The sequence below is a fragment of the Notolabrus celidotus genome, chromosome 4 (assembly GCF_009762535.1).
Source record: "Notolabrus celidotus isolate fNotCel1 chromosome 4, fNotCel1.pri, whole genome shotgun sequence".
NCBI classification, from domain to species: domain Eukaryota; kingdom Metazoa; phylum Chordata; class Actinopteri; order Labriformes; family Labridae; genus Notolabrus; species Notolabrus celidotus.
The window spans coordinates 11,431,609-11,575,787 of NC_048275.1; the positions used below are offsets into that span (position 1 = coordinate 11,431,609).

Here is a 144,179-nt window from a genome sequence, read left to right on the forward strand (position 1 = left end):
AAGATGTTACAGTGGTAAAGGGCAGACTAATAGATTATTGTCAGCCGTCTCTTTTGATGAAATCTTCAACCACTGTAGGATTAATTTAAGGTACATGAGGACCTTCTGGACTCAATGTGATCAAAACCCAGCAAACCATTTCTGCAGCTGGGGAAATCTTGGACAATTCATTTATGAAAATCAATTATTAACAAGCAGCTTGATAAGTGACTAAAATGCCCAAAGAGAATTACATATCACTGCAGACTTTCATGCATCAATTGTCGTCCATGAAGAGCCTCCATCATATCACTGTCCGAGAGTTCAATACCAGCTTATATCAGCTCACGCAACACATCTGTCACTGTCAGATCTCAGGTTCAACATCACATAGGATTATTTTCTCTTTCTGTCAGCCTGTCCCTCTTTCTGTCTCAGAGAGATGAACAGTTTCAAGACCTGACAACATCCCACAGCTGATCAATGCCTTGCAGAGAGGCTGTCCTCACACAACAGAGTGCTGAGAGATGTTCAGAAAGAGTATTGGACACATTTCGGTGCTGTTCTTTTGTCTTCTGAACAAAACCCTGCTCTGCTCCTTCTCTGCAGCTCTGCCATGCAGCTCTCTAATGGTGGATTAGCCGGGGCTTGTAAATGCTGTTAAGAGCTGAGAATGAACATCGATCCAGCAGTTTAATGAGAAATAACATGGGACAGACCATGGACACTATCTCCCCTCACTCTATTTTGCTCCAAATCTCTTTCTAACAAACTAACAGGCTCTCTCCTTTACACCAAAGCACCTGATAATCACAGGAACCATTAATTCTCCTGTTGAGCAGCCACATGAGCTGTTATCAGCCTTAAAGGTGACACAGCTTACTAGAGAAATTTTACCAAAGGGAGAAGTGCGTGTTATGTTAAGAGGAACGACTTTACTGTCAAGGCAAAAAAAAAAAGGGGGAAAGTCACACAAAGTTAAACACACACACACACACTCACAGGCACATCCTGCCCTCTTTCTCCAGACCAGTGCTGGCACTATACGTCCTCAGGCCTGCCTTGGCTGGTGGTTTGATAAATTGGCCCTTTCATCTCGTCGATGTGCATTGTGTCAGTGAGTTCGTGTGTATTTGAATCTGGGAGTGCATGCTTGTGTGTGTATGTGCGTCTGCCCGGGTACATTGTCTGAGCTGTGAAGTGTTTGGCTTCCTCACTGAAGGCTGCTGTCACAGCCTCTGAAAGCGTGTAATGGGCGCCCATTCTGCCGGAATGAATACACATCCATACGCTAGCGAGAAAATGTGGCATTTCAAAAAGACTCGGGATAATCGAACAGAAAAATTATATAAAAAAAGGGCAGAGCAATGTCATTCTTTTCAACTAAGCTCTAAATTTGGTGCATATGATTGCTTAGGGGAAGTGTTTGCAGTCTAAAGTAAATTAATGCCACTTTTGATGGATCAAGGGTGGGTATTGTTGGCTGCGCAAAGCTTACTGGCACCAAACATGGGGTTTCTATGATTTGGACGATGATTCATAGCTGTGTAATGTTGTTGTGGCTTGATAAGGATTCAAAAGCAACTGTTTGTTTATTCAAATTCCTTAGAATACTTCCTCCTGAAATGTTGGTTCATTTGCTACAGTTTGTGTTTGCAGAGATGATGATTTGTAGAATCCCCCAGTGTACACACGACTGCGCTCTGTTCCGGGGATTTGTAATTAGACCAACAGCGATACACCGGAAATCATCATACTGTAGCTCGTCCATTCACAAGTCAGCATCTTGCTTTCTAGTCCTTAGTGTGACATCAACACGTCTGCAGAAAAAACGCAGTATGAAGAAGAGAAATTTTAGCCCGGGAGAAGTGAGCAGCAGTATGAATATTAATGCAGCCTTGGTTGGATGCAAGTAAGTACGGCTGCAATTCATGGTTACTTCTGTTATTCATACATCTTTTTAAAACTGGGAGAGAAATCTTCACCAAAGTTCACAGAGGCAAATGGTCCCCTTTAAATTGCTGTTTTGGTCTGACTAATAGTCCAGAGACCAAAGGCGTCCAATGTGCAGTGACATGAAACGATGAAAAGCCACCAGTTCTCATGTTTGACAATATGAGACCAGCAAATGCATGACATTTCTGCTTGATAGAAGTCGTAAATGTTTAATCGATTACGAAAACGGCTGACAAATTCTTGGCCCAATTGACAGCACCCCGTAAACGACAAATGCACTTAAAGAACACTTTACAAAAGGCACTATACAATTTGTAGCTCAGTCACACACCAAACAAACCATCAGTCTGAGCCACAGCTGCCCTGTTATCACTCTTGGATTACACATTAATTGCAGTGTTGATCCTTCTCAAATGAAATACCACATCTGCACTCAAGAAGTTCATAAACTTTCACCACCCTGCCCACAAGACAGAACTGATTTGACTTTAAAGCCTCTATTTTTTCTGGAGCCAGAGGTGACCATGTTTGAATTACAGAGTTGTTTTTCATAGTTTAACCTTTGTTTATGCATCTGTGTTGACTCTGAGCCAGTGGCCTACAATCACTATACTTGTATGTTGGAGTGTTACCATTGCTCTGCAGTACTCAGTCTAAACACTAGTTGGCAGTGCGATTTCTATGGTAGTGCTATCAACAGCTTCTGGCTTGTTTGTGCACATGAAACAAAGGCAACTCAATCCAATCATACAATGTTGGAGATGAAGCTGATAAATACTGAGCAGCAGCCGTTCTTACTGCAATTAATGCAAAGAGAAAAAGAGAAGAGACGGCGGAGGAGATAGAATGTGTGGTTGCAGAGTCAGTGTAGGTGGGGGGCGATGGTGGCCATAGAGGAAATATTGTTAATGCAGAACATGATGCTACCCAGTGGACCAACCACAGGACTTGAAGCCAGCGTGGTTTCACAGCCTAGATATAATTTTTAGGTGGTGCACATCAATATGCGTACGTAGCCTCCTGCATAAGTACAGGGCTATGTGAGTACGTATGCTACGGCATGGAATCAACACAGAGGTACAAATTAGGCTTAAGTCTTCATTCTTGTTCAACCACTTGTGAATTGAAACTACCCACAAACCTTGCTTCAGTCATAATTAAATAAATCACGCCATCTTATAGAAGACATGGAACTAATGATTGAGACTATAAACTCATAAAAATGCCAACAAGGGTAAAAGAAACAAAGAAATTGGTTCATAATCTTAACTGCTTTGATACAAACAGACTTCTCTCAGCAACCAGAGGAGTCGCCTCCATAGACTGAAAAAAAATGGACGTCATCTTGCTCGGCTCGAAGTGAGGCCGCCGCAAAGAGCTGCTCCTCCTGGTGGCTGGCTGCAGTTTGGTCAAAAACTCTGTCTCCCCCATTCATTCGAATGGGGCTGCAGTCAAACTTTAAAAAATAAATACACGTCGTATGAATGTTTCTCACATCCGTATGCTGTGGTGATATGTAGTTATTATTTGACTGTTTTGTGTTCAAGGCCTCTTTTTTTCTGAAAGGTTTCTTTATCGTTAGTCATTAGAGGTTAAAAAATGGGGTTTTACATCCGGGTTTACTTTGATTGACAGCTGCTGTAGAGAGAAACTCCATGACCTTGTGACGGTACGCCGTAGGGTGGAGCTTGTTGCAGTGGAAACACAAATTTCCTACCGCGCCGACTCTGGCTGCAGAAAATGTACAAGATGTCTGCGTTCTGGAATGGGATATTTTGGCTTCAAACCATTTAATGGGAAAAGGCGGGGCAACGCTGTCCATTATACATTGGTCTCCCCCTGCTGGCCGTTTAAAGAACAAGTGTTCAGGTCTTTTGAAAGCTGTATGGAATGTCTAAGTCCATGGCTAAAGAGTGAATCTATTTACAGAGGATATAGGCAATCACAGTGGTCCTTTCCCCTGGTATTGCAAGTTTGCAACTTTAACAGCATAACTAGCTAGCCTTCATAACAGGTTGCATTGCAGCATGTCTGAAGTGTAAGCAATGTGAAAAACCCTGACTCCCTTTCCTGCTGTAAGTAACCAAATGTTAGGAGTTTGAATAAGGTCAGACTTTTCGGTGTATTAGGAGGAAAAAAAAGCATGAGTGAAGAAAAGCGGCTTGAAAAAGTTGTCAAAGACTAAATTTTATTTTCCCATTTTAATCCTGGCTCCACCAATCAGATTTCACCTCATGATGGGGAACCATAACACTAATGTTGCACAGTAATATTGCTGAGTTCATTAGAAAATTGTAGAACATCAGATATCTGTTAATGTCAGTGGTGATTGGCGCCCACCTGGGCCACATAAACACTTAATTAGGATACAGTAGCTGCTATGGAAACACAACATCAACAGTATAACACTTCTGTGCAGGGGAATTCGCGCGCTCTTTCTGTCTCTGTTCATTTTTATGTAAGACGATATTCATGTGGGTGCACCATGCGGAAACCTACTCACTCGACCAGAGCTCCCACTCACTCACTCACTAAGCAGACCTCGCGTTCACTCACACACACGTTGGTGAGCCGGGAGCGCTTTCTGTCTTTCATTCATCCCGGTGAAGGCTGCTCGCACTTTCTTCCTCTCCTTCATCTCTCCCCCCCGCCCCTCCTCTTCCTCGCTCGCGCTGGGATAGCTCACTTTGTTTTTGTGCCTTTTGGTCGGAGTAGTAGTGGATGATATCAACAGAGGAGCGTTCCTTCATCCCTGCGCGCGGTACTACGGGCTACAGAGGAGTCGCTAGAGGACACGAGCATCACGACAGAGAGCAGCGCGAGAGAGTTCTGTTTTTATTCTTTATTTATTTATTTCCTGTGGAGAGGACGGCGTGATTTCCAGCAAGAAACACACTGAATATCTTTATTCAACTGCAGCGTTGCAACGGAAGCGCCACCTGCCAAGACTGTTGTTCCATTTGTGGGATTTTAAAGGACGCTGAAGGATTACAGGCGGTCGGCGGATGGTTGACGGTCTCGTGAAGAGGAGTCACTGCCTCTGCGCAAGGTGAGTGATGGACTGGGAAACACTGACCGGGCACTTCGTTCAACAGATGAATTATCGACCGTCACCGACCTCGTTATTTGACGCCCTGGACGCTGTATTTCAGACGAAATACAGAAAGTTTGGCACCTTTATAGCACTCAATATTTCTAGGGAGATCCTGCTGGGATAGTGAGTGTCCGTGGAGTTTGAGGCATCATCTGCAAACTTTGTGATATATTTTTTAATCTGGACATGCAATATGCCCTAATCTACAGCATTTGAAACTGCATCATAATACAGTTTTCCTTAAACGCTCTTCTCCTGAGTTATCTTTCAGTTTGTTAACCCTGTTTGTTCATTGTCTCAGGGGGGTCACCACGAGGTTCTCGACTAATGAGGGGATGCAATTAACTCCCAATATGATTATTTTTCTAATTAATCAATAACTTTATTTTGGTTTTACTAAATGAAGTGTTGGATAATAGTGGAGATGTATCCCTGAGTGTAAGTTTAGGTCATTACATTTCTGGTCTTGTCAACAAAGTGCAAAACGCAAAGATACAGTTCACACTGACACAAGGATGAAGAAGATAAGCTCATCTTCACACTGGAAAATATGACGCCACATGATGGCTGGGCTTTCTGCTTAATAAGTTACCTAAATGATTAATCAATTATCAAAATAGCAGCACATTAGTTCTCAGGCAATCAGTTCGTCTCTGGTCTCCTCAGCTGTAGAGCACTTTGAATGGATTTAGAAAAACCTGGCAACCCGCTGAAGCTGGTATTAGACGCAGGGATTTTCCCCATGATTTAGAAACTTTTCACACCATAGCACACCCTGAGCCCAGTGCCATCCTCTGTAATGACTCTCAGTGAAATGTGAAAATGAGACACATGTCAGATATAATATGGATTAGTGCTGATACTTGCTGCATCTAGTTTCACTGGCTGCTATCCATCTCATTGAGAGCCCTCTCATTGCAAATATTTGTCACTCTGGGATGAATGTCCAGTCAGACTTATATGGGGCGTTGGAGGCAGGATGATACCAGCTTATGGCCTTTACACAGCGCCCGCCTGCCTGTCACCAAGGCTGACACACACATGAAGAGAGCAGGCTTTCCCTAAATATCACATATCACTCACTCAGACACATTGTAATGAGGTGTCATAAAGTAAAACAATTCCAAGTTATTTATGTCATCACAAGCAGCCACCATCAGTCCTCTGAAAAGGGCATTTTACCCCAGGCAGCACAGTCTGCGGTTTATACTGTGCCTGTAAGTCACACCAGGTCTATTTTCTTCATGTGGCCTGTCCAACCTGAGCCGAGCTGAGGCTTCATGCTCTGTTTACGTACAGGTATTGATTAGCAGGCGCTGACTTCTACTGTACTTCAGGTCACTGCAGCAGGCAGGGCAGCAGGGTGTCACTTACAGTAGCTACAACAGAATATATACCTTATATGCTGTAATAGAGGTGCACCTAACAATTGTTATTATTAAATGGCAGAAATTAGAGTAAAATTGCCTTTAATGGTTGCCTGAAAATTAGCTGACTTCCTCAAAGATGCTTTCTCTGTCCGGAAACTCTTAAAAAAAAAGAGCTGGAATGATCAGACGGTAAATTAATTGATCCAAAAACAGGGAATGAATCATCTACTTCTGATATTTCTTTCATTTCTTCATGTTGTTGGACTATAAACTGAATTTAATTGGGTTTTGGGTTGCAGTTGCACAAAATAAAACACGAAGAGGCAGTTTTTATGACATTGTGTAAACCAAACAATCAATTCAACAAGAAAATAATGAGCTCAGGTATCAACAGCAAAGGTTACCGTTGATTGTAGCTGTTTTTCTCTTCATAAATTGTTCAGTTTAGTATCGCTCTAGGTGATGAGAACTGGAAATCATATTAGGATGGCTGAAATGTGCAAACTTGCAGCATTTGAACTTGAAAAAAAAAGACTTTACTTATGCAGTTATCAAATAATTACTAAGATATCTAATTGTTTGACTTCTATCTTAGTTACTGAAGATAATCTTATCGTATGTTGTTGTATCCTCTCTAAAAATCTGAGGGGAACACGGTGAGAGATAAAGACAAGCCTAACAGCGTATATCTATGCCAACACATTGCATTTTACTTCTTAATGTTACTCCAGGTGATGATACTAAGAGGAGTTAAAAATGTAAAATAAAAAAAATAAATTAAGCAAGTTAATTAGCATGTTCATAATGTGGAACATATGCAGCGAGGCTCTGAGCCATTTAAACGTACAGGAGCCGTTTTTACTCTCCCCCTCTCTGTCTGTACGTCTCTCATGAGGTGCTGAGCTGCATCAGGGGGAGAATCTGATTAACCGACTGGCATAATTTACACAGTCCTGGAGGAATAAACAGAGAGGGGATGTAGTTCTTGAAAAGTGCCTGCATTCCCTCCATACATACAAATAAAGCACATGCACTTTCACTCACACACTGTAAGACACAAACACTGACACACACACAAACACAGTCCGAGGGCAATAATTGAGGCACTGCTGCTTTTTAAAGTGGCTGCAGCTTCTGCTCTTTTTTTAATAGGACAAGGATTGATTGAGGGAGTGCGTGTGTGTGTGAGTGCATGTTTGTGGTCACGAGCGAATGACTGCTCTACTTTCTTTAAGATTGATAGTGCATCATGTGTAGGTGTGCGACTGTATGTGTGTGTGTCTGTATGTGTGTGTATGTTTCCCTCCAGAAGTGCTCCATAGCAACAGGCAGCATATCCTCTTCGAATATCTTTTTCTCACACAACGTATGCTGTGACCTTTTTCTGCAGACTGTGTGCATGCGAGTTTTGCACGAGTGCATCATGTGTGTTTATGTGTGTGTTCATGTGTATCAGTGTGTGGGCCATCTGACCTTTCTAAGTGTACACTCATTAATAGCTGGAAAACAACTATTACCAAACGGCCCGCTGTGCCCGTCCTCATGATCAAGATATTGAATCTGTCCGTCTCACAGCATCATCATCATCATCGGCTTGCTAACCGAGCTGTTGATGCCTCTTTTGCACAAACAAAGCAGATATCAGCACGACTGTGACGTATTGATAATGATCTTTGCAGGCTTTGAACAAGTGGCATTATCATTTTTACAGTGTTTCATGTCCCTCTTTCACGAGAACAAGAGAGACATCTTTAATATATATCTTGACATGGTTGTCGTGTTATGTTAATATCAGTGTTCGACTAATAACTGGTTGCATATTTCATATCCGGGAATAGCAGACAGAGCTCTTTAGAAATCAATTTTCTTTTGCTCCATCACCGCGTTCGGAAACTGGCCCGCTGCCAGATAGGGAGGAACTAGAGAGGAAGGAGAGAGGGGGTATTGTGGGTGCATCAGTGAGCGAGGGAGGAAAAAAATAGGCTTATCAGATGCTGAATATATTCTTTTCCGTCTTTGAATTTGTCTAAATAAGTTATATGCTTTTCCCAAAACTTCATAAACATTCCCACAAAGCGCACTCACACTGAGCGATGGATGCAAGTCGAGGAAGCTGAGGCCCTTGGTCACAGCTTAGAGCTCTCTTTTATACAGGCTAGGTGCTGCAAGGTCATGCATGCTTGTGTGTATGACTCTGTGATGCACAATCACAGCATGGACCTTAAATATCCATAGCATATTCCTTTGTGTGCATGTTTGTTTGGTCATGATTTACACAGCACAGTATGAGCTCTGTGTGCTTGCATGCTATCTTTATAGATGGGGGTAGTGTTTGCATGTCAAGACTCTCTATAATGAATAACTTACAGCTCATAGTAGGGTCTGTGCTGCATGTGTTAAGGGTTATTGGCCTTGCTCACTTGCTCTTCTTTGACATATTTCTGGGAAAGCAAATAAACAAAGGCTGCCTTCTCATTTCCAATTCCCTTATCAAACTCAAACCCATATTTAGAAAACATATTATACTCTGCGACTCAAATGGCAAAGGAGGCAGGGTTCATGTGACTGAAACAGGCAGTAATTTGTAGGGTGGTGTGAGGATGAATACTATCATTTGCAACCGACTCCTCTTTGATTCTGTGGGTTTTGCTGCAAGACATTTCTTTTTTTTCCCCCGCTCTCTCCTTTTGATCTCGCCAGATTTACCTCACGCTTAATCCAAAATAGTTCAAAGACTTAGTGGCTTCTCTTTTTGGATTATTTTCAACACCGACTTTATTTGTCTTTGCTTGATCATTTGACTGTTGATTGCCTTGATCGATGTCATTGATCGCGTCTCTGTTCTTGTGGCTTCGGCTTGCCAGAAGCGCTGTTCTCTAATACACACTTAAGAGGTCGAACAAGCTGTAGTAGTTGCACCCAAAAGCTACAATCAATATTTACAATGTCAAAACACTAAAAAAGCAGTTAGTCCCAAAACAAAATGTCTCCTGTGTGAATAATAAGAACAAAAGTAATTTAAATGACACTTTCTCTGTATTCCCGTTGTCTCTGTTACCCCTAACCTTGATCTTTGTAATTACTCCATCACAGTTACGCAGCAGGATATGTTGCTGACCATGCATACAGCACGAATCAAGGGAGTGTTTTAAAGCGCTCAAAGAAACACCTTCAAAAGAAAATGTGTGCTCATACACCTGCAGAGACACACACACACAGCACGCATGGTGCATTAATAAGCTGGGATTTTTTACCTCTGGCTTACTGTGTGGATCCCTGTAGGCATGACAACCTTCATTTACTCCAGCAAACATACACACACACCGACAGCGAGTTAAACACAGGCACACATATAAAACAGCCCTGTGATTGACAGTTGATCCTACAAGGGTATTTGTGTTCACGTCCCCTAAGGACCAAAATACATCATGAGAGCTCAGCTGTATTGTAGTGAAACTATAATTACTCCTGCTTAATAGTCAAACAAAAGACTCATTGTGACATTTACAGTGGTCTAGCCTGTTGTGCCATGAAATGGGGAGCTTATTTGACTAACTTTTCAGATAGAGACTGTCATAGTGCTGGTTAGCTGTTTGCAGTCATATCACCTTCATGATGGGAACACAGAGAGCGAGAGGTTGAGAGATAACACCAGGGAAGTCATCACAAATTGTTTTTTGGCGGTTTCACCTCACTTGTTTGACTCATTGCAATTTTATGCCTGATTTCTTTTACAGTTTTTAGTTTTCTCACAAATATCTTTTCAATGCGTTCTTTTTTTTTAATGTCTCACTCCAGCCCAGTCTCTGGGGTGATGTATGTCTTTTGTGTTACGGTGCACATTGCCTCATGGGAAATTTGTTTGCTTCCTTCTTATTCGCTCTAATCTGCACGCTGCCATTACACAAGCTGTTCTTTGAAATGTAGTATTTGCAATGTGTGAGATTTTGTTTGGGTTTGGGGAAATGATATGGATGAAAACACCAATTATTATAGTATCCTTTCTCTTTTTCATCCTCGTTTCACTCACTGACTATATCAAAGGGAGTCCATGTGTTTGTGGCTCTGTGTTTATCACAATGAGGCAAGTTCCCAAACCACAAAATAATTCAAGCGTGTGCATTCATGCTTTGTGCATTGCCCTGTATAAAAAGACCATATTCATTAATGGCATGCGTTAGTTGGATCCTGAAACCAAGCTTTGCATCACTGCGGTCTCAGGTCGGAGACGAGTGTTCGTTTCACTAGAAAATCAGGGAGATTAAAACTTTGTACAAATGTTCTTGTCCTGTTAAGAAAAACTTTCCTTGCTCAATGTGCCAAAGTATAAAAACAGAGCAATTAGTCGCTAATGGAAGAGATAGACCCCAACAGCTTTGTTGCTATCCAGCCTGGCATCCCCCATATGTTACTGTAATATAACAACCGCTCAAACTTCAGGCAGCCTTTTGTCTCCCCCCATTAACTCAGTTTGCCTAAGAGTCTTACTGAACACGCACACACACACACACACACACACACACACACACACACACACACACACACACACACACACACACACACACACACACACACACACACTCACAGATTGACACAAGGAGGCGGAGATGTGCTCGGTTAAACTGAGAAAACCTAACTTTGCCCGAGATAATGGTCTTCATTCACCGTCGAATGAATCCATATTGTGACCTAAAGCGCTAGATCTGCTATTAACACCATTAACAAGTAATGGTCCAGGAAGAGAGATTTTCAGAGATAAAAGTAGCAGAGTACCCTCATGAATAAAAGGGTCTAATAGAAGAAGAGAGGTTATAAAATCTAAAGGGAGAAGTACGAGGGGCTGGCCTTTTCAGTGTCATTATTCCCTGGAATGAAAATATTCATTTGAACTTTAGAACCTCAACCAAGGACCGGGGAGGAGTGAGTCTTAATCTTAATCGAACATATTTGATTGAAAAAAGGTTTAAAATGTGTGTATCTCTATAGTATCTGCTGTAAATATGACCGAGATGGGTTAAAAGAAGAGATAAAAAAAGACATTACACTCAACATCTGTTAGGTTGAGGTTATAAGCTCCACAGATACTAATGTATCTCATGTCAATCAATAAAACACTCATCTTATTCGTCCCTGAGGCCGTTCGGTTGGGCAGCAGCAGGAAAGGCTGTATCCATGTTAACAACACTGTAAGGCTGAGGCAGTGTGCTGCTTTGAAACAGATGCTAACATCTGCATGCTAAAATGCCCACTGTAACAGTTTTAACATGATAATATTTAGCAGGTGCAGTGTTTATCATGGTCATCTTATGTGAGGTTGTTATGAACAGAGAGTTTTATCAACTCTTAGATTTCTTTTGCTTGTGTCAGGACTTTACAGATGCTTTAATTTCAATGTGGGCTTCTTTTTACAAACCTTAAAGAGTTTCTTTTGTAGACGTCTGTTCCTGTCTTATTTTAATATTGTTTTTTGCACAAATGAACAAAGAACATAAAAAAAATTGCAGCAGAAACTTCAGCTAGGGGCAGTAGTGGACAAAGTACACAACTTCATAACTTGAGTCAAAGTATAGATACTCGTAGTCATCGATTACTCCAATACAAGTGGAAGTTGCTCAGTCAAATTATTCCCTGAGTTAATATACTGGATGACATGCAAGAAAACATTGGAGTACATTCTGCTACGTTGTGTCTATTTAGCAAACATTACTTATATCTTTTAAACATATGCAACAGACTTCACAGATTTTCAGCTCCAGAATAAGAGGAACAAGAGTCCTACATGAATCCACACCGAGAGAAAACATGGAAAAAACAAACAGATAGTTAATTCAATCACTCGGTTGTGGGGCAAAAAAAAAAAAAAAGGCAAGAATGGTCATCTTTGTCTGCCATGAAATAACCATCTCTAGATGAACCGCCTGATTCGAGGGATGATTGCTCTGAGTTTGCTCTACATTCAACCACTGAGACACATGGCCTACACATACGGCAACACCACATAGACAAAAAAATTCACCCACTGAGTTTGAGAACTCAACAGAAATTTAGTGGAGTCAAAATTACGATATTTGTCTTTCAAATGTAGAGGATTAAAAGAAACAAGTTCCTCTGAATGAAAAAAATTATGAAGTTAAGTACAAATACTCAAAAAATGTACCTAAGAACAGTACTAAGGTAAATTAAGTCAAATATGAATGTTGTCCCTTGATACAGCAGATAGATTGTTGCACAAATCCATGGCATGGGATATACTTCCCAACTTCCAATAAAAACCTTAAAAAAGCCTTGGAGGGTGATTGGACGAATTATGTCTGCCACATTCATATCGAGCCAATCAGAGCACCGAAACCGTATGACCTGAGCCTGACAGGCTGCGTTGTCATGTCTATGCACTATTCTCTGCCGTTTTTGGAAAGAAAAAATGTGCATTAAAGACCTTTGCTCTTCTTTGTGTAGAGAAATGTTGTCAGGTTCTTTTAAAGCTGCTGACATAGCTGCATCCATGCTAATCTTTTAACGGGCCGCCATTATTTACAGCTGCTTCTTGCCTACGCCAGAACTAAACTGCCCCTGTAGTTGCGGCCTCTTTCTCCTAAAATGATGCTGATTGGTCAGGTCATTCTCTGACCGGGAACAAGTGTATCTGCGTGATGCTTTGGAAAAGATTGATTTGCCTGATGACAGACAGAGAATGTGGCTAATCCATCAGCTTTGCACAGTTATGTATATTGTTGACCATGCTTACAAGTTAACGATAGAATAGTTAACATAAAACATTTTAGGGCACCACCAGTGAGGACAGTTCTCTGTGAGGGGGGAAATGCATGCCTGAACATAATATTATGGTAATCCGACCTGTAGTTGTAGAGCTGCTTCAGTCTTGGCCAAAGTAATGGGCAAGCTGACATTGCAAACAAAGGAGGCATGCAGCTATTAGGATTCATAAGGACTGATAATTGGCTCTAAATAGGTTCTGATGTTCATGCTACACTAGTCTGGTCCTATTATAAAAAGAGCCTACAAGGCCTTTTCTTTTTTTAGCTTATCTTTATTTATTCAGCGAGTTTCATTAAGATCTGAATCATTTTTTGCAAGGTAAAGTCAAGAATGAACACACACACACCTATCTCAAATATTAGATTAAAAAAATATCTGCAAGGATCCCCAAGAGGAATGAGTGTCTCCAACTTCAAGTTGCATTGCAATTTATTCCAGAAGTGAGGTGAATAATACAGCAGCTTATCTGCTCTTCTTTTGCAAGAGTAGATAAGTCTAGCCTACACCATCCTTCATGAGTAATCCCTGCCCTCGAGGCCGTATTTCCACCACTGGGAGAGAAAAGGAGGGAGGAGAGATTGGGGAAAGAGAGGCAAAGAGAAAGGAAAGCACAGTGTGAATATTTAAAACTGAATATGTAGAACTGTCAGCATCAAGAGGACGCGCACATTACTCAGAGAGGTGAATTATGTCCAAAATAGGATTTGGGGCGGAACAAGCGGGGAGTTAAGAAGGAGAAAGTCATAAAAACAAAGACATTCACACACTTAGACGAAGGAAGCTGTGAACTGACCTTGGCATGTGTTTTTCTGTTCCTTCACTCCACACTGTTGTCAGAGGAATTTGACCTGAAATGATAAACGTGGAAACAGTCAGGAGCCCTAATTACATATTTGCATTACTCATTTATGATCAGTAGCTCTCAGTTTTATATTCAACAGCCAGACTTCTTTCTCTGTAGCCCGGCTGTGTTTGAGTGTGTGTGTATGTTTGCATTTTGCAGCATTGAGCTAGAAAAGTACAAAGCAAGCCCCTGCAGTGAAAACGGTATGAATGTGAATTTGGATTCAGACTGGGGCTCCAGCTGCTTTAAAAGACTTGACTCCCTCAGTCTAGTACCTTTGATTGCTAATGTACAAAGGGTTGTTAATCTTGGAGCAAGAGTGGGAATGCAAAAGGAAGACATTGTCAGAAAGATAACATTACCAAGAGGAGGAGAAAAAAACCTAATGTGAAACATCAAAGTGACATGGGTGAGTGCCTTTTCGATATAGGGTTCCATATTATTACCCCCGCAACCTTTCCTCTTGTTATTCCCACTCGGGACTCATTAGACAGGTCATTGGCTCACAGGCTGATGTCAATATTTCATCATCTGAATGCATAATTTGACAGCTAAATCAGGGCAGCTATTTATTCCAAATGAGATGGGAAGTATAGAATATGTGAGTGCAGAGAAAGAGAACAGATAGTCCAGTTCACAGCGGTTAACATCCTCATGAAGGAGAAAAATGGGAAGATTGAGGATGGGGAGAACTCTTAAAAAAGATCTGCTCCCTGAACCACCTGCTGTTCTGTCTTCCCATCCCTCGGTCTCTCTGCTTCCGTCTCCTCCTGTGCTGAGTTTGATAGTCTTCACTACTTCATTGGAAGTCCATATTTCATCCATTTAGGTGTGTTTTCAGACCACAAGAGATCTGATGTATTTTTAATAAGAGTAGTGTCTCTTAAGCTCCCCATTAGGCTGAAACATTACACTATATCTCTGTCAGTACAATAGGGCTCTCACTTAGCACAGTGCTATTTGGTTGCGAGTAATATTACAAACTAATTAATATTCTAAGCCCTGGTGACAGAAAACAGTCTAAGTGGTCGCACTTATTACAAAAGAACAAAAAGCCACGTCCAATTCGATGCCGGCTTTTAAATGAACGGTGGGCCAGAGGCTGAGATTTGAGGGAGGGCTTAGAGTTCGCTTCCATGTTAAATACTTGATGTGGTCTTAAAAGGAAATCCCCTCAAGGTTCATTCTGTCTTCAAGTGCCCCAGGCTTTCACTGAGACTCATCTAGCTTTAGCGATTCTGTTTCTAATTGAGGTTAGAGATTTTCCTCATTATTATTTAGAGCTCCTGTTTGTGATATCCATCTGTGACCTCACTCTACCTCTTAAAACTTGTGTTGTGTATTTTTATCTTTTTTAATTTTCACGTCACAAACACTGTACTCCATAAAGAGAGTGTTTGGTTTTGTTGAAGAGGGGTTGTATGAGGTACTTGTCAACAGTGAGTGTATTACCTACAGGGGATCAGCTGACCAGCGCACTGCTGGCTGTAGAACACAGGGATGTTGCATCCATTAATGATGCTCTTTGCCGTCTCTCTGACGGCAAAGAGCTTAAAAATGTCGAAACAAAGCGTACACCAACTCCATCCTTAAGCTAGAATTGGAGTTTCTTAAAATTGGCTAAATAACATGGTGGAGTTGACCCCATCTGCAGCGGCTGAAAGCTTAGCTTCTGTGCTGGTTCTTCGATCGGTTTCTCAACAAAGGGGCCAACCAACATCCCCTGTGGGTAATACACTTAATATTGACATGTACCTCATACAACCCCACTTAAAAACAAAAACAAACCAACCCTTTAATCTCCCCAAAGCTCACTAGAATCTTAAAAATTACACACCAACAAGTATCTCATCAATAATCAAAGTTGAGGTTCAGAAACAAACCTCATCTATTACTTATTAAGCTATTCAAACTGTACTAGTCTGCTTCAGTAGGACTGTGTGGGTGTAGTTTAATTTGACTGACAGCAGCTTGGCCACATAGGCAGACAACCCACCAACTGTCATCAGATTATGAGTCAATTATTGCAAAATCCTGAATGATGCATGAAAGAAAGTTAAATTACCATATTCCAACTGAACCTCCACATCAAACCCGCGAGGGAAGTGCGGATGTAACAGTAAAGACAAAAGTCTGTCTTTAGAAATAAATGAAAGTAAACGGTAGCATTAGTTCAGGGAGAGCTCTGAGGTTGCACTTATATTCTCATGCCTGCTTCATAATTGGCTCATTTACGTCTAGTTGGCTGGTGATCATCATAAATCTTACAGTGTGAAACATAGACTTTATTTCCTGCCACACCAACACTGACTGCCACCATAGCTTCCTCAACCAACCCCGACAGTCTCTGCATGTGCTTTATTTTCATATTGTGGACTTGCTCACAGCTGATAATCATGAATGTGTATGAGGAAGCTGAGCTCCCTCCATAGATCCCTCGTTGCCACTCAGATTTCTTTTTAACTCTGAGCAAAATGTTTTGCATTTTTGGCATTTTGATTTTGATTTGATACAATCTTCAGCCTCAAACAACCCAGCTGACTCTTTACTTGATTTGATAAGGACAGGCAGTTACTTTTTAAGGTTTATTTCTGGGGCTTTTATGCCTTAATTGAGAGAATAGGTCAGTGGGTAGAGTGGGACACTAGGAAGAGAGAATGTGGAGTGGCATGCAGTATAAGGCTGCTGGTTTGGCTGCCTGCTTCAAGGGCTCTAGCCTCTGTCCATGGGGTGCGTGATTTAACTGCCAAGCCAAACTGGCGCCCAAGGACAGACAGCTACTGTGACCAAAACTCAAAACTCTGCTGAAGTGGATTAGTATCTATGATATTGGTTCAACAGTCACATATGTCACATATTTAATGACGTTTTCAGGGAATGAGTTTTAACAAAAAAAAGAAACGGAACATTGCACGGCATGAAAATGTATTAAACCTTATGCTGTTGAAAAAAAGATGCTTTGTTTGAAAGATAAATCAAAACATTGTTTAGAGTGCATCATTCAGTTGAACTTAATGGCCCTGTTACAAAGCAGGGCGAGACGAATCCAGCATTTATCCATGGTCTGATGGTCACAAAGAGGTGCTCATTATGCCCATTACTCTTTGTGGAAATTAATGTTCTAGTATCCATATAAGAAAATATTACGTTTTGCGCAGTGTTGTTGCATCAACTTAAATATTACATGTAAAAACAAAGACTACACATGAATTGAATCCAAACACAAAATGCTAATAATCTAAAGGTGCTTGTACACCTGGATCGTTTGAAGTAATTGTTCTGAAACAGAGGTCCTTTTCCTCCTTGGCCTGGTTATTTGGACATAAGTGAACACAGCAATCGCACCCTGATGCTAACAGAACAAATGAATCGAGATCGCCTGGAAGAGGTGATTTGGACTCGCTTCCAATCTAACCTCTGAGTTGTTCGTTTGCAGTAAGAACACAATCCACTTAGCAGCTGGAAGGAATAACTGCTTGACTCATCACATTGGTGAAAAAAATCAGTAGTAGGTGAGGTACTGAGCATTACAGGAGTCTAACGTTACTCAACATTTCCCTACAATTCAGCATCAGTTTGTGTTGACTTTGGCGCCCCCTGTGTACTAAACTGGTATTTGCTTTTTTTCCACTGTTCAAGTTGAACTAGTGTTTCCAACAAAATCTCATCTTGCCCTCTTTTATATGGAACACTATACACTTTATACTTCTGCGTATCCCCTACGCAGCAGGGGCTGACGCGGACATAAGCATTACATACTTCTGCGTCAATGTGTCCGTGTTGTGCAGCAAATCTCCGCCGAAACACTTGAGGGCAGAGTGGTATGTCTGATAGCCGGTCGCTTCCGACCCTGCTACGATCTCGGTTTACTGTTAATCTACAGCTGATACATGTTGATGTTTATCATACAGACATACAGGGAAGAATAGAGAGGAGGAGATGAAATACACAGCCAATGAGTGGGGATCCCAGAAGTGCTGTAAATGAGGGAAATACAAGGCGCAGAGCAGACCAATCACAGGGTTTGTGGTCTGCGTCGATTCTACACGTAGATACATTTTAGAGGAGGTGCAAGTCAGAGTCAGCGGAACCCCCGGCGAAGGCTACATCGATTCTACGCAGAAGTATAAATCAGCCTTTAGTCTGAAGCCTACCCTGCACCAGTGGTTTCAGAAATTAAAAATATCCATATAAAAACATTCACTGTTGTTGTTGATGGTCTTGTTTGCTTTATTAGGTCATAAAGAGGCATCACTAATGATTTCAGTCTGTTAAATGGCCAGCTAAAAACTCCTCACTGGAGCTTTAACTCTAATCAACAGTCCACTCTGATTGAACTGTTCCAACAGGCAGGCTCCATCACTAAAAGCTGATGATGAAATAGATTTAGAAATATTTTAACTGCATGCTGACCTGCTGACACGCATCTATATATAAACTCTCTTTGCTTATAAGACACCTCCATCATCAAAGATTACACAGTTTCATACAGTGAACTCTTCGTGCAACCGAGTGAAAAATAAGATGCAAATTATACTGTAACTCTAGAAAGCTAAACTGTAATGAAGCAATGGAAAGATGCCTGCTGATACTAAATATAACTTGTGCCTGTGTGTGGTTCATGCTGCTGTGTAAATTGATGCTAATGTTGACATTTATTTGATTCTCTAAAAAGATATTTTACAGTAAGAGTCCATTTCATAAGATGGAAATGAAACCTCTCTCACATGAAGACCCGTTAAACCACGGAACATGAAGATATCTCACTCAGTGCTCCAATTATAACCCTACCTTCAATGCCCTTTTTTTTCCTCTCTCCTTCCTCCTTTCATTATTTCCCCCCATTATCAGTCTATCCATCTTTTCGCTTCATTGGGCCTGCCATTCCATTAATCTCACCAACAGATTGCCTCCATTAATTAGTCTTCTTCCTCCATCTTTGCATGTAATAATCAGAGGTAATATAGATATTAGGACGATAAGGATATTTCCTGCAGTCACTATCACTTTTAATTAGGCAAAAGATTAAAAGATAGTCTCCTTTCTGCCTGGCTGACGTTCAGAAGACAGCAAAGGTCTTTTTTTTTCTTTTAGGGCCACAAAACACTGGAAGACACAAATACTGCGGAAAAATAAAATGTGTCAGTCTGCCAAATATCTCTGTCTCATGATGTCTCAGAGGACACCTCACATCGTGGAGGTAATAATGTGTCCCTGCCTCTAGACAAAACAGGTACCTGCTTGTCATCTGTGACATTTCAGAAAGAATATTACACCTCACAGACACGTAGAACTTGTAAGGTAATGCGTTTATAGTGAAACACATCTGGACTGTCATTTAATTTTAATGGAAGGGTTTCATTTTGTAAATTGAATTAGATAATGGGAGAAGTGTCTGTGCAGCACGTCTGCGGTTAATTGGAGGGTCCAGGGTGCACTAAACAGACAAGGAAAACAGACAGGGGTAATTACCAGTTGCGTGTGTGCATTTGCATGTGTGTGAATGTGTGCATGGGAGTGTTGAGCAAATGTATCGGCTAAAGGTAATTACACTACACCAGACTTGAAATAAAGACCATCAATTCCTGTCACTTCTCCTCTCTGCTGACACATGCAGAACATTGGGTCTGATCTCATCACTAATGTTGCGAATCCCGGGACAGCCATGCAGGACAAAAGGTCAGAGTCTTTCGAACTAACCAGAGCTGACCTCTGCAGCATCCATGGATCCTGCACTGTGAAGCACTTTGCCCCTTTAAGCACTCTGTTCTGTCGCTTCCTTTGGGAAAGAAGCTCATCCAGTTTAATGGTTGATGTTCCTGGACGCTTCCCTACAGACCCCTTACTCACCCAAACCCTGTCAGAGCAGTGCCTACAGCACACACGTAATGAAGAGAATAGAAAATTTAGCACAAGACCACAGGGCTCATCATTAAACCATTTCTATTATCAGTACAGCAGTGAAAGAAAACACTGCTGCCTGGTTGTTAGGAACCCACGGCCGCTGCTCTCAGTGGGATGCTTGGGTCTCCATGGTTTTACTGGTTAGGCAGTCCATGCAAAGAGAAGGTTTACAGACACTGTCTCTCACCAGGGATTCTTTCTTGAGACCTTTTAAAAGATTATATCAGAGACTATAATCCTAACAAAGTTTCTCTTGGCTTTACTGGTCACTTTAAAGCCTTGCTTTTTTTTTTGCCAGAGTTCAGGAAGTTTATGTAAAGAGTGATATTTTTCTTCACATAACTGAATCTAAAAATCTAGAGCAGGGCTATAGATTCCATCTCAACAGCAGACTGTATTCAGAGTCTGAGAGGAGAGAAGAGGAGATGAAAGTTCTTCTTTAATGCTGGGTAGATCAACTCGGAGATCCCAATGCCCTGCTGAAGAGTGTCGGAGAAAACATGATTGGGAGAGAAACCTTTGTTCTTTTTTTTCCTGGTGTAAAACACTGAGACCGTTTGTTCTTGAGGTGAGGAGAATTCAAAAGATTAGGTGTAAGTTGTACAAACATCCTGAATAGACAACCTAAGGAATACTTAAAACAAGCAGCGCTCCTCAGACTGATGAGTACAGTCAATGACTTTTATGATTTTACCTGACCAAGTGGCATCCTCCATTGTTGAGAAATGAAGTCAATGCAGAAGTGAAACAAACTGCAGTTCCATGAGTGTCCACATTGAAGCTGGCTCCAAAAGCTAAGACAGCCCCTTTAACGCCCATGTTAAAATGCCCACTATTACAGCTACATTCAGTATGTTTACAGCCGGGTACAGAAATTGATTCAGTCGGAATAGCACATGGATGTGTTCATATCAAGCGGCAACCTCCGGCCACGTGAATTGAAGCCCATAAGGAAGTATTATAAACTGCAGTTCCTTGAGTGTCAACATTGAAGCTGGTTACAAAAGCTAAGACAGCCCCTTTAACACCCATATTAAAATATCCACTATTCTGCTACATTCTGAATGTTTAAGACAAGATAGGATAAGATACTCCTTTATTCATCCCACAACGCTGAAATTTATGGAGTTACAGCAGCAAACAAGAAGGTGTTACAGTACAAGAATATATATAGAAAAAGAAATGTCCATCAGAGATGACAGTTTGGCCATAATTCTCCTGTCAGCCACCACCTCCACAGAGTCCAGGACTGAGCTGGCCTTCTTCACCAGTTAGTTCAGTCCCGCTCTCCTGTATCCTGTCCGCCCACAGCAGGTGAAATCCTACCAATGTGGCGTTCGTGTCCGGTGTTAGCTCTGTTAGCATGATGCTACTCTGCCAATATTCCCTCTGGTGCTGGGTTAGCTCGTCCACCTTATCGTAGATAGATCTTACAGTCCCCAGCAGTGCTTTAGCTTGCACCTCAATACCAGCACGTCGTCCTTGCCTCCTTCAGCTCGCAGGGAACATCGGGCCTAGCATCGTTTAGCATCAACATGCTACGGCTGCTGACAGCTGATCTTGCATGTAAATAATGTTACCATGGAAACACGCAGGATCTCCGGACACACATGGGAACAAAAATAGCAAAAAAAAAAAACTGCAAAGTGGCCAGTTTGGTGTCCATGGTCAACAAATGAGTCATTAAAAGTCATGACAGGCTCCAAATACAAAGATAACTAATCAGACATGAAAAAATTGTCAAAAAAAGGGAACAACGAAGAGAGAGCTGCTGCAACAAGCAGCCACTCGAGCGGCGCTAAGCAACAGAAAAAGCTGGGTACAGAAATGGATTCAGTCGGAATAGCCCATGGGTGTGTTCATATCAATTTGAAGCCCATGAGGAAGTATTACAAACTGCAGTTCATCGAGTGTCCAATTGAGGCTGGCTCTTGAAGTACCAGAAACCACATACACACATATTCTAAAAAGCCAATCTTTACAGCAGAAATAAACATGTTTACAGCCTGGTACAAAACATGAGTGTAGTTTGGATAGCTCATTTCTCAATCAGCACACACTGTACGAGGGGTGAATTTTTCATAACCAGTTTCATAACGTGGCAATTTTGAAGATATTAAGATTATGAGTTTTCCATTACGAGAGGCTACATGATGTCATGGATACTACGTCCATAATTTATGCAGTCTATGGTTCATATACACTAAGTGAGGTGACAATATTATTGTGAACCGTAGATACATTTGCGAAAGATAAGGCCGCCTCAGCTCCCCCTCTTCACCAATTTCTAGATTGACCAAAGGTTAGGTTGAGTCAGCCTTTCCAAAATGGCAGCCTCCATTGTTGGACTTCAACACATCACTTCAGTTCCTGACAGCTCTGAGACTGCTTCCTTGTTATATACATGACAGGTGTGATGTCATCAGAAGGAGGAGTGGGAGCCAACCTCCAGAAACAAGATCGTAAATAAACAGAAGTAGTCCCTCAAGGAAACATGAACAAGATTTGTTTCCGAGCTCAAAGAACCTTTACTCTCTCTCACAGTTCCACCTAGCTGCATCTCTTCTCTTTCGATACACCATGTTTACAGTTGTGCTCTGCAGATTGCTTTGTGTTGAAACTCACAGGCATGAAGAAACATTCAACTGAAGGCTAAAAGAATCTAACATGCTCATCTTTTTGTTGTGACATGAAATGTCCCGGATGTGGCAACGCTTGTTGTCCATGCCCCGTGTCTGCTGGATCGTGCTGTAATCAGGATGGTATTGTGTAATCTGACTTTGGCATAATGTAATCATATCAAAATCACACTGATTTCTGAGTCCTGTACAGTTGAGATCATATATTAGGTGTGATTACAGAGACGAAGGAAACCTGAAATCCTCCAACTGCTACTCCACATTATCAACAGAGACCAAAGAAACCTCTGATAAACCTGACTTCTAAAAAGACACCAGAAGAAAAGAAATGAAACTTTAATTCTTCTGAAACAACACTACTGCACTTTGTGGGATCTATATTACAAAACAGTGTCGGAACTGTTCTTACTTCACTCCCCTTATGTTTAATTCAAAGCCCAGTATTGTATTTCTTTCTCTTTCTTGTGACCAGTGTTTATGCTTGTTGGAGTTATTTATTTTACTGCAGATCACTAAGGATACATGATGCATTAATTTTATGATGAAACTCCCAATATTTGCACAACAGGTTGATTTGACGAAGCGGGATCCTGAGGTGTTGAAAATGTAGTCAATGCAAAGTAAAATACAACGGCAGTTCCGCATGTGTCCACTTGAGGCTGGCCCTAAAAGCCCCCAAAGGCCCATTAACACAATTATTGATTTTTAAATGATTTTCTGTTTTCCACTAAAACACAGTCTGTTATATTGTTGTGGTTTAATGTGTCCATAGAAACAATAAACTCAGTCTAGTCTAATCAACAGCCAACTTTTGTCTCCTTACGTGACTCGCTGTAGCACCAAATGAAGGTTTATACATGCTAACTGTCTTCAGCTTTCCTGTTTCTCTGTTCTCCCGTTTGTTGACTTTTAACCTCTATTTTGCTTTCTCTACATTTTTACTTATTTCTTTTAAATTATTTTTTTTAAATGTGTAATTGGTGCACATCTAAATATTTATTAAAGAAGTTTTCTGTTCATAGCATTGTACTGGATGCTTTTAACACATGTATGAATCAATATCATACCTTGACCCTGTGTAACACTTTGAATATAGCTCATTCTTTACTGTAGGGAGATGTTCTTGGATCATAAAATATCACTCCCTCATTGGGTGTATTTGAGCTTTTATTTTGAAACATTTCAGGTCTTAGTTAATAACACCATTACTAAAGCATTTTTTTTGTTTTTGAATGTTCACTTGTTCAGTATGAAAATGATTCCAAAAGCAAAAAGATACATATACATAGATTTAACAACTGACTGTTAAGTAAAATGCAGAAAGTCGAGCCAGAGCCTCAGGCCATGTTTCCAAGACTGCAGCCAAAATCATCCATGAGAGAATATTCTGACAGAGAGGATCAACATATTTTGGGCTGAACTGTCACTGTGAATCTGTCATTCTGAATGAAACTATTTCTATACTGAGATCAGATCCATGCATGATCGTGCACCTCTAACACACAGTGTATGGTTCACTGACATTTTATTCAGTCCTGCATTCTAATCATATTCTTATGTGTGTGTGTTTGTGTGTTTGTGTAGTCTCAGATGAAGATGAAGTCTGCGGGCGTCGTGGATGGAGGCTTGTTCACAGAGAGCTATTGTAACATCTGCAATGCCCAGCTCATCTCCGAGTCCCAGCGCACCGCTCACTATGAGGTGAGTTCGTCTCTGCTCGAACAGGATGCTCGCTCAAAACAACAACAACAAAAAATGCGATACTGCAGCCACTGCTTGAGCAGGCAGTTCCCAGCACTGTGCACTTTGCATCAGCCTTATTTGTACCAATTTGTGCTTGTGCCGTTCAAAACAGTGCTCATCCATTATACATAGACTTAATGCAGTATGGTAATGCCAGCCACTTGCACACAAACAAACACACACACTCACTTTATTTTAATGTTGTCTACCTCTCAGCAGACTCACTCAGAGTAATTTAATGAATAGCCATTAAATAATCAGCTCTGTTCGCTCTTTAAATAGAATCTATCTGTGCGTGTGTGTGTGTACTTGTGTGCGTGTGCATGGGCACATATGCATGCCTGCTCCTGTGCCTGTGTTGCATTGAGGTCGTCCTTGATTACAAGACACAATTGGGATTAACAAGCAGACTAATGAGGACAAGGTTCTTATCTGGAGAGAATTAACTCAGAACCAGAACACTGTGTATGTGCCTGTGTACCAACCAAATTCACATGAAAGAGATCTATTTGTGTCTGTCAACCTCACTCTGACAAAAGAACCCACAGCCTTGAGTTGTGCCGAAAAACGAGTGGGCTGAGTCAGAGTGGGTCTTCTGTGTCAGCCTTCACAAACAGTATCAGCAGGGGTCAGAAGATCAAGGAGACACATCAGAGAGGAACATTAAGAGAAGGACTTTTAGTGGGTTAGATTTGATGAGTACAGAAGGTAAGATATATTAAGAAGAGCAGAAGGTAGCTTCACTAATACCAGGCAGGGCTTGGTTTTGTCAGGAACTTCACAAATCATTTTGATTTGGATTCATTGGTCCATGATTTGATCCGATATAGATCGATATGCCTAAGTATTGATTCAATAAACTGCACAGACGAAATACTCAGATCATTCATCAGATCAGATTCATTACAGCACCTTCTAACAGTTGTGAAACTAAAAAATGTAGGCATTATTTTTGATTGGTTTATGGTGAAATTCCCCAAGATCTGTGTGCAGTCCGTCTCCGATCTATCACGGCACCAGATCTGATTTTTCTATTCTGGTCAATGTGTTAACTCCCACTGAATCTGCTCCGTTGCATTCCGGTTGCATCTCTGATCCAGCACGCCAGAACGCAACGGATCAGATATGGAAGACTTCTATTTTTGCAAGATGCTGGAGCAGGACGCATCAATCTTCACAGAGCATATCGACTGCATCGGGAAGTCGGGCACCATAACAAAATTAAAGCATCGGGTTAATTTTCAGAATAAAACACTGTGATCACTAGATCATTTTTTCACTTAACTACAACAACAAACTGTCATGATGAGCGGAGTCAGGCCTGGAGTCAACATGACTCCAGCTGTCCGGCGGTCCTGCTCTGTGCTACGTTCTGAAAACACAACTGGTGGGTGTTGACGGCAAGAGAGCACAGAGCTGTACCGCAGCAGATTGGAGACGCACCAGACATGGATCTGGTGGCAGTCCTGTGTCAGACTGTTTTGAATGAATTCTACCTTTGAATCATTTTTTTACAAAATTGAATAAAACAGCAGTACACCTTAAAGTGCACACCTTGGCATGAGCTAAATTTGTAGCACCAAGTGTTAAAAATAACTGTGCTACAATAGCAACTATGCCATTAATTCCATGATGGGATGACGTAGCCTGGTTCCAGTGTGTACCATCTTCTTAAAGCCCTCGTTCTCTATTATACATTTCAATGCATTGATGACTCAACGGCTGATACTACAGCTGCCACGGATCCCAAAACTCAGGGTACAGGATCATGGCTTTAATGAAGGATCCAATTATTTCAATGACTGTCCACAAAAAGGAAGAAAAAAAAAAAGCATGAGTAGACACAGATATTTTTTCATGTAGCACAATGCCTACACACCATAACAGCTTTGTCCACCACCACTCTTTAACAGGAAGCCTGTTAGTAAACACACCATTCAGACTTGGCCTCTCCTTAACTCCACAACACACAAGTGAGTGTGAGTATGAGTAGCCTGGCCCAGTCCCTAAATCAAACACACAGATCAGAAGATCAGAGGAGAGGGCCTGTAGCTTTTCTACATTAGTTTCCTCTGCAACATCAAAACCAAGCTCTGCTGTAACTCTGCCTTTTAGTTCCGCACTGAACCCCATAACAGGGCGATATGGGGGTCAGTGTGTGCGGTTTTTCATAACATGACAGTGTTGCAGACGCATAAAAGGCATGATGTGCAAACAACCTTCACAGACAAACACAGCGCTGTTAAGTTTACATTGATGCCATTTATTTGTGTCTCTACCTCCGCCACTGTCTCAGCAGCAGAAGGAAAACTTAGAAGACGTCTGTTGCCACTGTTTAAAGTTTGTTTCACCGACTATTTGTAGATGTTGATCAATCATCTTTGTTTAGAACATTTTTCACCGTTTAAGGTGTTACTGTTGCTAAATTCTTCACACTTTCACAGTGATTTGTTGTCACATGTTATGTTGGGTCTTAAATGATAGTTTTACAGTACACTTTAGTCTCAGATACAAGACTGAAACTGGATTTGAGCCAATGACCTTGGATATGCAGGCTGCTCACCACTGTCAGCCACTGAGGTCTTACAAAACAACAGTCCTGTCAGGTATCAATCAACTCTGTCAGCATCCAGGGGTCTGTCTGCCTTCCTAGTCAGAGCTTTGCAGCATAAGTGCCTGTGCATGCAGTCTTCCTTTTTCTTCTTCTGTGGTATATGTTTATAACTGCTGTCAGTATGACATCTCTGAGTCTTCTTGTTTAGCCCATAATGTGTCGTATTTATGATTAATATAACAAAAATAAAACAACCTCCAATTGTATCTATGCATAAATAAGATTTCGACTAATAGCAGAAAACACCATCCCATTGATTCTGTCCGTTCTCTGTCCTCCTAAAATAAACATTTGAACCAAACTATGAAACAAAAATGTGTTTTCATACAGGTGCAGCTCTTTAGTGTATTTCATCATGCATCACATGGCTTGAATACAGTGCAACCTGAAAATTGGTGGACATCCATCTACTTTATAGATTAACTACATGATGTTACACTTGTGCTTCATATGTAGTTTAAATAAAAAATATCTAGAATTAAATACCAAACAACAACACTAATGAGGCTAAAAAACAAGTATTAAAGTGAGGGATGGATTTGTAGTCTCTTTCTTTCTTAGCCTTAGCCCCAGATGCCATCTAAAGCACTTTCCAATTGACTCACACACCATCCAAAGTTACCACTTTGATCTTTTCTTTGAGCCAAATTCAGTATAATTCAGACCGCAAATGCACTATCGATATTTGAAATAGGTTTGGCACCAAAAAAGAAAAGAACCAATGATCCAAACTTCCACTTTGTCGATTGACACTGAATGGAAAGTTCATATCTTAACCCACTATATTGAATTTGTTTTCCAGTCCAGGATGGCAGAAGAGACCGGAGAGCATTACTGAAACACTGCAGTGCTCTCAGTGGCTCTGAATCTTTGTGGGACCTGTTTCACTTTAGGCCCCCTGCAGTCTTCTGAATGACATACAGAGAAGCTCAAAGCTGTCAGTCTATTGTGCATCAGCATCAGCAGATGTTTCATGAACCAACACAAACACTGCTGACCTTGAACTCACCTCTGGTTTTTAATTTTGAAGAAGCAGGAACAGCTTTGTTGACTGTTACTTACACCTTTCTGCAGGTATTAATGTTCACTCAACACTGAATTATTAACTGTTCCTTTTAAAATCTGCACTGTATTTTGATGCTGTGATTACAACTCTTTATTTACAATGACTGTGAATGTCTTATCTGTTGCTTCGAGGTCGATGTGTCTCTTCGCCTTTTGTGAGAAAAGCTTTTGTGAGGTGTTCACAAACTTTGGTCTATACAGGAGTTTTGAAAGTGCCTTTATCTGTCTGTGACAACATCCAAATGCTAACAAATAAACAGCCATGACTCATGCAGTTGGAATACAAACAAACCAGAGAGTCTGAGTGACTTTAAAGTCCAGTTCCTGCTGCACAGATTAAGCAATGATCAAACTGTTCAGGGATCGGTGAAACACCACATTTCCCTTGCATTCATGTCCCATAGAGAGCTGAGGCACATGATTCTTTCACACCACTGTCTGATTTGACACTCAGAGAGAAGAAACTCAGAGACATGCATAGTCCATTAGAGCGGGGTGAGCTCTAAGGGACAGCGCAAGGTAACCATGGTGACACCAGGCCCCCCTTTTAGAGCATATCCCAAAGCCATCAGCTGCACGGACGTTTATACACCGATAAACACAACACAAACACACAAACACACAAGCACTGACAAAAAGCGTTAAAGTAGAGGACAAGTGAGGAGGCATGTGAGGTGGGGGGTGTGTTGTTCTTGTCCCAGGGGGGCAGAGGATCCAATCTAAGCTCTGGAGCAGCAGGTACAGAGCCCTGTCAGAGTCTTTCTTTGTGAACTGATATACAGTCATGGCCAAAAGTTTTGAGAATGACACAAATATTACATTTTCACAAAGTCTGCTGCTTCAGGGTTTTTAGGTGTTTTTGTCAGATGTTTCTATGGTATAATGAAATACAATTAGAAGCATTTCATAAGTATCAAAAGCTTTTATTGAGAATTACACAGAATTCATGCAATAAGTCAACATTTGCAGTGTTGACCCTTCTTTTTCAAGACCTCTGCAATTCTCCCTGGCATGCTGTCAATCAACTTCTGGACCAAATCCTGACTGATGGCAGTCCATTCTTGCATAATCAATGCTTGGAGTTTGTCAGAATTTGAGGGTTTTTGATTGTCCACCCGCCTCTTGAGGATTGACCACAAGTTCTCAATGGGATTAAGATCTGGGGAGTTTCCTGGCCAAGGGCCCAAAATCTTAATGTTTTGTTCCCCGAGCCATTTTGTTATGACTTTTGCTTTATGGCAAGGTGCTCCATCATGCTGGAAAAGGCATTCTTCATCACCAAACTGCCCTTGGATGGTTGGGAGAAGTTGCTCTCGGAGGACGTTCTGGTACCATTCTTTATTCATGGCTGTGTTTTTAGGCAAGATTGTGAGAGAGCCCACTCCCTTGACCGAAAAGCAACCCCACACATGAATGGTCTCAGGATGCTTCACTGTTTGCAAGAGACAGGACTGATGGTAGCACTCACCTCGTCTTCTCCGAACAAGCCTTCCTCCAGATGCCCCAAACAATCGGAAAGGGGATTCATCAGAGAAAATGACTTTACCCCAGTCCTCAGCAGTCCAGTCCCTGTACCTTCTGCAGAATATCAGTCTGTCCCTGATGTTTTTACTGGAGAGAAGTGGCTTCTTTGCTGCCTTCCTTGACACCAGGCCTTCCTCCAAAAGTCTTCGCCTCACTGTGCGTGCAGATGCACTCACACCTGCCTGCTGCCATTCCTGAGCAAGCTCTGCACTGGTGGTGGCCCGATCCCGCAGCTGTAACACCTTCAGGAGACGGTCCTGGCGCTTGCTGGACTTTCTTGGGTGCCCTGGAGCCTGTTTGGCAACAATTGAACCTCTCTCCTTGAAGTTCTTGATAATTGGATAGACGGTTGACTGAGGTGCAATCTTACTCGCTGCTATAAACTTCCCTGTTAGGCCCTTTTTGTGCAATGCAATGATGGCTGCACATGTTTCCTTGCAGGTAACCATGGCTAACAGATGAGGAACAATGGTGTCATGCACCATCTTCCTTTTAAAGTGTCCAGTCACTCAATCATGACAGATTGATCGCTAGCCTTGTCCTCATCAACACCCACACCTGTGTTAATGTGTGTGACACCTGTGTGTCATTGAAATTATGTTAGCTGGTCCTTTTGTGGCAGGGCTGAAATGCAGTGGAAATGTGTTTTTGGTGATGAAGTTCATTTTCAAGGCAAAGAGGGACTTTGCAATTAATTGCAGTTGAGCTGATCACTCCTCAACATTCTGGAGTATATGCAAATTGCCATTATAAAAACTGAAACAGCAGACTTTGTGAAAATTAATAGTTTATAGTCATTCTCAAAACTTTTGGCCATGACTGTAGACTTCAACCTATACGCACATTGTTACTTACAAATCAGCACTCCACAAGTTTTATGGATTAAGTGGTAAAGTGACTCCCACACGGGGAAAAGCTGTTCATGATAAATCAATCTCTGCAGATAATCTCAATCTCATTCTTGCGAGTGCACAAAGTGAATATAAAGTTATTCTAGTAATGTAATTCAAAACTACACATTTACTGTGCATACGTATACATAACTGTATACAGAGACAACACAGTGCTGAAATCCTGCTGGAACAGCCAACAGCTCATAAAGTCAAACTGTTTGTTTGCATCAAAACTAATTAACTTCTCATAGATTTGATGGCACTGAAGGAAATGTTACTCCTTCAAAGAAGATTCAATAAAGACAGGGGAGTGGATTTTTATCAAAGAATGATGCAGAAACGGCCCAAAATGATGTGTAACAGTTCATCATAATGCAGGAAATAGAGTGTTTAATGCTTACATTATGAGGGGCAGGACTACTGTATGTATGAGCCCACTGTTGGCAGTAATGCATAATACCTGATAATCAAAAGATCCGTAAGGCAACTGGACTGGTAGAAATTCTTGAAGACGTTTCACCTCTCCTCCGAACCTCCTTGAACCTCCATAAGACTAACGACCCCACTTAGGACCCTTAGTGACTCCTAGACACACCCACGACTGTTAGTGGCTTATATCTTCGAGCTCTTGCCCAGTCTGGTCTGAAATGAAGAAGCCTTTTCGGAGGAGAGGGGAAACGTCTTCAAGAATTTCTACCAGTCCAGTTGCCTTACGGATCAAGCTTTGGATTACCATGACCTGGATGACTGAGAACCTTCACAGACATCATACCTGATAATGTGTGGACTTGAGTTTACCAACAGGTTGTTGCTGCAGATAAAAAACCCTACCTCAGCACATAGGCTGATCTTGTGGGCCACCAATCCCTTGGTGCTCTGTCCTTCACCTGAGTAAGATCAGCCTCATCTGTCATTCATCCAAAAGAGGACATTTAACCCCTTCTGACTGCAGACCCGTGTCCCTGCAGTCAGACATACAGTACTGAAATTAACTGTACATGTGGCAGTAAAGATACACATCCAGCGTTGACACTTGCTTCTTGGAAGTTGCAGCCACTGTGGCATTTTGCAGATAATAATAGAATTTATATTGTAGGAGGGAGTGAAGGTCAGAGCATGCCAATAAAAGAGTATGTATATGGAGCAAGATAGCTGTGTCAACAAACACACAGAGCTGTCCAAACACGCACACACACTAATCTTTACCCCGCAGTATGCCCAGTGATTTTCATTGTTCTGCATTAAAGTGACAGTTAGCAGCTTAAGAAGGACAACTCAATGTCCTTTCATAAAACACTATTGGTTTTATTATAGCTTATGGTCTTTATCGTGCGAAGCCCTGTGACAGCCACAGATTACAACTCTGTTAGCGGCACAAAAATCCATTAACATAACAGCTCTGTATTGAACCATCTTTAACAAAAGGCTTTTAATGTTACACAGGCGTTTTTTAATCCATTAGCTCAGTTTTTTTGTGCCTCTGATATTGTGTAAAAAAATCTATTGTACAAGCATATAGATTAATCTTTGATCCCACCATATGCTTATGCGCTTTTTATTTCTTTGTAAGCAGGATATCATTGTGTCAAATCAATCACAATTTGAACCTTAAAAATGATTCACTCACTTCTTTCAGCAGATGAAGTAAAGATCCTTTATCCCTGCATGACCTCCCACACCACATGTTACTCAGGGCTCTTGGAAAGCGCAGATCGGCCCAGGCCATTAGTCACCCAGCCGGGGGCAAAATGTCTGCTAGCATCATCAGCTGAAACAAAGATAAAAGCTGGGAGTGAGTTGTCGATCTGACAGGTGACAGTCTGTGGTGGACTTTTGGCTCACATGATAAAATGAAACCCAGTTCTGATGCTCTAACACTCTGACTCTCTTCATATGTCTGTCTGTTTGTCTCTCTCTTTCTCAGAGTAAGAAACATGCCAACAAGGTACGTCTGTTCTACATGCTCCACCCAGAAGATGGAGGACCTCCTTCCAAGAGACTGAGGCCAGATAATCCAGTATGCTCACTGAATGTGTGTTCACCTGTCTGTGCTACATTTCAAACACTGTTTTTATGAGCTCCTCACAACTCAAACAGTTTGATCCCACATTTTAAGGATTCAGAATATGGATTATTTTGCTCTGAAACTGATAACCAATAATAACCCATATATCAGTATATGATGGCTAACATCAACATCAATATTCTTTCCTTGCACCAAAACAAAGAACAGTTCAAACTCTTCAGCTGTCATTTATATTCTTACTGAGAGCTCTCTGTGCATGCAACACTGTCTTTTCAAGTTTACATCTTCATCCAACCACTGGGACGTCAAACTAAGCTTACTCATTGAGCTAACATCACAATTTCATATGTTCATGGTGAAACTGACATTGTTGTTGTTGTTGTTGATCAGACTTTGATACGTGTGTAGAGATCACATGGTACAGGGCAGGTAGGGATGCAGTATGTATGCAAGTAGTGGAAACTCAGGATACAGTTCCAAATATGCTATATAGGTGGCATAATCCTTGGTCTTACCTTGGAAAAAGTTGTGTTTTAAAGTGTTTTGAATGCAGTGATTGTGTATTTAATTGCTTTAGTGTTTTTTTAAGTTATATTTTTGGCCTTTTTGCCTTTATTCGATAGGACAGCTGAAGAGAGACGGGAAAGGTGGGAGCGGGGGAGGACATGCAGGAGATGGTCGACCGGCCGGGAATCGAACCGGCTACCCTTGCGATGTGGACTGTAGCCTCTGTATATGGGGCGCTTAGACTGCAAGGCAACCAGCGCCCCGTTTGTTTAGTTTTAGATTTGACTCGTAAACGTTCTGCTCTTCTCAAATCAGCGCTACGGCACTCACCGGGTTAATGATAGCTGTAGCTACTGCTGCTTTGTGTTTCTTCGATACATCATTGAAATGATGACTTTTCAGGGGAATCAAAAGATTTGTTGTGTTAGCTTGAGGACTTTTTTCCTCCTCTTGGATTATGGCAGCACATTTTCTGCAAGTTGCAATTCCCGTGTTATCCTGCCCTGGAACAGTGAAAAACATCCACACCGATGACGCCATTTTTACTCCTTGATCAGCTTGTTGCAGCTGTGCTTGTTCTTCTTCTCGTATGTCATAGCCGACTGTATACCACCACCTACTGTGTTGGAATGTGTAGGCCTGTTTATTAGTAAATATAAGCATCTTTTATTGGTTGTTGTTACTGGATATAATTGTATTCTCTCATTAATGAATAATATTCCCATATCAGCCAATAAATGACTGGACTAGCATATTGTGCATTCCTACTATGTTTTCAAGCCTTTAAAATAAATCAAGGTCTAATAAGCTCAGAGATTTACCTGTTTTGCAGAGTGATCACGAACTGAAGTAGCTGTAGGGAATGTCCATGGAAGGACACTAATTTGCATGCTATATGTGTGAATTTGCAGCACAAAAACCTCAGTCTAATCCTTCATGCTTGTCCACTCTGAGGCTGGCCACTGCAGCCAGGTGCTCTTGGGAATATTTGTTTGATGTGGTGTGTGCAGTTGTTGTGCTATAAATCTCTCCAGAGAGGTCATGCCTTAGCTGTGGTGTTTCTGGTGAGATTTAGTACAGGCAGAAAGCACCAAGCTGCTCTATATCTGTCTGTTGCAGGACATGGCTGGGGAGGTCAGTGCTTTACGGATGTTTGTGTGTCTGAGTGAGTGTGCGTGCTGAAGGTGAGGTGGGCCATTGTGTCTGTAGATTTCTAGGATCCTGTTCTGCAATTGTAGCAAATGCTGAGGCTGCGTTTGCATTCACAGTGAATTGTTGGGTTTGGAATATGAAGCACCACTGCTTTCTGCAGCTGATTACATTCTGACTTAGTGTTTGTTTGCCTTCTTTTGCCTCTGTTTGCATGTGTGATAGTGTGTGTGTGTGTCCATGAAAATAATGTGAATGTAATAGACTATTGTAAAGAGGGAGCTTTATCATTGAACACTGTTTGGCCCATTTCTCTGTAAAGTCTATAAGTCCCACGTGGCACAGTACAAATAGACACACTAAATTCATACAGGACACACAGGTGGAGAAAAAAGTTTATCAAACGAACTGATAAATCTATCCCTGCCAGAGAGAGGAAGGGAGAGAGAGAGAAGAGAGAGGAGGACAGGAGATGAATTGTCTCCAAAAACAGTGCAGTGCCAAAGCAGAAACCCCAGGCTGTAGTGCAGGGCCATTAAGCTTAGTACAGCACTGACCCTCTGTCCTACACTGACAAGAAATGTATTGGAATTAAAACTAAGCAGCTGTAATGTTTGCCAGAATCCCCAGTGTAAGTAAAGTCAGGTTGTTCTTCACGAATAAGCAATGCAGAGTTCAAACCCCTGTCAAATAATGTTTGTCCACAGGCGAGCATCTTCAAAGGAAGCAGATTAAAATTATTTCACTTTCAATCAAACACACAAAAATCCGGCGCGGCTAAAGCTTTAAGACATAGCCGGATTAACTGCTGAAATTTGAGGACAACCACGTGAGGTACTTCATCTCTTTCAGTCATTTATTTTCAGACCTTAACAAGCACGCAGCAGAGCAGCGTTACAGCCACATGTGATGAAAGATTGATGCCCTTTGTTGGTTTGTGATACCTGCTGTTGGTCCTTTCTTTGTTTCACAAAGCAGAAAGTCCTTGAGTCAGTTGATGTGTTCGTCCCCTCACAGTTCACAGTCACATGTTGTGTGCCTCAAGGCTCCGTCCTCACATTTTCTTTTTCAAAGTGTATCCAAAGTCTCTCTGCATGACTTTTTCATGAGCCTTAACTTTGAAAACTTTTCCAGAAGATCACGTCACTCCCATTTTTAACCACAGCCAAAACGAGATAATGTGAGACAACCGGGGCCAGGTGACTCTGGAAGTGATCCAGTTTAAAGTCAGGATGACATGCGATAGTAATATTAATATAAAGATTATGTAGCACGTTCTAGAGTATCTCATGGAGATAGAATTTCAAATACTGCCACCTTTATCTTTTCAGCAAACCTGATGAAGCACTGAATAATAGTTTGGATGTAAGATTGTAAGTGTGTTAAAGCTCCTGTGAGAAATGTTATGAAACAGTCTGACTGTAATATTGATACCTCTGACCTACAAAAACAAACAAGACCATCAGTGAAAAGATAAACAAGCTCTACATCATCATTTTGAATGCCTGTAGTTACCGCTGCAGAGTAGGAGTCAGATGAGGTGAGTTACAGCGTGCAGTTGTTCACATTTTCTAAAGCAAAGATCCACAGTGAGTGAGGCTGTTAAAAGAAAGAATAACACTACCTGCACATGTACAGGACAAAATCAGCAGAGAGGTTCAATGTAAAGCTTTATCCACGGGTCACCAAAATCAACAAGACCTAAAGTTCCTCACAGGAGCTTTACAGAAAAGAAATTGGTATTGTTGAACACATTCCTCCCATCCTTCAGTTAAAACATTATTAAAGAAGGCTTTTTAAAGCTGTTCTCCTGACTAACCAGTAGATTGAATGAAGTAAATTTGCTTTTGTTCATTCTATAAGTAAATATGTATGAAAGTCACTGTGAGGAACTTTCATGTTGTGTTGTTTGTGGTGACCCCTTTGGATGATATCGGTGGTGTCTCTTATAGACTGCATTTCCCATGAGCACCATCACCCACTGTTGCAAAGATGTGGCTCTTGACAAAGTGTGTGTTGTGGGAGCAAATGAATGGAAGCAGATCTTCTTAATATACATTTTGCAGGAAGCAGAGTGATAAGGTAATGTTTTGATTTGTAGTTGTATGAAATTATAAACTTTAACGTAACAAGGATAAAACTGATTTGTTACCATAAGTTAGCTGACAGAATGTGACCAGATCAAGCGGCAACCTCCAGTCTAAAAACATGAGTCCAATGTGGAAGTGCAAAAACTGCAGTGCATTGAGGATCCGCTTGAGGCTGGCTCTGGAAGCACCGGAAACCACATACACACCAATTAAAAAAAGCCGATCTTTACAGCAGAAATGAACATGTTTACATCCTGGTACAAAAGATGAGTGTAGTCTAAACAGCTCATTATTCGATCATTGCACACTGTACGGGGGGAGAATTTTTCATGATGAGGTCATTTCAAAGATATTTAGATTACAAGTTTTTCCAATGAGAGGCACAGCTGACTTGATTGACAGGCGGGAACACTGTAGCTGTTGGCTAGGTGGCTCAAAGCCCGCCTCTTTACGTCACAATCGCTCGACAGCAGCAATATGGCTCCCACCGACGATTGGCCTCAAAACAGAGCTTCAGAAACAGATGAGTGATGTCAAGGATACTACGTCTATTATTTATACAGTCTATGGACCAGATGTACCAATTTAACATTGTCACAACGTGTGCTCCAGTGTTCCATTAAATGTCGGAATAATGTGCAGTGAGGCATTCCCCAGCTTACATAAACATTAAATGCTGTTCACAGCCATTTTTGCTCTTTCACCAAACAAAGCCCTGGTTGCAGAGTTTCTGGAACAAAATGCTGAAATGATACTTTAGCAAAAAAAAAATATATTTTTGTTTATCCTGCTCCACAATCAGCCATCACAAAAGAGTACACTTAAAGAAGATTCTAGAAAAAAACGAAAACCCCTCCTGCTCGCGAACTTACTGCCAAATGCACCGTCAGAGTTCTAAACGCCCTCCAAGGCGAATGTTGCAAATAGATTTGGGTGTTTCTGTGAAAAATCCACCCTCAACACAGCTGCTAATTTAGGGGAAATAAATAACCAACTTGCTGATAACCTCAGTGACATTGTTTCAAAATTAGTTAAAACTCCTCACTGTGCCTTTAAGTATGTGCGGTACATTTTAAGCATCAATTCTAACTAATTTAATCACTGCCACCACAAAGCTATTCCAAATTGAAATGTCAAATAACACAGACGTTGTTTCATGTCTTACTGTAAGATGACTTCCTAACACAAGCCATACAGTAAGTCATGAAGAAGGTGATCCACACACACCACAGTGCATCAGATACTGTAGGCTTTTGAAGGCCATGTGGGTTTACTGACACTCACACATATTGTAGAAAAATACACACCTGCGTCTCCATCTGTCTCCCTAAGTGAATAAGACATGACTCAGCCCCTTCTGGCTTTCACCTCATATGGGACACTGAATACACACTAAAACGGCCATGTGCTCTTACACACTCACACACTGGCTTCATCTGCTGCTCTGTATCGTACTGTGAGCACCCCAGCTAGCACTTTGTTCATAACCTTTCACACAGAGATGTGACATTGATTATCTGACAATGCTGGAAAACTGATGTGAGATGAAGCCTTCTCCAGAGACCAAAATCTCGACATTCAATTTCGGATAAACTTTTCTTCTTCCATATCTTTCATCTCTTTTTTTTTTTTTTCGCAGGGGACGTTTTGCGCATTTTTATCTACATTTCATCTGGCTGTTTTTTCCCCTCTGTTCCTGCTCTGATTGACATGGTGCAGTCCAGCGGGAACAGCAGAAACCAATTGCAATGCCGTGATGTGTGCGTTTGTGTGGAAGTGTTTGTTACAGAGCAAACAGAGAGAAAGTAGGTCGTAAAGGTGCTCCCAGATGAAAGGGGAGGGGACTTCATCCATTTCTCTCCCCGTTCTCCATCTTGCTCTCGCTCTCTCTCCGTCTGAGCGGTTTCCTTCTTGCGAAAAGGGCAAGAGATAACAAAGTGCTATTTTTCCTTGCCTTTTGTTCTCCTCTAATGCTATATTTGCATCGTCGCTCCTTTCAATTTACACTTTCAGCGCTTCTTCAAACTCCAAATGAGAGCGTCTGTTTCCCTGTGCTGTTCCATGTGTATATTTAGCAATGTTTCCCACAGCGCCTCGACACCAAGCAGGAGGGAGAAGAAAGGAGGAGCAGAGAGAAAGCAAAACAGAAGGAGAGGGAGATTAACACAGCTAATTAGGAGTCTATTGTTAGGTGCATGAGCAGGATGAAGCCACCCAAACACAAAATATTTTTGCGATACAGACGTCACTGTCAGGCGATGGATAAACAGGCAAACATGCGCGCACACAAACGGAGACATTCTCTGCAATTAGGTCGCATGCAAATCCTTCTCAACAGATGTGTGAGGTGCGACAGGTAGAGACAAAACACAGAGAGAATATTGAAATGAGCGATGTTAGAAGTGTGTGGAATCAAAAATGAAGAAACAGAAAGGTTGATGACTTTCAGCGGAGATAGACGCCGGAGGAAAACAGTGAGTCAGAGATGCTGTTTATTGTTTAAAGTGGTTCAGCAGAGTGGCAGCTGTAATGAGGTGACAATTATTCATGTGTCAGTCACCCACACACACTTGTGATTGTTTAAAACTTTCCCCGCACTGTCACTAAATCCCTGGAGTAACATCAGTCACTTAGGGACATGATATGCAATGCCTTGTCTTTGTGTTTCAGCCCCATCTTCGTCTCTCTGCTTCTTCTACCTCTCAGTTGTGTTTTGACGGGTGAGGCCACTGCAGGCTGCGACAGAGAATCATCCCTGTCTCTTTGCACTATGTCAAAAACCACACAGTTTAGGGACACTGGCTCACTGCTGCTGGTATTCCTCGTCCTGGTAGAACAAGATTTGAGCAGAACAGGATCTCAGCGTGCGCCAAAGGGAGGAAAAGGAGACAAAAGTAAAGGGAGGGGGTAAAGAACAATTAGATGAATAGTGAGGGAGGAGAAGAACAGAAAGTACACATCAGGGAGGAGTTGGAATAGAACATGGAGAGTTGCTAATGAGGGAGCAGGGAGAGGTAAGAGAAGAAGTGATACTAGTTCTCGTGGGCACAGCATCTCCCACGACGCGATCGTTAACAAACTATCAAGAAACATGGTATGACAAGATGCTGTCACTGTACGGGTAACACCATAGACATATAAAGAGTAGACGCCGCATTGACTGCTGGGGCGCAAGATATACGGCAGCCATCTTGGTACAGTCATCCTACCTATGATCCTACCTGTAAATGTAAACTGAAGCAGCAGAGACTTCAAGATGCCAGAGCACTGTGCGGCAAAATACCTATCATACATCTCACATATCACAATATTCAATTACTGTTAAGCCAACTATGAATTTTAAAATACGCCAAACCATGTGTCCTGTATCGTACCTGAATGTATGACGTTTGCAGAAAAAAAAACCAGCATGAAAATCAGTTTAGTATTCAGCGAGTTATGATTGATTAAATGCACTGTCACTGAATTGCGCCTGCCAAACAGATTACACTAAGTGGAGTGGGTGATCGGACCAAGATGGCGACCCCACGGCTTGTCAGCGCCAATAGGTAGTAGCGATCGATGCAGCATCTACTCTTTATATGTCTATGGGTAACACATCCACACCTACATATATACAGCCATTTTTTTCTCTTCTTATGGCAACATGAGATAATTAGAGCTGTTGAGATACCTACAAAGGTTAGGAAATGGCTTTGGTACCTACTTAAATGCAGAACAAGGTATCACCTCTTGATTCCACTGCATGAGTGTTCGCCCAGTTCCCCCTGACATTAATGATGACAGGCGTCTTACCCCACTGGAAGTGTTTCTGCAGCATAACACAGCATGACGCTGCTGGATCCAGGAGAACTACAAGATCACATGGGCATTGCAAGATGATACAATTACAAACAGAACCACATGTTAATATCAGGTTACTTTGCCCACACAAAGGTTGATGTTTGACTCATTTAGACATTATTCTGTGACTTACCCGTGACTGAGAACACAATTACATTAAATATGTTTTCCCCCCAGGTATTTGTAATTGTGTCCTACTTTGCTGTGCTGTAATTTTCAGACGAAGATAATAGTTAAACGTCCTGTTGTGAACAACATGGATCATAGATTCGTGGCTGTTTTGTAGTTGTGAGAGATTAATCATTGAGGGTTTTTTCTGTACAATCTGACATTCTGTTGGGATTGTGTACATGGCGTTTTATTTAGAAATTGGCCAGAAGCTCTATACTGTTCCTGTGTCTGAATTCCTGTCCATCTGCTCTGTTCACATTCAAACATGCTTGACTTAGCCTCTACTTAGCTGGTATCTGTTGGCAGAGCAGAGATGTTTCTGGGATGTGTTTGAGAAATGCTGCAGGGCTTCCAGTTGACACAAGAGCCTTGACCGGAGTGGGCGTGGTCAGCTCCCGAAGGTGTGGCGAACCTGTGACCGAACATGGTGCACACACATGTTGTGGGATTAAGGCCTCAGTGTGTCCACCAATCTGTGCACCAATGTGATACTGAAATATTTTAGCCCTAATTAAAATCCACACATTCCAATGGAAATGAGTTCTTTGCTGTACTGCCTCTGAAGGTTTGATGGCAACCACAGGTAACTACTGTTTTGAAGCTAAGAAGAGGAAAAACCCTCTTTTCCCTGGAAATGAATCCTCTTAACTCAAAGGGTTGGTTTTTTGCAGAATAATCACTTCTTTTAAAGCTCCTGGGAAGAACTATTATGGCCCTTTTCCACTATACAGTTCCAGCCCTACTCGACTCGGCTCTACTCGGTTTTGGCACCTTTTCCTCCAGTCCGAGTACCGTCTCACAGCTGCGTGAAACTGCGTTCACGTCATTTTGAACACAACACAAACACAACAATCACAAACAATGGAGGACATGGAGGCAATGGTGTACTTGCTGCTCAGTCTGTGGCTTTTTTGTCGCAGGCTGAGAGAGAGAGGAAAGCAAAGAAGAGCCAAAGAGCACTGATGCCTTTTTAAAAAAATGGCGTGGTTGATTCCTGTGTTGGGCGTCGCGCTCATGACTCTTCTTTGACGACATTCTCTGACCAATCAATGGCCGACAGTCCGTCAACGTCACCTTTTAGTATCGGCTCAGCTCGCTTTGAACCAGAGCAGAGCAGGTACGAAAAACTGGTATCTGACACGAGGTACAAACCGAGTAGAGTTGAGTCATGTCAAGTAGAGTAGGGCTAAGACGGGCTGATGGAAAAGGGCCATTAGTTTGTGTCGATTTTGGCGCCCCCTGTGGACAAAGCAGCACCATTTATCTCTGTACATGTGAAAGCAATAATTGTAAAAATAGAATATGCTTCCTTCTAGCAGTCAAATGCATCGCTCATGGAAAAGCTTTGCTGAGAGAAAAAGGCTTTTTCAGCAGTGTGCTGTAGCTCCAATCATCCGACACCTTCCTGGCAGCGGTGGTTTCAGGCATTAATAATAACAATATAGAAATAATTCATCTCGGAGCTGCTGGTCTTGTGTGTTTCTGTAGGTCATATAGAGACATCAGAAACAACTTCAGTATGTTTCATAAAACAGAAAAAAACTCTTCACAAGAGTTTGAGAGAATACATCTGTACCGCAAAGTAATTCTTCTTAGCTGCCCCAAAACATCGCCCGTGCACGATGAACTTTACAACCTCTGTCGATGTGATATGTGTTATCTAAGAGCAGCAGTTTAAAGGAGCTTTGGTCACCTTGTTTGTAAGTGTTCTGCTCGTTTCTCATTCTCATCTGTTGTTCTTAAGGTTTGTCTTTGACCAATGAAGCTGTGAGATCTCATTGTATTCAAAAGAAACTGTCCTGGTAATTAAAGAACTATATAATTCAGCTGCACGGAAAAATCAGCGCTTCTCTACTCTTCTTAAGTAAGACTGTCTTGAGGGGAACTTTGTATTCCTCGATTTATTTCAGTTCTTTACTTTTTGACCATCAAACCTACGGACGAAAACAAAAAATTATCTCTCATAAATTCTGCTGCACTTTTAGAAATAGTGGCAATAACATCACATCCATACAGGGACGCTATCAGATCTGTAATAGCAATCGGCTGATTTTCAAATTAAGGTGTCCGTTTCAGAAAGAGAAAAAAAGCAGTATAAGAACATCCCCTGAGAAATGATTCATGTCATACTGAAGCCAAGAAAAATGATTTCATACCAGAAGAGGAGGAGAAGGAAACTGAGTTACTGGTGGAGATAGAGAGGGGACTATGGGACAGTTCAGAGAAATCCTTTAACATGATCACAGCGGGGACAGACACAGGGGAGGAGAGGAGGCGAGGCGGTGAGGGAGGAAGGAGGTGAGGGGGTGGCGAGGGCCTGCCAATACAGATAAATATTTCATCCCACTACACACAGAGTCACTGAGACTGATGCCCGGAGGGGGAGGGAAGACGCGAGGAGGGAGAAGGAGAGAGAGGGGAAAAGGGTTGGGAGTGAAGGCAAAAGGACGAAAAAACAAGAGAAGACGAGAGTGTGTGAAAGAGAAAGGAGAGGGGAAGATAAAGGGAGAGAGAGATAGAGCAGCTGAGAGACAAAGCTAAGCCTGGAAGGTAAAGGTGTCCTTAACTCTCACATCCACTGTCCGTGATGCTAACCAGGGCTGACACGAGACACACACATTCACACACATGCACCCATGGAGCACAACCCCACACGCACAGGCACAGGCACAGGCACACGCACAGGCGCACACACACACACACACACACACACACACACACACACACACACACACACACACACACACACACACACACACACACACACACACACACACACACACACACACACACTCTGTTGTAGTTGCTAATACAGGATCACACACATAGAATCTAGGTATCACTCCTTCTTTTCTATTTGTACCGCTCTGTTTTGGTCCATCAGCACAGAAAAACAAATTAAAATAAAGTGCTAGGCTGCAGGAAGATTACAGTTTTTAGATATGATCTGAAATTTCCAGTAATGATTGGTTGAACTGCTGTAGTTACCGTCATACCTCACCCTCAACAGGCCCTGAAGAGTTTTTAAGCTGCAAAAACCTGAGAAATAATCTCATACAGACTTTCCATGAGACAAAAATGTGCTCAACTGTACAGAAGGGGATACAAGAGGACAAAGATCTACAAACATAAAAAGACACTGTAAGTATAGTTCTTACATATTGGCCTCTTTGGGGCATTTTTCATTATACGGGCTATTGACTATGAACAGTGTGCCCTTCATCTCCTCCCATTGTGAGAAGTGAAGCCAAAATACTGCCTTGATAGGAACTAACCATTGACTGGACGTAGCCATGGGTTTCTGAAGAGGAGTTTTGAAAACCATGGAGAGCGGACACCATGTTGGAATACTGACTCAACCATCATTTGGTTGACCCAGCATGAGGTTGTTTTTGCTGTAAAGATCAGCTTTTATGAATGGGTGTGTACATGGCTTCCGTGCTTTTGGATCCAGCCTCAAGCAACCACTTAAGGACCTACAGCTTTTAGGGGCGGCTGTGGCTCAGTGGGTAGAGTCGGTCGTCAATCAATTGGAAGGTTGGCGGTTCAATCCCAGCTCCGGTAGTGACATGCTGAAGTGTCCTTGAGCAAGACACTGAACCCCGAATTGCTCCCTCTGTTGTTCAGAGGTGTGTGAATGTGAACGAATGAGATTAGCTAACACTGATGGTCTCTCACTGTAGCAGCCTCTACCATCAGTGAGTGAATAGGTATGAATGGGTGAATGTGATGAGTAGTGTAAAAGCGATATGAGTGGTCAGAAAGATTAGAAAAGCGCTATATAAGTACAAGTCCATCTACCATTTACCAGAACTTCAGCATCGGCTTCATTCATTTATCAAGATCTGAGGTTGCCGCTTGCTGCTGACAATTTGCGCTGGTGGAGCCAAGGCAACAGAAGCGACCTGATTGCTGGATTGATGTCATGCACTCTCCGCTAACCAAGACACACTTCCCAATAAAACATCAAAGAGTCCTCAGGTCCATCAGTTCACAGCAGAACAGATTCTTGTGTTTCAAGTGGATACTAATGGGCATGCAAAGTTCAATGACTCAGTCAATCATCTCTTTGACATCAAACAACTCATTAAAAACAAACTTCTCTGGTAAATGATTTACACTTGGGCATAATTAAGCATGGAAAGAACTAACTTCTATTAGCATAAAGCATAACTGAGATAAATATATTTGATCTTTATTCTAACTTTCTAGTTTGACTCATGTTCCATCTGTTATAATGAAGGAGGCGGGCTTAATGACCTGTACTGCAGCCAGTCACCAGAGGGAGCTATAAAAGTTTTGGCTTCACTTGAGGTAGCTGTTGTTCTGTCCAAGATTTTTACAGTCTATGTTCTGTGTGAAACTAATGCTTTCTCATCCCAGGTTGCCAAATTCTGAGTCTGTGCATTGGAAATACACGACAAGCTGTGAGAGACAAAGTGTGCCTCTTTTCTTCTTCTGTGGTAGATATAAAAGCTGCATTATTAGGGTAATGAAAAAACATCACAGGATTTATTGAGACTGAGGAATCCCTCTCTCCTGGGTGTAGGCTCTGTTTTGTTCTCACTCATCGACTTTCTCTTTGTTGCTGTGCCTCAGTTTTTCTGTAAGTGTCTCACATTGCTGCAGATGGATTAGCATTACGCTCAAGGTTACCTTTTGTGGCTGTATAGCACCTTTCAACACACAAACTGCACTTCTGGAAATGTACTGACATCGTACATGTGTGAACTCAAATATCTGAATCTGTTCACCCTGACTTTGAGCAGAAGTTTCTTGTACACTCTCCTCAGAGGAAGTCAGAGTGAAGTTTGAGTGAGCTGATGTGTGAATGCAGCAGGTACTAGTCAGGAACCATTACTGTGAGAGTGTAGGTAGAGTTTTGAAGACCTTCACAATGAAAGGAGTTTCTTTGTTTCATACTCTTGACTGCTCACCCAAGTGGCCATGCAGTAATAGCTTTCCTACTGTTGTTTGTCTCCTGGAAACCTCCTTACACATGTTGTACTGATGTTATCACAGGTACAGTCAATATCACAAGACTGCAAGACTCCTCCTTCTGCATGTACCAAGCACCCCTCTTCACTTAAACCAAAGTTTTGCACAGAGTTGTGAGAGCGTGTTCGACAGGTAATGTCCCGCTGAGAGCTGCATACATAAAGGCAGGTTCCTGAAAGTATCAGGGCCTGAATGATCTGAGATTAACTTGAATGTTAGAAGCTCAAAGAGCTTATGAGCTGCAGCATCAGCATTTGGCATTTTCAATGCTATGCACGGCAAAATACAAAGACTAGACCACATCACATCAAACACATCAAATGTAGGAGGTATTAGGACAGAAACCGAGCGAGGTCTTTCACCCAAACATAAAACCCTGACCTCTCTTCTTTTCCTGTGGCTGGGAGGGAGGATATCAGGGGTTGTTATAGCAGCATATGAACAGTTATGGACTGATTTTTTTCTGCAAACAGACACATTTGGGTCTGCCCATATAGTGACTGCCCACATACTTAAATATATCAATAAAGACGTGGACGGTCTAAAACAAACTCAAGTGTCTTCTAAGCGTAGCGATATTTCACATTTTCAGTGCAACCTTGTGAATTTTACACGTCTCCTGCTATTTCCCTCGCTTTTCGTATCTTCTCCCCACTCACATATTGAACCTCCACCTGTTCATCCGGCCTTTTTTCCTCTACATGTCTGAGCTCTGCTTCTATTTGCTGCACACCGCTCCTCCCTCCTCCTGTCTCTCTTCTTTCTTGCGTTTTGTCCCTCTTTTCACACCAGCACCATCTCTAGTCCAGGTGTCAAGTCGTGTTGGAGGAGCAAAACCTCAGTCTGGGCGAGAGAGGGGGAAATAATAGAAAAAACTGTCTGCGACACATATCTGTGTGTGTGTGTGTGTGTGTGTGTGTGTGTGTGTGTGTGTGTGTGTGTGTGTGTGTGTGTGTGTGTGTGTGTGTGTGTGTGTGTGTGTGTTTGTATATTCGTGTACATCAAGCGGTTGGTGTTCTGTGTTTCTGTTCCCTCTCCACCCCTCATCATTAGTAATGAACCAGCAGTGGTGAAAGGGCCAAGCCACAGCCTTAGCCCAGAGAGACAGATGAATATTTGATCAGCCCTCTCTTTGCTTTCTTGTGTGAGTGTGAGAGAGAAGGAGAGAAAGAGACAAAGCTCAGGGGTCAGTGCAAAGTGTACATCTTTCTATATTTCATCCCACTCTGCCTTTTTTCTCCTTTTCTCACCTCTGCCTCTCCCCATCTCTCTTTTCACACCATTCCCTTCTTCACCTCCACTAATCTCTTCTCCTTTCTCACCTCCCTTACCCTCTCCCCCTCTCTGATCCACTTTCCTCTCATTATACTCATCATCTGTCCATCCACCATCCTCTATTCTAACTCATCTCTCCTCTCCCTCCTCTCCTCTTGTAGGATTGTGCAGAGACAGAGGTGGACAGGAACAAGTGCTGTACCTTGTGTAACATGTTCTTCACCTCGGCCATCGTGGCCCAGTCACACTACCAGGGCAAAACCCACGCCAAGAGAGTCCGCCTGGTGCTCGGGGAGCCGCCTACCATACCCTCAGCCATGACCAGCCCTGCCAATACAGGTACATCTCAAACCTTCAGACTTTTTTGCTGAGTGCGCTTGATTGTAGCAGCAACATCAAAGACATGCTGCTGGAGCCAAGGAGAAGGAGAAAATGTACTGTGAGAGGGTTGTTGAAGCAGAAAAGAAACATTTGCAGGGTGATGCAGGACCCTGACATGTAGCAGAGGGTCCCTTCCTGCAGGAGAACAGGACCACATGAGTCACACGGTGGCACCAGAACAGGGGTTTAAAAGTCACAACATTTCTTTTCTATTCTCTCCAGTCTTTAAATATTGCAACAGCCTCTCTTGTCAGAATCACGTACAAACTGAGCTGTGCAATATTTGATAAACTTGAGTACTAACATGTTGATCAATCTAGTGTTTGTCATACTATTTTGATTGTGAAAACACTATTATTTGTAAATGAGCATCTTACATGCACAGATGTTTTGTTCTGATTGCACAAAAAGTGTTCCAATGAAAGGTAACCAAGAAGGGTGGTCTATTGTCAGTATGTCAAGAAATACTTAATCTTAACCATAACAACGTTGAGGTTTCCAGAATAGACTCATACATTTACAAGATTAAAATCATACATTTTGAATATTATACAAATAAAGTTGTTACATATTAGACAGCAGTTGTAATTACAGGCTATGTTAATGGTTATATGTAGGCTATAACACTACAGGAGGTATCAGAAGGGCGGCCAGCTGCCTGAACTCAAATGAGGATCATGGATCATCTTGTGAAGTTAAACTCAACAGCAAGAGACTAACAGCCAGTGGTTGCAGAAGCATGCCCAGGCTGCCTATTAGCCTTCTTCAGAACAGACTCAGAGTCTTGTACAGTGGATTCAACACACTGTAGTGCTAATGTTCTTTAGGATCGAGTATTCAGTTATTTATGAAACTTATACGAAAGAATAAATTCACAAGATGCTCTAAGTTTCTCATTTTAGTTCAGATGAGGAGCTGCTCTTCTGATCTCCCCCTTCAAAATAAAATATTAGTTAACATAGATGAAAATTATGACTTTTTTTCATGAACTTAAAACTTGATTCTTCGTCAATTATGACTTATTTACAACTTATTTTCATAAATAAGTGTGTCAGCCTTGATTTAAATACAGGAGGCATGTACAAGCCAACGTCTACCTCTCCTCCTTTCTAATCATCTGCAGAGCATGTGTCAGACTCTACTCACAACATGCACGAACACTAGGGGTAGAGGTTGAGGAGCGATTGTCCACCAGTTTATCTCTGATAAATGAATGATGAATGGAATTCTTATATTGATAATAATGTATTTACCCCAGGTGTAGTCTACATATATGTGGGAGACAATGGGTGATCTTTAGCCTGTCTGCAGTGCTTCCTCATCCAAAACAGCTTTAAAGCATTTTTCTGTAGAGAGGAAAGGGAGGAACCTCTTCACAACACAAAATCAATGCAGAGTGATGAATGATATCCTCCTCTTTTTGGGGTACGACTTAGTTTATCCTGTCTTTATGGCAATACTCTTTAAGGTATCCCCAGATTCTTGCCTTTACACAGCTCTACCACGTCTTAAAACACATGACCTGCAATATCTTCACAAGAATCCCAGCGCATGAGAGTGCAAGTTGGATTTTGGAAACAAAGAGAATAGTGTATTAAACAGATTCTCTGAGCAGGTTGCTTTTTGTACATCTGTCTGTCTGCCTGCGGGTCAGTCTTGAAAGTGAAAGCTTGACGCAACCCATCCATCAACGTTCAGATAATAAACCGGCATTAGTGCGGGAAGCAGGGGGCTGCAGCTCTCCCCTGGTGGTGGCTGGAGCCCTGTTTGAATCATGCAGCTGTAAAGGCTGGAAAATAGATCGTCATCAACGCTGCAAACGAGTGGAAAACGTGATCTTTAAATTGAAAGATTGTGGCAGTTGTTGAAAAAGGCTACTTGATAAGGTCACAACGCTAAAGGAATTGATGCTCAGTTTGAGTGCTGGTGTTAAAGTGGCTATAAGATGTTGTGGTAGGAGCGGCAGTAGATGTTGTACATTTAAAAAATAATGTTGACCTCTGCTCTGAAACAGACATCATTATCAATCATCATCATTATTATTATTATTGTTGTTATACTTTTTGACTTTTAATTGAAATGACAGAGGGAGAGCATGTTCAGCACCAAGGACAGTGCCAAAGCTATTTTGAATTAACAGAGCTTCAGATGAAGTGAGTTTGTTTGTGTAAAACAATAATAAAAGGTTTTGTATTCAGTGTTTTATGCTCTGTGTGCTCATCACGGCCAGCCTTGTGGTCAGCTTTTACAACTATGCTGCTGACTGATATTTATTTTGAGCCCATATGCTACAGTACTGTAAGGTCATTTCTAAGTGTGTTTCAAAGTTGAATACAGTATATCATATATACACTATACAATAATGACTAACGTGTAACTCTTAGTCTACTATAATGTTGGCTATATTTTAATCTAAAACATGTATTCATACATTTTTTAAGGACCGTCAGACCTCCTCATTGGTTCTAGTGATAATTAAATAATGTATTACATAACATGCATCAGTGGGTGTTTCTAGGCGAACACGTTAATCCCCCCCACCTAAAATATGTTCCCATATAAACCAGTACTCCGGGAGTCGACTCTCTTAGTCCTTTCAGATCAATACCTCTATTGGATTCCAATCATGATGTTTGCACACACAGCCTTTACTCAATGACGACGGAGGTAATTAACATGGTTGTGTGAAACTCAGTTTCACCTCTGCTCACATACATCCGAGTGATCCAGACGTTCCCTTTATGCCACATGTATCTCTGAACTGAGCATATTTTTAGTTCAAAGCACATATTCTATCTGGAGTGGATTTGGGAAGCTTTAGTCATGCTTCAGTCAAAATGTCTAGCCTGGATATCAGAGGGAGGGAAAAAAAAAAGTCTGGAAATGCTTACACACCAGAGGCTGCAGAAGTAAAACTTTGAAGGTGTAGGGAACAGACAGTCTTTAATTTATGAAGGTTTTTTGATTAATAAAAATCTTCTTAACAAATCAAGACATCCGCAGAAAGATTTGACTTTTATGCTCATGATTAGCATTTTTTTTTTCTGTCAACGCTGGTGAGTGGACCCGAGGGGAGCTTTCCATAATGTGATTCAAATTGGATTCAAAGAGCTATAAACACGCTATCACGACAAAATGGGAGTGTTATAATCAAGCCCTTGAGTGACTTTTGCTCAACTTTGGCCTACTTTTTAAAAAAAGTGTCACTTCTAAACAGCGCTTGCCATGTAGTTTGGGCGGTTTTGTGACAGTGGGACCTGAAGGAATAGAAATGAGGATAAGAGCAAGAAGAGAGGAAGAGTGACCTGGGAGAGAAAAAAAAAAGATTTCAGGAGCGATTAAAGTCAAAAGTAGCCTTCATGATCACTCGAAGATGAGAGCTCCATGGAAGATGCACAGCAAATCTGACAGGCTTGTGTGCACGTGGGCACAGAAACACACAAAAGCAGCATGACTGATGCCTGCACGTTTGCACACTTACATCTAAGGACACATGGACACGAGCACAGACACAGATAAACACGCGCACCCATAACATAAAGTGAGGAGACAGAAAGCAAAGGCCATGTGTGTTGGTGAAAGCCCCTGAGAGGCAGAGAGCAGAGAATGTACCTGTGTTGCTTCCTTCTCCTGCACACACACTCACACAAACATGCACTCATGCCCGCTGTGCCCCGCTCCGTGAAAATCACTTACTTCTGCTCCACTGTGCAGAGATCACAGTTATGGGAAAAGAAAGGGTGGGAAAACAAGGGATGGAGGAGGAAGAATACATCAGAGGATCTCTCCCTGTTGCTGCTTGGCACGTGCTGCTCCACCGAGCTGTCAGAGTGCAGGAGCTTCACTCAAGTGAGGGCACAAACACACACATACACACGAATGTAATGAACAACCAGAGATTTTGGCACAACCTTGTCTTTGAGATTAAAAGCAGAGAGATGAAATGACATTTGAGGAGTCACAGGGCTGCGTTTTGTAAGTGAGATGATAGTGTTGTGGAGACAAACACCAGTAAAGGGGAATGTGAGTGGGTGTGGTTGGTGAGATGAGCACAGACACAGCCATAGATACAGTAACTATGTGAACAGAGCCCAAAGACATATCAAGGTAGGAGCAACCAATCAGATTGCACGGCTGGAAGTCAACACAGGCACACAAAATCACACCATAAATTAACACACTTCACACTCAGCGGTCAGTGGTCAACATGGTACGCATGCTCTCCATTTGTTCTCAGGGAGCTGATGGTTGTTGTGAAATAAGTAATTCATTTTGGCTAAAAAACATGTGAGTGGGTTTTCACTGGTGATATAAAATGTTTCAACCATAGACTCTATAAAGAGGTTGATGACAAGAAAGCTTGCCAAAAGTGAAGCCAAAACATTCAGAGTTCTCTCTACTGACTGGCCGCAGCATAGATCTCAAAGCCCACCTCCTCCATGTTAACTGATGGGACATGATTCAAAGTATAAAAATCAAAATGCACAAGTCAAGTTTTCTCCGACACGCTTTCTGTCGTAGTTTTAGTTCTTGTCGTGCTGATTAATGCTCAAGGGTGAGCTATCTCTAAGAAGCTTAGTTAGAAATCAGTTATTTGATGCTAAGATTAGGGTTTTTACGCCAGGAGTGACAGCTCTGTTGACAAATGCGGCTCCTGTGGTGCTGTGTGCACCAGATAAGAGGGAGGATGGTAAGAGAAAATGTAACCGACACTCACAAGATTAATTTAAACTTTATTTAATCGTGTCTGCTTCAAAGGGACTCAAGAATCTGTTAAACACTGGACTGAGGGACCAACCTGAGGGATCTTTGCTGTTTTCTTTGCTAGTTTAAAGAGGTGGTGTTATGTTTTTTTTATATATATTTTTTTAAAAACAAACTTAAATTAATATGTTGGATGTCAATACTAAATGTAAGCAAAGTTTCAAAAACTAAGTTGGGGTAATCCCTGTGTAAGACTGCAGGCTGTGCAGAACAGCTTATTCAAAAATGTACATGAGGGGCGCTGGTGGCCTAGCGGTCTAAGCACCCCACATACAGAGGCTACAGTCTTCGTCGCAGGGGTCGCCGGTTCTAATCCTGACCATTTCCTGCATGTCTCCCCCTGCTCTCTACTCCCCATATTTCCTGTCTCTCTTCAGCTGTCCTATGGAATAAAGGCAAAAAGCCCCAAAAATATAACTTAAAAAAAGAAATGTACATGAGATTTCAGCAAGATCAACATGAGATTTGCTCAAACTGTGACATCACCAGTTGATGAATCCACTTAAATGACCAGTTCTCTAATTTGAAGTGAGAAACACAACTGTGTTACATGGTAACAGTAACGGAGGCTTCCAAAATGATGGGTTCTGGAGTGCAGCGTGTTGGACAGAGACTGAAATTAGGTTTTTAAATTCACCAGCCTGAGATAAGTCAAGAAGTTTTTGAGCCGCAAAAAGAGGGACAACAGAACGCCTGAAAATGAGCATGATACCTCCTCTTTAAATTGTCTTGGTGTGGCTGCGGCTCAGTGGTAGAGTCACTAGTCTCTCAATCGGTAGGTCGAGGGTTAGATCCCAGCTCCTGCAGTCACATACCAAAGTGTCCTTGGACAAGACACTGAACCCCAAATTGCTCCCACTGTTGGTCAGCTGTAGGTGTGTGAATGCATATGAATGAGATTAGCTAATCCCTTACTATAGCAGCCTCTGCCATCAGTGTGTGAATGTGGTGTGAATGGGTTAATGTGACCAGCAGTGTAGACAAGAAAAGAACCATATAAGTACAAGTCCATTTTATATTTACGACTTGTTGTGGTTTGTGGACGGGTTGAGATACAGTATCAGTGCAGCAGAGTTTGATAAGACTCAAAAAAATCATCCATCAAAAGGATTCAGCTTCACTTTTGTTCAACAGGAGCAAAAACAGACGTGTTGTTCATCTTTACAGTAAATGGTTGAAACATGCATTTTCGTGGCAGTGCAGTCACGGTCGATAGAACTTGCGAGTCTTTGACACATGTAGATAGAGGATCGGCACATTTGGTCATGCCATCTGGCATTAGAAGCCTTCTCACACAGTTTGGCTGTGGACCTAACACCCCTCCCTGTGTTCAAGCACACAGTTTGAGCAGAGATGCTTTCCTTGGTACACATACTGTATCTCACACACGTACAAAGAGCCCATTCTGGAGATTCATTCATGCACACACACGGAAGCCTTGACACATTTTCTAAAGTGTAGAGTATGCCTTCAATCCACCACCCAAACACACGCACACGCACACGCACACGCACACACACACACACACACACACACACACACACACACACACACACACAGACATGCATATTAACAGTCTGCCCTGCGTGAGCCACAACCGCGTCCTGTGGACATGTCAGGGCCTGTTGGCTATAAATGGGCAATCACCATGGTAACCAGTGTCAAGTCACGAGTAGCAGGTCACCTGGAAGTCTGCCATTTCTTTTTGTTTTTTTTTAATTCCCATGGAGGGAAGAAGAGAGGAGATAAGGGAGGTAGGGTGGAGAAAAGAGGGGGAGAAAAGATGAGAGGGGAGGATGTAAGAAAAGAAGCAGGAAGAAGTCTGATTGCCCTTTGCTCTCAGTCTCAGATGGTTCAATCTAAACCTGGAGCTTTTCAATCTTGGTGTGTTTGTGCATGTGCGTCTGCGCGTGTGTGTGTGTGCGTGTGCGTGCAGGAATGTATTTGGGATTTCATGTGGGTCTTTGAGAGAGAGTGAGGGTTTGTGCATCTAAATACAAATGATTATATTTTTATGTTAATGTAATTTCCTGAAAATATTTTTAATTTCATTTAATTTCTCAACCTTAAAACCTTCATTTGCATTTGAATTCATGTTAATATGCTCCCTCTCTCCTGTCAATCCCACAATCCTCCTCGTGCAATTCCTCACCCCTCACCCCTTGTCTCTACCTTTCATCTATTTCCTTTTTTTCCCCCTAGATTCCTCTCCTTCCACCCCGGTGCCCACAGACCCCGCTGCATGCCCCCCTCCTCCCCCCGCCCTGCCCTGGCCCATGGGGGTTGTCGGAGGAAACGGCGGCAGAGAAGCTGGGAAGTACTGCTGCCTGTGTGGAGCCTGGTTCAACAATCCGCTGATGGCCCAGCAACACTACGAGGGCAAGAAGCACCGCAGGAACGCGGCCAGAGCACGCCTCCTGGAGCAGCTAGCGGGCAGCCTGGATGCCACGGAGAGCACAGGTCAGCCTCTTGGCCATAAACCTGACACAAGCCAAGCGACAAGTGATGGGCAGGGAGGGTGTTAGGACTTTGTTCAAGGAAAGGCGATAAGGGGGAGATCAGATTCAAGATCAGTGGCGGTTAGGGATGTCCAAAATGTTCATATGCTTTTTAAAGTGGTGTACATTTCAAAGATATGACACTGACGTAAAGCACACCAGTCATTCACAGATCAAAATAGCACCATTGGCTACCTTAAAGAAGCGTATTATACGTCATGACAAAAAAAGGGTTGTAAATAACTGAGTCGTCCTTGAACCAGGTTTCTCCACCACCAGAGTTTCTCCTTAGATCGACCCCTTTTTACTGTCCCTCTGCTAATATATGCAATAAACAAAGAATGTCCAACAGATGGTGAGATTACCTTATGATGATTACAGTAAGATGCAGAATTATTAAACTTTATAGCTCAGCTGTTGAGTCATCATAATATAAAACCTTCTTGGATTAAAGAGGCACTCAAATATTTTTAGAAGTAAAAATTTGTCTATGATGTCATTAAAGATTATCCAGACAACTGGGCTCCGAGGCCGCAGGTTTTTATTAGAAAGACAGAGTTAAAATCAGGTCATGTGGGTCAGATAAAGAGATGCTACTACGTTGCAGGAGACAGGGTTTTTGGATCTTGACCCACACTGGAGACTTTTAGTCTGGATGTCACGATGTGTCGATTGGCGGCTGATGCAGTGAATGTACACCATCTAGTTATATCTGCCAGTAACGATCCATACAGTCATGTGTGTCAAATTCAATAACAACAGTGAGAAAAACAAAATGAAAACATGAACCTGCAAATGTGCAGTCCTCCTACTTTAGACTAACGACCCTACTTATGACCCTTTTGTGACTACCTGGACACACCCACAACTGTTAGAGTTATATATTTTCTAGCTCTTCCACTGTCTGGTCAGAACTGAAGAAGCCTTTTAGAGGAGAGGTGAAATGTCTTCAAGAATTTCTACCCGTCCAGTTGCCTTAGGGATCAAGCTTTGAGTCCTCCTATCCTCCCTTCCCCATGGGTCTTTATCTGAAGTATACAGAACAAGCAAGTCATTTACAGTATAGGTCAGGAAAATTAATAGGTAGCTTAACACACAAACAGATTAAACACACCTTGATACAATCATTTGTTAGAATAAAGGAAACTACAACGCAGATCTGGCAGTGTTCAGTCAATCTGTTTTCAACCATGACAGGGCCTGCCTGATTCATCCGAGGAACAGAGAGCTCTATTGTTTAAATCTCCATCAACAAGTTGATCCACTGATGTATAGAAAGATTATGCAAATGTTTGTGCCATCTGCTTTTGTTAGATTTGACAGTTAAAGAGAGGCAGAAGCTGTATTGAGTAGAGAGTGGGGGGGAAACATGCAGTGAGTGCAACATGGACTACAGCCTTTGAACATGAGGATCCGGATTTAACAACTGCGCCAAACTGGCCCCCTCATAGTGTACATTATTGAGCTGGGTGAAAATACACTTCTTTTTAAATAAGCATCTGTTTTGCAGTGATGGATCTTTGCAAAGCTGCTTAGAAACTTCACAAATTCAACATGTTCTAGTGCGCACCATAGTTTGCGAAGCTGTGATACTCCGCTTCATGTACTGCAGACAGTGCTGAGAGTATTTTAAAACATAGCATTAGAGCACTCTCTGTGTGTAAAAACTGTGTGATGACAACATTTCTAAAATGTCCACATTGCAGGTTTAATATGTGTGCATAGTAGAATATCTGTTATTGGAGGCTAGTATATTTGTGACAGGCCCAGAACAGCCAATCCATATGTCGTCCAGGCTCTGATCTCTCTCTGTCTTCCATCCAAGACTTTACAGAAATGTAATACAGACACCAGAGTTGTAAACTGGGTAACTGATCTTAGGGGGGTGCATCCCAGGCCAATGAAATCAAGCCACGAGCTAATCCACCATCAAAAAACAAATGTTCCTTCCACCTCTGTATCCAACACCAAGTTAAATTTGGACACGTTATTTATCTTTAGCCTGACACAGTTGAAGTTTTTCTGGGGTCACAGTCCCCTCGTGTTACAGCACAGATTTCACACTTGTTAGCGAGCGCTGTAATGTGTTAAACTGTAAGAAAAAAGGAAAAAGCTACGGCACCTGCTTATAGAATATTTAGCTGAACATACACATTAAAATTCCTCCCTGCGGTCCAAACATGGGTCCCACACAGAATGACACTGTGGGAGTCAATAAAGTGTTTAAGTAAACAATTATGCTGATGTTGTTTCTTACTCGAGCTAATTAATCTGAAAAACAGAGATCACATTTCAGTTTCCATCATGAATCCTGGGTTTTAATTACTATTTTTATGTCTCCCTCTACCCCTGTTATTCCTCCTCTCTCCCACACAAACACATTCACACACAGACTTAGCAGTAAGAGGACACTGATTCACACACATACACACATTTCCGCCAGAAGGGTATTTAAATGAAATTATTAATAGTATTTGGAACAGGAATTGCCTTTCCTTTTCTGGTTCCCACGAGTGATATCTTCCAACATCCTCTTAATGCAGCGCACGGCTCAACACGTACAAACACAGCGTCACACGACACCTCTCTCTGCTGCACACAAGTTTGACGCATTCGTACCTCACACAGCAGCGCAAACACCGCCGAAATAACACACATGCAAATCCTTTGTGAGCCGGCGCTATGCTGTTCGCTTTATGCTCCAGGTGCAATGACATAAACCATCATCTCAAGAAGCCAATCATATTAAAAGCATGAGTCATATTGCCGCCTACACTGGCTGAGAGGCTTTAAGAGGTGTCATGTTGGATATCGTCCTTCGTGCACACACTGTGACCCAGATCCCACAAACTCAGCTGTTTTGGGGAGATTTTGAGCATTTAACAACAACAACACGTTCTGAATTCTTGGTGTACGATAGAAATATACAAAAGTCGGATCTTCCTTCTGCAGAATCTCTTATCTATGTTCATTTCAAGGGCAGCTCTCTGGTTTAAGATTTCTGCGAGTGCCTGCAGCTGACGTGGTCCATTACATGTGCCATCAATCATGTGTTTGTTCCGGTGTCTTTAGTGGGAAGCTCTTTGCTCCTCAGAGTACATTTCCATTGTCAGCACTTGTTTGTTCTTCATTTTTCCATTGGCGCAAGATTCTCACTTCTGATTGGCTTTTATCACCACTTCAGGTGTGAAGTCACAGGTGTGCTGGGTGTTATCTCAGAGGGAGAGTCGAGGGCAGGGCTGCAGCTGAGCTCAGAGAGGGAGGAAGAGGGACAGATTCATCTCCCTCCTTTTGTCCTCCGTTCCCCTTTGTTGGACTGTTCTCTCTATACGTTCTGTATCCTCCCCACCCCGTCCTACTGCTGTACTTTATCTTGCATCCCTATTTTGTTGTTGTGTGTGTAAATGTGTGTGTGTGCAGACCACTTGGGGCTCCACTCTCTCGTCATGTCTCATCTGTCATCCTCATTAGCTCCCCACGAGGCACAGGTGAATTATTTACACACCAATATTCCCTGTGTCCCCAAACTGAGGCTCCACAGTCGTATTGTCTGCATGTGTCCCATTGATGATACTGACCTTTAGTTGCACTTTTATATTCTGTCTCCCCCTATCTCCTGCCCCCACATTCACACACTCACGACCGAAACACATCACAAAATCCCCATGACATTTATATCGACACCATTTCTTCCTCTGGAATTTTTCTGGTATAATTGTGCAGACAGGGCACGGGGGAAAATGACGTTATTTTAGGCAGTTAGGTGCCAGACAAAATCCTGGGAGATGGATTACAGAGGTGGGCGACCGACTTCTGGTGGGGGTGGTTACTAAGAAGGGATGGAGCCCGCCTGACTCAGCTGTGTCTTTACATAAATCACGACAGGGGTAGAAACCCCTCAAGACAAAGCCGGCGCGCTGTCTCTTCTCTCCGGAGGCTCAGCAGAGAATTAGAGGCAGTGAGATAAGTGTCTGGAACTTGAGTGTGTGTGTGTGTCTGTGTGTGTCTGTGTATGTATATGTGTGTGTGAGGACCCAGGAGAGGGTGAAGTACCAAAGCAGAGAAAATTGTGTGTAATTGATGACTCTGCCCGAGTTTGACGACAGTGCTGACCTCGCCTCTCATGAGACAGCAGACGCTGTGACACAACCGCACAAGCAGGCTTACATACATGCACACATTAACAAGACTTACTGCAGAACCAACACCTAAAACAGGTCAGGGGAGTGGAACTTCATGCTTAGAAAAATAATAATAATAGTTATAGGCGCCAAACTGTAGCTTTAAATTATTTACCTTATTATTCAAGTTTACTTCTTTTTGTTCAAACATTCTTTGATACAAGTCAAAAAATGTTTCATCAGCAGACTCTTCTCTTTCTTAAAGCTGGGCTGATCAATAGCTTCATGTGAACTAGGGATGTACATTTTAATTATTTTCCGTGATAGATTTTTGGAATTGTTAACGATCAATTATCCATTAACCAATAAAAAAAACATTATTCTTATATGAAAAACAAGGCCAAATAAGTTTTTCCCCTAAATTATATTTTCTACAGCAACAAAATGCATAGAACTGACGGTATTGAATACGGGTACATGTTTAACACTGATTATCAACGATCAGGCTCATAAAAATATTCTCCGCAGACATAGTCTGATAAAGTGAAGGCTCATAATACTAACAGAAAAGAACTTCAGACTCACTGAGTCCAGTTTTCTGTCAACTCGTTCTTATTGAGAAAAATAAACATGTGTATTCGGTCAGGTGTCAGCTGGGAGCGCAACCGGGTCATAATCAGTCAAACTGCAGAAAAGCTCAAACAGCTCTGATGTTGCTGGTCTGCAAACATAGTGTACTAGCAATTCCCACCACTCAGTTGGCTTTGTATCTTAAGGTGGGGAAATGTCCTGTTTAAAGTCGTCAACCTTCGTGTCATTGTTGGCAGCAGTTGCGTATTGATCCTCTTTTAAAAAGCGAACGTGGAGACCTGTCACTCAGCCGCAGCCGCCAGCTGAGTGTCTCCGCTGTGTGCAACACCTTTAACCAGCTGATTCACATCCAAACATGCTTTAAAATTAAAACACCTCCCTGAAAGCTGAGTGTAATATGAGACCACATGATGTTTGTTCCACGTGACAGAAAATTGAAACAAAAATGCATGTATCGAGTAATGTCTTAACAATTTATTGATAATTGATGAATTGTGTACAATGCCTCAACAATGACTGTGTAATGTGAAAACAGAACCTTGTAGTAAAGGACACAGCTACTTAACCTCCTTTCTGTATTTTCTAATGTTAGCATTTTTAGCTCATTGTTTTGGTTAAATTACTTCTAACTTAAGTGTTGAGTTTCTGTGTCACCACTTTAATCCCTGTTGTTTTCAGCAACAGCAGTCTGCTATTTTAAGCAAAAACTGCTCTGTTTTGTTCTTTGGAAAGTACCTGCTCATCAGCGAATAAAAGACAGACACAGACAAAGATGAAGACTTAAAAAGGAAGCCAAAAAGAAGGGCTGTTATTTGCCACTTATTGCCAAGCTTTCTAACAATGTGTAACAGCATGTGGGTGCAGATATCACATCACATCACATTACATTACATCCAATGACAGCGCACGCTCACTGTCCACAGTGAATCAGTCAAATAAAAACTTCAGTCACATCATATAAAAACAACCACCTTTCTATTTGCTCACAGGAGACCAGAGGCCTGTGCTACGAAGCAGGTTCAACCTACCCGGGGTATCTTTTGGCGATCAGGCCTCATTGACCCTGACAGATGAGATCACGCTATGTGGTCACTAGAAGCTGGCTATTAACATGATACATCAAATGTGAGTTACTGTGAGTGCTTTCACATGACTGGGGCAGAGTTGTGCGATCAATTGCAAATATGAAAGAGTGTACCGGCAACAAATCGTCACATTTAACAAACTCAGCGCAAACTATGATTTTAGAAAAATATGGAGAAGTTAAAGATATAATCCAGATTCCAATTGACACAGCTGTGTCTACACAATGAATGGAAAATTGTCAGATACAGAAAAAACCTAGAGAGTGAATACGCAGAGAAGGTTTATAATCTTTTGTTTCCATCCTTAGCCCAGATTAGATCTGACTGATAATTCCTGTTAATTTTTTTGAACTTATTTGTTGAATCTTTCTTGTGGTGACAGTTTTGGACGTAATATTTCAGCTACAGCACTAAAAGTATCAAACTCAGAAGAATTAAGATAATAATGATGAATATAAAAGCATGATTCAAAGCGATAAGCACACATTAATTTACATCTAATAAAGACTCCTCCAAGCCTATCAATGTTAACCCATGTTAGCCTCCATTGAAGGATATCAGCTCGGTGTCGGGTTCCTGCTCACAATGTCAGGATTCTAATTTGCACCTGTTCACTATACATCAGGGCGTAAAATTAACTTTTTACCCCATCTGCCATTGGCTAGTGACCTCCAAAAATTTACCAGCCAAAAATATTTTTCACCAGCCAAATAAAAAAAATCATGCCTCATTTGATTTAAAATAATAACCTTACGTTTTTGTTATGAAAATCCAACTTAAGCATCACTAAGTCAGCCAGGACTGAGGTTGGCCAGCCTCGTCAATTTTCCAGTTTTCTTTGAAATGTCGTATAGACATGACATCACTCCGTTTAGCCGTCTGTTCCTCTTCTTGATCGTCTCCTGCCTCTTCGTTTATCCTTTTTGTTTGTGGTGGCTTCACGCCGGGAATGTGTCGCCACGTCTTCCTCGAAACGCTCTTCCCGCCGTCCCCAAGAAAAGGGAATGAATAGAACTCCAGTAGCTGACGTCACAGCGTTACCACTGTACCAAATCACAACACAAGTACAGTGCGCCGCAAGGGTCCAAATAGCCTGACAGTTGACGGAAATGGGCGAAAGTACGAAAACAAAACCTCACATGCTATACAAAATTTTCCATCGGCCACTGGCGGATGTGTTTTGTTTTACACGCCAAACAAATTTTTTACCCGCCATTGGCGCTCGGCGGGAGTTAATTTTACACCCTGCTATAAATCATCCCTTACTTATAGGTCAGTCCATATGAATGCTGATGTTATATTGCTACATTTCTAAGTGAGCAGCTTTCGATCAACATGTTAGGGGTGTAAACTAGAGATAGACTGATATGTTTTTTTCAGGGCTGATACCGATTATTAGAAGTAAAGGAGGCCGATAACCGATATTTGGAGCAGATATTCATTTGCAGTAAAAGGGAAAATATTGGCGTCAAATTTTTTTTCAAAACTTTGTTTAAATGCCTTTAAGCATATGTTTATTACACAGCTTTTCAGAGTTGCAACATGTGAAAGGGTTTTTTTTATCTTAGACAATAGACATCTTTGTTTTAAAATTCTAACAAAAAGTGCAGGGAGCTCCGCGGCTCAGCAGCATGTCTTATAAAGTTAAATGAAAACTTAAATAAATACATTTTTAAAAAAAGTTTTCTACAGTAAATACAGTTTTCCAAAATGTCAATATAACTGAAATGTTAATCTTTCATTTATATTTGTTGGATGGGGATATAAGTGGTGTTTTGAATCACTAGTAATTGTAGGGGCCACAAAGGACGTTGCTCAGCTCGTCCCCTGTAATGAGAAACTGCAGGGAGAAATGGAAGGCAAACTAGGCTGCAGTTTCTGCAGACGGGGTAATTTCTTCCACGTGATTTAGAGACTTTTGAGCTAAAATAACCCAGTTTTAAATTGATCTCTTATCGGCTGTCGGATTTTTAAAAAAGGCCGATGCTGATATGCGGCCTATCCCTAGTGTAAACTGTTCATGTCTGTTTTAGGTGCCCAAGTGGCCAAATAATGTTATTACTGCTTGAACAATGATGACTCAAGCAGCTTTCATATTAAACTAAATGAACAGAGTTAATTAGGTTTAAATTTTCAAACTAAGGTAATATTAAGTATTATGAAAGGTTTTGCATGAACTGCTCAACCTTAAGTATAATCTCCACCCTGATATCAAACATTATCTGCTCATGTTATTCAACAGCAACAGCTCTTTCTGTATATCCTTTAGTCTAAATCAGATGATGCACACTTTGTCCTCTGTGTCATAGTTGCTGCAAAACTAATTAGTCTCCATAGAAGTATTAGACTTGGTAAACTCCACCAGGATTCATCTGTCTTTCACCCAAAGCACAGCCCCTCTCTGTTTTAGTATTTGTGATATATCCCAGTGAGACTCACTGTCAGGTCTTTGCTGCAGACTGTTGGTTTTGATGGCATCTCAATGGGCTCTTTTTGGATCAGGCTCCTTTTTAATCTTGGTAAACCTACAGTGTAGCACATCACAAAGGCTTTGGGGTAGCGAGGGCTCTGTAAACTGTTATCCAGCCACTACAGTGAATTAAATTACCCATGAATACCTTGCAGTGAGGTTCTGAGAAGCAGTGGTCCCAAAGGAGAGGGATGGAAAACAGGAAACACTGAAATGAGAAATGTAACTGGATGTTCAGTGGTTGTACAGTGTGCTTGAGCCTCATTTCTTCCCTTTCTTCTTAAACCATCCCACTATTTAACCAGCTATGTTCATATGATATTACATTTCACAGAGCTCAGTGCTGACCACTACCTGAAGCCCTCCAGGGACTCACAAATAAAAGATGCTGCAGTTAGAGCTTGGCAGGCAGTCGTAATGGAACGAGCCACGAGCATCACGCTCCAAATGGGTCGTAAATGTTTTCTGAGCTCAGACTAACCGGAAATATATCATGCTGAATTTCTCTACAACAAGGCTCTCAAAGAGAACATGCACAGAATGCAGCTCATTACTTTTTTTGACAAGCATTTAGGCGTCTCCTCCGGGGGGCCTGAAATGCCAGGAGACTCTTAAAGGACAGCCACAAACAGCTCCACACCCACCGCCTCAGCTCATCTCACCCCCTCTTTTCTCTCTCCCTGGCATATCTCGGTGTGTAATTAACAAGGCTTAGAACACCCTCACAAATACACGCTGCATGCTGTCACTCGCATAGCACACACACTTCCCCTGCATGTAATTACCATGGATTAGGGCACAATGATGTCTTACGCCAGAACTGCTCTACCAACCAAAAAACTGTGTCAGTGCATTCGGCCTTGCGTTTGTATGTTTCTAAGTGTGTTTTCTAGAAACTGGCGTGCACGCACATTTTCTGGCACGGCCACAAACTGCAGCATATTGTGCGTCAGGGCTGCTCGTCCAGGCGGCGAGGAGGTGGCATCAATCAGGCTAAAAGCAAGGAGGCTGCCTTTGTGTGTGTGTGTGTGTGTGTGTGTGTGCGCAGACACACATGCACATAAACCTCACTTAATCGTGTATACAAGAAAGGACCTCTTTGTGTAATCCTTGCAGCAGTGTAGAATTACAGGAGGTAGAAGAATGAGAGACTTATCATTCCTTTCTTTTCCAAATTATCTCTTCTTCAATTAATGGCCTTTTCATTTAGAGGAGGACAGAAGTAATGACATTTTTGTAGACTGAATGTATTATCTCTCTCTGTCCCCTCTCTCTTTTCCACACACACAGCTCCTAATGGATACAAAATATAAACATTTACGCCAAAACAGTGCTTACTCCAGGCGACTAATTCAGTCGAGGCTTCTTTTTGTAAAATGACTGCTTGTCCTTAATCACCCCTGAAACCGGCACAGACAACAGGGAGTCGATCTGCCACATTATGCAGCTCTAGCTCGGTATAAATGACCTCCCACCACTTCTTCTAACTGTATTACAACTTCATCTCCCAACACACTTCTCCAATTACCGCCACAGAAGGTCAAAAGGTGATGAAATACAGAGGTAACTCATAAATCTCAAGGACAGTAATGACAGGCGGGAAAAGGGCACCCACACACAAATACACCTGAGATCAGGTACCACACCCAGAATTCATCACTTAAAAGAATAAAAATGATAAAAAGCTTAGAGTGGAGGAGGCTGCGTGGACAGTCGTTTGTTTTTTTGTGTGACTGTCTTGTCACACAACCCTGAATCGTCAAGGTTCTTTATCTCTGATCGGAAAGTTCTGCAAAGACGGCTCTGCAGTGTGCAAAACGGGAGAAAACAAAAATAGCCCTCCATTGCATCTCTGATGGAGAATACACAGCCAATCATGTCATGCTGCTGATTGCCCCGTCCTCATCGACACAGAGTGTTTCCTCCGCTTCCTCTGCCCTCCTGAAAGAAAGAGGATTTTAAAATCAGTGCCGCTGTAGTGCAGTGGTTACCACACGGGTAAAAACGATGCCCGTGTCATGTTTTCTCCCATGGCGATTAAACCCCAGCATGTATTTCACATCACTTGCGCTGCACGACGACTCACTATCATTGCCCATGTCTCCAACTCCTCTGCTTCATCTTTTAATACACATCCTTTTTTTTCTCCAGAAATTTAACTTGTTCCGTCTCTCCGCTCTCTCTCCACTATTATCAACGCATCTCTAGCCTCATCCATCTATTTTTGGGTGTTCATCTCGACCACCTGCAAACCCTCTAATTAGTTCACATCTGTGTCTGAGGCACGCTATTTCAAGCACACATTCACCAATACACTACAAATGTGCATGCCGTGCAGAGTATCACACATGCACTCAACCTTGTTTCCGTTTCTTCCTCTGCACTTTCCTAATACTTCTCACCCTGCTAAGTTCAAGTTTCAAAAGGAAGAAAGAAGGAGGCAGTGATCTAAGGATCTAAAAATGCAACTGGCTTTCTGCTAATGATCAGTATAATCAAATCTTTTCCAGATGCACTCTAATTAGGAAAAATTACCCAGCACTGCAGAGTGTAAAAATAAGACAGTTACTTGGTGTGGGCTTAGGTCTCTATTGTTGCTCACTCTGGATTCAGTGCTGCTGCTGCTGCTGCATATGATTCAGATGAGGATGATGATATTTGCTTTTTAAGAACTGTTCCAACCTGTACTTAACCGCTGAACTTGTGTGGTTGGGGGTTTGTTTCCCTGCAGGTTTGCGCAGTAGTTACTCATGCAGTGTCTGCAGTGTGGTCCTCAACTCCATCGAGCAGTACCATGCACACCTCCAGGGCTCCAAGCACCAGAACAAGTGAGTACAGCATCTTCCCGTTTGTTAACCCAGTCTCAGACAAAAGAGAAATACACTGATGATCCCACATGTACGCCAACTTCTTGCTACAATTTGCCAGCTGTTTGGAGGTTTGAGAGCAAAGTTTCAAGGTCTCCTCCATTATTTGTCTACTAACTACTAGAGGAACTTTTCAACCTTACAAGTGAGGACAGAACTATGAATCCACGAAGAGAAACTGGGCATTCTTATCCCATTTTATACAAACTCTGCTCGGAGATTTAAGACACAAACAAAGACTCAAGTGAAGAGATAAGAATGTCAGGGGGCTTTGTGGCTGTTTGTGTGACTATTTGAATAAGCAAATACTTCCAATCTAAATCCTTCTCCTCCCTTGGCCATAGAGGTGATGCACGTGATGTGAATCTGTTCAGAAATTGTCACTGTCTGTCTTTTTCTGCCAGTGTGCATTCATAGAGGAGATAACATCACAATGGTAGAAATCTGTCCTGCAATCAACTGACAAAACAAGCTGAGTAAGAATCTGTATGTGCCCAATCCTAAACTCCACACTCAGACTTTAAGGCATGTTCCCAGATAGTGTGTGAGAGTTGAGGGTCCCACTGTCACATTACCAAGTCTATGAGCTCTCTAATGCACACTTTGCAAATCCAAGTCACGCACTTTCTGCATTCCTGCAGACTCAGCTGTTAGACTTTCACGGAATTCATTGTGAACTTGGTGACGTGAAGATGTAGGAGCTCTCTGTGAACAAATCTGTGTTTACTGGAGCAGTATTCAATAAAATGAGAATAAATAAATAGACCAGGGTCGTCGGCACATTAATCACGATGCAATTAGGACTGAAATTAGCATGTTCTTATAATCGCACACCATAGTTAAGCCACAGCTGTGTCTCCTCGATCCTGCTGCCGCTGCAATGGAAAGTAACGACACCACATTGAACGGCACATTCCACTTTAAAAAAAACCACTCCCAGACAGTTGACAAGTCAAAAGTATGAACTTTTTACCAAAGTACTTCAAGTTTGAGCCACCACTACCAAGCTAAGCATACAGGTGCAGCTGATCAGACTGGTGTCAATGTGCAACAGGATCACAAAAGCCAGCTGTGCACTTTATTGGAGTGGGCGAATCACCACAGACCTGAGGATGAAATCATTGGGCCATGGTCTGACACCACGATTATCCAGATGGACCCAAAGACTACACCACTTTTTTCATTTTAGACAAGGAGATCCTCAGCCTTTGTGCTGCTTTTTCTGACAGAAGCTGACACAGTAAAAAAAAAAATCAAGACATTAAATTTGTTCTTTGTATTCCTGCTCGTTCGATGTGCTGAGGTTGTACATTTTAAATATCTGATGATAGCGACAGAATGGCATACTTTCACTGGATGGACGTCCTTTCAATTGCTTGTGGAAGCCATTTAGAGAGACGTGGAGCAGAATGTGGAAGTACAATAGAAAGGAGGTGATTTCATTATAAAGACTTCCTTCACACAATGAGGTGGTCATTTTATTCAGAAAAAAGTAATCCCAGCCGGTGTGAGGGAAATTACTCCCACCAGCAGGACAGGAAGAGAGCGTGCTATGGACCAGTTACATTTCATGCATTTAACATGAGATAGCCGCAAGCATGGCCATAGGCTATGTTTGGTGCATGTGTGCATGTATGAGTCTCTCTCTATTTGAAGCATCACGATGAAAATGAGGTGCTTTATAAATGAATGCATTTGTCAGATAAAAGGCCTCTCAAGGATAAAATTTTGTTATTGCGGATGCCGCTTCTTTCCTATTCATATTTTTAAAGAGGCTAGGCCCTTCAGCTGAAGAGTCTGTATTTACTCACCCTAGGGCATAACTTGTCTGGACTGCACACACCCAACTTCAACAAAGAAGTTAACTCTTGGACTGAGGGTGGTGGGTGTAGTGAGAAAAACAACAGCAGTAACAAGGCTGAGAGAGGCATGGAGGGAAGGAGGTGAGACAAAGAAACAAAACAAATTCTCCAAGGTTAAAAGAAGATTTATGTTTGCGTGTGTGGTGTGTTAGCCAGTTAATACATTATACAATGTGTGCTATATACTGTATCCACACTAACCGGGATCATCAGATGTTTCACCTGTCTCCTGGGACTGTTGAGGCAAAAACTGAATCATAACAAGACACCCAGCCTTACAGCTCATGAAAAAAGAATTAAATTCAGCCAAATGGGTGATGGACTGACCTGTACTGACTTCAAACTTTACGAATTTGGGGTCAGTGTCCTGAAATGACGCAGATTACTGTACAAACATGAAGAAAAGAGAAGCCTTTATTGAAATACAGTGAATTTGTTGGCTTCTCACCCCTAGTTGATTGATTTTCATCTGGTTTTAAGAGCTGTTGTTGAGGGTTTTATTATATGAAAAGCTTGAGGAAGCTTTTTGATAGAAGACCTAACACTCGAGGCGCCGGTGGCCTAGCAGTCTAAGCATGCCCCATATACAGAGGCTCTGGTCCTCGTTGCAGAGGTCGCTTGTTCGACCCCCGGCCTCAACCATTTGCTGCTTGACCCACTCTCTCCTCCCCACATTTCCTGTCTCTCTTCAGCAGTCATATCAATAAAGAAAAAAATACCGCAAAAATATTACTTTAAAAAAAAAAGATGCGGTAACACCAAAGATAGAGGTGAGAATCAAAGGGTAACTCAATACAATAATAAGATACACTATACATTCCCCACAATGAGGATAATATACAGGGACACTGAAACGTGACGTGGGGTGGTGTGGCTAGGGGGAACATGTCGTACAGAACTAATGTCCTGATGTCTAAATTCTTTTCAAGGCAGAACAATAAACAAACCTTGCATTTGCACTAACAATGGTGTTCATTCAAACAAAGAGTAGACAGAATGGAGAGATATCTGACAGGGATAAAAACAAACAGCTGAAGCCTCTGAGACAAACAAGACAAGTGACAGTCATCAACTGAAAACCAAGTCCAGCAAATATGACAGAGCCTCTCCTGCTTTTGGGTGCTCAGTGAATGCGCTGGGAGATGAGACCCGTGAGTGTTTTATGTCTGAAAACTTTGACAGCTGACGGTACCAGACTCAAAAAAATTAACATGACATTTAAAAGCATTACACCAGTCACATCAATAAACCCCTCAAGTTTTAACCACAGAAAATTTGATGAGGACCAGCTGCAGGTGCATTGTTTTGTGAAGGCTGCTTCAGAGAACAAAGCTCTCACTGCTTCATAGGAAGTAGCTTACAAAGCTATACCCGGTGCAAGAAACCACACAAGAGCAGAGGAGCTCATCCTCCCTGCAGCATAGGATATGGTGTTAGCTATGCTGGATGAGAGGAGTGCTTCAAAAGTGAAGGCTGTCCCTCTTTCCTGTAGCACAGTTGTAAGACTTATTTGGGACATTCAAAATGATCTAGAAGAACAACTCATCAAAAGACCGAAAGAAAAACGATACTAACAGCCTTACTGAAAAAGCACACGGTGTTATGTATCAATGTAGTGTCACAAAAAGGTTGTTTGACAGATGGAGATGAGGAGAAAGATCTGTGTCTTATTGGCACAACTGAAGCGACTGAAAGAGAGGTTAATAGATGTTCATGACTGTGATGGTATTCTAGTATAGTTGAACTAGGCCCTTGTTGTCACCACAGTTGAACACCATATTTATTTTTAATGAAGATATTGATATTCAGTGCCAGTGATGCAATAACTGTATTGCATGAGTCAGGATGATGATGTATTGCTGTATTGATAGTTTGTACCACGCCTCACCTTTGACTGTATTCAGAATGGAAAATGTCACTTCATTTCCACCCATTGTGAGCTTTAAAGCCAAAAGATCCCCTCAAGGGCCACTGAAATAGTGCAGCCAAGGCATTCACAGTGGCCCTGCAGCACTGCTAAATGCTAATATTTTTATAATAATTACTATTTTATATACTCTTGTTTACTCAGTACTGTTTTGCACTGTCTTCCGGTGCTGTAACCCTCTAAATTTCCCTGTTGTGGCCATAATGATCCCTCAGGTGGGTAGAGTCCACAGCAGAACAGATTCTTGTGTTGATTTGAAGCGGATACTTATTGCTAATGAAAGTTCAACGAGTCATATGTTAGTGTTGGTAATGTTTTCTCTTGCCGTCCTTTCTCTTCTCTGCTAATCAGGTACAGAACGCTGCATGAGCCAGCATTTGTATAGAGCTTTCAATCATGATGTCACTTTCACTGTTTTTACAATCGAATAACCAAGTAAAACTAAACTTCTCAGAAAAATGAACTTGGACATAAATCAGCATAATGAGAACTAACTATGTATTTGACATTTATCTAATTTTTATTGTTAGAAAAATATAGAAAGCCGCTCTTCCATCTGTCAACATCAAGGAGGCGCAGTCTGTGACCTTTACTGCAGCCAGTCAGCAGAGGGAGCTTTAAATCTTTTGGCATCACGGTCAGTGAACACTTATGAGTCCTTTTTAATTAACAGTCTGTGTGTCTAACCAATGAACTGAGGAAGTCAAAGATAATAACTCTAGAACTGTTGAGGTACAGAAGGGGAAACAGTATGTGGGCAGAAACTGGATTAGCTTAAGATTTTAAAGGCAAAATTTGACTCACAGCCAATAGTCAAATCCTTCTTCCTCCTACAGAGGCTGATAAATGTCCATTAAGAGAGCTACAGTGGGATGTGCTGAAGCAGACAGACTGCAGACAAACTAGCATTTAGCTTGTTAAAGTTAAGGCACTAGTTGAAGCATCCAATAGAGTTAAATTGAAAATGTAATTGATCTACCACCATGTCACATTAGACATTTGCAAGTGTAGTCTGGTAATGTTCGAGAATGACCATATTGTTGTAAAAAATGTTCAGCCGGAGAGAGAAAATGTGTCATTGTGTTTTGGGGGAGACTTAAAGTCTATGTCTAGTTCTAAAGGTTAATGTCTGCAGAAGGCATCGTCCATTACTTATACCAGCCACTAAGCGAGATACTGAATGCCTAATACAGCTTTTTGGCCACTAAGCCTGCCTGGTTGAAAACGTCAGCTAAACTTCTAAAACGTGTGATTGTAGAGATGTATATCTGTGCACACAAGCTTTAAATTGTCGAGCAAATGGTGGCCCATAATTCTCCTTTTGTCAGTTTTACTGTCGTAAAGCGGAAAAGAGGGCAGACACACTGAAAGAGTCATGTTTATGAGGGAGAGAAAAGAAGAGTAGGCAAGACTGATAGACGCTGGAGAGACAGTTATGCACCACAAACACAGAGAGACAGATGGGGAGAGAGATGCAGAGAGACAGAAAGACACATCATGTTGGAGGCGGATGGAAAAGAAATTTCAAAAAAGGGCAGAGAGATGGCAAGAGACTGGGACAGAATTGATAAGAGCAGACGGGTGGACATGGAGAAAAGTAATAATACAGACAGAAACAGGATGTACTGGAGTCAGAGAGGTGAAGGTGGAACCAAATTTCTGCAAAAATCTCTTTAAATTAAAGTGAACGGTGGAGTCAGAGAGATAAGGAGCAGCTATAGAAAGGACATTGACAGCTGCAGGGCATTACTACTTCCTAGATGGAGAGGATAGATTGACAGGACATCAACGTAAAGAGGGCAGTGAGACACAGACGAGAGGCTGCAGGGAGAATTACACGAGATGGACTGATTACTGGATGTTGGATAGAAGGAAACAAAGTAAGTCATTTACCTAAACGGAAAGGATTACAGGAAGTGGTGAGGGTTATGTGCTGTGCTTCAGTCCTATTTCAAAGCAAAGGAACAAACTCTTGGTTTTTCAAATAAATGTGGAGGCTATTATCAACACTTTGATACTTTCAGTCAGTTTTGTATTTGACATTTCTAAGAATTATAGCTTTGTTAAAAAAATCTACAATTAAATTTCAACCCTCAATCAAAAAACATTGACTTGCTTTATTCTCTTACTGTTTCACTGGGATTATAGTTTTAGGAGCAAACAAACCTGCAATCACCTCCTCTCAGCCCTCCCTCCAGGAAGGTGCTGGATTTTGTTTGTATGCAGCCAGAGCTTGCTGTGTGGCTCTGCTCTAGTCTGCTCTCTGTCACACTTGCAGCACTTATACAGCCTGAACACAGCAGGCTGGTCTCATTCCTCACAGACACACAGTATACCCCCATAGTGTTTGTTGCAGACAGAGAGACAGAGAGAGAGAGAGACAGAGACAGAGACGGAGAGAGAGAGAGAGAGAGAGAGAGAGAGAGAGAGAGAGAGAGAGAGAGAGAGAGAGAGAGAGAGAGAGAGAGAGAGCAATGTCACCTGTTAGCTGCATTTTCTATAAGTCTGTTGGACTGTGGACTGTTTGCTGTAAGCTCAACACGACTGCCCAATAATAAACCCACAGGGAAATCCCAAACACAGCAAAGTAAGAACTTTTAAAAGTTCAAACAGAGGTCTGATTCCCTGCATTTACAAACACCACCACCAAGGTGATCAAAACTTTAGAGACTTTGAAGTTGTATCGTTTTTAAGTATGTGATTTTGAAAAGTATCATATATTACATTCAATATCATCAAAAAATGCCAAAGCTTATAAAAACAGATCTTCATTCTGAGTCAAATATGACTGTAGAACTAGTGAGCAAAAAATAGAGGAGAAAGCAGTGATGGTGGACAGATGTAGAGATTAAATTCTGGTATCTTGACAACCCTGATAGCAAGCACGTTATCAGCAATAGTTCTTTCTGAAGAAGACCTACTATGTATGCACATATGGCCCAATGAAAAGACACCACACTAGGCCCCACTTCACTATCAGTCATGGATGTAGAATCATGCTACATTTTCCCCTCACATTGAAGTACATTAAAAGCCTCACTTGTCAGCATAAGACTCACTAGCTGGTTAAACAAATCATTAATATCTTTATCATTGTAGACCCAAAATGATGGTCATATTTCTAAGCTGTAGTGCAGTCATCTACCACTAGCAGAGGCTGTACAGTAGCTCTGTTTAGTGGCTACTGTCATAATGCCATAATGCTCTACTACCCTGATGTAAACCAGCACAGCTGACAGATGGCATCTTGCAGCGAGGCACAGTTTGAGAGTACTTTGATCTAAACAATGGAGATACATTTTAATGTAGGCTGTCTGGTTAAACTGGCATATAACCACTCAACAGGAGAAATGTGTAATCAACACAGGCATGTGAGAGCTAACCTGCACGGAGGACTGTAGCCTGGTGGTACTAGCTCTGCTAATGTTAGCCACACTTGATAAACCTAGCGTTTTCCAAATATATTCAAAAAAGTGTGCTTTTGACTGTTCTTATTTCCTTTAGACGAGTTGGTTAGTTCGAATTTCAATTTCTTCTTAAACCATAAGGAAATAAGTCGCTCCAGAACATCCCTATTCAGGCTAGTAATACATAGAAGATAACCCTCTTTTGTGTGCCAAGGACTCAGTTCTGACAGTGTATTGAAAAGGGTGTCATGTTCTTTCTTGTTGTTAATTCAAAGTAGAAGGTTCTAGTATTATGATAACCCCAAAGGGGTGTCTGTGAAAGGAGAGAATACAATACATCTGTTTTATTCAGTATTTTTCACAAAAAAGGGTGATGGAGGGCTTTTTTGAAACACTTCAGTGAAGGACCTAGTGATGCATCTGTCAATAAAATGATAATTAAATTTCCAATCTTTGTTTAATTCTGAAGAAATGATAAATGCCCTGAGTGTGGTAGTAATGAATATCTGCCCCTTTGATGAGAAGTACAGCACTTGACATTAAAGACTTCAACATGTCCTTGTCTTATGGTTACAGACACTTTTAACATGTAGAGGAAGGTACTCACTGTTTGACTAAAGTATAGCTAGAAATGTCCCTTTTCTATTTCCTCAGCCTCAGCGCTATGGATTGTGTATAATTCCCTTCAGCAGCATTCGCTGGATTGCAGGCAGTGTGCATAAAGTGTGAAAAAGTCCATGAGAGAGCCCTCAAAGCACGAGCGATTTCACAGTGCGACAGCCCTGAGCCCTCGCAGACTTACTGCAGGCACGCGTGCTGAATTCTTTTAAGTCCGTGAGACTGAACACTGGTACTGGAAATGAGTCTTGCCAGCTCTGTTGCACCGCTGTACCACTGTATCGATCCTCTGGGAAACATAGAACATGGCCGAAGGTTCCACCTCATCGACCTCACTTCCCCTGCCTTCACCCAGTCACTCAGGTGAAACACAATACGAGTATGGTAAAGTGTGTTAGAGACCGCTTTAGGCCAAATCTCTCTCACTAACTTACACACAGACAACCCGTCCCTGCATCAGTGTGTGTTACATTTTAGCCTTGAAATCAGAGTAGCAGGGGTATGATATGATAGCAAATAATGCAGCTGTCACACTTTATTGTGCAGCAAAGTGTGTAAAGTGTCACTTTTCTGCTGACATACACACGCACACCAAGGCTACAGCACAAATATGAGCCCAGACAGCCTCTCAGGCAGAGCAAGTTTAGAAATAAGAGGACATAAGGACCCATGAATGAGGGCTGTGCATGTCAGTGTGGCTTATTCTGCAGCACATGGCATAAGAACGAGCACATTTTTTTATGTCTTCTCCCTTAAAGAACAAGCTGTCTGATTATGGAGTGTTCAGCTGCACAGATGTGTTTTTATATATTGGTGCGTGTAGAAACGTAGGAACGTGTCGGAGTACTTATGGGAACAGGCTATTGAGATTGTTCCCTTCATATCTGTGGGCTGTTCACAGGGCGGACAAGGCTTTGCGTAAGTGATGTGAGATCTTCAACTCTAACTTGGAGCGAGAGTGTGTGTGTTCATTTATGTGTATGTATTTCTGTGGGTTGTGTGTGTCTTCTTTCACACTCAGGATGAGCTTTGGCTTGTGTAAGGAGCTTTTTGGAGGAGACGAAGGCACAGCTGACAGCGGCAGGGGATTAGCTCTCACCGCAGAAACATCCATGGAGTGTGTATCTGCGTCCATTTGTGTGCATTTGTGTATGTGTGTGTGCGTGATGTTTGGCATCAGGAATGTGTCATCAGAAAAAAACATGACAGATTTCTCCATTCTTTAAACAGTTGGATGTACCCCTCTGCCAGCTCTCCCTATCTACAGCATGCATCTGCTCCATGCACGGTCAGCTGCAGGTCATTTGAAACGCTGCAGACTCCACACAGACGCTCTAGTCTGGCTGCTGTAATTGGACCTGTACAGGATGATAACAGCAGAGATACAACCACAGAAACAGAGCAGAACAGTTTTAGTTTGCACTGTGTGATAACTACAGCCAACTTCGCTGGCTAGCAGACAGGGACACAAGTGGGCAGCAAAAAATACTGAGCTAGATGGAGAAACTTTAAATCCCCATGTTGGATCCTGACTGAAGTACTCTTAGTACTTTAAAAATAATGGCTGGTTTGTAAAAAAAAAAAAAGGAAAAATTAAAAATGAACATAAGGCCGTCAGCACAGCTGAATTGGTTATTCTAACCCTACAGCTGTAAAATCTGGCAGGCATTCTGTTGAAGGCAGGCTGTTCCCAGCGGTGACTGTATGCCTGCCTTCATACAGTGGTTTTTAATCAACTTCTAAGAGTTATATATATATTTCTGGTACCCTAGAAGGCCATCCCTATGTAATAGTTAGAGTCAGGAGTTGTCAAACTTGTAATATCTCTTCTGGGAAGGTAAATGCAGCAGTGTGGGCAGAAACTAATGAATGTTTCCTCATCTTTTTACATTTCTGTTACCTTGTAGGGGATTTTCTCATGTTGTTGTTTCCATGGAAGCCAGCTACAGTACAAAACACCAACAATTTAAAGTGTAATGTGGTGACATAGCTATCAGTGTAAAGGATTATAGTTTATCTGTGATCTGTATGGATTAGCGCCTGCAGGTCGTCATGCATGTTAACAGAGGAAATATGCAAAATATATCATCACAGTGTGAAATAGAGTTCAGATTGCTGCTAAATGTTGATGCAGAGTTGCAATGAAAACAACAACAGGAGTGATGTTATTTAGGTCCATTGATAAGAGGAATGGTGTAGGATTCAGGTCGATTAAGGCGTCAGTAACCCTGCATTAGTGGCCCTGACAGATCCTAATCTGGGCTTTCTGGACCATTTGTTTTGTTTATGCACAGAGGAGGGCTACAGCTGAGTGCTAGGACCACTTTATAGAAGAAACAATGAGAAATTCCAATATGTAATCATACAGTTACAAAATATAGTTGTAAATTAACATGAATGAAGTCTTAAATTCATGCAAAGAAGTCATAATTTTAGTCTACAGTTTGCCTTAATGCTATTTTAGAGGTGAAGATCAGAAGAGCAGCTGCACTAATATGAGGGATGTAGAGCATCTTGTGAAGTTATACTTCAGTATAGGTTTCATAAATAACTGAATACCCAATCTTTACGGACATGAGCCCCTCATTATCATATTTATAAGGATTCTGAATCGATTATGCAAGACTCTGAGTCTGTTATGTAGAAGGGCAGGCTAATAGGCAGCCTGAGCACACTTCTGCAACTGCCGCTTGTCCTCAGCTGTTCAGTATAACTTCACAAGATGATCCATGTTCCTCATTTTGCTCCCGGGGGCTGGCTGCCCTTCTGATCCCTTATATTATCTTACATAGAGATTGATAACAGTCCATAATTAGGACTTGGGTTAGCTTTGGGATCATTTAGTGCAAAAGGACATGTCATACTGTAGCAGGGTGTAGACTGAACTACTTCTGATGGGGCTAAAAACAAGCATGACACTGAGATGATATACTGTATTACATTCCAGCTGTGGTGTTACTGTTTTGTTCCACTTTCTGTTTGGTTCTTCAGTTGTTGAGCTACAACCTGCACAATCTGCTGATCTGTTTTTGCATTGAGATCTATACTCGTTATGAAATCAAGATGCATCAATGATTCAATGCTGTGATTCATTTCAAACCTTGGGTGTTACTCAGTGAGATCCTATTTTACTGCATTTATACAGCTTTATACGGTTCCCACTTATTTAATTCAGCTTATTTCTCATGCAACTAGTTACCAAAAAAAAGAAAGGGAACCTAAAAATGTGATTATAAAAGTTTGTGATGAGGATGTGTGAGGGATTCAACTAAATCTTTAAGAACAATCAACAGCAGACACTATAGATGATTAAAAAAAAGTCTCATTGGGTCTGTTAACCAATTATGTACTGCTGCTGTATATTTGTCAACATTAATGCCAATAGGATCAGCTGAACAGCATGCTGATTCATCTGTCAGGCTCTATTATGTAGATGCTTCTCTTTTTGGTTAAACAGTGTTCCTATTAGAGACAGCCAGCAGTCTGAACCATTAAAAAGTGCTGTTATAGAGCTCATAGTCACATTAGAAAATGTCCTCCAGGCTCTGGTGGCTTTTATGCAGCCTGAAAAGTTTTAGTCCGAGTATACACACATTAAAATACAATAAGAATAAAACAGACACAGGCTCTAATTAGCCCCTCTGAGTCCTCGAGAGAGAGGAAACAAAGCCACCAGTAAAGCACAGCTCTCTTGATGGGAACTGTCAGCGGGGTTGTAGTCCGAACCAATGGGGCTGCATGGCTGTAACTACCCGTATAATATTATCATGTTCACATCGCTCACTACGTTTGCACAGCCTTTGCTTTCTGGGTGGTTTTTTTTTAGTTACACAATGCTGACCTCTGCCCTGCTTCTACGTGCGTTTGTGTGCATAGCGTGTGCGAGAGTGTGTGAGATGTTGATGCTGATTTTTACGCAAGCCCCAAGGGTATGGTGGCGAGGTTGGGGACAATCCATTTAGCCTACTCACCCTGGTAATTATTCAGCATCAGTATCACAGAGGACACATACACACAAACTGGCGAGCAAACTAATGCACATTTAAAAGGCAGAGGCACAGAGAGCGAGGAGGCCGGCGACCAGTGTGAGAGATTACGGTGCTTAGTGTAAAGTAACTCTGAATGCAAATGGTTGAGCCATCGACCTGCTAATAGGGCAGGCATATATGTGTGTGTGCATTGTGCGTGTGTGTGGTGTGTGTGGTGTGGTGTGGATCTTAGTATGTGTGCCTGCATCTTCTCCCTGCTTGAGGCAAGGTGAAAGGTTAATTCAGGACTGTCGCTGCTGAGCTCTCCTCTCGCGTGCCTCCTCTGCCACACTGCGCACACACACACACAATCACACACACATGCAAGCTGAGGCCTAAGGCTCTCCTCAACTCCCCCAAAGGCACACTTCTTCGTCCTGCTCTCACACCTTCAGCCCCAAACTCACACAAACAGATTTTGTGTTTACACATACACACACATTCTGCCCTGAGCATCGCTGTCTGTGTTGTTAATAAGGTCAGGGCAGCGGGAGGGGGGGAGGGAGGGTCATGCCTGAATCATGACTCACAGCTCCCTTAGCAACCGCCACAGACTGCGTTTACCTGGTGCACACACAAACACACACATGCCAACAGGGTGCCAAGGTGACCTTAGCATCCTCACAAACACTACCCTCAGACAGAGAGGCAAATAAAAGTCTCTATATCCTCTCCTGCACACTCTCGTCCTCGTGTTTCCAGCATCCCTCATGTGTGACCCTGGGAAGGATTATTGGATTACTCCATTAACAGGGCCCTTCACTCACACACCATGACCTGTTTTTGTAACACATCCCTGCCTCACCTTGTGCTGTACTGCATCACACTTTCCTTCATACAGAACCTCACCTCATAGCTCCTTTATCAGACACGTACACCCACAGTTAGAAGTACTGGAAATGAATTGGATTGATAAAAACATGCACTCTGTGAAAGCGGTGGAAAATGTGTGTATGTAGCCTGACCTAAACACACGATGAAATCTGATACCATATTACTCGATAGTCGTTCATGTGGAGTTCAAATGATGCTGTTGGCTAGTCCTTGATCACGGGAGGGGGGGGGCTTTGGCTCAGTGAGTCGCCCCTCGTATCTAAATCAAAAGGTTCATGGTTTGATCCCAGTTCCAGCACTCCACATGTCAAAGTGTCCTTGGAACCCCAAATAGATTCTGTGTGGCTTAGCCAGCAGTGTATGAATGTGTGTGAATGGAAGCAGTTAACACAGATACACACTTCACATAGCATCCTCTGCTATCACTGTGTGAATTGGTGAATGTGACATGTAATGTAGAAGCACTTTGAGTGGTCAGAAGAAAAGCGTTATGTAAGTACTGTCCATATACCATTCAAATTACGTAATGCCAAATGTGTGTGCACTGTGACAAGCCATGTGATTTAAAGGAGACCTATTATACTCATTTTCAACTTTCATTATGTCAGTCTGAGACACATATAGAGTAGCTTTAACTCCTTATTAATCTAAAACTGGCGTCCATGAAAACTGTCATTTCAGCAGTATTCAGCCTCTGCCTGAAACACTTTGTTCCAGGCCTTTTCCAGTGATTTCAAGTCAGACAAAACTAGTGTGTCACTTTTCACACAGCTCTGTAATCATGAAACAATAAGAAAGTTCTGCCTTTACTAAGAATGTCTGAGTCGTTAGCGGCCATGCACGCTCCCCACGTTAGCTGATGTTCACGAAACCTACATGTTATGTTACCTACAGCTTGTAGTTCCGATCCCCCGTGGAAGGTCCCTACGGATGGAGCAGCCGCAGGTTTAAGTAACAGCTGAGATGCAAATCCAGCTTGCAACGGAGTCATTGGTGAAGTGGCGAGTAGAAACAGCTTTGTTGTGGCTGCTGTAATCCAAAAAAACGTAAAATCTCCCCTCTGCTTTCTTGTGCCTTCATCTGCGGGAGGAGAAAATAGCTGTGATTTTCCTTCACATCCAAAAGAACACTTACAAGAAACTTTCTGGGGAAAAGAGCATTCAATTTTGTTGCTCCTCTCTACATGGAATACAATCCAGGATGATTTGTACTCACTTCACCTCGCTGGTGTTTTTCAATTTCTGAACTAGTTTGCACATTTAATTTATTTTTGTGTTATGCCTTACTGTCTGTAATCTGCCTCTTGATCATATCATATGATATTTAGTATGAAGTGTACTGCTGACCTCTTGGCCAGGTCACCCTTGTGAAAGAGATCTGGATCTCAGTGGGATATTCTCTGGTTAAATAAAAGGTTAAATAAACACACTGGATAGACAAAGTGCAGTGCAGAAGAAAAGCCAAGCGGTGAAATGGACTTTCTAGGCGTGGGAAAATTTGACAGAGCTGCTTGGAGGGCATGTCCTACAATACTGACCTGAGGGGGCAGCAGAGCCTGACATCAGGTTCAGGCCAAGTCTTGCTAAGATCTAGAGTTCTCAGAGAACCTGAAAAGCACATCCGTGGATTATGCCAACATCTGTGCATTTCAAAACTTTGCTGAGACTTTTAAATCCAACATCATAACATTATAATTATGTTCTATTAAAATATGGATCCACATAATAAGTCTGCTTTAAATGTTGGAACTAACAACCTATCCTTGTAATCCACTGCTCTGTCACTCTGGTTAGTTGTGGACTACAGAATCAGCAGTTTGACCTTCATCCAGTGCTAACGCCACTTTAGAATTCAACATGAGCTGAGAAGTTCAATACTCGTTACATTTATGTATATGCCGGAAGATGTAGGACTCTCCAGCACTCAGTAAAATAGAAACTGTCCTTTGATTCTTTCCACAATGGACGATGGCAGAGCCGAATCATTTACAAAACGATACAATGAGTGAGTGGCAGCTGGAAGCTTCGTGTCTGATCAATTTGTGATAAATGTTTGGAGCTATATCTTAAGGCAACAGATTTAGACTTGAGGCATTGGAAAAGTTACACACCCAGCTGCAACGAAGTTTGGAAGTAATTACATTTATTGATCAGTTGACAGACAGAAGATCTATCGTTCATATAATTGGTCTACTTTTGAGCTTCTACTGGGTGTTTGTCAAGCACCAAAGCCTTAAAATATGATGGTTTAAGCTTGTTAAAATGTGAAGACTTGCAGTTAAATCATTGTAACATTACAAAAAAGAAGCATTTTGAAGACATCATCTTTGGTTTAAAAGAGATTGTATTTGGAATTTCTCTTATTTTTTTAACAATTTTCAGTCAGTAATTGAGAAAATGTCAATCTTCCTCTGGTTGCAGCCTCTAAAATTCAATTTAAAAAATGTGCTCACAGTTTTACTAAAAAGGAAGATGATCCAGTTGTAGACAAAAAATTATAGGAAAAACTTCCTTTCAGAGTCCAAACAAAAGAGACAATCCAATGAAAAAATACAAAGTCCAAGTGAGAGAAGGACATAAAAATCCCTGGCAAGGCCCACACAAGAAACATGAGTGATCACAGGAGGACACAGGACAGACTAAAGTGACACTGAGGGGAGAAAACAGTGACTAATTACACTCAGGATAACGACCAACAGGTGTGGACACAAGACACAGGTGAAATTAATCAGGGTAATCAAAGTGGAGGGAAACACACCAGGGAAGGAAGTTAACCAACACACAAGGTGTAAGAGCTACAAAATAAAACAGGAAGCAGTATAAACTCATGAGCATGACCCTGGGAAAAGACTGTAAACCAGGAACACAAAGACTCAACGTAGATGAACATGAGAATGGAAATACACACAGGGAGAACGGGAACACAAGGATAACACAAGAGAAATAAGTAGAGGAAAAACATGAACTGTAGGACAAATGTATTACTTTCTCCCAATCATGTCTTTGTACGCTGGTTATCAGTGGGTTTACAGCTGTTGTTTAGAAAAGCAGTGAGGAGGCATCATGAACAGGTCTACAGGGGTTCCCATACCAGAGACACTAGTGGGGGTCTGAGATGTATTCCAGAATTTTCTATAAAGAGTATTTCTAAGTAATCTAAATTGGCATATTTTACCAGTTATTGTAAAAATATCAACAAAAATAGTAGTTATATTTTAAATGAAGCCTCGCAAATACAATTTTTTTCACCAGTTTTCTGCCTTTCTTTGTTGCCAGATGACTACTAAGGTTAGGTTCAGAGTTAGGCTCAGTAACAGTTAATTTACAAAAGCCTCCATAGCAGCAGGTTAATTCTCAGCAGCACAGGAAACACAGCAATATGTGCATTTTGGAAGGCTGATGTTCTACAGACCAGCTAAAGGAAGTATAATGCAATATGTAATCACTGTGAGGGACAGTGGGGGTCATGAGTCTTTGGCACCTCTATTTTGGAGTCAGGGGGTGAAAGTTTGTGAACCCCTGGTCTAGAACATAAAACTGTTTCTTGTGATTTTACAGAACAAACATCGGTAGCAAAATATGATTTCTTTAATATATTTTTGGGGCTTTTTTTGCCTTCATTTGATTGGAAAGCTGTACAGCGACAGGAAATGAGGGGAGTGGGGATGACATGCATCAGATCAGGACATCAGGACCTGTGAGGATTGCAGCCTCTACATGGGGCACATGCTTTACCATCTGAGCTGAACCAGTGCCTCATAGTGAAAAAAAATGCTGGCCGCTTTATAAATAAAATTATGAATTATATTAGCTTTTCTTCTATATGTTGTCAGTTTGCTTGAGGCACACAGAATAATATAGTGCCCCACTAATTTGAACATTTTATAGCTACATGGAGTGAACTAATAATTTGGATAAATCTTCCTGAAGGGCCTCTTTCTATCTCTCTTTTACCCCCTGACCAGACTTGCTCTCCCTCTCTGACCCCTCTTTCTAGCCCACTCTAACTTTGCACTGCCTCTCTCTTCTTGTTACCCTCCCCCTCCCTTTTCACTGCTACCTGTCCCCTCCCAGAGAAGACTACAGGCAACCAGAGCCTCGTCCTTCCTTTCTTCAGAGACTCCAAAGTGCCTGATGAGTCCTGACAGAGCAGACAGGGTGTAGAGGCCACTGCTTTAACAGCCATTACCGGGATAGGTGCTGACAGCTATGGTGCCTGTTCCTCCCTCTTTCCCTCTCTCTCTCGCTCTCTCTCCAGTTCAGTGTGTATGCCAGGCAATGCTCCTATTAGGGAACTCTGGAGGAGCATTTTAACCAGGACTGTGATGAAAATGGTTGAATTTGTTGTGCTGTTTTGGGGACGACTTTTGTTTCAGGCTCAGACCGTTGGCCACAAACAGAGACAAACATCTTATTCTGTCTTTATGATTGTCAGATTTGGTTTGTCTCCCCGAACAAAAGGTAAAAGCAGACAAGATAAGGTCACACTGAGGCAAAAAGCGTTTCAAAGCTGTATCACGAAACAAAGTTAAGCTGACAAGAGGAACAATTACACAAAAAGCTACGAGGATGAAAGACGTATTGAATTACTTGTGCATTATTGTTGGGATTTCTGTTGTGACATTCAGGCAATTGAATTACTGAGACCAACCCTGAATGCTAATGTGGTTTTGTCATTTCAGTCATTCATTGCAAAGATCAGAGGCAGTATCACTGAACACTTCCTTTTGCCTTTAAATCCTGAATATAATTCTCTCAATGCTCACTCACTTAGGTGGGTGTTGCTTTGCATGAGCCTCAGACCAACTTATCTCTTTGTTTTAATTAAATGTGGCACTTTTGCCTCTGGAGTTGCTTTGTTTCATGGTGATAAAGCCGCAGAATGCAGCCGCAGCGCCTGTCATCTTGAAAAACAATCAGTGGCTCCAGATAAAGACCAAATCCACAGTAATTATTGCACCTTAACCATGAGGGTGTATGCTCCTATTTTTCTCCTTTGTTTTAATTTGGGGAACAGCCAGATAGCAGGCGTAATAGACGACTGTAATTATAAGAAGATGGTGGAACGGGATTATTGCTTAATGCTTCATGTACAGTGGAGCTGTCATTGCCTCTAAAAGGAAATTCTTTATAATGCAGCAGCGGGATAAAAGCATTGCAGGGTTACTGTGTTACATCTCTTTCACATTTGTCTCGATACATTACCAATGAGGTCTTTGTTTATTTTGCCATCTACGCCGTATTAAGACTGGCATGCGACATAGAGTTACAGGTAAATGAGATTACCTCCCAGGGACAGAGAATGGCAGAAACAGAATATCTTTCCCCCTGTGGGCTCGTTGTTCCCTGTGGTTAAAGAGCGCTGTCTTGTCAGATCTGTCTGTGTCAGTGAAAAAAAACACGACTAACAAATTCCTTCCTGTGTTTTGTTTTCAGCCTGAAGCAACACCAGCAGTAAGCCACAGAGACAGGCCGCTCTGGAAAGAAAAAGAAGAAGAAGAAAAGAAGAAGAAGACAGAGATTATTGGAATAAACAATTTCAGAAAAAGAGGACTCGTGTCACAGACTGAAGCTTGTGAGAAAGTCGTGCAATGAAATTTCAGCGTGCGCAAGTCAAAATGTGTCAAAGTGTGCATGCGTGTGTGTACGGGTGTCGTGGGCATCCGTGCATGCATCTGCAGTATGCATGTGAGGGTCATATTGAGTGTGTTTACTGCTATCTTTGATCTAAAAATATATCTCTGAGATTTATTCAGCACCTAAGTGTTTGATATAAGTTCTCAACACTGACAGTTGCAGAAGACTTGCGGCTGCATATTGCCATAAAACTCCCGTGTGAACCACAATCCTAAAAATCGAACTGATGTCAGTGTGTTGCCCAGAGTGGTAATAAACCATTACAATGATAGTCATAGAGCAGCAGTAGTAATAACTCTGTAACAAGCTGTCCCACAAGTGCTCTGACAGTGATCCAGGTCTGAACACAGTCTTCTGTTTACATGCACTAAATACACAGTGAGGCTGACGGTGGCACATGCATGGCTCACTTTCAGACCACTTGGGACCAACTCAGGCCCAGACTTTCAAATCCAAGGAAGGAAAAACTCCCAACAACCTCAGCCATTACAGATTGCATGAACTTCCATGACTTTAAAAAGAATATGTTTTCATTTGAATCTTGTGTTGTCTATAAATGTAGTGGATTGGTGTCACTTTTTTCAATTGGTGTCCTTTGAAACTCATCTTTTCATATATTCTATATAATCAAAATGTGGAGATGTGTCATACCTACAGGACAGAAGGCAGTGGAGAACAAGCAGCACAAAGACTTTTAAAATCCTGCACTGAATCGAGGGTTTGTGCAACTTTTGTGAATCATCTACTATTGAAAACATTCCCACAGCACTGAATACTGATGTCAGATGCAGTCCAGAGGTGACAAAAATTTCTCCTCTTTGTGGAGACGGGCAACTTGTAGATAATATATTTTTTTTCTGTTGCTATGGCCAGAGAAAAAACACTTCCCAAATCATGTAGCAGCCGATGTACAATACAAATGGGATGTAATCCAATGCATGAAAGATGTAAGACGTTGCATTCACTTGCCTTTCTGAAACCTATTGCTTGTGCGTTTTGGCAATAGTGCTGCTTTCTAGTGATAGCTTCGTAATGCATTACTGCACATGCCTGCACCTGAACAAAGAGGTCACCTTTTAGTACTGAGCTGGCTTCTTCTCAACATCTTATTTATTCATCAAAAAAGGATCTTTATGTTATCTGGAAAATATAACCCTAATTTCAAAGTTGGGACACTTTAAAATGTTAATGAAAACAGATTTTGATGGTTTGCAAATCATATGAATATATTATATTTGATAAAATGGTGCAAAGACAACATATCAAATGTTACAACTGAAAAATGTTATTGTTTTTGAAAGATATATGCTCATTTAAATTTGATGCCAGCAGCACATTTCAAAGAAGTAGGGACAGGGGCATGATTACTACTGTGTTACACCACCTCTTCTTTTAACAACACTACAAATGTGTGAGAATCAGGGAGACTAGTTTCTGGAGTTTTGAAAGTGAAAAGTTTCGCTCTTGCCTGATATAGAATTTCATCAGTTCTGGGTCTCTTTTATTGTACTTTTCGTTTCATGATGTACCAAATGTTTTCAGGTGACAAGTTGGGACTTTAGGCCGGCCAGTTTAGCACCCCCTACTCTCTTACTATGGAGCCATGCTGTTGTAATGTATGTAGAATGTGGTTTGGCATTGTCTTGCTCAAATATACAAGGTCTTCCCTGAAAAAGGCAATGCCTGGATCGCAATACATGTTTCTCCAAAAGCTGTATATAAAGTTCAGCATTAAGGGTGTCTCTCCAGAAGTGTAAGCTACTCATACCATGGGCACTTATGCATCCCCATACCATCAGGGGTGCTGGTTTTTGATACATATATGGCTTCCTCTTTGTATAGTTTTAGTCTCTGTTTTCATGCAGCAACAGACTGGGTTCACAGACAATGTTGTTTGGAAGTAATTTTGAGCCCATGCAGTGATTTCCACTACAGAGTCATGGCTTTTTTTTTTAACACAGTGCCACCTGAAAGTCAGAATATCATGGAATCCAGTATTGGTTTTTTAATCTTGTCCATTTTGTTCAGATTCACTGAACCTTTAATGATATCATGGACACTGAAGTTTGCGAAATCCCCAAATTCTTTGCGATTTTACACTCAGGAACATTATTCTGAAATTGCTAACCTATCTCCTCACCCAGTCTCTCACTTAGTGGTAAATATCTTCCAAGCTTTACTTCTGAGAGACTCAGCCTCTCTGAAGTACCTTTTTATGGCTAGTGATGTTACTATCCTGATGCAAATTAACCTAATTAGTTAAGACATGTTCCTCCAGGTGTTTTTTTTTTTTTTAGCATTACACAACTCATCAGTATTTTGTTTTCCCTATCCCAACATTTTTAAATACATAGCTGAAATCAAAATTTAAAGGGTCCTATATTTTCCATTAAATAAAAACGTTTAGTTTGTTGTTGTCTTTGCACCATGTTTAGTTAAATACAGGCTTTTAAATGAATGGCAAACCATCAACCTCTGTGTTTATCAACATATTATACAGAGTCCTGAGTTCTTCAGAATTGGGGTTTTAGAGCAGTCACAGTTTTTAAAAACTCCTGGTATTGTCTTCAGATTGTCTGTAAAGTGAGATTCAAGAAGGTTTTGTAGCATCATGACATGAGTAAAAAGACGACACGCTCCACTCTCCTCAACACTACTGAGCAGATTTCTTTCTATTGACCGGTCTTAAACACAGCGCACACACAGTTCAGCTATTTCTGTTTGTTTCTTTTGGGTTCAAACTGTTACTTTCTGTGTAAACACCTCAAAGCGTGCTCATTTTGTTCTCTGTTGATTTCATGGTGAAGAGAGTGAACTCAGAATGACTTGATTACTTTTATTTTTTAAAATACAGACATATGGATGAGTTAGGATTTATGCAATCACACTGTAATATTTACAACCATACATTGTGGGTTTGAAGTGAAATAGTTTTACGAAGCAAAAAAAGGTGTTCTATGTGTAAATAAGCAGTAGCTGCAGGTGACATTTGTGTTTTAAAAAGTACAAGAGTTTTGTATTCATAGTGTTTATCTGCACTGAACTACAGGGTGATAAGGGAAATGTGTTTCTTATTGATATTATTGAGATACTAATAAGCTGACATTGACTTAAAATGTTACTATGTTGGTGTTTTGTACGGAGAACCGTCAGTGAAAATGACCTTGGAGACAGTGGTGGACCAAAATCCAACAAAAAGAAAATGATCAGACTCCCACTGAGAGGGATTTTGATAAGAGCTGTTTTGATGAGGACGACCACAATCAACACAAAGACTGCCCCCTCAGAGAAACATCGGATTTCTAACTGGATTGTCAGAGGATTCAAAAAAACGCAAAAAAAGGACAAGCAGGACTGCAGACAGTTGGATTACAACGTAATGCCCAAAATGACCAACCCCTCTGTTGTCAGTGATGCCGAAAGAAAAACACGAAAACAAGAAATCATTTGGCATCTTTGCTCTGCATCATGACTGTTTGGAAGACTATTCACTCTCCAGCACTGGTGTTTTCACAATAGAAGCGGTGTCTGTGTGTGCCGATATCACAGTCCTGTGCAGAGGATGACTGTGCCGTGAGTCACAAAATTTTAGCAGATGTTACATAATATATGACAGAGATGTTATCTATGGGTAGGATTTGTGTGATATGATGCTTGCGGGTGGGTGTCTGTGTATGTGAAGCTGTCAACTGCGCTGGCAGTGGGAGACTTGCTGTGAGCTGTGTACTGTGAGCACATTTGTAAACACACCTGATGATGAATACAAGGAACAAGACAACTATATCTATTTTCTCTTGCAAAATCCAGATTTGTGTTTTTTTCTTGCTCGGCTTGTTTACACCACCTTGACGAAGATGTGTGTGAAATTTGTTCTACTGGCAGCGATCGTTTGTTACCACACACACACAACCTCGAGTTTTCAGCACCACCCACACGATGTGATTTCAATAATTAAGCTTATTAATTAATCTCCATTTACTCTGAGTCCCCCCTTGCTTTTTGTTGTCATTTAATTTCATAAACCTTTTTTCTATGAGTGCTTACTGGAAATAAAGAGGGAAAAAAACATCAACCAGCATCCCAGTCAGAGGTAGTTTGAACAACATAAACACAAGATGCTAGAGTCCTGACAACAAGGGATCAATAAGATGGATATTACCATATAGTTTTTCCACTGTGGAGCAGTTCACACTGTGTTCCCAAACATCTTTAATTTGCATTTCAGTTTTTTATCCCCCCCTACACACACACACACACATACACACACACACACACACACACACACACACACACACACACACACACAGGCAAACACATAGTGCTCTGACAGCTTTCCTCTCTTTATACAAACAGCAGTGTGTCCCGCCCCGCCCCGCCTCCTACAGTTTCTCTTTTCTGTCTGATCTTTTGACAGTATTCAACAGCAGCTCATTTTATAAAGACGCCAAAATAATACAACACACATTTTGAAATGTTTCACTCGATATTCACAATCACAACAGGTGATCTGCATGTAGACGAGACTGGTTAATGACATTGGGTTTTGCAACAATACAAAACGTAGATGGTGTAGAATGACAACATCCAACTATACTTCTGAAACAGCAGCATGAGAAGGACTACAGGACGTTTAACATAATCCATCACACTTCAATCAATGCATTGACAGAAGAGGAGGACTGGAGGGCCTCTTCCTCTCTGATCACAGCAGAGCATGTTTCAGGCACTGCAGGGCGTCAGGCACAAGACATTAGAGATCATCAATATTATTGATCCTAGGATGGCGATCTTAAACAGATATAACATTTCATGAATGGTCGACGTGAAAACTTGGGCGGCCAAAACTTTGCTCTGGCATGGGTATTGCGTATGTGTGGGGAACACTGCTGAACTTGTCAACCATTTGTGGCGTAACCAGCTATGATGAACCATTTCTCAATCACCTTACCTTATTTCTTCTGCATTATGTATTCTTTATTGGAGCTTATTGGGAAGCATAAATGCAGCTCTTAATATAATTAATACCAAATATATATCTAATATGCCACACCGATTTTCTGGTCAGCTCTAGAAGATAAACACACACAATATCAGAACTACAGTGATATCACTGAGCATTTGCAGAGCGAGGAAACGGGGGAAAAAAATTGGACAACTTCATGCTGCCAAATATATACCTTTTTTTGTTTGTATGATATTTAAAGTTTTATCTTTCCAGGAGGTTTAGACATAATATTTACTGCTATAATCTGTAGTAATGAGTGTTGCACCAATGTATCAGCTTATTTGCAAATAATAATAATAATCATAATAATACATTTTATTTATATAGCGCTTTTCAGAAACTCAAAGACACTGTACAACTGTTAAAATGAATACAAGCAAGGAACAAGGAACACAGATCAAACAAAACAACATTACAATCACAAATTAAAAGCTAACTTAAAAAGGTGAGTTATTAAAAGAGATTTGAATGCTGAAGGGTCAGAGCAGTTATGGATATGGGAGGGGAGTGAGTTCCAGAGGGTGGGGGCGGCTACGGAAAAGGCTCTGTCCCCCCAGGTTCGGTGCTTGGTTCTGTGAGTGGGAAACATGAGGTTGGCATGTGAGGAACGCAGGCTACAGGAAGGACAGTGATCGTGGAGGAGGTCAGTGAGGTAGGAAGGGGCCTGGTGGTGGAGGGCTTTGTGGGTGAGGGGGAGGATTTTAAACTGTATTCGGTAGGGGACTGGGAGCCAATGAAGATGTTGGAGGACGAGGGTGATGTGGTCACGAGAGCGGGTGCAGGTGAGGAGGCGTGCAGCAGAGTTCTGATGTGCCATACACAGGTTTCAGGAGCTGATGTGTAGCTGTTGTTTCACATCAATTTATAGCTGATAATCTAGTAACTGTGTGCTAACTGAGAGAAGAGGTATTTGAATATTGTCGACAGTGTGGGAGTGATGCACCGTCTCTGAGAAATATCTGTGACACACAGTCTGTCAGACATGTTCGACTGACAAGAGCAGGGACTACTGACAATTTCAACACATCAAATCTTATAGGTCATTTAAGAAAATACAGACACAAAGAACCAAAAAACATCAGTGTCAGGATCAGATAAATTGAAATGTTAAACATCAGTATCAGTATCAGTATGAGCCCTGATTTTCACAATTGGTGACTCTCTAGCAGTGACACATATTTCCAGCGTATAAAAGTAGTTCCTTCACTAATGTAAGAAGACATTTATAACACTCATTATATTCAATATTAAGCAGTGAGGAAATAAAGCAGAGGCAGAAAATAACTTGTGCCGTAAAGTATTTAATGAGTGAAGGGCCTGTCATCAGGTTACTAAATTTATGTCAAGACAAGATGCATCAAGATCAGTCTGGAGCAGCTCAGCAGGTGACAATGATTTATTGCCATATCATACATTTGCTTCACAGTAATTAATCAGAGAAACATATTACCACCTCAAAAAATAAAAAGGAAATCACATATTACAGTTGAGAAGTAGAATCTTCTGTTTTAAATGTAGGGGAGAACGGGGTTGGTTGTCACACTTTTTACTGTTTCGATGATTGATCATCATCAAAACATCTTTCAATAGTCATTCCTACATTAAATTGAAGCTTAAGGTGTTGGCTTGATATGTGTATCTCATTTCCCAACTCATTGTAACAAAGAGGCAATTAATTATCAAAGACACTCTGACACATTGTGACAACCAACCCCATCATGGGGATGGTTGTCACACACTATGGGGTTGGTTGTCACAATGGTATTTCAATGGGAAAACTCTTTTAAAATAGGCAAGAAGGCAGAACTAAATTTGAAAGTTTGACAAGTTGACAAGTGATAGGCCTAAATAACTTAATGCATTTTAGCATAAAATGAGCAAGGAACATAAACAGGAAACACATATTAAGGCCAGCCTATATAACAACATAAAGAACAAAACAAATAGGCCTAACAATAATCGCAGACTCAACTAGGCTACATGCAGTCACTGTCTGAGTTACAGTAATGGCAAATGTAGGGTCTGCGCACTCCAACTCATTTCACCATGCATGATTTTGCCAACATAGGGGTTGGTTGTAATACATGACAACCAAACCCAAAGAGAATGTGCCGACCAACCCCAACTGGAATTTTTTGCTAGCATCAAGGCTACCAACCATCTAACAACTATTTAGCTAGCTAATACAAATCTTAACTATAGCTTTCCCCTCACATTTTGTAATGGTTACACTTGTTTTGTTATAAACCCATCGTTTAAAAGCCTAGAAGAAAAATGCTGAGGAGCTGAATTTGACATGAAAAACACAAAAAGTCCTCTCACCTCAAGTTAAGCTGTCTTACTCCAGAGAAGACTATGTAGGTGAGCTCTGACCCTAATTCTGGAAATGTCCATACCCCAATTTGAGAGACAGTGGCTTCTGGTGGCGAGATATAACAAGTGTGACAACCAACCCCGTTCTCCCCTAATGCTTAAACATGCCAGTGACACTCTTTCAAAATAACCTCTTTTGTTTGGCCTTTTTTCCCCACATCTTTCTAGAAAAACAGGCAGTTCCTTTTTTTTCTTTAATACCAATAACCTGCCCTTACTGAGCATCCTTTACTCTCTAATATAAAGCTAACATAAGCCGTTTCTTTATGGTCAGTTTTGCTGGCTCTGCAAATCACCATAAACCCACAGAACAGGTTCACATCTCATTTAGACTAAGCAGTAGATATGTATTCATGTTCCTGTCAGAAGTCTCTTATACATACTCATACACACCTACATTCACACACACCTACACACACACACACGCACAGTGAGTAATATACACATTCACCATGGTGACAACTCATCATTAATTCATACAGAAAAGCAGTCATCACATGAAAAGAAAACAGCACAGAGGTGTGATCTGAACTGTGTGTTTGGTGTATGAACGTGTGTGTGTGTGTGTGTTGTTAGAAGATGGTAAAAAAGAAAAAAACAGACTATTTGTTCGGATAAAGCAATTAGCTTCAAAGCTTAGTTCTCTCCACAAAATTTTCCAAAGTAACTTTGCCGTTCCCCGCTCACCGAGTGTAGAGAGAGGTGGAAAGTTTAGGCTGCGCTCAGAGCACCAAAAGCATAAACACACACATGAATTCCTGAAAATCTTGTTGAAATAAATGAGCATAACAACCCGCCAACTCTCCGCATGAGCACAGCCAGACTGAACTGTGAGACAGCTCCACAATGGGGTAAAATGTTTATCATCTTTTTTCCCTTGAACTAAGCTTGTTATTTACCAAGAACGATACAGTAAATTTGTGAAAAACAAGTGCTAGCAAGCGAGAAAAGAGAAGACGACAGGAGGGAGAGGAAATCAGTTCAAAAAGGAGATGCTGTGCGCTCTTAATGGCCTTCTATAGTCAACAGAGATGAGTTTAATAAAACATTAAAGCTACTATAATGTCATTTCCACTGTGCGATCCAACTTCTATGTACCATAAGTCAGTGGGTGTGAGAATACTACGCTTGCACTCCTTTTCGCCCACAGTGGGGCATGTTATCTTGGCTCATCCATATTCATGACCCTATCACTGTAACGCCCTGTTCTTCTGGGATGTGTTTCTGTAAAGATCATCTCCTGACTGAAGCTGCAGACCACAGCTCCGCTTTTTGAGCTGCTTCTTTGGAAGCGTTAGCGTGGCTCGGGCTCACTGTGGAGTTCACAATGAATTAGCAGTAGTAATTGATTGTGTAATCGTCGCACGCCACATGAAAGAGTATCAGTGACTCACGGTAATGATACCCAGAGAACCAGTGGATTGGATGTTGTAGTTTCCTCTGGGTGATCCCCGTGCAGCTGCATCATTATGACAAGCATTTGTGGAAATGTCAAGATACAGATACGTCTTCTTCAGTTGACATTTAAAGGACATGCTGGGCAAAGGGGTCACACAAGGCTAAAAAAAATACCCTTAGCAGAAGGCAGAGGAGAGATGTTTTTTACTACTGTACAGCACTGTCTCTGTGTGAGAGTGCAGCAGTTGTAAACAATGACTCACCCCTCCTGACAAACAAGAAGAGCTTCCAGGGGGAAACAACATTAGCTGTTTAAAATTCTGAACTTCACTTTGATTCAGTTGTACTTTCATTTACAAATAGCAAAGCCTGCCTGATGGAAAAGGTTATACTGATGGTGGAGGTGTCGAGGAGCGGTACTCATTTATGAAAACCTCTTACGATAATCACAAAGAACAAGGACAGAAGAGAGCAGGAGATTCCTCTTTGTTTCGCTAGATATACACACCATTCAGCCCGCGCATTTCAATACCCTCTTCCATTGTACCCCCTCACCTCACCTGTCACATGTTGTGTGTGCATGCTCTTAACTGGCCATCACCAGTGGTGATGTGACCCCACACAGCCCGGTGGTAACAGATTTCCACTCCGTCGCTCTGCTCCATGTGGCAGGCTGTTCGTTGTCAGAGCCTGTCAGAGCTTCCCTGTCAAAAAACATTGTTGCCATCACAATACTCAGCCCCACAGCCCGCGCCGGCATTTTGGACAGAGGATCACAGACTGGCGGGTGACACAGGCAGCCAGACGCAGCACGCAGCACCAAATGCATCAGCAACTACACCAGAGGAAGTACTGTTGTGCTTATTCTTGAAGATTGAGACGTGTTTGTTAGCAGAAATCTAATTATGTTCTGAGAAAAACGTCACCTGACTGACCTCATTAGTGTATCTTACAGGCCTCTCTTAAAACCTGCACACATGAACTGATGCTCTAAAGGTGAGAGAAACCACTTCAATAAAAGTTAATGTTAATCAAACTGAATGCAGTCAGATAACTCACGTTGAAATATTGTGAAATGTCCCACAACTGCAGAACAAATGTATCCGTTGGGCATCTCTTCCTCGCCTTATTACTCCTGACAGATTCATTGTACACACTGAAATTTGAAAAGCAGTGAAATGATATCTGAGACACCCTTAGCTGCAGGAGTCTGCAGGTGGATGCTGGAGCGGTGGTGGGGCTGAAAGTATACTTGCCGAGTGCTGGTGCAGAGCAGTGGTGGCAAGGACAGAGCAGAGAGAGTAAGAGAACGCAAATTTTGCAGCTTAAATAAACTGCCAAATTAAGATGATGTGTTGGACAGGTGATGAAGAGAATGATGCATGTCAAGTGGAATCAGCTGAGCTACCTGCCTGAACTAGCTTCACCGAAACAAATACTAACATCTATTAGTGATGTGTCATGATCAAAAGCTGCGTCTCTGAGAGCCGATGCTTTATAGTGAATCAGAAGAGCCTGCTCGCATCGAGAGAGAGCCGGCTCCCAATTTTTTCCTTTTGAAGCTTAGCTCTCACAGCAGAACTTTGTTTTGATTGGTCAGCATGGCGGCCACGCGGCCAATCACATGTGAGGATATAGGATACAGGTGATGAAGGGGAGGCTGTGTATCGTGGCTTCATCTGTTCCTTCTGAGAGGGTTAGGGTTATGGTTCTTCTCAAAGACAGGGCAAATTCTCAATGAGAGAAGAAATCGGATCAGCCCATCCAGGCTGAGACATCTGATTTTTCTCAATGCCAACCTGAACTGGGGACATAAATAATGTTTGCTCTAGTTTGGTTCTGGTTCTGTTTGCTTGAGTTGGTTCTGGTTCTGTTTGCTTGTGTTTGGTTCTGGTTTGGTTCTGGTTCTGTTTGCTTGAGTTTGGTTTTGGTTCAGTTCTGGTTCTGTTTGTTGGAGCTTGGTTCTGGCTTGGTTCTGGCTTGGTTCTGGCTCGGTTCGGGCTCGGTTCTGGCACAGTTCTGGCTTGGTTCTGGCCCGGTTCTGGTTTGGTTCTGGTTTGGTTCTGGTTCTGTTTGCTTGAATTTGGTTCTGGTTCTGGTTCTGTTTGCTTGAGTTTGGTTCTGGTTCTTTTTGCTTAAGTAAAGTTCTTGTTCTTACCCTAACCCTAATCATAACCCTGACCCTAACCCGAACCCTAACCATTATCATAACCCTAACCCTAACCCTAACACTAACACTAACCCTAATGATAACCCTAACCACAATCAGAATCCTAACCCTAATCCTAACCCTAATGATAACCCTAACCACAATCAGAACCCTAACCCTAATCCTAACACTAACACTAATCCTAACCCTAACCCTAATCCTAACCCTTACCCAAACCCTAACCCCAATCCTAACCCTAACCCTAATCACAGCCCTAACCATAACTCTAATCACAACCCTAACCCTAACCCTAATCACAGCCCTAACCATAACTCTAATCACAACCCTAACCCTAACCCTAACCCTAATCATAACCCCTGGTTCTGTTCTGTGGACATCTTTGCAGTTTTTTGTTAAAATGTGCAATAAAAATGTTTGATTAAAATACTAAAAAAAAGGTAAGAATAGTTTTGTAACAGAATAAATCCACAAAATTAGGCAATTATAAGGCTTCTCATAAAAGCACAGTACGTAAAAGGGTTTTCAACACAAACCATTATTTTTTCCAAAGTTAAGGTAAAATATACGGCTACAAAAGATCCTAAATTAAGAGCCGTTCGGGAGTTGAAAGAGCCGGCTCTTCTTTGGGATGGTTCTATAAGGAAGTAGCGGCTTCCCAGCCAATAGGGGCAACGTAATGGGGCAGCAACTCAACCAATCAGGACTGAGGATTGGAGATTAGATATGACTGGTTCGTCATAACGGGGACGTGGGGAATGATAACTTTGCTTTATACAAAGGCATTGGAAAACACAGATATTTCGCAACATTCTTAAATTACTTCCCTTACCGATGAGTACCGATGGGTATTATGACCTTTTCTCCAAACCCAGCAGAAAAAAGTAACGTTTTGTACACCATTCCTACCAACAGCAGCTTTAAGATGTTTATATTTTTAGTAATTATAGGGAAATTGGTAAAATAGAAAATTAACTGTACCCTTATAGTGTTTTTTGTTTGTCCAACCACTCAAAATGCTTTACACTTCTCATCTCATTCATATACTGGTCTGACATTGCATTAAAGAAAGTATTCACATTGCAATAATTCTTGCTAAGATATGTAGTCAGGAAATAATGAATCTAAAATGCACTGCTGTTAAAAAAACATGACTGCGACTCTACATCCATGAGCTCTGTGAAGCTGTTTAATGTGCAGAGCATCAGCTTGAGATAATGATAACATCAGCATGTTCATATGATGTAAAGCTTATGATGTTTTTCACGTTCAGCAAATTAACATGCTTACATTTGCTCATCAGCACAACACATGACAAACTGAAGATCCACTGGTTGTGTGGGTTTTCTAAAATTAGGGTAAAACTATATCAGACGCTGTATAAACTCAGATATATACTGTATATATAGGTGTTCTGGGTTATAACATATCAGACATTATGTCCTCCTTAAAACTAATAAGAGTACACATGCGTACTCAATTCTGCTCATTCAAGTCTTGAAATATTTCACTCAAAGTCACATATGAAACACATGGTGTGGGCAGGGAAGCTAGGGGATCACCAGAGTCAGATGTCATTCTCTGGGGATCATCAACTTATTCCGAATTTCACAGCCATCCTGTAAAAAATGAAGATGTTGAAGTATGGACCAAAGTGGTGGATCAACAGGCCGATATTTCCATATCCGAGGTCATAATGCTACCGTGTCTTGAAAAAATCTCTTAGCTTGTCTGTCAGTTTGTAAGATTAAGGGAAAACATCTATTTGGTTGTAATGACAAACTACTTTTAAGTGTTTTGGGTAGTTTTAACAAAGATTAGCTAACTCATCCAAAAGTCGGAAAAGGCTGAGTGTGCAGCCAAAATTGAGCACAAACTAATCCTAAATGTTATCGTCCTCAGATCTGTTTAAAACTATTATTCATATTATTCATAATTAAAGAATGGATTAAACACAACACCAATTAGGGCGCTGTTTCAGCTCACTCAGTAGAGAACGCACCCCATGTACAGTGGCTACAGTCCTCGTCACAGTGGTTACATGATTGATTCCTGGTCTTGACAGGATTTAGTGCATGCCATTCCCTGCTCTCTCCCTATATTCCATGTCTCTCTCTTAAACTGTCCCATTTAATGAAGGCTCAAAACACCAAAAAAAATCATCTTCCAAAGAAAAGGAAGTTGTTGCACTTTGGGCCGTGCATTAGAATTATTGCAAATCAGCCAGTAAACATAACATCCACCCAATAGACATACAAAAACAAAGGTTAACAAGTGTAATGTATTAACACCACTGTTACCACTTATTACATCAGCATGTTGGCTGTGTTACAGGCCTACAGCCAAAACAATAACACTCCGTACCAGTTACAGATTTAGCAATGTCTTCTGGGTTTGTGAGTTTGGCTAGCACCAGCAGCCAGCTTTCCTTGCAGATCAGCCTCCTCGTGCTTGTTCTGCACGTCCTAACCGATGCTCCAGTTGAATGGGTTATACGAGAGTTCATTCTGACTCATGCTAAGTACAACTTTAGTTTAATTTCCGTGGTGATCAAAACATTGCCAAGAAACACTGGTTTATCAAGAAGTCATCTTTGTCCCACTTTCCACCTCGCTGGTTTTCCTTCTGGGCATCATTACAGGGGCTGTGGGGGCTGCAGCTCTCCCTAGTGGCAGTTTGCATTGATGTTATTTTAAATGTGTACATTAATACATTCTAATGATATCAGCAGGGTAGAATTTCCCAATGCAGACCAGCGAGCGCTGCAATGTTTCATAAACTCATCAGCTTGTTGTAATTACCCCTGGTTAAAAGTACTGCTTTCACATTCCTGTGTCTTGTGGAAGTGGAGAGCAGATATACGTGTAAAGTGTTTGCAGATTTGCATACCACAGAAGACTGGTATGCAAATGAGAGTGCACTTAAAGTTAACCTTGTTTCGTGATAAAGACAACAAGGCTGTAGCTCCAGTGAAGCCGACTCATTGTTTTGGCTCCTGCTATAATCCAAATCTGTCCCTTTTTGTTTTTTAAAGAAGAAAGCTTTGCCAAGCACTAAACACTCCTCCTGTAAAAAGCTTTTCCTTGTTCCTGCTCCACGGCTGGTCAGAGAGGCTTTAATTAAAACTATGATCTGACACATTCACTCTTTCAGCCCCTGAATGCACCGCGGTACGCTAAGAGGAGAGTGTGTGTTTGTGTGTCTGTATATCTGAGTGCGCATACAGGTGTTTTACTGCGTATTTATGTATTATGTAAATTTGTCTGTCTGCATGTACATTAGCTGGCGTGAGTGTTTATGTGTGTGTGTGGTGCTGAGATTTATGCGAGTATCGTGGAAAATAGCATTTGCAATTTGCTTGCTCCCTGAAAAATTCATTACGAGATGCATGCGCCATCTAAAACCTATTTTACCATCTGGAGTTTTTTCATGACAAATCAATCTTGTTCTTTCAAAGGCAAGGTCATTCAATTTTAATAAAGACAGGATGCACGGTACAAGAAAAAGTAATGAAATTTACTGTCTTCCTGAAATCAATTCACCTGATGTCGTTGCTCTTTCGCTGCATGTTGTGGCTGCTACATTGTGGCTTACACTTAACAAAAGGCTTTGAGTGTAGGTATGTCAGAGGGATGTCCCACAATACCTACAATCCTTGAAACTAGGCTATGAATAAACTGGGCCAGTGAGGCAGCATTTGGCCTAATACTGTATGTATCTGGGCCTCGGCTCAGGAGGAGGACAGACAGAGTAATAAGTCTGTCTGTAGGCTGACGGCTACATCTGATGGTTCCCCCCTGTGACTGCTGTCATCTTAGCATCTTGCTTCCAGTCTGCAGAGTGCAGCCCAAAGCAGGGATCTTAATCTGTAAGCCAGGATGCACACACACACACACAAACACACATGTACATGCACAGACAGGCTGTCTGCTGCTGAAATTAGGTTGTCAAAGCTAACAGGCTGCTAGTCAGGTGCCCTGTCTCATCGTCGACCAACCGCCTCCTTCATGTCCTTTGTGATGAATGAAGAATCAATAAGCAGAATTCCTGAAGCCAGATGTGCAGGGAGGAATCTAAACTGTCTCATATAACTCACAGTCAGACAAAAAAAGAGCCGCTTCAGGGCAGCGTAGCTTTGATTGACAGGTGTTTGTTTACTCACTGCTCTTAGGTTACACGTCGCTGCCTAAATTTAGATTTCCTTCCTCATCATACTGACAAGATGGCAGCAAGACTATGAATCTAATCCAGATAATACCATACAGTAATGTTTATCATTTACTGTTTCAGTATAAAGTTCTGAAAAAATTAATGTATCCCACCAATCAAGTTTCCACTAAGATGCCCGTATCCTCTTTTTGTTCTTTTAATTAGACTTAAAGTAAATAAATGTAATAAATGTAAGTAAATGTTTTCCACAGTCATAATATTTGTGGCTTTGATTTTGTCTGATCTCTCTGGAGCTTTCTTGCCACTAAATGCAAATTTGTCTTAATCTTCTAGCCGTAAGCAGCTGCTCCATTTCCAGCCTTAATTGCATCGTGGGAGAATAGTGTCAATCAACACTGTAGTCAAGAGTCAATCAAAAGTGAGTGTGCATACTGAGCTCTTCAACTACACTCAATCTAATTAAGTATTTAGTCTGTATTAACGCACTAAATATTTCAAATGTCCATCTAGGACACATCCCTCAAGAAACTAATGGGTGTTGTTGAGGATGTTGGTATTTTTCCTACGCTAAAAGCCTAAATCATACAGATTTTTAGTCCACCTAATGTACTAAATGAAGGATACATCAGTGTACACCTGATGGGTGTGGTGACTTTGCTCCAAATGTTGTAAGATGTCAGACAAATCCTACATAAACCTGCTTCTTGAGCTGAAACACAGAGAAATTCACAGTTTCAATTAAGAGTTCCAGCTAAGCAGAAAATTACCTTACAGTCCTGATGACAGAGCAAATAAAAGGTGAACACAGTAACGGAGCGAGGTTCCAGCTTTAATGGATCAGCTTTATGGGTCCAGGAGAAAGAGGGAATGTAAGGTAGAGAAAAGTAGTTTTATTGCAGTAATGTGTACAAGCCTTTAAAGAAATAGTGCATTCAGCATCTGTTGGGGCAGTGTCACATATTTTCAGTTATTTCCTCTTTTATACTTCATCATATTTCATTTCAAAAGAAAAATGTTCTTTAATGTTTGAGGCTGCTGATGATATCCTCACTGGGTGGACAGTTAACGATTTGTTTTCCTTTAGTACATTTTTTTAATGGTTTCTGTCATTCTCTGTTCAATTCCAATTAGTAGAGTGGAGCAGTGATGGCAAACATCTCACATGCTTTTAAGAATAAACTGTAAAGTATCCCTGATAACCCTGGTCTCACCTCAAACATAAAAAAGCAGTTTTCACTTTGTTGAAATCAAAAATGAAGAAAAGCATCAAAAAAAGAAAAGACTAAAAGCTGACTGCAGCACCGGCCTGGACCATTGGCCTTAAGGAAGATAACATATTTGTGGGAATCATAGACAACAAAGCATTGTGAACTAAATTTGTAATCACTGATGATTAAAAGGTTTAAAAACTGAAACAATGTGTATCAAAAGTATTCACAGATCTTAATGCTGTTAATTCATTTGCACAATGTAACAGAAAATCTGTGATATACAACATAACACAATACAGTAGTAATGATATGAAGTGCCATGAATACAAAAAACTGTTGTGTGCAAATTAGATATAACAGGACAGTCCCAAATGTTTTTCTCATTTACATGTGTTTGTTATAGGATGTTCAGAGGCAACTTATTGGTCAGCCTTTCCAACAGAAATCAGATTTCCGTCTATGTGACCAATCTAAAGGTCAAAAACAGTCAAAATTAATCACAATTCATTTAACATGGCTAAACACAGGATCACTGAGTCTGCAGGTAAACAATCTCACATTGGTAAGCTGAGTGTGGCTACCATTTGCAGAGCTAGCACCACCAGCCTTCAGTCCTCCCTGCAGGTTAACGTCCACGTGCCAGTGCTGGTTATACATTACTCCAGTCCAGAGTTTTTAAGCAAGTTTAACCAGACACAGCCTAAATACAACATTATCTACATTTTTTTTTCAATCAAAATACTGACAAACTGAGACGCCATCCATTATGTGTGCTGGTTATCATCCAGGCAGTAGAGCATTGTAGCAGTAGCCAATAACTGGAGCTAAAGAAGATAGTTGCTCTACAACTTAGACCTTACATTCAACCTGAATTCCACGTCTACAATAATGAAAGTATTAATACTAATTTGACCAACAAGTAATTATTTCGAAGCCATAGTGTTAGCCAACCTCACAGTCCCCACCTACACTTTCTCAAGTTAATCTGGGTTTGCTGATAGCTAGCTTGGGCTTTGTTTTGCGTTTCGGGCAGTATTTTTCAGTACAGCAGTGGCTCATTTTCTTATCCCAACTAGAGATAGGATTGTTATTTTTTATTAATAGACTCCTGAATGATTCAAGTCTTTAATGAGCCCACTATTGAGTCCAAAAAACTACATTTGTTCAAGTGTCTTAACAACATCATGATAATGTATTACTTATCTTTGCCTCATGGTCATCTCACTGACCCAACCTTAAACACATCATAATGTAACCTTATGTCACTTTGTTTAGTTAGCTAACTAGCTTCAACGCAGAAATCAACAATGGATCACTATTTTAACAGACCAGGCATGCAGCAATGTTCGAGGGCCATGACAACAGCTTCTTTGAGTGGAGGTGGAGGATGACTGCTCAACCCCAAAACAGAGGGAGGTACTGCATTCTGGTTCAATATCATGCACAATGCTTTACTATGGAGGTTGGACAATGAGCTTGTTCATTAAGGTTGTGTCTCCTTCTTTGCAAGAAATTATTTTGCAACCTGAATTTCCCTCTCCTTATCTTTTGCTTTGTTTGAAAGCACTTCAAATTGAGCCATCCTCAAAAGCAACTGACCACCAGACTTCTTCTTTGTGTAGTTCAGTATCTGTTGGCACGGAGTTCAGTTTGATTCAGAAACTTTATTAGATAATCGATGTATGCTTGTGCACCAGTGATTTGATTTAAATGTGACTGAATTCAATATATGTTACATTACAGGACTCACGAGACCCTATAGCAGAGTCAATGAGATTAAATGGTATTGATTTTTGAGTTTGAAAGAATGCAGAACAGGGTCCTTAATAAAACCAGGTTTTGGTCCCCATCTCTAATCCTAATTACAATGGCAATATGATTTATAGTGCAGCCTTGCTGTTAAATTACAGCTAAAGTTAATATTTTAATGCAAGGCTCATATAGTGGTATCATAATAATGTGTCCCTGTCTCTAGAGCTTTAGCATGCACTGTACATCTTTGGAACTGCAGCAACAATGAAACCATTCTCTGGAGCACACTGTAACATGTTCACAACAAAATCTGTAAAATCAATCATTAGTGCCTCAGAATGAAACCGTAATGTATGGTCCATGTGTTTAAAGTGTTAAAAGTTGCATGACATGAATAATGAATTACTGGAATGCATGAACACCACTCACCCTTTAATGGTACACGAACCTTTCCCTCTTTAAAGCAGAATATCACCATGTCTTGGCCTTAATCAGCTACTGTTGTATAACTGGATGAGATAGGGTATTATGCAGAGCCATTAGAACACTAAAACGCACTTAGCCTTCATTAGAGGAGGAAAAAGTGGGGAAGTGACTGCACGGCAAGCGGCCTCATCTCTTGTGCTCGTAAATGTAAAAAGGCCGGAGAGTTAACTGGGCTGAGCTCCCCATGAGAGGAGATATATAATCTTTTAGGTCACAAAACAGAGGGTGGCTGTCATCACGATCTCTGTGGGATGAAAAACACTGCAAGGGTCTGAATAGGCTGCTAACATATCTCAGATCCCCAAGGGTGGATGATGTCATTCCTAAAATCTGTGGTGCTCTTTGGACGTGCATGTGAAGGCAGTTGACAGTTTGCATATGTGAGTCAAAAGCATCACTTCTTATGTGTCAAACCAACAAATTAAAACTGCTGATTCAGTACATAAGAATGTTCTTCTCTTTAAGGGAGGGAAGGAAAACTGCAGAATGGTGATAGTTTATGCATTCACATTAACACTCCTATGGTCAGAAAATGCACACACACACACATAGAGACACTCTTTCTGACAGGTGCTGTCTTTCTGAGTAAAAGGAACCTCAGAGACTAAACGCAAAAACGTCAGCTTACAGGCATCATAGCTACCTCGCAGTGACCTTGAGCAGCAGCTGCAGTAAAATCAAAGTTGAAGTGAATCTCAAATGTGGCTGATTTGAAATCCTCTTGTAAGACAATAAAGTATTAATGCAATTTCTCATTATCATTAGTATTATTACAGCAGTAAAACAGCTCATTAACGACAGCATGTTTATGTGATTACATCCTCTTTCCAGCGCACAAAGGACTAATTGCAAGCATCTTTTGCCAATCAGGCCTTTCATTTAAAGATAACTGTTTGCCAACAAGCAGTAAACAGATGCATTCAGCTGAGAAATAAATGAGGGGCTCGTTACCCGGGCTTTCTGAATGCGGCTCCATCTAAAAATCTGCATTCAACAACTCTATAACCAACACAGCTCCCGTCAACTTCTCAGTCACGCCTTGCTTAAGATTCAGAGCACGCAAATGTGGGAAATTGCATCACACCTGCATATATAAGACAGGTGACAGTGAGGCAGATGGATGGATGGGGACGGCAGAGGAACTGTTACTGATTGGACCGGTTACCCTGTGGGGGCAAATAGCAGCAGAGAGCGAACGTGAGAGGGGAGAGGGAAAGTGTGTTTTTGCATTTCAGTTTCAGCCACACAGGTTTTCTATTAGATGACAGATGACACGCTTCACACCCTGCACGCTGCAGATATCACTCAGCACTGCCTTTACCTTCCTCTCTCTCCTGTACCTCACCCCTCCATCTGGATGCTGCTTGTCCCAATTTTACCTCACTCCCACCTCCACCACCAACACCTCCCATATACGTCCATACATTGTCCATGTCTGTATTAGTCTGTCTTCTTTTCATCGCAGCAGCTGAAGCCAGGTATGTAAATGGAGGTAATCGGATTGTCGCCGTCAGGAAAGCAGAACAACTTCCTCAAAGTTAATTTTACCTTGACTCACACAGCAGTCGCTTGTCTCCTTGCATTTTGTGTTTGTGTATGGAAGGACATGGGGAGTGTGTGTTTATGTGTGTGTTTATGTGTGTGTGTGTGCGTGTGTTTGGACGGGTTTCTCCTCCCTGCGTCGCATTACCAGCAGTTTGGCAGAAATTAGCCGTAATCATATTAGTCGCTCTCCCTCTTCGTCTGCCGCGAGCATAAATGTGGGACAGAATTAGCAGTAAGTACTTTCGCAGTTATCTGACGCCTGTGATCAACTCTCCTGACAATGACAGCAGCTTAAGTGCCGACAAAGACGCCCTCTCAGAAGATGTGTATGTGCTGATAAAAAACACTCAAAGCACTGCCACTCAAGACGTTAGTACTCTCAGATGTGATGACCTCGTGTCGGCTTGTCGCTGCAGCCGCAGAGTAATGACATGAACCAGGTGTCAGAGGTTAGCGGCCAGACAGCAGCATTAGCTCACAACACTACGCTAAGAGTGAAACCCCCCTGAGGATCATGTGGCCCAGAAGAAAGGGGTGTTACATATTTCACTCGCTCTGAGGTCCCCAACACATCCAAGTTGCATACCACTGTCCTAGTACAGTCCTTCACCCGGTGGCCTTGGTGTGTTTAGACATGACTGAAGCTGTTCACTATGTGCTACAGATTCTAAAAGCACTGCCGGTCTCTCCATATTTATTATCCCCCTGACAGTGACCTTGCTGTGCTGTCTCCACTCTGTCTCCACCCCCTTCGTCTGAATGCCAGAGCTGTCAATCAAACTGCCTCCTCGACTCCCTTCCGGCGCTACCTGAGGGACTTTTCTAATGAGGTGCATGATGGTATTATGGGACCAAAGTCTGCGGGTGAGTCTATTTCATACAAGGACAGCCATTACCATGTGTGTGTAGAAGAAATAGAGACAAGAGTAGTTTCAGTTCAGATTTTCAGTAAAGTAGAAAAGGATAGTTTGTGTCGGTTAGTTGATATAGAATATAATGCATGGGCTGCATTAGAAGTGGGAATTAATAACATTTTATCAATGTCAATGCAATTGTTGATTCTACTTATCAATCCAATTCCTCATCAATTCTCTTAACAATTCCTGAGTATTTTTTTGAGGGGAAAAAAAGTAATTCTACAGTCTTCCGCACAAAAAGGAACCATTTTATTTTTCCCAAAATTATGTCTGCACAAGACTGCACATGAACATATTCAACTTGAACACACTGAACAATAGGTTGACCTCATTCTCGCCCGTGTGAGTCCCGACATGGCCCCTTGAGCCTGGATGAAAATACGTTGAATTTGGAGAGGAAAAACGCTTTTCCTCCGGGGGTAATCGCGGAGGTATATTCCTGCACTCGGTGCCTCATTTTCGGCCGCATGAGTCCGAACGTGGCCCATTGAACCTGGATGAAAAAACTTTGAATTTGGAGAGGAAAAACGCTTTTCCTCCGGGGGTAATCCCGGAGGTTCTTTACCCACTCTCGCAACGTGACATGACGTTGTGCTGGGAAATGAATCATTAAGAAGAATCGATAACATTTGAAGTGTACAATTCCAGTGGAATTGATCAATTGGAACCAGTTCTAAGTTGGTTCCGGTTTTCGATTCCCACCGCTAGGCTGCATGCTGTTTAAACCACAGACACCATGCATGTTTCAAATATCTTAATTAATGAAATCTTAACTTGTTTTTCTGCAAAACCCTTGGTCCATTCAACAAAAGGAGACGTATCATGGTGCCAAAACACAATCAGCTCTATAAGAAGTTGGCCTAAATAAGGACCAGTGTAAAATCATGCTCTAATTTAAAATCCGGACCATCTGCTCTGCCAAAAGGTTTCGGTCATCCATCAATACCCAGCCCAGCACAGTGGGGGTAAACATTTACTTGGCTGTCCATTTAAAGCTATACAGAGTGTAATTTGTATTCACTTTGTCTCTTTTAAGACTGTATCCCTGCTGCCAAAATTGTTTGGAGGACTTGGCAATAGTGTGTGTTTGTGGATTTGCAGCAGAGGGGGAAAAAAAGAGAGACAGTTGTGCCAGCTGTTTGCTGTCCAGGCAAACAGAAGAACAAGCTTCCACGGGAATTAGTGGTCACACTGGTATTATCTCACACACGCATACACACACACATGCACACACACCTTCCCCTCACCGCAGAGACTGAGACAATCAAAGAGGATTTAGCGTTCCCCTGTCAAACCTGCTTCCGTTTTTTGAGGTTTCATCACACTCATGCACACACGGGGCATTGCACAGCTTTACAAAGACAGAACTTTCTTTCTCAAAACTAAGTTTAGTTTCTTTTTTAACCCATCATTGGAAAATATCCAACTTGCTGTAGTAGGGAGTTACCCATCAGGTTTACATGGATAGCATTTCTTTGTTCTGATGAAGATATCGGTCAAAGTGTTTCCATGGCGTGTGATTTCATCAGGTCTGGTGTTTACATGCACCAGATCAGTTGTGTGACCAAAAGAGATGTTATCCCCTCTCATGCCCCTCTCCTCTCTGGACCAAATGCAAATAGACTTTTATTTATCAGCTCCCTGTCCTTCAGATGGATATCTAACATCTGTTCAGTGGAGTGTTTACTGTTATTTTCACAGGTTGTCATGGACTTTTTTTGAACAAGTCCATGTTGCGTACCTTTCTACCTCCTAAGCGTCTGAGTGTTTCGACTAAAAACAGACCCTGCTGTCGTCCAGTTTGACTTTGAAGCGGCTTTCTCCTGTAAGTGGAGCAGAACCATACATCACTAGGTATCTATGTCAAGGTGATGGGCATGCGTGTACAGAACACAGCCAAGACAATCAGAGAGACTCCCCCTTCCTCTCCAACAAATGACATTTCATTCAGTTTGGGCCCGTTTACCCGACTGAGGTGTTTATATGTAGCATTTTTATTCCGTTCAGGCTTTTAAATCCTTTACAATTGGAATACTGTGCTCCATATACATGCAGCTACAGCAGTCACATCCACCAAGTGGCAGAAAGCACGTCAGACTGAGAGTCATAATACCTTGTTTAGTTCAGAGTTTCAGCTTTAAACAGGCTGAAAAACGCCATTCTTTCATGAATTATGACACGATGATGTTTCCTGTGGGCAGCTTAGATTCTCATTTGACATGATATGTACTGTATACAGAGACATCTAAAACGCTGCCTTCAGTTAGGGATGATTATAATCAGACCTGCCCCTACACTTTGAATTTCAGCAGATCATCTGTACAGTAAAACAACGCTTACAGCATCTACAGACACTGAAATATATGCTTGGTTCAAGGTTTTGAAGTGAAAGATGAAAAGTAATGTGTAGGAATAGATCACAGTTTAAATCAAATCAGTGATTTAATATGACCTCTGTTTGACCAAATATGACAGTTATGTCTAGGTCTTTTTCATGAGGTGGAAGTATCAGAGTACCCTGCCTGTACTGCTGTGTTGGTTGTTCTGTACACGTCAAAGTAGAAACAAACGGGAGGTAACATCAGTTTACTGGATGGTAAAATTAATATTTTAATTAGATGGATGGGTGGATGGAGGTATGGATGGGTGGATGGTATAATTTATGCATCCATAAAGTAATTGAAGAATTAAAGGGGTCTCTTCAGGTTCATTTTGATCTACTTTAAGGTGAGCACCAACTTCTGTCAATCAAATGCTTCTTTGTAATTTAGTTGCAGTGCAGTTGCAGCACATTCAGAGACATGCCTTGTTTTGTGCGCTACAGCTGCTTATAAATCATGTCCATATACTATACATGTAGAGATAAGAAAAACTGATTTCTGGCCGAATATATCATAGTCCACAGGTCACTGTGTCTTAAGTTCAGAGTAATATGTGTATTACTCCCAATTCTAATGGTCCTTTTCCATCGGCCCGTCTTAGCCCTACTCTACTCGACTTGACCTGACTCTACTCGATTTGTGTTGCGTTTTCCGGCACGGTACCTCGTTTCAGATACCAGTTTTTCGTACCTGCTCTGCTCTGGTTCCAAGCGAGCTGAGCCAATACTAAAAAGTGACGTTGATTGACTGCCGGCCACTGATTGGTCAGAGAATGTTGTCATGGAAGAGTCATGAGCCGATGATGACATGAACGCAGTTTTGCGAAGCTGTGTTATGATGACCCCGCCCACCGTGAGTTGGAACCCGGGCTGGTGGAAAAGGTACCCAAACCAAGTAGAGTCGGGTCAAGTCGAGTAGGGCTGGAACTGTGTAGAGGAAAAGGGCCATAAGACCCTTGTTGTTAGCTACAGCAAAAATGATAATCAACAAGGAGTGCATTTTGAGCGTTTAACCACATTTTTCGTGCATAATACAACCAGTTTTGGTGCATAATCATAACCCTCACCCTAACTGTCCTAGAGATGTGGTTCTAGAGATGTGGTCCCAGAATTGCGGTCCTGAAACTGCAGTATACGGCTCTGCAGACGCATACTGTTGTTGGTAAAGTCGTTCAACCTCTACAGAGTCTAACTGATATTCGTCTGTTCATCTTCCCTATTCAGTGTTTCCCAGACTGATGGTAATGTCGTCAGTGCGGATACTCTACATAGCTACACAGCTAATGCTTTTTGAAACCAGTGTGGTCGCCCCCTGCTGGCCATTAGAAAGACTTTGGGTTTAAAGAAATGTAACAAAATTAAAAAAATTAAAACCTAGTTAAGACAAAAAAGAAAGCCCAAAGAAGTCTGATTTTTCAGTTCTAGGTATGATATTCTCTGACAGTAAAACTGGTGATAAATAATCAATTTTAAAAGGCTCAGAATTAGGATATCACAGCCTTTTTATCTGTCTGATACACAGCTTGCTGTCCTTCCTGAAAGCATAAAATCCCTTTTTTCAAAACTTCAGTGCTTCCATAGTTACTGCACTCTACCTTTGTGCGGCCGTATACTCTGCAGGTGGTCGATCAAACATTTAATTTTCCACCAGTGCTGACAAAGGCCTCTCACCAAGACAAGCCACTTTTATCGACTGGCGTCCAGTGGGCCTCGGCAGCTATTATAGCAGCAATGAGTGACTGGCCCAGTCAATAGACTTTCTATTAGTGGACTGCTCCCCCAGTCCCATGCCTGCACACCAAGTGAGAGTGAGAGAGAAGAGAAGAGAGACCTGGGATCTGTATGAAGGTCAGGGAAGGAGCAGCGAACTCCCTGAGGGAAATGTGTTGTGTGGGCGCAGATGTGTGAGAGAGAGGAGCAGGAGGAGATCAATAAGAGGAATAAAAAGGCACTGACACAACACTGAGATATCAAAGACATAGAGACTATGCTCCATGATACACAGATGAATCTTTGCTTATCACACATTCATTAAAAACTCAAAGATGAATCATTATTCACACACATTAGTAAAGGATACATTTTCATACTGTAACATCCCAATGCAATAACGACTGACTTAAGCTCTGCTGTACAGCTCACAGTGTGTGAATGTGATGGCAAAGCCTCAGTGACCTTGATCCCACCTGCCCCGGGCAAATTTAGACGGATCTAGATGAGCTGTGAGGGGCTCGTGCTGCTCCGCTCTAACAGAGGGAGTAATAGCCAGGGCAAACACCGCCATTCATCTTTTAGCATCTCACATTACACCACCTATCATTAATGATGCTACACCGCTTAAACAGAGGAAGATTAATCCAACCGTGTGGAGACAGAGAGAGAGAAGGAGGAAACTGAGAAACTTAAGCTCAATCTGCAAGCAGTGTTGCCCCTGGTTTCTTCAAGTATGTTGAAATGTAGGAATATAACCATGTGCTTCAACTGCAGCACTGTTCTCTGGTATTCATTTCGGACAAAGGTATTTCACAGGCTACTTTTACACCTCTACTTCTCTGATTGCCTGAGGAGAATAGTGTACGTATTACTCCACAACATTTTTTAAGGGATTAAAGTGTAGATAATTAAATAAAAAAAATTAGACAAAGGGAGAAAAAAGAGCAAATCTATTCGTGATGCAATTTCTGAGACAGAAACGTTTTACGATGGAGGGTAAGGAACTTGACCCAAATGCCCCTCTACTTAGCAACGTTCTCCGGCTCCTCACGGGGGATTCCGGAACGTTCCCAGGCCAGATTGGATAAATAATCCCTTCGGCGAGCTCTGGGTCTACCCTGGCTCATCCTTCCAGTTGGACTTGCCTGGAAAACCTCCAAGGCAGGCGCCAAGGAGGCATCCTTATCAGATGCTCAAACCACCTCCATTGGATCCTTATGCAAAGCAGTAACTGCTCTACTTCCAGCTCCCTCTTGATTTCTGAGATTATTAATTTATCTCTGAGGTTGAGGCTAACTACCCTTCAGACGAAGCTCATTTCGTCCATTGTACACAGGTGAAGCTTGGAAGTAAGATTAACTGGTAAATAGAAAGCTTCACCTTCAGGCTCAGCTCCCTCTTGACCTCAACAGTGCCGTCTAACTCCCACATTACCACTGATGCTGCACCAGCCAGTCTGTCAGTCTCATAATCCATTTTATCCTCACTTGGGACCAAGATCCTGAGATACTTGAAATCCTTAACTTGAAGCAGAGATTCATCCCCCAGCTGAAGGATGCAATCCACCATTTCCTGGCCTCAGATTCAGAGGTGCTGACTCTTATCCCAACAGCTTTGCACTCAGCTAAAAACCACTCCACTGCTTACTTAAGACTCAGCCTGATGAGGCCAATGGAACAACATCATTGATAAAAAGGAGAGATGAAATTCTGAGGACCCTGAACTGGACATCACCCTCCTCCTGTCAGCACCTGAAGAACCTGTCCATGTTAGTCACAATAGGATAAAGAAACTCCCTGGTGAAGAACAACACACACAGTTAACAGGACGGTTTGTTGCAACCAAGCTGCAACCTCCAATGTAAATGTAACTTGAAGCATTCATAACTTCATTTGTTTTAATGTTTGTAATGATCTTAACTCCTGCTGGAAATTGAAGTGAACATTAACTCCCAGTTCCATGGTCCACAGCACGATTCTCTGAGTGAGAGTCCACTGTGCCTCCTTCAGCAGCAGATATTTTTACTTAGCTGTCAGGGTAATACAACACAGGTGTTACTGATAACATTAACCATGGGTCTGTTCGACACAGTGAGTCATATGCGACAGTGAGCCAGAAGGCACAACGCCACTACCCTGAGAAAAAAGAAGCTCCATGAAATGCAGCCATCATTACTGATATTATGTACACCTGTGTTTCTTACTGTGACCTGTCAGGCTTTGGAACCCACTAAAAAAATGACTTATTTTTTAAACAACAGCAAGATCAATGAAGCTCCAAAGGATTATTATAACAGCGTTTATTTCACACATGATTTTAACCATGTCTTATTTTTACACTTGAAGATACAAATTTATGGCTTTGGGGTGGGGGGTCAATTTTTACAGGGATTCATTTTGGAAGCTTACACAAAGGGTGCATCGTTTTTTATCTGACACTCACTGAAATAAATACTGATTATGTCGAACATACAAAAGCAAACCAGCCAATTGGAACAATATAGATAACTGTTGTGGGCCGATGACTGCCATTGACTTGGTGTACGGCAACGGTTAAAAAACAGCAGGATGAAAAAAGAAAGAAACTCCACTAATCACAAGGACTGCAATAATTGGTCAATGACATTAGAGGTTTTTCTCAACAGCTACAGATTTTCGTCTGTGAAGTAGCATCAGAGATTCTGTGAAGTACGGTATTACAGTCTCATTTCTGACCCAGTCAGCCTCATGTCTTCTCATTGTGTCTCCTAAGTAATGTGTCAATTGTAGGGGTGAGTATTGTCAAGAACCTCACGATACAATACGCATCTGGATACTTGGGTCACCATACGATAGTATCACAGTATTGCGATATTCTACACAGTTAACTAAGAATAAAATAGAGATGGTGTAAATGTAAATCACACAATATTACTCAAAATTGAAAGGACAAATTAAGGCAAAACTATTTAATTGAAAACAACTTTTCCACTTTATTGTTTTTGAAATACTGAAGTCATATTTTAGTTCCAACTCGGCTAAGATATGAAGTTTTATTTTTACAAAAAATCAATATTAAAAGTTGAAATATCGATATTATATCGGGGGTCAAAGTATCGCGATATACTGCCGTATTGATATTTTTTCACACCTCTGGTCAATTGACAGAATGACATGACTGATATTTCTATCATTCTATGTATTCTTATTATAAGTTAACTCATTTCGATCAGTCCTTCCCTCATGCAGACTACATCTAGTACAGCCATTCGACAAATTAGAGAAGTTGCTAACTGCTATCACTGGATCCATCTGACAACAATGAAGTCAAATGTATTGTTCTTTCTCTGTCTGTGTTATCAGAATTAAACTAAACACCTTGTAAGAAACCACCACCTGACAAAAAACCCACACCACTCCACACTGTGGAGCTACAGTATTGTAGAACATAGTTACTTTAGCATGTGCTAGTGATTTAGCTAGCTTATCAAACTACTCAGTTACAGTGCATGAATACGCTAGGGCTACTGTTCTCTCAACATCGTAAGCATGTTAGCTTTATCGACTGAAAAGCTTAAAACAGTTAGCAATATTCTCTGAAACTCCCGTTAGAAGACACCACCAACACCCACTGCTGGGCACAAACAAACTGTAAATACAAGCTGCTTTTCTGTTGTTTTGAACAAACATAACAATAAACATGGTTAATTTGTTGAAAGGAGCCATGAGTGTTGTATGTAGTGTACAGCATTCTGTGATCACTGCACACCTGCTCAAATGTGTTGTGCAGAGGGAGAGGGCCAGCTGGAGCACAGGTGATCCACTGATGTGACTTCTCCGGCTGTCACATGAACTTAACCACACAAGTGTTTCCTGTGTGACATACTGTGAACAGGAGTGTACATTTTGGATGTTCCTGCACTGTAAGTGGCAGAGTTGCAGTGGCTTACTAAATATTTTATGCACAAGTCTCACAAATCCTGTGCTGAAATGCAGGCTCTGTAGGGTATACTTAATTCAATGTCCATGCTTTCCTTTGACTTTCATCTTAAAAACACTGCTTATAGGCACATTTATAAACAAGAAGTACTTCAGCAAAAAGGATTGAAGACAAGAAAGGTTATTGACTGACTACACAAAAGCCTTGAATGAATATGTTCTGGAAATGTTCTCTAAAAAAGAGCAGATATTGTCATATGCAATCTGAGCTGGGGCTCTTAAAATAAACAGCCAAATAATGAATAAAAGAAGCAGTAACTCGTGACTAAAACTGGCAAAAGTTACTGATAAAAACTGGATGAGAGCATCTGCAGAAGCACAGATAGGCTGAATCACCGAGAAGCTGCCGTGTCTCTAAAGCCTCTTGATCTTTCCGTGTTGCAGACAGATGACCAAAGTCTGACCAACGCTTTCAGTCAGTAGATATAAAATGTCATGAGCTTAAAATATAAAGCAACAGACTGTTGCATTTTCAGCCTCTGTCATAACTCCTTCTGTTCCTCTCTGATATGATGTTTACACAGACATGAGCACAGGAAGATGTGTCACCAAATATAAATTGACAGAAAGCCCATTTTTTGTTTGTCTATACTTAGGATCTGCTCGTATGCGTGAGCTCTATTCTTAGCAACACATCATCCTTGTTGTTGATGTAAATACAATGAAAATGCGTTTACATTCAGAGGCCATGTGTGTTCTTTTAGGCATAATCGGAAGGGGCAGCAGCATGGCAGAGCACAGGGACAAACTAAATGGGAGCAAAATTAGGAAAGACGCGGAGGAAAAAGCTTTCACTTTCAATCGTATAACCTGTGACAGTCACAGAGAGCTGTACACAGATACTACAGCTGCACATAGAGCGCAGAGTAAATGAAATGCCCTTCACCAAATAGAATACAGCCATCTCACCAATATCATCACCTATTGTACAGTAATGTCTTCAGTAACACAATGTGAAGTGTTAGAGGAAATGTAATAAACATTTCCCCCTTTGGGAAAAGGCTGGAATGGAACACTGAGAAGAAAAGAACAAATGTAGAGTGTTGAAAGTTTGCTGCTCTTTATTTCAAGAGACATTTTGAAGGGTGTGAAGTTTGTGTTTGTGTTTCTGGGAGTCTTTGTCAGATACAGCTGAGGTTGGACAATTAGCTAAAATAGACTCAGGGAAGTGTCAGTCACGGCAAACACAACCTGAAATTTTTCTTTAACAAGAATTTTCTCAAAGGCTACGAAGACTCTCATTAGAGGGAGTAAAATAAATATTGAGATAATTACTCTGTTGTCTCTCTGTGGAAAGGATTCATTATTTGCTCTATTGTTTATCTAGACAGATACACTGATCCTTTCCTCTGAAAGTTGCCAGATGAGGTGGTTTGAGCGTCTAATAAAGACATCTATCAGATGACTCCATCTGGTGGAATTCTTAGCAGAGGGACTAAGGCTCTGTAGTAGACCCAAAAACATTCTGGAGGGATCAAATCTCTTTTTCAACTTAGAGTCCTCTACACAGAGCTGGAGGAGGGAAAAGATAAGAGCGGCATCTGGATCAACCCTGGACTCCCACCATGGCCTGGACTCAGCTGATCAACATATGCATATTATCAGTAAGTCTCAGAGTGTATGGTGGGTCTGCTTTAGACTAAATTGGTGAAATTGTTCAAGCCAATGACAGACACCACGGAGCCTGGTGTCTTTCATTGGCTTGAACCGTTTACTCAACTCATTGGTCTGATGTGACCAACGACTCTGTTTAGGAATTTCACTTCACTACAATGACATCACCTATTCATTGGAGGCCTTGATGTTGGGAGCGGCCATCTTGTTTTTTGTTGCCATGCTTGAAAACAAGGACGTGTACTCATCACTATTAGGGGTGGGGACCACCAATGACTGACGATGCAGTAAGCAATACCTGATATGTGGTATGATCAATATATTGCAAGACAATCAAAAATGATACATCACAAAATCAGATTAACTTGAGAACACTAAATGCCCCCATTAAAAGGCTACATGTAGAATTAATGTATTTATTCTAGGGGGTGTAACGATTCATCGACTACATCCATGTATCAAATGTATTGATACTGGGAAATAATGCATTGGCTTTAAGCACGGTAGACTTTATTTGGATGTGTTTTTTTTGCACTTTTAATGATAAAGACGTGAAACGTTACTCAATGCAGGCTGCCTGTCTGTGACGTCTTTCCCACGCACCAGCAGACAACAAAACACAGAATGGCGGATGGCGGAGGAGAAGGCGGCGAGCGAGAAATGATCAAGCCACCATTGCAGTCCAGTGTGTGGAAACACTTTGGCTTTTGCAAAGACGGTGATGTTCTAAATAAGTCACTCGCTGTTTGTAGGATATGTCAAGGTCAAGTGAAGTACCACGGCAACACCACAAATCCATCCAACCACCCACTAAGGCCTAAGGCCCCATGGGATTTCACACAACGCCGATGGTCCAGGTACCTCTTGCAGAGTTCCTGCTGCAGCAGCAGCGCAAGGTAACATCAGCTCTGCAGAAGCCTCAGGCCTCGCCAGCATGTTTAGTCAGAGACTAGGCCAAAACTCGGCTCGGGCCAAAAAATATCACAGCAACAACAGGAATCTAGGACTGTCCAGTATCAAGGTATTCATTTCACAGTCACACTGGTTGAATTTTTGGCTAAAAAGTTACTGAATTGATTTTAAGTCACTGAATCGTTTCAGATCGTATCGCTCTAAATGAACCAATATCGTGCTTTAATCCTATATGCAACCACAAATCATGATACGAATCGAATCGTTGTTGAAAAGAATTGTTACACCCCTAATTTATTCCCTTCACCAATAAATGTATTTTTCTATCAACCTGTGACTCTATCTGTCCCATGTCCCATAACTACAGCCAAGTCTTTCTTTGTCATCCCATGTTCCTCCATCGCCGTCAATAAATCTTCTGCCATATGAGCACCAGTGAAAGTTTCATGCATCGCCCTAGTTTGTAGAAAATAGGAATGCATTTCTTACTTGTTGTTAATAACAAGGGCAGTAAGTGTCATATAAGAGTCTGTGGCACATGAACTCCACCCGTCACCGGGGATTGAAGCTCTGTCTGCAGACTTGAGAGCATCCACCACCTCTCCTCTCCACACTTCACTTAGAGCTGGGATAACTTTTGCTTTATCAGTTAATAAATCAACTAAGAAGTACAGTAATTTTCTCCCTGCTTCCAAGTCATTCTATTTGTTTTCCAAGTGGAGTCGCCCCCTACTGCCTATTGGCAAGAATGCAAGTTTGAGGCACTGTAATAGCATCTCTTTTGTTGATTAAGTCTATCAGTATCTTTGTATGCATTTGCAGCTCAATCTTTGTCTGTTTGGCTAAAACCTGCATGGTTCACCTTGTAGTTTGGTTAGCTCAAGGTCAGATGTGTGTTCAGATCAGCCAGAATGAAACAGGCTAAAGTGGAATCATCCACAAAACTTTCAATAAAAGCCTTCTCGTATTTACTCATCACCAAAGCAGCACAGAGAAAACAGTGGGACCTGAATGCTGTCAGGTGGTCAAGTTTGCACCACAAAAAGCAGCATGAGGATACTTCTCTATTGATTTTCAAGAGAATGAGGGGAAACATAGCTGAACTTTAACTTACAGTACATCCAAGAAAGACAGTGAAAGGCTGACTGCAGAGTGGCGGGAGGAGATGGGTTAACGATCAGCTGGAGCGTATGTGCAAGTCAATTCATAGCGTGCGAGCATGGCATAGGTCGACATTACAGTCTCCTTCAAGTTGATCGGAATGAAAGCTGAAGAGGTTCATGCACAGGTGAATGACAGGAGGGGACCTTTACTGCTTGTGTCAGCTTTAAAATGTGGAAATAAAGGCTGAAATAACAACAGAAAGACCTTATTTGCTGGGCTCAGGTTTTACTCAAAAATGATGAAAAACCTGTCTTGTACTGACGCCTGTCCCAAATGAAGGCAGGGTGAGTTTACAGATTGAAACAAATAAAAGCCTGGGCTACTAATTGAAGCTTCGTGGTATGTTGATTTGAAATTGCTGCTAGTCGTCCTTGTTGTGCCCAGCTTCTATTGGCTTTTAGTGCCACAAAGCCATATAAATTGAGCTTTCACATAAGGCAGAGGGTAAAGTTATCCAGCTGGCCAACACTGCTACAGTTATGTTGATAGATGAGTACTGCTCTGTATATTCATAAATGAAATTAAACTCCCTCAGCTCAGAGGTTAAATCTGTTTGCCTCATGCATTCACAGTTTGAACAAAACTGCGAGGAGAACACAATATCCTGGAATATTTATGTTTTTTATGTTTATGTCTCATTGAACTTCTACCCAAATCCCTTTAAATATTTTACATAAGAGCCTGGATTAAGTCTGGTCTCAGAGGGGTAAATACAGCATTGTTAATCTACTGAGGAGTTTAGTACCCTCTTTGGTATTTATTCAGCTAATCACAATAGTGCCAGTCGGGCCGCCAAGGCTGGGAGATTTAAAGGGAAAAAGCTACATGGAAATGAGAACACAGCTGGATACCATGCCACCTAACAGTGGATAGGAGTTTCTGTGAGAGGGGAGGGATGAAGATGACGGATGAATACAATTTCGTCCTCGAGGCTTTGTTCATTCAAGTCGCATTACTCCAACACTGACTGAGAAACAAGTACACAAATGGTGACGGCAGGTAGAAACACAAGACCTGTGAAACTGTTTTTTATTGTCATGACGTGAAAACATTCAAATTCAGGTGGAATTCACGTTTCCATTCACAGGAACAAATCACAGTTTTAACTACTTACTAACACAATGCAACTAACGGATTTCTGCAGAACTAAGAGAGGATTATTGTGTTGTCAGTGTGTTCACCAGCATCCTAAACAAATACAAAATTGTCCAAGCGCTCACTTCTTTCCTCCCTTTGTTTCTCACTGAACAACACTTTGATTCTGCGGCCTCTTACTTACCAACAGCAGCATTTCTTTGTGTGCAGGTTCCTGCAGGCGAATACATTAGCAGCAACCTCCTGACAGATTAATCATGCGTACAAAGCTGTGACAGATTCAAATTAGAGGGACAAGTCAGGAACACTGACATCACAGGACTTTCAACATGTCAGTTCCTTATGCTTCATTAACACGGGCACCTTAACACACACAGATTTTACACATCCACACATCACTTGTTCTCAGTGTGCACAAGGTTTTCTGAGGTTTCAAGGACACAAACCGTGATCCTCTTGTTGTTTTGTTGGGATTTAGGGCGTACGGGCTACAACTAAACAACATGTGTAAGGTTGGGTGTTAAAGGTGACATATCATGCAAAATCGACTTTTTAATGGTTCTCTACCTGAAATATGTGTCCCTGGCATGTCTACAAACCCCCCCAAAATGAAAAATGCTAACAAGGAGCTTAGGAGGGAGGCATGCAAGTTGTAGGCTGTCTTAATAAACACAAAGGTTGGTTTTACTCCCCACATCTGCAGATTGAAGATCGAGTGGATGATTTTTTTTTCATGGAAAAGTGCTAGCGCTAGTTAGCATAGCCACATAGCTACATGTTCATAGCTGCGTACCAAGACACATGGACATACTGACAAATAAAACAACAAGAAACACAAAATCTGTGACCAATCGTTCAGAAAGGTCCTGCTGCAGGCGCCTCTCCGTCCAGATCAGATTCTGGATCAAATTCAGAGGGTTGAAGTAATGTGGGTCTGTGAGCAGCCGTGTCTATGCAGCCAACATGTAAACATTAGATCAACATGCTGGACAGCCGAGGGCATATCCACTTCCTGAGGGGGCGTGCTCAGAGAGCTCATTCTCATTTAAAGGCACAGACACAGAAAACAGCCTGTTCTGAACAGGGCTGAAAAAGAGGGGTTTACAGGCATACCAAAATCTGATTTCAAAGTGTTTTTTTTGAGGAATAAACCTTAAAGACATGTTTTGGGGACCTCTTAGACCAATATATTTTGATGAAAAAGAGAAACACAATATGGCACCTTTAAAGCACAGATTATGATGTTCTTTATGAGTAGACTCAGATGTTTCTTCTCGCATATACGTAAAAAATAAAAAGGTCAAACTTGCTTGAAATAAGATAAAGTTTCATCAGGATGTCTCAGCAGCCCAGGGGGCAATGACAAGTTCCCGTTGCACAATGTCATCTCATGGCACACCTCATCACTTTCTCCTTTCAGCGTAATGCAAGGTAGTGGGTCTTTATAAAAAGAAAAAAATGCAGAGTCATCATTTCAAATGCAAAGTCAGCACTTAGAAATAATGCAGAGGAAGATGGTTTTTAGAATCAAATGATGTGATCTACTTTTGGACCATTTTTGGGTTATGCAGTAAAATAATGCCCACATTCTACAGACAGTGCAACTCAGCATCACTCCTTTATTAAACAAGTTCTCATAACTGGATTAGAGAGTGAAGTTTGTCTATTAGAGAGCGTCTTTGATGTGCCGCCCTGAGGATACAATAAGGAACAATTTAAACTGAGGCGACAGAGTATATTGCTTCAGCATCATTAAAGGATAATTACCTGATATATGTCATTCTCCATCATCAACTCTGAGCTCATCAAATACAGAATGCCTTGACCAAAATGCTCCACAACACAAAGTGAAGTGGAGCTCAAGCATCGGACCATATGCTTAAAATCTGTTTTCTCTTCAGCTGAGTATTGTCCAGTAACTGCAGGATAAACATTAAAGCATTAGTTTTTGATTTGGCACAGCCCTAAACTGCAGTGACAGGCTGCCTAAAAGCTGTGGGGAGAAGGACTCGCCCTCCAGTCTGTTTCTGTCTCACTCTGCTCATCCTTGCTCTCTGTTCATGCCTTCTTAACAGCACGTTTGAAGTGTTCCCACATACACACACACGACATCAGTTCAACGATGTCAGCGTACAGTTTAGCACCAATCATTGTCCTTTTTTTTCGCTGCAAATTACTGGGTAAACTTATTGCTCCAATAAAGGGGATTTGAATGTCATTGAAGGATCCTCGTTCTGTAGTCTCTCAAAGAAATGCTCTGATATCATTTTCTCTTCCTCATACTAACACTTTGGTATTTGCTGATTTAGATTACCCCTTTGATACCAGAGGGATGTGAAAACATTCACATTATTGGTGGGGAAACACTCATTGCTGACATTTCGCTAGACTTAAATGAAATTACACTCCCAGCAGGCACTACAATGTTGGTGTTTGCTACCGTCAAATTATCATTTAACTAAAACCTGTTGATTTTTGGGGGGGAATACTAAATGACTGAATTTGATACATTAACTGGCATACTCACTGATAACTGATGTGGTATTTAAGGCAGCATCAGAGGCTAACACTTCACTGCTATTGGTACCGAAACAACTCTGGTTGGTGGCACCACATGATTTTATTTCAGAGTACGCACAAGCACCATCTGCCTGCATGTATAGATCTAGATTCCCACAAGTGCACATATGTGGTCCCAGTGAGTGAGCCAGCAAAGAGAGAGAAAGAGAAAACACAGAGAGAGAAATTAAGAGACACACCAATTAGATATTTCTTTTTGATCTGATACCTCAACAGCTTCCAACTCTAATGTGTTTCAAAGGCCAGCCAGCATGCCTGAAAAGCAACAACCAGATACATACAGGAAACAATACAATGAATCATAAATGTAGTCAATCAATCTCTAGTTGTATAGCGCAAAATCACAGCAAACGTTATCTCAAGACGCTTTTACAAACATAGCAGGTCTACAGCATATGTTAAATTATTGACAAAGACTCAACATCAAGACAGGGTAAGACTCAGTCTTATCTCCTCTTAATCCCACGAGTAGAGCACTTTGCAGTATTTAGCTAGTTGCAGCAGCAAGGAAAAATGTCCTTTTAACAGGCAGAAACCTCGAGCAGAACCAGACAGCCATCTGCCTCAACCGAGTTGGGGAAAGAAGGATAGAGGGAGATGAAGAGAAAGAGAGATGATAGTAGTAGATTGTGTAATGATTGTTAAGGATATAAGAATAATGCAGGGTGAGTTTTGGCAGCTATTTTATATGTAGTCTTTAGACCCAAATCAATGGAGTCACATTGAAGCTTTTTTTTACCCTTTAGTCCAGTTATAGTCAATAAAAAGTCATTACATGTTCATTTAGCACATTCATTTAGCAGATCAGATATTGGTATGGAGGTACTACCAAGTGTTTAAATCTGTGACATTTTGCTCTTGCTTGTGTAATATCTTTGTTGAATAGTTTAATTAAGGGTGCTGACAAAATATAACACTATTTCTGTGGCCACTATGGCTGGATTTTAATTCTCTTGGCTTTAAATAAAAGTGATATTCTGAATTGACAGGTGCACCGTCACTCATATCACAGCACTTTGAACTGCATCTTCATCTTTGATGATTAAGAGCTGATCAAAACTTCAGCACGCCTCACTAAAAATGCTGTCTCACTAAAAATGCTGTCTCATGCATCGCCTCAGCAACTTAACTCACCAAAATGAACTTAAGTCCCTGCACAGCATGACACCATGCAATGACGTCAACAATTGATTTTTGCAGACTGAATCGTTGCACCCCTAAGCTAAAGAATTAAAACCAAGAAGTTGTAAAATTCAACAATGGGCTCTAACGTTGACACAGTTTGAGTTTCAAGATAAGAAAAAATACTATTCCAAATAAATGTACACACAGTGGGTAGAGGATTACAGCAGGAACTGACTGTGGTCTCTCAGTTTTGTTTACATTAAAGGGACAGATGCTAATTTCACTAAGGCAACTAACATGATACAATTAACATAACAAAGCACTGTCAAAAGTTTCCAGGTGAAACGCCAAGATTTTCTGTCCCATATGTTTGAATAGTCGACGTAAATGGACTTTATTTTTTATTGTTGCTGGTCACAGACAAACAGCTTTATGAATACAACAGCAAATGGAAACGGAACTTTCTGTACCTCATGATTTGTAACAAATTAAGCCATGGAAGAGTGCACATTCAAGTCCTGACTGTAGCGCCAGAAAGCCTTTCTCTGAGCTCAGCTGTGCCCGTGGTTCAATTTACAACAGTGACAGCAGTTGCCTGAACTGCTATTTATCATAAATTTCACCTCAGCAGTAAAGCATCTCCCTCATTGTTGCAAACTAGCAGCTGTTGTGCCCCGCTCAGGAGGGTTGGGGGTAATTGTTGGGTGTGAGGGTAATCCTCGCGCTTTTCCGACAATTTCCCAAACCCTGATTGGTTTGGCAAAGAGATAGAGACACTGTGAGGGATTGTGGCGAATCTGTAAGTGAAGACGAGAAAAAGAGGACGCAGGAATGGGAGAAGGATGAAGCCTAGGCTGCAGAAGAAAGAGAGACAGAGTCTAAGGCAGGAATAATGGAAGGATGAGCCATCAGCCAGATGGAAGAGGGAGAAAAGAAAGATAGATACGAACAGGAAGAGAGAGCATGTGCTATACATGCACGTGCCAGTGCATGTGAAGTGTGTAGCTGTGCTTGCTTGCCCACACTAGTGTGTGTGTGCACCAGACTGAGTAAGCCACCCTTTATTTGCTGTAAGGATTAAGAGGACAGCTCCAACACATGCACATTCTCGGGCTTAGCGCGGTGCCAGACTGTGAGGCACGCTCACAACTGGGAATGTGTGAAGAAAATGTGCATACAGGCACACGGCAGCAGAATGATGAGCACATTCAACAACTCTTGTTGAAGGCTTCACAACAGGATCGCAAGTACAGACAAAGACAGTTTAATACACAGAACAGGACGCTTTGAAGGCCAGGACATAGTGTTGACACTTCAAAAAAAGCTGCGATATGATTTGCATTTGCGTCCTGCAGACTTTTCTTATCTCCAGTTTTTAAATTGGGGACTGTTAAAAGTTTGCCTGCAAATTTCTGCCCCATTTTTCTGATAGTTTCAGTGTCTCCCTGAGGCAGAGCTCCTGCAGGAGGATGCTTAGCCCAGTTTGGTCACACAGGTCAAACACTATCATACCAATTCCCTGAGTTTGAGTAGCTGCTAATCTCAGCTGGCTTGGGACTGGATTATCCAATTAAAAAACCCTGACCCCTGAAATGACCCACTCAGCACCCAGCACAGAGGCACATACGACAGCCAGCACAGGAGATAAAAAGAGCAGGATTGGTTTTTGTCACACAGGTAGATGTTGGAGAGATTTTCAGTAATTACTTTCAGTATGATGTTGGAGATTGAGTTGGTAAAATTTCACCTACATTACTTCTCCTCAGCCATTTTTTTTTTCTTTGACTGGATATCATTTCTTGGTTTTCACTGAAATGTTAAACTCACTGGTTAAATTATCAGAGTGAGGATGCCTTTACTGCCAGTGTAAGCTCTGCGTATAACACAATCAGGGGTGCAACTCTGCTGGTGCAAATACATGTCAAACTGCAGGACACTGAATTATTATTAATCAAAACGATAAGACGACATAAAGTATGAATATAAAAACAAAATCTATAGCACAAAAATATAAATATTGCACTTTATGCTATAAATTTTATCAACAAATCCCCAAATCACAGCTCTGTGACTTCAAACAGTTGACACTTTGTACTTATATAGCACTTTTCTAGTCTTTCTGACTACTCAAAGTGCTTTTACATTACTCGTCACATTCACCCATTCATACCCATTAACTCATTGATGGAAGAGGCTGCTATGTAGTGAGGGACCATTAGTGTTAGCTAATTTCATTTGTTCACATTTGGGGTTCAGTGTCTTGCTCAAGGACAGTTCGGCTGCCAGTGCTGGAATGGAACCGCCAACCTTCCGATTGATAGACGACCAACTCTACCCACTGAGCCACAGCCGCCCCATAAAAAGAAGCTGACGCTTAAGTTTCTGAGTCAATTAGGCAATTGGGGGCTGCACCGTAGGGCAGTGGTTAGCAAGAAGGTTCCTGGTTTGAGTCCCTGGTTGAGTTTGCATGTTCTCCCTGTACATGCGTGGGTTCTCTCTGGGTACTCCGATTTCTTCCCACCGTCCAAAAACATGTTAACCAGGGTGATTTTTGACTCTAAATTACCCATAGGTGCATTGGTTGTCTGTTTCTGTGAGTTAGCCCTGTGATAGGCTGGTGACCTGTACCCCGGCCTTGGGCCCTATGAAGGCTGAGATAGGCTCCAGTGACCCGAAAAGGAAAAGCGGTTAAGATAATGGATGATTGTTGTCCTGACAGCTATTATCACTCTTTTAGTCATTGTGCTGGATCGAGCAATACATCTTTAAATCACAGGATTAAACAGCAGATTATACATTACTGGAAACGTCAATTCTGTGTCATAGTATATAAATAGCCAATCATGATCAACATCCTCTCACTGCTTTCACATTTAATCACCTGCAGCGCCTGACACGTGCTCTGCTGAAGGTGATCAGAGAGGGAGAGAGAGGTCCTTCAGCACGTCCTACTTATCAGTGCATTGATTGAAGTGCAACGTGTCAGGTTAGATATGAACCTTCTCATACTGCTGTTATATAAATATACTATACTATAGTTAAATATAGAAAGTTCCTGACACTGGTGCAGCATTGTTCTGGAAACACTGAAAGTGTAGCAAAAAATCTGAAAGGTGTTGAATTTAATCTTTGAATCTTACTGCTGTGCTGAAACGTTGGCAAAAAAGCCTCCTCAACCAATTCTAAAAATCATCAATCATAAAAAGTGTCAGTGTTTCTGATTCGAGAGACTGAAGTAAGAACTTGTTTTAATATTACGATCACGGACAAACATCGACTATCACTGGACTGTTGCTCCAAAATAAACATGAATTTAGAGGAGAGTGAACTTTGAACGTGATCCTTCAGACGTTTTCTGACATTTTCCAGCCTAAAGAGAAATTGATTATTTTGTTGCAGCCTCACTTGTGTTTCGAAGCCAGAGGTTTATAAATGTTTCATTGAGATCTCACTTCTCCCCGCGTACTCGCAAAGATTTGATTAGTGATGTTGTCAGTGTAGGATTTTACAGAGTATGGAAAGGCAAGCGGAGATAACATCCTTAACAACATGCAGCCTGTTTGTGGATGTCACATCTGAAAGTTGGAGTTGGATATAAGAGTGGAAGATTCCTCTGTTCATAACTTGAGAAGAAAAAAGTGGTCACAGACGAAAGCGGCTTACATCAAGCCTGTACTTTGATTAAACAGTGAAAACATATGCAGTGACATCAGCCTGTAGGAAGCTCCAGCATATACCATCTGATCAATACCAGGCTGTAAATGAAAATCTTCAAACTTGCGTTATCTGTAAGAGTTTGACTTCAACTTATTTATGTGCACAATTTCAAATTCCATCTCTTCTTGTTCATTATTTCCCTCCCCCTAAGTAGGCAGCGTCAGTCATCCGTCCCCTCGCTGATTTGATCAGAGGAAATTGTTTTCATTTTAATAATCAAAAACCAATTTCAGAGGCTTCCAGCAGATTCACTGCCAGGCTGCTGCATGCCTTTCGCAGTGCACTGATGTTTGTTTACTGCACTCACTTCACAGTGCACAGATTCACCCCATAAAACTCTGTCAGTCACAGAGAAAGAGAGGGACACACGCGTACACACATCCTCCTTACAGACACACAAACTCATGCCCCTGACCTATATATCAGTAATTTTGCAATGCAGCAACTCGTTTACCTAAAATAACAGATCGGGATTCTATTTTTTCTCCTACAGCAACATCCATATTTGTAGGAACCTCTTTCTGAATTAAGTGGTACCTAAATATATTCAGAAATCACAAGATTAAAGCAGAGTAAGCTTGTAGTGAGTCTGGTATGATGTGTGTGGACGGTTAAGAATGTGAGCAGCTTTGGTCTGCCAACAAATCTCAAATGCTTGAGTGTATTTCTCATAGAATTTGTGCAAAGTGTGGGTACAGTGTCAAAAGTAGTGTCTCTCAAACTAATATTATATTCTGATTCTTATTTCCATTGTACTCCTCACACATGCAGATATCAACACCCACACATTGTACACTCAGCCCACGTATTCAAATACAAATTAGAAGTCACTAGGTAGAGCGCCGCCAACGCTGAACAATTCTCCAACACAGCATCCCATAACAACTCGTGAGTTCGTCGTTTGACTTTCTGACTAAACACTGGACTGAAACAGCCCTCAGCAGCAGATTAGAAATTCTCAGCAAACACAGCACATCAGTAATGGCTGCAGAAATGATAACAGTGTAAAAGCAGAAAGAGCATGCAAACTGAGATACAGATAAAAAATAAAAAGGGATGAAAATGTATGCATTACAGTTCTGTTTGTGAGCACAAACTGAACTCAGACAGAGGGACACTGTGCATACACTTACAAAGATTTGGGCCGGAGTGATGCAAGCAGGATGTAACTGAGCTGAGAAGTTTCCTTCACCTCAAAAGGATCACGCTGGCTTCTGGTCCCACACCTTCATGCACCAAAGACGAGCCAAGGAGAACAGACGCGTGAGAGGATATAGAGAGCAGAGAGCCAGGCTGAAAAAAAAAAGACACTTGAGCTATAATGGAATGCTTCACCTCCTCATGCATTAGTTGGTACTTTATCGTCAAGGTCGATTACTGTAGCTTGATAAATATAGCTGTACAGAACACTGCATATTCATCATCACATTGCAGAAGTCTGAAGTTTTAATATAATATAACAAATAAGAACTATTTAACCTCGCACACAAGCAGAGATGAGGTCCTGGTTGTAAGGGTCATGCTTTCACACTGTTTTGATGGAGTCAGAAGTTCAAGCTTCTATAAACTACCCTCAGATTAACTGACATCCATTAAGTAAAAATAAAAAAGAAATGCTTCCTGTGTGTAACTTGGCTTGAAGAAAAGTGTAAAACATGAAGAACAGCAGAGCTAGACTGAAAATGTTTTTTCAGTGTAGACTGTTTAAACAGATGAACAGCGCGACAGCTCCCCAAAAGTAAAGCCAAAATCCCTTGGAGCGTCCCCTATTGACTGGTTGCAGTATTGATTATAAACCCTGCCTGCTCCATGTTAACAGATGGGACATGGGTTAAAAGCTAAAATCAAAGTACAAATCAAATAATTTTTCGTAGAAGACGTAGAAACAGTCACACCTAATATGCATACAAGGTGACAAAATAATGATACAGCTACAGTATTTCATCATCCTGACTCATGTTGTACAATTAACCTAACACTGCCACTGCCAACATATATCAGCGCTTTCATTTTAATTTGAAAATACAACAGTGTTCTGAACAGATTTCCCCCTCAGTGTGACTCAATGTATCATTAATTCATGACTCCTTGTAGGGGCACTAATGACATCCAACCTGCTCTTTACCTCTCAAAGGCAGTTTGTGTATCAATATGACTGTCCGGCAATCTATCAGTTATTGCAGAATTGCTGTGCTTTGGCAATGTAGCACTTGAGTCCAGGGCTCAGACTCCAGTTTAACTCAAGCCCTGTTGTTCAGGACTCTTGACATGGTCACTGATGACTCAGACTTGGCCTTGGACTCAAGCATTGACTGCATTAGGACTGTGTCTGTAAATAAATCCAAGTCATTCTCTTCTTCTGCAGAATATTTTAGTGTTCTTGTTAGTTTTTAGATTATGGCTCTCATCATTTTTTCATATTTGATCAAGGGCTGGCACATGTTAACTTGATACGCCAGATAGACTGTTTCACATATCTGTGGCATGGGTCATATATCACATCCATCTGAGCAACATCCCATGGATGGTGTTTCCAAAAAATCCTAAAAACTTGAGTGAGTGGCTAATAATAAATGAGACAGACGGAACATTAGTCCAATCAGAGCAAGAAAACACATCACGTAGTAGGCATGCACAGCTGAGGAGTAAACAACATAACACAGGTTTGGCAGGCAGCTGTTGTCCTTTCAATAAAAATTACTCATCGTTTTTGGAAAGAAAGTTTGCACTCCTTTTAATAGAGATAAAGAAATGGATGTTCAGCTCCGTTGGATTGGATGTTGGATGTTCCAAAACCTGCCGCCATAAATGCATCCATGTTAATCTCTTCACAAGACTGCCATTGTTTTCAGGCTTGCAGCTAATTCTTGCCTCCTCCACAACTAAACCACACCTGTTGCCACAGCCTATTTCTCCTAGATGACGCTGGTTGGTGTAGTCATTCTCTGACCATAAACAAGCGTTTCAGCATCAAGCTTTGAAGGAAGAATCTGCCTGATGATAAAACAAGGATTCTAGCTAATCCAACAGTTTTGCAAGGTTAAGCACATGTTCACCTTCCGTCTCATTCAGCAACAGCTCCTGCCAGGATGTCTAAAGAGTCACCATGCAAATCTTTTATTAAAAGCATCCTTTTTTATTGTATTTTATGCTGGTATGGTAATGCTAAAATTAGACAAAAAAACAAATTGGGGAAAATTGTTAAGATCTGTGGGAAAATTATGGGGGAGCAGCAAGCTGACCTGCAGCAGCTGTACCTGAGCAGGCTGGCTGTGAAGGCAGACAAAGTCTGGACTCATTACACCCACTCTCAGTCGAGTTTCAGCTACTCCCTTCTGGCCGGAGGTATAGATACCCAAAGATAAGAACAAATCGTGCTAAAAACTCATTCATTCCCATGGCAATAACTCAATTAAATAAGATGCACCAGTGATCTAATTAAGTTTGTCTACAAGTACACCAATGTTATTTTATTTTTTATCTGTATTTCAATTATGATTGTTGTTCACATTGGGCTAGCACTGACTACTACTATGAATACTATGTCATGTCTGTGGAGGTAGTTTTTATTGTAGTAATGAGAAACAGCTACTATGGGTTGTTTGGATCATTTTGTTTTGTGTCGGATGTACCTTTCATGTTGTTGTGTTGTAAGCTGTGTTGTGCCACAAATTGCCTCTTGGAGGACATTAAAGTTTTTCTAACCTAATCATGCTTTCAAAGATTTTACAGCAAACACAAACAAGAGCAGCGTAACATGGAATACGTAAAAATAAAAACAAAAAAAGGAAGTGGGTACAACCTTAAAGTTTCCCCAACATCTGTCAAGGATTCACCCAGAAAGGTAAGTGAGATGCTGATACCAGCACCTCCATTGATGAACCGCCAACACTCGATACGCAACGTTGACTTGAGGCTTGGTGACTCGACAACACTGCAGTGTAGTGATATTATTCTCACCATGGGTCATGAGTGAGCCCGTGATTCCTACCTCTAAGATGAACTTGTCAGTATTTGGTCATTCAATGCACTTTTCTTTTTTTTTCATTTCATTCAGGCCAACTTGAAAAATAAAGATTTGCCTTAAATGCTTTTTGGAGAGCTGCTCATGTAGAATGTAAAAAGGTGATACATATTAGAAAATGTTTGATAAAAGAGCCGGCATATTAAGATTTTTATTCTCTAGTTCCTCGTGTCCTTGGACAGAGCTCCCACTGTATTTTAATAGTAGTATTGTAGTGAGCAAAGCTTCACAATTGCTTTCAACCTCTGGTCACAACTGGGTGATTCCTTCTAGCAACACTCGTACCATTTCTCCCTGACTTTCACTGAAGGTCAAACTGCTAAGAATGAGTTTCAGCCACCTCAGAAAACCCCAAATAAAGACCAGAGTTATGGCTCCTCTACTTTTGGGGTCAGTGCTTTTATAAGCACAGGTTTTTGGCCTGCAGATAAAGAGAGGCAGTTGGTGGACGAGGAACAAAGGAGCAGGAGAACAAATGAATGGAGGAGCTGAATAATTCAATTTGGAGAGCAGAAAATGTCATCTCAATTAGACCGTGAGATGAACCAGGCACTCCACACACGCATACACATATACACACACTGGATGATATGTTCTGAGGAACAGAGGTGACCTGAGTCTGAGGGATGGATGAAGCATAAAGAGAGACGAGAGGAAGAGACAGAGAGAGCCATCTGCCTCTTGCATTACAGTGCATTAGGAAGCACAGACTGGCTCCAGGAGAGCAGTAGTGGTAGATAAAACAAATCTCACACACTCATCACTCTCAACTGAGGCCCTTGTCCAGTACCATAAAGACAAACACACACAACCGCATACATGTACACAGACACACACCTTGAGAGACCCATGAAAGCATATCCAGCCCTCTGGTAATAAGCCCCTATTTGACAGCTCGGAAACCACATTTACACCTTCACAGCCTCTCTCCACCTCTCTCCATCCCCTCCTGGCTTGCAGAGTTCCGCACAGTACATTTAGTCAGAGGGATGAGCGGAACAGCAGAGGACGAATCCTCTGATTAATGCAACTTTCATCCCTACTCTAATCCCGGATTCGAGCACCTGTCAAAACAGGAGCTTTCACGGGCATTTTCTGAGAAGCTCTACTTGAATCACACAGGGGAGGTGCATAAAGGCCACAGCATACTTATACGACCATGGTACGTACAGTGTTGCACACCAAAAGACGAAGGCATACGATTAAAGGCTTTGTAGTACAGAGAAGATGATACCATGGATTCACATTTTGAGTTCAGTCCAGATGTTCACACCAGCTGTTTCCCCCTCTGACCCCTAATCTGTGGCATCACGGTTACTTCCCGACAACACGAGGCATTCTCACTTTGTGTTGGAATATTGACGCCTTTATTTCCAGAGGTCCCTGCTTCATGCTCTAAAACCCAGTGGGTTTTATGTGCAGAACCCTTTGTGAGCACAGGGCAAATCCTGGGCTCGGGGGCAGATTAGTTGCAGGTGCTGTTGGCAACTTGGCACAATAAATCTGAGGTGTTCACGACTCGGCTGGCATATGTCTGTAACTCATATCAGCCTCGGCCTACCAGCAGATTTAGTCTGTCGGCCATGAGTGAATCATCGCCTGGCACCGCAACAAGCAACAGTGACAAATGCTGTGCTTTGCTGCACTCCCCCCATAAACCCTCACGTTTGACAGAGCACAAGGGAACACCAACAGAACGAGGTGAAGGACTATGCAGTTTATTTAAATACTGTTTAACAACCTAGCTATTCACAGTTCTCTGCAGTTGCCTGATATCTTAAGCTCATGTAAATAAAAATTCCAGTTCATTTCTTGGCAACACCCAAAGTTCTACCATATCAGGACCATGTAAGGAATAAAAAAATAATTAAATCTGGGTTAAAGGGTATAGTTGTCTGATACATTTACAGCTCAAAGTTTCAATAAAAAATCTTGATAAGGCAGTTGCTTGAAGTAGCTTGCCACGTCCCTGATGCTACAACATCCTCCCTATTAAAACTTCTGTAGTTTGTACGAAATGTCCAATCAATTCTTAATAAAAAAAAATCTGGAATTCAGAGTGATCATCTCTACCAACTGTGTGTTCTCTTCCTGTGTTGCTGATTTTCAAGAGGAACCCACCGACTGTTAAAGAGGGGGAAAACATCTCCATCTCCTTCTTCCATGAGTGCTGAAATACCACACTGGTAACTTCATTCAGAGCCAGAGTCCGATCAGTAGGAATTGGCTGGTGAAGCCGCAATATTGACATTACGCCCCTCCTACTGACCGTAACACACATTTAACTTATCAGTAAAACTGCAAACATCCCTTAGCTTGGTACAGTCCACAGTCCCATGAAAGGTCTTTATGTTAGTTTGAAGCAGACAGTCACAGCTATGAAAAGTTCAGTGATGCTTGTGTTGGTGTTTGTTCCATTTCCTCTTGCTGTTCCTCTTCCAGTCTGCTGTTTGTGAACATTTGTCAATCATAGTGTTGTACCCATTTCTAAACCAACAAAGCTAAACTACTTAAAACAACTAACTTGGCAATGAATCAGCATGAGACAGAATTAAGTATAATGACAGAAATCATGTTTGAGATAAATGATTTGATGTGTACTTTGATTTTGAAGTTTGACCGATGTCCCATCTGTTAACATGGAGGAGGCGGGGTTTATAATCAATACTGCAGCCAGTCATTAGAAGGAGCTCCAAATTATTTGTGGCTCTACTTTTGGGGAGCTGTTTTGCGGTCCATCTTTTTAAACAGTCTACACTGAAAAAACACTTTCATTCAAAGTATATATTTTATTGGTATACTGAAAATTCATGGTTTCCAGTTCGGACTAGTTTTGTTTAGTCTGCCTTCAAGTAAAGCAGGGTGGTGTACCAGTTTCAAACAACTCCGCTGGTGTCACGGTCACCATCACAGCCACGACATGGACTTTGTTACACTGTCACAGGTTTAAGCATCTGCAGTATTTTGGTTTGTGTCTACACATGTTTTGGTTTAGCTACTACACAATAAAACAGGAAACACAACAGGAACACAAGGGTAAAGACTGAAAATACAATACAAGAAATTAAAACTGAATAATTACTCTGGGAAAGCAAAAGGAAGATTAGCTAATATCAGAAAAGGGAGAGAAACGTGAGATGTGAAACACCAGGAAGATCTACAAAACAGAGGAGGAAATCAAAGCCAGAAACAACACAAATGACATCATGACATCTCTAAACCTAATGTAAACTGAGAGTTAGACAATTTAGATGCAGACATATGCAAATCAGTGCCACAAAGGACCCTGTGAAATGGGAAATGAATCATATTTAGGAATCATATTGCTACCAATTGTCAAAATGTCACCACTGCTCCCATTACCCAGCCACGATGAAGCTTCAACAGCCAACCGAAAGCATGGAGCGACAGAATTATTTGTGCTATTGCCAAATACAGGGGTGAAACTAACAGGCAAACATGTCTCACAGTCACTGTTATGCAATATCTGGATGACAAGATGGTTCCATTAAGCTGTTTTGTAAGATGGGATAAATTAAAGTCATCACTGCAGGAGAAATCCCTTCACTGCTGCAGCCTTAGAAACATAGCATGTACGAGTAACATCCTCCAGCCTTGTTCCCAAAAACTGCAGACAATAATGAGACTGAAAGACCGACAGGTATCACCCTCAAGAGAGCCATGCTGTTAGGAGATGGATTAAAGCACAGTTAGAGAGGTTTATTTTCACACTTCCTGTTAAACATGGCTGCAGTGGTGAATAAAGAGTCAATCACAACAGTTAATAGAGCTGCTACTGTTGTTGGACGATTCAGCCAAGATGGGAGGGGGAAACTCATCCATTATTCGTAAAAAGCCAGAAGTGATATTCATTTTGCATGCTAGGGGTAATTAACAGAGTGGTCTCATTTCAAGAAGGATTAGAAGAGAAGTAAAAGAACAACTTTATGAAACTTTTGTTCTCTGTTTTTCTTTTCCCTGATTATGAGTCAGAGAGTTTCCAGAGAGGACGTTTCAAACTGCGTGAGGTGTTTCCCAGGGAAGAGAGGAGAAGAGAGGGGGGTTGATTTCACAACTTAAAACAAGCCCCAGGCCTCTCCAGATGCCTCATCTGAATAAATGAGTCCCTTTTAATCAATAAGTCATCCACCCTCTGTGAAGACTAGAGCAGCTTCACAATCATCCAAATAAATACACAACACATGCATATCTGTGCTTGCATATAAACAGATTTGAACTCGTGACTGAGAGAAACAGATAACTGCAATCTGTTTCTACAGATCCTCTAGGAAAAAGAAAGCCTCTGTTCAAGTGAGGGAAACTAAATAAGGTGTTTTGACTTCTGGGTGCAGTGTATCGTATTTAGCGGCCCTTAACAGAGCAAACTTGGTAGAAACAGGATATAATATTTGTAAGTATGTGTAAATTAGTGTAAAATCCCCTGAGTATAAAAATTGATTTTTTGTTTTAGTGAACTTAGAAAGAGCCTTTTATATCTACAGAGCAGGTCCCCTTCCATGGATCCACCATCTTACACCACCATGTTCCTACGGTAGCACAAAACGGACAAACTAGTAATAATAATACATTCTATTAATTTATGGGCGCCTTTCAATGTAACAATAATAAAACCACTCGATAAAACAAACAAAAATATGAAGACAACACAATGAATGGAAGGGTGAAATGGAGGTAAAGGTACATGTGAGGTGTTTACAGAGAACATGCTGTTCTAAAAAGGTGTGTTTTGATGCAGGATTTGAAATTTGGAGAAGAGTCTGAGTTACAGATGGTTAGTGATAAGGAGTTCCAGAGATTAGGGGCTGCACGTCTGAAAGCTAGAGATCCCATGGTGGTTAGGCGAGCATTGGGTACAGTGAAGAGCATGGAGGAAGAGGATCTGAGAGTGCGGGTAGGTGTGTATGTTTGAAGGAGACCAGAGAAGTATGGAGGTGAGAGGTTATGGAGAGCTTTGAATGTGAGCAGAAGGATCTTAAAGTCTATGCGGTATTTGACAGGCAGCCAGTGGAGTTGTTGTAGGACAGGGGTGATGTGTTCGATGGAACGGGTTCTGGTTATGATCCGACCAGTTGAAGTTTAAGGAGAAGTTTGGGGGGAAGATCGAAGAGGAGGAAGTTGCAATTGTCAATACGGGAGGTGACCAGGGAGGTGACGAGAATAGCGGTGTTGTTAGGTGTGAGGGACGGGCTCATACGCATCATACATCACAGGAGCTTCTCGTCCTCAAAGGCCAGAGGTAGGGGTGAGCAAGGGAGTGTTTCAATCTAGAATCTGACTGCCAGATACCGCTAAATATTTCCATTTCCACACACCTTTACAAACGTACCTTCAGTTCTAATCAAAGTTGGCAGGAGGTGAAATAACAGGCTCTGTTAATTCAGGCTGGTGATTAAGAGCGTAGATTCAATCAGTAATTTTGGCTGTAAAAGTTCATTCACAGCATTTACAGAAGTGTTGTTTAGTGAGCTGTTTAAAGGCTCTGTACACCAAAGGTAACATCACAGAGCTGATTTCATTACTTTGAGATGATCCCACCAAGAGACTGGATCTAAAATGACTCCTTAGTGTTCTCAGTTGCTCCTCATAAACAGTAAAACAGATGTTCTATGCACAACCATAACACATGTTTTGAATCTATAAAGTTGCACTGAGATTATTAGAAGTGCACACCATTTTGAGAGTCAACTGAGTCACCTTTGATTATTGAAGCGATGAGCTGACTAAATGTATAATTAATTGCATGTTTCTCTTCACTGTGCCCTGAGTTTGGACGGATCAGGGGGAAACTACCTTTTCCTATAAACACCATGAGCACAAATAATCTTTAAAATTTTCTAATTTCACACATGAATATCACTTAAACTAAAACAGTACCATAAAGATGTGGTGACAGGGGCATGTGGTTGTTTTTCTCAAAAGGCCACCTTGAACTTAAATACCTTTTTTTTAATTTGTTGGGAGAACAAAAGTGTCTGATACCTGTGACGGTGTAAAATGATTGGTCCTCTGGTCAAAAATTGTTTTTGTCAGCCACAGTGGAGCAAAGCAGAGGAAGTGGGAACTACAGAGATCATAGTCCCACGCGTTCCCATCATCCTTTGCAGTCTGCTCCCTGCCTCAGTAAGTGTCAGACAAAGGTAGCGAGGAACAGAGGCAATTTTGAAATAGAGGATACTCCAGCTGATTTTAAGTCTAATGTGTGGCAGCATTCAAGTTTCCCCACGTCAAGAACTGAGAGAGAAGAAAAAGTGACAGACAAACAAAAAAACAGTACGCAGACACTCCCAGACGGCGATGACCTACATATGTGGAGCCACTCGGCAAATCTTTTCCCTGAAAAGATTCCAAAAGATGTGAGGAGAAAACTCCAGCCAGGCCTAGAGACTCTAAGGAGAGTGTTTACTGCCTCACTTTCACATAATGGTGCAAGAGTTCATGAGATCACAAGGTGTACCACTGAATATATTGCCAAAGACCTACGGACATTTTCTGACAACAAAGGGTTCAGAAGGTTAGTAAACACACTGGAGCAAAAGAATAAATTCCCATCACAACAACACTACAGTCAAACCCTGTTACCAGCTCTCTGCAAACTGACAAAGGCTAAAGTTACACAGAGCCTCCAGCAGGCAGAGAGCATCTCACTCACCATGGATGGGTTAACTTCAAGAGCTACTCGGAGCTTTAGAAATGGTATTTTTCTCCAAGTCTTCATTGTCTTTTTAGAAAATTACTGCAATAATACCATACCACAGACTCATTACTGCAATATTATCGTACTGTGGGATTTTGATGCTTTTCCGCTTGTTTCAGGTCTCGGTCTTGTCTCGGAATCAAAAGCATTTTTACTCGGTCTTGTCTCGGTCTCGGACTGGGCGGACTCCGTATTTTATATCCATACTTGTCGAGACCACCACTGATGCTCTCTGTGTCCCTGTCATTACTGTGAGAAAAAACGAAACTTAAAGGAGTCAAAAGAAAGGCAACAAAGACAAAACCAAAGCTTGTTTGTTGCTGTTAATGGTATTCAAAGCAAACTTAAATAAAATAAACAGAAGTCTTTATTTTGTTAACTCTCATAATGATTTTTCATTGATATATATGTTCTTGGTCTTGTCTCGGTCTTGCCATGCCTTGGTCTTGGTCTTGACTCGGTCTCGATCCCTAAAAGTCTTGGTCTTGTCTTGGTCTCGATGCACTCTGGTCTCGGACATGTCTTGATCTCGGTTAACGTGGTCTTGACTACAACACCATCAAACGTAACTATTATTACCATAACACAGATATTTTTTGAAGTCACTAATTTCCTCTTTGTTCAAACGTTTATTTACAATCTGTCTAACTGACCAGTCTAACACAAAGAATCCCCTCACATAAAAAAAGTCTAACATTAGCAGAGCTAGCACCACCAGCCTTTAGTCCTCCACGCAGGTTAACGTCAACTTGCTTGTGCTGCATTGTAGGCTGCCTCAAGTAAACCAAACACAGCCTATACAACATTATCTCCATTTTCTAGGTCATGTAATCCAGCCCTATTCAATTAATGGCCTGCGGGCCACATGCAGCCCTAAAGCAACCCTCAAGTGATTGTGGCTTGGGTCCGGCAAGAAAAGCATCTTTTACTAACACTGACTAGTGCTACTCTTTTATTGTGTTTATGCCCTTTTGGATGTGGCAATACGTTAATAAACATCCAGTTTGTTTGTTATCTTATCCATTTGTTTTTCTTTTAAATGGTTAACTCAGTGTCTGCTAAAAATGTCCAGCCTAGCTCATGTCCTTAGTCTGAAAATCGGGCCCAACCAGATATTAAATTGAATAGCTCTGATGTAATCTGTCAGATCTGTCATCTGTGCTCGTTTACATCCGAATAATAGAGCATTAAAGAATGATGGCATTAACCAGTAACCAGAGCTCCAGCCAGGGAGTGACAGCATAGACACAACAAATGACTGGCACTTAAGGGCTAACATAATAAAATATCAATAACTTGTTAGTAATTCTGATGCTGACCAGTGAGGGTGATGACTGTTAATCATTAAGTCCACTAAATACACACATCCCAAGTGGTTACTACAGTAATATGGTCAAAGTCTGCTCCACTGTTAAGTGCTAGGAGTAAAAAAAAAAGAGATGGAGAGAATAAGCTGAGGTGGTTTGAGAGAAAGTTTTAAGATGAGGGACAGAGAAAGAGTGAAAAATCACAGTGTGGCTCTATTTTTGTCAAGTTGAATGTCACAGTCGATGTTAACAAGGAGACCTTCAGTATGTCTTCTCTTCAAATGCTCACATATTACCATTGTGCTCCAGAGAAAAGCAAGGTCTGCCTTACAAATTATAAAAGCAGTTCTCTTCTGTGTGGCCTTGAGGGTAAAATGCTAGCAGACTTTATACGTTTTAGGATGTGATGGTGTTGCACCATAATGTGCACTTCCTTTGTGTGTGTTTCCTTTATCTGTTGCTTCCTAATCGGTGTTTTGCACAACAGAAATGGATTAAGGATGCGAGATGACTCTCTCCTCAGTACCTCAGTCTGAAAAACACCCACAATAATGTCACGGACTAATTATCAACAAATCAATTTGTTGGGGACTCATTTTGCAGTCGATTTTAGATGGCAGTGTCAACTAATGGTTGCTCCCCAGATTATGAGCACAAAGTGATGTAAATGTCAAACATGGGAGCAATGAAGGCCTGGACATTGATTCAAAAATCACAATTAAAACAGCAGTGCCTTTAAGTGATACCAGTGGAGTACTTTACGTGATAACTGTTTCATTGTCTGCCTCTAATGAGACCCATCGTGTGAAGGAAAGCCCATTGTCTGACCACAGTTGGTTTGGAGTACAGCTTTAACATAAAGTACACTACACAAACTGGAAAATAAGGCAGTTTTAAAGGTTTTGTGTACTCTCAATGTGTTCACAAAGGAGTGTTTCAACTCTGTACACAATGAAATACAGCCATTGAGTGTTATTGGGCTCGATTTTTAATGACAACTACAAGTCTGAAAACCTCTTACTGTTTGTATTTGTTTGTCATTCATCTAGTGTCGCTGCCAACTTGTCAGGTTTAACATTTAATATGAATCAACTGAATACATTTAGGTTTATTAAATGATGTATGAATGGACTGCTAGAATGATATCAAACTTTAAAGATTTATTAAGAGATTTATTCTATTGATTTTTTCAACCATTACTGCCTTCTCTAAAAGTGCTGCTCTGTTTACTTAGACATCATGATTTAATATAACACAGTATTTTTCTGATGTCACTCAATTTAGATGGACTCTTGGCTCTTTATTTTGATGTTACAAACAGGAGCTGCACTTATGATGGCATTTTTTCTCTTAACATCCACACACTAAATTAAACCGAGATAGGTGAGCTCATTCTAATCAGCTTTTCTGAAACTCAAACCTTTCTCGTACCAAATGTTCTAAAAAGTCTTGACAGCTTTACAGTAAGGCGGTGAGCTCAATGCCAGAACCCTGACACCGGAGCAGCTAATGGAATTCAGCCATCATTAATTTTCTATGTTTACACCTGTGCCTCTCTAACTATGAGATGTCAAAATGTCTTCTGTGTGAAAAAGCCTGTTTGACTGACAGTTGCTACGGGCACAGGCAGATTTCCAATCTGAGTAACCAAAATAAACAAGACTGAGGTGCAAACATGCCAAGAGTTATGTTAAAGACTGAGGAGTTGTACAGCTTTGATAGAAATGTCTGTATGGCAGTTTTCCAAATGCATATATGTATCAGTGTTTATGGTAAAAAGAAGGTTGTTGTTCGAATGCTGACTTAAAAAATAAGCATTGTGTTACTCTGTTTATAAGCCCACTTAATGCACCTTAGGCCTGCATATAAATAGTGCAGTGTGAAAATTAATTCCAAAGGTAGCCGATGGCTAGCTGGAGCAACATTAGCCAAACAGTGTGAATGCATGACCCATGTACTGAGGGCTCCTTCTAAATCAGGGTCTGCAAGCTGATGTGAATGCATGGTGTGGATTCACACATTTTTGTATTAATTGTGTTATGGCAGTAAGTTGTTGTATGTTCACTGCACATTTATATCTGAAGGACAATGCACATACAGCTTATTGGTTAGCATTAGTACATGGTATGCAGTTTCTGTAGCCAGAGGTCTCTCAATAAAACAAGAACGAAAGATGTTGTTTGAGGAGAAGCATGGAGTCAGTTGTCAACTATCTCAACCACCACTGATGTTTTTATAATTCATATACAAACTTGAGTTTTTCTATGTATTATCAAAAAGCTCATTGGTGGACCAGTATCTTCAGACAGCTTCTACACCACCAGGGTTTAGTTTTCAATCTCCACCTTGGAGTAAAAACAACACAACAGACTGAGGGTTTTTAGGCTATAACTGCTAAAATCACAGTGAGAGAATAATAATTCAGCATAAAACATTGTTCTTACTGTCTGTTGACGTACTGATTCCCACATTCTCTCAAAGCTGCCTTCAGACCTAGCTGACAGAAGGTTAAGTTTCTCACAACTCCACTGGATTTCATAAATAACAATTTTGTTTTTAAAGCACGTGAACGCTCCTTTGTGCTCACCTCTATCAGACTGTTAGACAGTAACGGAGGCCACAGGCTGCATCACGCTCATCATAATCACACTGTAACGACCTATCACCACTGAATCATTTTTAATACTGCCTGTAATTACTAGGGCAGGGGATTACTAGGGATGAACCGAAATAAAAATTCTCGGCTGAACCCGAAAACTGAAAATGAGGAAACCAAGACCGAAAACCGAAAACCTGAAATAAATTATTATGCCAATTATAAGTATCATTGCATTTATGGCTAAGACTGTGTACTAACCTCACTAAACTCGAGGCATTGCAATTGCATAAATTAATATTAATGCTTAAAGAATAAATCAATTACAAAATTGACACATACATACCTATTTATGTATTTATTGATTGATTGATTCCTTCATGAATTAGTTCATTTGTTTATTTATTTTTTCATTTGTTTGTGATTAATTCATAATTTTCCTTTTTATATAGTTGATTCTTTAGATAATGATATTTTGCAGTATTACAAAATGAAAAGAGATCACACTTGAAAATATGTTAACTCACAGTGACCCCCTTCAAACAAGTCTTATTTGTTATTCTTGACTTTACTTATGTCTTGGTTGCTGCAACAACCGAATTTCCCTGCAGGGATCAATAAAGTAACATCTATCCATGTGTCCTCTTTCCTTTGTTTGTTCTCATCCAACATGACAGACTACGTCTATTTACAAAATAACAACAACTCACACAAAGACTTTCAGAAGTCCAAGAAAGCGAAATCCAAATAGGTCTAACTGAAAACACAAGGGAACCACTGGGAACACATAATCTGACACAGAAGGCATGAAACACAGGGACTACATCCTACAGGGGTTATCAACACAAGACACAAGTGAAACTTATTAGGGTGGGGCACGCAGAAGAGGGAAAACTCAGGAAGTTAAACTAAACCTGCAACACTGGGGAAAATACTACAAAACAGAACAGGAAATAAAAGACGAAAAAACAGAGAGAAAATGCAAAACTAAACAGAAGCAACTCATGGCAGTTGTTAATTTTTGGCCGACTTCCTTACTCTGAATGATACATATTACACACTGTTCCTCAAGAACACAGGTGGCTTAATAAAACAACTTTCACTTGAATAATATAACATCACTTTGGGTTTGTTCATCAAGAATAATGTGGGACATTGAAGTTGGGCTATAAGGATGTTCCAGAGCGACTAACCCGACTAGAAAGGGTTGCACCAGGGTACGGACCTAGCCTAATGGTTAAGTTGCGTGCCCATGAAGCGGGTGGCCCGGGTTCAAATCAAGCCTGCGGTGTCCTTCCCGCATGTCATTCCCCCCACTTTCTCCCAGTTTCCTGTACTATCCACTGTCCTCTCCTCTTTAAAATAAAAGGTGTAAAATCCCCCAAAATATAACATATAAAAAATAAAAAAGATTGCACCGGCTAGCAAGGGTGATGATTTGTTATTGTTCAGTCTACTAAACACACATCTAGAAATATTCAGACAGTTTACTGAAGAAAAATTACTAATCCTATCTTTACAATTGACATAAAAATACAAATCTGTAACACATTACAGGAACAAAACTGGCCTCTAGTAAAACAAACTATATTTGTTGACAAATGTTAAATAAATAATATTATAGCAACAAATATATGCCTGAGGATTGCATTTTACTGAATTTAAAGCACTTACATGTAAAACAAAATTACAGTGCTTAAAAAAAGTAAATGATAATTATCCCAACTATCTTGTAGAATATAAGTCTCCCCCTCTTTACACCTGAAAGCTTCTGTACAGATGATATTTCTCTCTGAAACTCTTGGCCACTGATCCACCCGTTAAAGCACTTAAAAAGCACTTATAGTCCTCCATGCAGCATCACCCTATAACGCAGCAGCTCAGTGACTTCAAAGCTTTTTTGCATTTTATTCACCTTGAGTTTGTCAGCTGGGGTGTTTTCAGTCTATTTTGCTTCCTGCCTGAGAGAGATCTTCAACAGCGCTGAAGTGACAGCTGCCTGAGGACCACAGGAAACAGAAAAGAGACGGGGGAAGAAATGGCAAAAGCCCGTCAGTTTCAAAGATGAGGAGGAATGTGATGAGGTTTTTTTGTGTGGCTGTCAGCTCTTCATGTTCAAAGAGTCAACAGGTGCAGGGAGAGTGCAGCAGTCTTGCATGAGGGTGCAGACACCATGGATATCTGAATGTAGACTTGGTCCAAATGACAATGATTCTCTTTTCCCATCTTCATCTCCTTCTCTCTAGTGCTGAAAAATAGCACTCTATAGTCATGAATATTTCATTTTCAAACTTCTGAGAAAGAGAAGTGTGCCGTTTGTACTTCCGCTGCTCTGCATACTAATGAGGAGTTTTTCCCTTTTTTGAAAAAAAAAAAGCTCTTGTGAAGTAAATGGATGAGATGAGGGATGAGGATTAGGGATGGAGTAATGGAGAGAAGGCAGGGACATCTCATCAGTGAAATCAAATTTGCGCTCCGTACCACTGATTGAACAAGTTTGCAGCATTAATCTCACTTTATTGTAAAGGTAGCCGCCAGAGAGAGAGAGAGGGCCGGAGCTGAGAGTTTCGGAGGAAAACTCACACCTCGTAAATCTCTGCAGCTCTGAGCAGTCTTTCAGCTTCGATTGGGGTCGTGCCCTCTCTGTGTCGTGCACAAGGACACCGTGCTCTTACTCTCACTGTTCCTTCTTTCTAACAGCCGTGCCTACGTCAAGTTCAGAGAGTTGTGATTTTAAAAGAGGAATCTGAAAATCTGCCAGACCTTAGAGTAGAGAGCATCAACAAGATAATGATAATTTATAAATGCTATTACTCAAGAGATGATCAGCAGAATACAAATTATATAAATTAGTATATTTGATTATTGATGCATACACTACTCACAGAGAGTTAGGTCTATTCGGGATGCACCTAAAATGCCCTATAACATTTACAGGTGAACTTAATTTGACCTTCTCTAAACTATTGAATGCACATGTCCAACTGTTCAGATGTTTCAGTACTTATTCTCTGACAAGGTAATCAATGAAAATTTGTATTCAAACAGTCTTCTTCATCACGCTGTTCACATTTTGACATCATGAGACCAAGACACCACCTAAAAATCGATCAACAACAGGACGGAGAAACACAGGAAACCACATGCATACCCATTCAAAAAAAGCTGCAGAAATAAAATGTTTACAGCCTGGCTCAATAGATGGTTTAGGTCTGAGTAGCTAATTTCTGTCAGCACACACTGCACAGGGGTGAATATTTTAAATAACAGTATCATTTTGAAGACATTAAAGTGGCTAGTTTTGCCTAAATAAAGGCATGCCTCTCTACCTCAAAATAGCTTGGACGAAGTTAGATTTCCAATACGGTACCCGCCAACAATTGGTTTCATACCAGCACTTCAGAAACAGATGGGTGACGTCACGGATACTACGTCTATTTATTATTCAGTCTATGGTCAAAACTCAGGACCCAAGAACCTCAATGACCTGAGGGCAGCCCTTCAAGAAGAGTGGAGAGCCTCAGCAGACAATTAGTCGACTTGTGGACAGCATGAGACGTCATCGTCGTTAAGCTGTAACCAATGCTCAAGGAAAAATGACGAGTGATTGAGACATTTAAATCTTTTTGTTGTTGTATATCCATCACTTTTGTTTCAATAAGTTGTTTGAGATTAATAAATTACCGTTGCATGCTCATACCTAAATAAAATATTTTTTACAGTTTCCATAAATTTCACCCTAAAGAAAAATATCCCTAACTTTTTGTAAGTAGTGTATATTAGCCAAATAAAAGACAGTATGTCATAAAAACAGAGTATTGTATGAAGATATTTTCAATGGATCCCCCCATAACCAGAACAGCATCATTCTATGAGAAACACTGATACAGTTGTTTCGGTGGTTTTGTACCACTGATTGGTGCTGATGTCAACTTGCACTGTCTTAGTGTGGACTGAATACTGATATGCCAAGTCATTAAACTCCATCTTGTCCACACAAGGATCTCCTGTTGTGGTGAGAATTGAGAATAAAACAATCTCTGAGTTGAAGATCAACAAGATTTAAATCCTTTATGACTGAAATATTACAAAATAAGATGGAGAAGAAAGCACGAATGAAATAGTTAAGTGAAACAAAACCTACAAGGGTCATGTTTCTTTTTCAGCAGACAACGCCCCCTCTCGATGGAGATAAACCCAAGAACACTACACTTGTCTTGTATATGCCTGGATAGGACACAGCCAGCTGGTTCTGTAAGATAGAAAGATACATTTTCATCTAGTGTTCAGAAAACACACTCTTTACTTTTGTGGTCCAGCTCATTAATGACCAGAGAGCACATTTGTGAGTTCACACATTCTAGCATATTTTCTTTTTTTTCCCTTAGAGGAAACAACAGCATCCACATCCAGGCAATTAGTGGGCAAACTCCCCTCACCTCTTGTTTGTTCTACTGCTGCCACACTCCTCTACAGAAGATCACAAACTTCTGTGGAGAAGCATCGAGAAACAGACGTGTCCCACAAGTGACAGCAGTGATTGAAGTGGTGATTCCTGGCTGCTGTATTACAGGTTTAAAAAGCACCTGGTTGGTGTAATTTGGTGACAACGGTGAGATTTAAAAAGCAGCACTCTCCACACACAGCTTACTTTCACTTTGTGAGAGCAGAGTTGCAGAAAAAGAA

The 144,179-nt window shown here is 41.3% G+C and overlaps 1 protein-coding gene and 2 long non-coding RNA genes across 4 annotated transcripts in view; 1 reads left to right on the forward strand and 2 right to left on the reverse strand.

The window, feature by feature from the left end:
• Nucleotides 1–4,160: 4,160 nt before the first annotated feature.
• Nucleotides 4,161–87,333, forward strand: zgc:171482 (zinc finger protein). Of its 2 annotated transcripts, none has more exons than XM_034682531.1 (7): nucleotides 4,161–4,984; nucleotides 24,148–24,264; nucleotides 32,327–32,434; nucleotides 46,623–46,800; nucleotides 53,809–54,066; nucleotides 65,103–65,199; nucleotides 83,350–87,333. In XM_034682531.1, the coding sequence occupies exons 2-7, from the start codon at nucleotides 24,154–24,156 to the stop codon at nucleotides 83,369–83,371; spliced, it is 774 nt and encodes a 257-aa protein (XP_034538422.1). In that variant the 5' UTR covers nucleotides 4,161–4,984; nucleotides 24,148–24,153; the 3' UTR covers nucleotides 83,372–87,333. The 2 variants fall into 2 exon arrangements, with proteins under 2 accessions (XP_034538422.1, XP_034538423.1); XM_034682532.1 differs by having other exon boundaries at nucleotides 32,327–32,419.
• LOC117812012 lies at nucleotides 13,489–80,541 on the reverse strand. The gene is made up of 5 exons (XR_004631106.1): nucleotides 80,367–80,541; nucleotides 78,807–78,994; nucleotides 32,030–32,170; nucleotides 13,970–14,024; nucleotides 13,489–13,727 (listed from the first exon to the last, which is right to left on the reverse strand). It is a non-coding gene; the product is annotated as an uncharacterized LOC117812012 (long non-coding RNA).
• A 55,700-nt stretch (nucleotides 87,334–143,033) lies between the features above and the next one.
• LOC117812013 overlaps nucleotides 143,034–144,179 on the reverse strand; it is a 7,029-nt gene continuing 5,883 nt past the window's right edge. The window contains exons 2-3 of the long non-coding RNA XR_004631107.1: nucleotides 143,638–143,745; nucleotides 143,034–143,500 (exon numbers count right to left, since the gene is read on the reverse strand). This is a non-coding gene — a long non-coding RNA (uncharacterized LOC117812013). The remainder of the gene's footprint in view (nucleotides 143,501–143,637; nucleotides 143,746–144,179) is intronic.

Coding starts and splice junctions, on each gene's coding strand:
- zgc:171482 (XM_034682531.1), top strand. CDS start 24,154: ATGAAGATGAAGTCTGCGGGCGTCGTGGATGGAGGCTTGTTCACAGAG. Junction 32,435..46,622: donor ATCCAGTATGCTCACTGAAT/GTGTGTTCACCT, acceptor CTCCTCTTGTAG/GATTGTGCAGAGACAGAGGT. Junction 65,200..83,349: donor GGCTCCAAGCACCAGAACAA/GTGAGTACAGCA, acceptor TTTTGTTTTCAG/CCTGAAGCAACACCAGCAGT.